Raw genomic sequence first — 143,595 nt, forward strand, 5'->3', positions numbered from 1 at the left:
GCTGTTTTTCTTTCTGTTACTCTTCTTTTTATTTGGAAGGGGAAGTATCTTGTTTGTTATTAAAAAAAAAACCAAACTCCACTTCCAAACCAGTTCCATTAAGGTTACCAGCTGTATTTCAGAATGTTTCTGTAGTTTATGCACTTTTGAGTGATGAGTTAATAATGGGGAAAGCTTTATTTTGGCTATGGTGGTGCATGCTCTTGGGGTGACACTTGTGTCTTTGATGGAAACATGCACAGTAATCTAACCAGCTGAGTATTGTGGAAGGAAATCTTTGAAGACACAAAATTCAAAGAGCAAAAGACCAAATTGAAGCCACTTTTGCTACTCATTGAACAGGAACCTTCTTCATTTAAATATTTTGACACATAGGGAAGCTTCCTAACACAAAAGCGAGTCCTGTGGTGGGTCCAAATACTGCCCAATGTGTCTGTTAGACTCTTCACTTTGATTTAGATTCAAATGGTTAGTGAAGAAAAATTTCCTTAGGAATTAGCCTGGCAGACTTGGGCAGGTGTTGACAAATCCTCCAAGGCTGTAACTGCCAAGAGATGTGTTATGAACAAAAATTCGGTTAATATATTTTTTGTGAGAAAAAAGTTACCACTCCTGCTGGGCTGCTGCCTGTGTTATGGTAATTACGGGTCATTGTCATTAATGGTTGTTTTTGTATTAGTAAAAGCCCTGGCTGGGGCGAGTTAATGGCCCTTCTCCTGAGACAGTAACGGGTGGAGACCTTCCCGAACAGTGAGGAGAAGAGACCTGGAGGGGGGGTTATGCAAAGTGACTCCAGGACCAGAATGCTTTGTGGGTCCCCCGCTGTACTGAGAAGACCCCAAAAACAACGAGCCAAATAAAAGTTGAGAGACTGGAGTGATGTCTGGATGTGAGGAGCAGAGTGCTAGGCCTGCAGAGATGCTGGAAAGCTTCATTGTTCCTCACCCTGTCTTCGAGAGCTCCCGGGCCAGGTCTGGCAGGAAGTGAGACCCGGACCGTAGTAGGAACATCTGGCGGGGATTACCACGCCCTAAAGGCTCCCACAAGGACTGGATCCCCCAGCTCTGCCCCTAGTGGACAGAGCTGTGCATATCCTCCTCCTCTGAGTCGCCCTGGGAGAGACGAGGGACGCTGCAGACCCGTCGAGCCGCCCAATCCTGAGCTGATCACTTTTAATAAAGGCATTATAAAGGAGAAGAAGTCTCCTAGCCCTGTTTATTTCAGCTGGGGGCGCTCGTCCGGAATAGCCACGCCTCAAGAGGACTCAGGACTGGCCATCTTGGATCTTCAGAGGACAGCTGGCTACCAGGACCAGAGAGATCGGCTCAGGACAGTGACGCAGAGGAGCACCGGAGCACCGGACTGGTGAGAAATCCGGTGGCGGGAGTGGGAGACGTGCGCATGTGTGTGTGAGTGAGACGCGGGCCGGCAGCCGGACCCTCGACCTGAGAGTGGACCCCTTAGTACTGCGTTTCCGGTTTTTCACGAGAAACCTGGCCAGGAACAGGGGGAAGCACGTGGAATTAGTGTGAGTGAGTCATCTCCCAAGGGGGAATAAAGGGCCCCCCCCCTTCGGGCGTGGGAAGGGAATTTGTATGAGTGGCACGCACCCAAAGTAAGTCCTGACAGAGGGAGGTCAGGCACATTTGTAAGTCTCAAGAAGGATCCGAGTAAGATTTGTCAGTCCCGAGAAGGATTCGGGTGGTTCACAAGCCCTGCAGGCAAAGTAAGTCCTGACAAAGGAGTCAGGCACAAACCCCAGCGAAGGAGGCTCTGGTTTGCTTTTAAGTCCTGATACGGTGAAGCCTAAAAATTGGCGGGTTAGGCAAACTAAAAATCAGGCAGTTGTTTTTCCTGACTAAGGGAGTCAGGCATGACCCGGTTTCTTAGGCCGAGGCTTTGTGTGTTCAAGTAACGATAGATGTAAGACCTGACATTGGGAAAGTTAGGGAATCAAGAGATTGGGCGGTTGTTTCAGTATAAAGTACTGAGCATCAGGCAGAAATTTGAAGTTCAGTGGAGGAGGCTGAAGCTCCTCAAACAAGGTTTTTTTTGAAATTCCCAGTCAGTAGAGGCACCTTTGGGACATTTTATTGAGACCTGAAAAATGGGAGGTTGTAATAGTATAAAGACTGGCAAGAAACTGAGGTATATGCATCCCAATAGTCCCTTAGGAGAACTGTTAGTAAAATGGGATTCTATAGAGGCCACGGAGGGATTAGATAAAGTGAAAATGATCCATTAGTGTATGGAAGTGTGGCTGGAATTAGAGTTGCAAGGAGGATGGCCTTGGTGTGGGACAAAGGATAAGTGGATGTGCCAACAATTAAATAATTATCTGACAGCTCGAGGTGATACTGATCCTGAGCAATTATTGTATGTATCTTGCTGGATAAAGAGCACTGTCGAGGATGAAGGAGTGCAAATTTGTAAGGTACAGAGGAAGAAAGAGGGGAATGAAGGAGGGGATGATAGGACTAGTAAAAGATGGGACCCCCTGGATTATTTGCCTCCTTCTGTCCCTCCACCTTGTAATCCTCTTCTTCAAGCACCTCAAATGGCAGGTCCAGTTCCTCCCCCGGCTGCCATCTCACTACCACCTGCTCAAATTCCTCCTTCTACCTCTTCAGCTTTCGCTATGATAAACCCAGTATCTCCTCCAGTTCTTTCTGCACCACCATAAATGCCTACTCCACCTGCTGCATTCTCCACCCCTTCTCCAGCTCCACTTAATATTCACTCAAGCTCTTCTCCCCCTCCTATTGCTGTCCCTTTACCTCCTCCTAGTTGGGGCACAAATGCCTCCTTGCCCAGTAAACAGCCATCAGCAAATACACCTGCTGATGTGCAGAAAGTTCAGGGTAACCCAGATATCCCTCAAAGTAGTTTGGCATCTGAAGATGGGCCATACTGTAGCACCAGATCCAAGACCTCCAAGGCGGAGAGACTCTTTCCCCTCAGAGAGGTTCCTATGGGAGGAGTGGCGGGAGGTGTTGGCTTTGTGAATGCTCCTCTAACTGCTTCTGAGGTGAGAGGATTCAAGAAAGAGTTGGGGCATTTAGTTGAGGACCCAGTGGGCATAGCCAACCAAGTGGATCAATTTCTAGGTCCAAATATCTACACTTGGGGGGAGATGAATTCCATCCTGAGTATATTATTTTCCCCAGAAGAGGTCCAGATGATAAGGGTGGCTGGCATAAGAATATGGGAGAAAGATAACAGTCCAGGACTCCAGGTGCCAACAGGTGAACAGAAATTGCCACTAACGGATCCCAGCTGGAACCCTAACCAGGAAGAGGGGAGGAAGGCCATGAGGGAATATAGGTCTTTGATAATACGGGGGATCAAAGAGTCAGTTCCCAAAGGAACTAACACCCAATTGGCATTTGAGGGTACACAGGAGAAAGATGAAGCTCCTGCTGCCTGGCTTAACCGCCTAAGGCGGAATTTCCAGTTGTACTCTAGAATAGACTCGGATACCCCGGGAGGTCAAATGCTGCTAAAAGTCCAATTTGTTACCAAATCTTGGCCTGATATAAGGAGAAAACTGGAAAAGATGGAAGATTGGCAAAAGAAGGACATTAATGAGTTATTAAGAGAGGCATTGAAGGTGTATTTAAGGAGGGAGGAAGATAAAGCAAAGGCCAAGGCCAGGATCATGGTTGCTGTAGCTAGAGAAAGTGCAGGGTGGGCGGGTCCACTACCAGGAGGAGGCAAGGATAGGTCAGTACTGTCAGGTGCAAGAGGGATGGAGACACCTCAAGGCTCTTTGAGAAAACGACATTGCTATTACTGTGGAGAGCCAGGACACGTCAGGAGGTTTTGTAGAAGGCTCAGTCTCGATGCGGCAATAGCCATGGAAAAAGATAATTTAGGGAAGATCCTTAAAGGTGACGATTAGAGGGTCAGGGGCTTTACACTATAGGGGACCTGATGCAACATCTACAAGAGCCCTTGGTAAACTTTGAGGTGGGACCCCTAAATGAAGAATTTGAATTTTTGAGTAGATACAGGAGCAGATAAGTCCTGTCTCAACAAAGTACTAAGAAGTATAGTATAGTATAGTATAGTGAAAAACATCTGAAGTTAGACAAAAACAGATAGGTAGAAAGGATATCCAATAGCACCAAAACTGGCCAGTAATACTTAACTTGTAATAAGTGATGTGAAAGTAAAAGGTACCTTATTGTTGTCTTGTTGTGTGTATGAGTGTGTCACAAAGTCAGCCTCAACTTCCCGGGCAGGTGGGAAGGGGCGAGTGGAAGTGTGTGTGTGTGACCTGCAATAGAGGGAAGTGTATTGTGTAGAAGAATAGTGTAAGAAAAAAAAAAAAAAAAGAAAATTAAGTGTAAGGGGTTGAAAGAAGTATTTAAGCTGTAAGTGAAAGTAAGAAACAGAAGCAAGAGATAAATAGATAAGATCTTGAAAAATAGAACAGAAAACCAGTGAATTAAATACACAGAGATATGGGAGAATAAAAGTACTTTGGGAGTTAAGTTAGCTGAGAAATACAACTCCTTGCAAAATACAGAGTATGTAGAAGTTGATGAGAGAAACATGCAAGCTATGGAAAAAGAGAAATTAACCAATAACATTAAACAGAGAAACTGAGTTTTGATAGAATCATTAAATAGCAGACCATTAATGCCTGTGTTTGAAAGCCCGTTTCAGGTACTCTTCATTACTAATTCGACGGTGCAGACGAAAAGAAAAAGGTTGGATTCACATCACTCTCACCCCCTGGCATTGGACCAGGATTCAACTTCAGGTTTTTTCCCCTCTGGCATTCTGGCATTGGACCGGACTGCACCCCATTCTTCCTCTGGCATTGGACCGGACTCCACCTCTTTCTCCTTCTGGCATTGGGCCAGACTCCCAGTTTTTCCCTCTGGCATTGGGCCAGAGTCCACACCACTCTCACCTCCGGGCACTGGATAAGGATTCATCCACATCAGAAGTCAATTCACCTGAGTATACTGTGATTTAAAGTTGACTCTCAGAAGGAAGAGTCAAAAAGACTGAACTGTGTGGGAAAAAAATTGGTATCAAGACTTCTAACATTGATTAAAATGTTTCAAGACTGTTCTTTGTAAACTATGTTGGTAAAAAGTTTTAAGACTGTAAATAAGTAATTCTGGTTAAGTTCCCCAATTTAATTCTAAAGACTCCAGGTTAATCCTCTACAGGACACTCCTCTGGGGGGGAAACCAAAATTGGTAGGGAACAGACCAAGAGAGGTTTAACCAGAGAAGCAGGTAGAAGGGACTCTAAAGAGCTTGGAAGCTTTTCCTCAGTAAAATTCCCCAAGAGGCAAGGCCGGGTGGGCAGGCTGTGCACGATGACCCATACCAGACTCTTGGGAAGGGTAGTAATGGTGGCTCTGATTGCTGGTGGTGCTCTGGGAAGCCCAGCTGAGCCGTGCAGTGAGTGCTACCAACCCCTCTATGAGGAGGAAGTGAGCTCCTTGTCCAGAGTCAACATCAGTTCTAACCCTGATTGTGTTAACCTCTCCCAATTGGTCCTTTATCAGAAAAAAAGGAGAGTGTATTGGATAGCATACAATACTGCCACTTTTAGGCAGGCACTCCTAGGAGAGTGCCCTATAGGGGAAGCCTGGTTGTGCTTTGAATGTGATGCTGCTGAAACAAGCTCAGCAGATCTAGTAAAAAGCAAAGAAATGGTGAAAATGGTAAGAAAATTTGTTTGTTACAAGTTTTTATATGAGTGTACTGGAAAAGAGATGAACCCCTTTTGGAACACATTTCAGGGGAGGCCTAAACCCCTAGGTTTGATCTCGTCTGGCAGCTGTGCCGCTAGAGTGATAAAACCAATTTTCTTATTACCCAAAGAAACTGGATCAAGTTTGGGAGTTCCTATATATAATGATTTGAGAGAAATTAAACAAAACAGGCAAAGTGAAATAGAAATGGAGAAAATCCAAAATTTTAAAAGCCAAATTCAGATCCCAATATCTATGTTAAACAAAGTTATCCGGCTCCAGGCAGTATTAAAAATAAAGAATTCAATTATTAGGAACATTTCAAATGAAATAAAAAGATTAGCATGCGTAAATAATGAAGAACAAACTCCTACACTTGATCCCAGTGGGTGGGAGAACCTAAAGATTTTCAAAAAGGGTGTATGGGAAAAGGTAGTTTTTCTCACTGTGTGTGTACTTGGAGGATTGCTCTTTTTACTATGCTTATTTATCTGTTTTAGTAAAATAGTACTTGCCGTGCAAACCAACCTGAAGAAACCAAGAAAAGTAACAAGGTTAAGTAACCATGATTACCAAAGTGCACAAGAAATTTATACTAGATTCAAAAAAAATAATTGTGAGTTGATGTGAGCTTAGAATTTAAGCTCGATCAAAGAAAAAGTGGGGGGCCTGTTATGAACAAAAATTCGGTTAATATTTTTTTTGTGAGAAAAAGTTACCACTACTGCTGGGCTGCTGCCTGTGTTATGGTAATTACGGGTCGTTGTCGTTAATGGTTGTTTTTGTATTAGTAAAAGCCCAGGCTGGGGCAAGTTAATGGCCCTTCTCCTGAGACAGTGAAGGGTGGGGACCTTCCCGAACAGTGAGGAAAAGAGACCTGGAGGGGGTGTTATGCAAAGTGATTCCAAGGACCAGAATGCTTTGTGGGACCCCCGACTCCAAACCCAAGAAGAAACCCCAAAAACAACGAGCCAAATAAGAGTTGAGAGACTGGAGTGATGTCTGGACGTGAGGAGCCGAGTGCTGAGCCTTCAGAGATGCGGAACACCTTCGGAGCCTCTCGCCCTGACAATGGGAGTCGACCCCGGCGGTGAGACCAGGCCGACTGGGTAGGAGGGGCAACATCTGACGGGGACACGACGCCCTAAAGGCTCCCAGGAGGACTGGATCCCCCAGCTCTGCCCCTTGTGGACAGAGCTGTGCATATCCTCCTCCTCTGAGTCGCCCTGGGAGACGACGGGACACTGCAGACCCGTTGAGCTGCCCAATCCTGAGCTGATCACTTTTAATAAAGGCATAAAAAAGGAGAAGAAGTCTCCTGGCCCTGTTTATTTCAGACAGGAGCCGAGTGGCCGAACACCTGCGCCAGGCCCTGCGCTACTTGGAGAGACTACAGGAGCCCCTGCGAGAAGCAGCCGTCAGGTTCATGGGTGAGTCCCGAGCCCGGGCTGCCCTTACCCTCCCTGGCCCGGCCCGCCGCAGCTCAGCCCCAGCCCCGCCTGCTGCCCCGGCAGCGCCAGCCGTGCCCTGGGGCGCCGTGGAGCCCCGCCTGGCCTGGGCATTGCTGCTGCCGCCCTCTGGCAGCCATGCCCTGGGGCGGCAGCGTGCAGCAAGGGCCGGGCTGAGCCCTGCCGGGCCAGCAGCCCGTGTGGCCACAGCGCTGGCAGCGCCGCTGGCAGGGAGCTGTGCCGCTGCGGCCGTGACAGGCTCTGTGTTCACAGGCATGGCCGGGCGGCGCCTGAGGGGGCAGCAGCAAGAGCTGCAGCTGATCTGCACTGGTGAGTGAGGGCAGCAGGCTGACCGTGGGGGCTGCCGGGGGGAGCTGCAAGCCCTGCCCCGGCTGCGAAGGGCTCTGCTCCCGTTGACAGAGCACACGGAGCTTTCAGGGCCACATGGGCCATTGGTGGCCAGCAGCTTCGTGCTGATCCCCTTGCTCCCTGCTCCCTCCTGGCCATGGCAAGAGCCGGCTGGGATGGCCCTTGCAGGGGGCTCTCCTGGGCTCCCCGCAGATCCAGCTCTGACCGTGCCTCTGTTCCTCTCTCTTGCAGCCCTGGAATGCCTGACAGAGGACACAAGCAGTGCCGTGTCACAGCTGGCGCTTGAAACACTGCATGTCCTCCTGGCAATACAGCATCAACGATATTCCACCATTCAGAGGCTGCACGATCAGCTGCACAGGGCATGGATCACTCTGCCTCGCCTGTCGGGGCTCGGCTGCCTGCTCTGCCAGATGACTGAGGAGGAGAGCTGATCTGGGAGGCAGTCTTTGCTGGGGCAACCTGTGCCAGGGTTAATTTTCCTTTTCTCTAAGATTTTTCTTTCTTCTTTTCCAGTTTTTTTCCATATTGTAAATAAATAAATTTTAGAGTATATAGAATTATATATATTCTTATAGATTATAGATTACTGTAAATAATTCTAGAATGTAATATAATACACAGACTGCCAGGAGCTTTTCTTTGCTGCCCAGGCTCTGCAGGGCAAGAGGCAGGAAAGGGTGAAAAGGGTACTTGTGCTCAGCAGCACAGCAGGCTGAGGGGTGGTGAGGCCCTGAAGGGGGAGAAGGGTGCTTGTGCTCAGCCAGCTGCCCAGGCATGCAGTGCTGCAGGGAAAATGGCCAGAAGCCCCTTGGCCTGTGGTGGTTCTGCTGAAGCCTTTGTGCTGCCCACAGAGCGGCTGGACAGGGCCCGGGGCTGCGGGGATCCCTGCCAGAGCGGTGCCCAGAGATGGCCACAAGCCCTGTGCCAGGCAGGAAGCGCCATGTGTGTCCTCCTGCCCGTGTGCTGCTGGCTGCCTTGCTGAGGGCTCCCAGGTGCCTCTGGATGGGGCTGCTCTGGAGCTGCTGTGGGGCTGCGGCGCTGCTGCCGGGCAGCTTGGCCGGGCTGGGGCAGCCCCTGAGGGGCTGGGGCACTGGCAAGCCCTGGGCAATGGGCTGTCAGAGGCCACAAGCAGCCCCCTGGCAGCTGCCTGGTTCCTGACAGAGCTGACTTGCAAGAGGGATCCTGGGCATTCTGGAACTAACAGCATCAGTGTTGTTGGAAACCCAAATGCAGGGAAATCTCAGACCTTTGGTCTTGTCAGCAAAGCTTAGAATTAAACACAGGATTTGTGTGGGATCTCAGCACCTCAGGACTGATGTGCAGAGTGACTGAGACCACCCTTGGGGGGCTCGGGAGTCCTGGAATGTTGCCAGAAGTGTCTGGTGGCTGGACTTTGATCCTACACAGGAGACGACACCTGTATGAGGATGGGAGGATTTCACTGGGGTAAATGGTGAAGGGATAAGTTAATTAGAGTGTGAAACACAGGGTTTAGGATTTCTGTACAGGGGGGTCTAAAGAAGTAAGATGGAGGAATTGGGGCGTGTCCTGTCCTTCTTCTTCTTCTTCTTAGCCTCCATCTTCTGTGGTGATGTTGGCACTTTGGGATTGGTTATTACTAAAAGTGCACTGGTCAATAAGGGTAAAAGGTATTGGGGAAAATTGATAAATATTGTATACGTAATTTTGAGTATAAAGATAGGTGACCGCCCCGGGGGCGCGCAGTGTGTGCTCATGGCTGACTTGCTGTGCAGACCTCTGTCGGGCCGAGAGAAAATCTTTTATATAAATAACTAATAAACACTGAAGACCAAGAAAAAACCTGAAGCCTCTTCTCATCCTTTGGAGCGCAGGCTGCCCAAGGCCACCCCGAACCTTCCCGGGTCATTAAAAGAGCCGAGAAACCAATAGATTTGATCTGAGACCTTGGAAAGGGCTTCCAAACACTAGGTGCTAGAAGCGAGAATGAGGATTTCTAGTTTCTAGCAGAGACATGGGGAGGAATGTTGAAGTGGAGGAAAGTTTAGAGTTTTAGAGTTCAAGATCTAGAAAAAATAAAAGTATTTACAATGGTAAACAAGAAGCTTAGGATGCGGTGCTGTAGGTTTGTGTGTCACAGCATGATTGGCTAAGGAGGCTTACACTGTAGCATGAGTCCATAAGATGAAATATTGAAGGGTTGGCTCCAAAACACAAATATCCTTGTTGGCCATGTCTTCTTGGCCGAGAAATTCTTCAAAGCTCTTGTAACTACAAGTCTTGCAGCCTTGTGAGCCATGCAGTGGAGATGTGAACCAAACTCACCCTTCCTGTCTATGTAGAAGAGAAGAAAAAGCAATGGCATCATCGAAAAAACTCAGAGGTCCGTTCTCTAGCTCATCCCAAAGTCCTTCAACTCCCCCAGAGTAGGATTTAGCTACAAATAGATGACAAGGTGTCTTAGTGCTGCCTCTTTGACTCCAGAGCAGCTGCTTTAGAATCTTTCCCATAACCCTGTGTAGTTATGTGCCAAAAATATCTCATTTGAAGAAACTTTCCCAACTGACTTGCATGGAGGCTTGTCTGAAGAGTATTTGAGGAGAAAGGCTCCCAGCAGAGGTCTGGGCTTTGGCCTAGCTGTGTCCCCTGATGATTGTGAAGTGTGCCATCAGCTGCAGGGCTTTCTGGGCTAAAAATATCATCAAGTAACTTGGACTTGCTCTTTTTGGCCTCTAAAAGCTGGACCAAATTTTGGGGCAATTTTGGAAACCTCATCTATGGGTGGATGGAGCACCTAGGATTTTCCCAGTTGCTGGGAATGGTTCTCCAGGTCCCTGGAATATCCAGGGCCCTGGTAAGTTCCAGCAGCACACATGCCATGGCAATGAGAAGCAAAGGAACCCAGCCCTTTTTGTGCTGCCTGGTTCACTGCACCAGGGTCATGGGATGGGAACACGCAGTCCTTGTGCTGGAGCTGAGCTCCTCTGCCCAGCACTGGTGGCCGCCATCCAAGCTGGTTTTGCTTGTCCTGGTTCCCTGACAGCTGGGGCCCTGGGCAGAGCCCTGAAAGCCTGGTCTCCCCCCAGGGAAGGAGAAGAAGCCCCTGGAGAAGCTGTACCGGGTGCGATGCTGCTGCAGCTGCTGCTGCTGCTGCTGCTGCTGGAGACAGCGAGGGAGACATCAAGGATGAGAAGCTCTTCCTCAGCCTGGCCACTGGAGGCTGAAGGTGATGGACTTTGATTCTGGCACCTTTTTCAAAGCCAAACTCCCCAGAGAATTTGCAGATGAGTCCCACCTGGGGAAATTCTTCCAGATTTGGGCATGGCCCAGCCTGGCTGGGAAACAAAGGCTCCCCCTTTGCTGGGGCAGATGCAACTCCTTCTTCAGTCGCTGCTCAGCTGCTTTTTGCAGGCCTGGGAGGATGGGCTGGGGTGGGTACGAAATGGGATTGGGCTCCTGGTTCTGCCAACAGCCCCCAGCACCCACCGTGACCCGGGCTGGGGGTGGGGCAGCCAGCCCGACACAAACCAACCCCCATGGTGGGAGCAGAGGTGGGGCTCCAGAACCCATGCTGGGGCTGCTTTGCTGTGCAGGCAAGGAAGGGCTTGGGCTGCTCCACTGCCCTTGTTTGCTTTGGGATCACCGTGATTTTGGGGGGCAGTGCAGGGGGGAAGAGAGAAAGTGTGGGCTTCCCTCACTCATGGCTGGGTTTTTCACTGGCATGCAGGGGTTGGGCCTTTTTCAAGGCCCTGACAGAGGATAAGAGTTTTTACTGTTTTTCTTGTTTTCCCTTTTTCAGTCTAATGTATTTTCAAGAATGTGTTGTTTGTTTTTCTAGAGGAAGCGTTCTGGGTGGTCCAGTGTGGATGGGGAAGTGCTTGGGAGCAGCTGTGGTGTGGATGGGCCGTGCCATTGGAGGATGCTGAGGACATGGTTTGGGAGCAGCTTTACTTCAGGGTGGTGTGAGGTGGGTCCCTGTGTGCTTGGCAGGGTGGGATCAGAGCTTTTGGGAGCTGGCAGTGAGCACAGGAGCATCCTGCTCTGGGCAGCTACTGAGGGCTGGATGTGCCGTGGCTGGCTGCAGGCTGGGCACATGTCCTACCCTTCTGCTCTGCTGCCAAAGGCAGCAGGGATGGGCAGCTCTGGGCACAGCTCTGGGCACAGCCAGCATGGCCTGGGCACCGCAGGCCTGGGCACAAGGGCACAGGAGCCCTCAGCTGATGGGCAGTTTCTGCTTTCTCTCCTTGCAGCCAGGCTCTGCGGGTGCTGAGGCTGCTCTGGGCTCTGCCAGGGCTCTGCTGGGCTCAGCCCTGGGCCCAGCTGGGCTGGCTCTGCCCTCACATTGCTCTGACAGCTCTGCATCAGACGAGCCCCTTGCGAGCACAGCGCCTGAGCTTTCTGCTTTGGCAGGTGAGTGAGACTCTGCTGCAGGCCCAGAGATTGCAGCTGGGGACACACATCCAACTGGCAAGGACCCAACATCTCCACAGTCCCGGCTGAATGCCTGGATCTGTACAGGGTGTATTGTGTGTCCCGTTCTTCCTTCTTGATTGTCTGGAATTGTGCAACTGCACTTTCTTCCTCCTCTAGAAGTACCACGAGTGGGCCAAAGCTGGCGAGTGGGCCATGCTCCTGAGGCAGTGCAGTCTGGAGCTGATGGATGGAGAATTGCCCTTCTGCACTTCCAAACCAGAGCAAAAAGCTGTAGGTGGGACTTAGTTTCTCTTTGAAATCCCTGACAGTTTCAAAAGGAATGTGCAGCTCATTCGCAGGGTTAGGAGGAAGGTCATCTTCTAAGGGATTTGGGCTTTGACAGAGTTTCCATTCCCAGTCCTGCTTGGAGCTGGAAGGGCAAAAAGCAATTTCCTCTTGCTTTGACCACAATTTCAAATACCAATGTTGGAAACAAAGCCCAGAATCTTTTAAGAGGTTGCTGAGGTCAGTAAGATGGATCAATGCCATCAGCACATTTTCAATGGAAATAACTGAGTTCTCTTTTTCAAAAGATCATTCACTTCTTAATGCAAAGAACGTAACTTTGCATTTATGTTTTGGTTTTTTCACTAACATTATGTAGTGTTTTTTCACTAAAACTTGGATTTTATTCTTATCTTTTACAATTAACCTATTTTTTTCCTTTTTCCTTTTTTTCTCCTTTCAATAGAAAACATATCCTACAGAAGGAATGTCCTTTGCTCCTGGTTCCTGTATGGAGCAGCTCCCTTCCTGCTGGCTGAGCTACTCAGGCAGAGCCCGGCAGCTCCTGGCTCTGCAGGGCTGAGGCTTTTCCCCAGCTGGGCACAGACTGATGGAGCAGCACTGCTGAACACGGGCACACAGAGGCACCAGCAGCAGCTGCCTTTGGCCACCTGAGGCTCCAAGGCCCAAACTCTGAGCAGCCAGGGCTGGAAGAGACTGGCAGGATCTGATCCCTGACTCTGGGCAGACAGGACTGCACAAATGACCCCACAGCAGCAGCAGCAGCAGCAGCAGCACATGGAGCTGACTTTGAGCACAGCCCCTGCCCCTCTTCCCTCCTGTGTGCAGCGGTGTCACAGCAGCCTGAGGCACCTGGGAGCCCCCAGTGCCAGCAGGGACTGGAGATGGCAGCCCTGGGCTCCTGGAGGCTGTGCAGGGAACGGAGCTGGGAACTCCCTGTGCATGGGGAGCTTCCAGATAGAAAAGGCTGCTGTGCCAAGGCAGCTGCAAGGGCACAGAAAGGAGGCTCTGGAGCACTGGATCTGTGCCAGTGCCACAGTCCTGGGCAGCAGCCAGCGAGCCCTGGGGGAACAGAGGGCACAGCAAGAGGGACAGAACCAGGCAAGGGCAGAGACTGGAGAGAGCCAGGCTTGGGAGCAGGAGCAGCTGCTCCATTACACTCTTGGAGAAAGCTCTTGGCTGGTTCGAAGTGCTGAAAGGTGTGAAGGGCAGAGAGGAGGCCACAGCAAACAATGCTCCTGTTTGCACAGCCTCCCCTCTCCGTGTCCCAGAAGGAATTGCATGGACTATGTTCTTCTCTCCAAGTCATCTCGTTCAGCATGAGCAGCTCAGCACCAGGAGCTGAAGGAGCTGAAGCCTCAGGCCACAGGAGCTGGGCAAGAGGGAACTTTTGGAGCAAAGGAATGCTGCTAAAATAGACCCAGCGGAATGCAGTGGATATAATCATGGAATCACAGAATCCTTTCTGTTGGAAAAGCCCTCTGAGCTCACCTAGTGCAGCCAGTCACCCAGCAGTGCCAAGCCCAGCACTAAACCACATCCCTGAAGTGCCAAGGCCTGGACACCAGCCCTGAGTGAGGCCTGGACAGCAGTCCCTGAGCCAAAGGTGGCCTCTGGATGAACCTTCCCAGCAAAGGTTATCTTTGTATCTGCTCCCTGAAGAAATATGCATGGTCATTAGCCCTGTGATAGATGTAGCCACTCACTAGTGAAACATGTCTTGACCTTTGTGTATTTAGAAGCCAGACAAGGCCATGAAATCTGACATCTGGCCTTGTCTGGGGCCTGAAGGATCAAAGTCAGCTCCCTTGGTTCCTCCTTGAGCCCTGGCCAGGCTTTGGGAGGGACCCAAGAGGAGGATGAAAGCAGATGTTGCCACACTAGCAGTGCTGTCAGTTTGTTCATTCAGCACTGTCAGAACTGGGCCCTCTCCCAGCGGGGTTGGAGCCTCACCTGGGGCTGGAGGCACCTGCAGGAATTCCCAGTGCCCAGGAGTGGCTCTGCAGCCCTTGGCTGTGACAGCTTCCCCAGCTGCTATGTGGGTCTGGGGGATAGTAAAGGCTGAGGGTAAATGCTGCTGGATCTTTCTTAATCACTGCTGCAATCTTTGGTGGGGATGGTTGGGTGCATTGCTGAGCTGCTCCTTTTGTGATTCTTTGCTGCTCTGAACTGCAGGAAATGACACTGATTCCTTCAGCTGGAGTCTGTTTCTTTGGTGCTGACTTTGCCCACTGGTAAAACAAAATTGGCACAGTCTGGCCAGATCCCAACAAAATGTCACTTGTTCAATGTAAATGTGAGGAATCAGTCCCATCAGAAATTCCCAGCTGGGAAACCCTTCCCTGGAGTTCCCTGGCTCTTGAGTGGGCTGAGGTCAGAGCCCCGTGTGAGCAGTGGGGCAGTCGGGTAAAAGAAGCTGCACCCCTGGATGGCTTCAAATGCATCCAAAAATTGCAAATGGAAAAGGAAAAGACCTTGTGGGTTTAGGCAGACAAAGATGAATTTGTTGTGAGTACATAGGAAACAGCACCTTCAGAAGGAACAATGATTGTTGGAATGCTCCCACATGGAGCAACAGAAGAAGGTTCTAATCTTGAGCTCAGATGCATTTGTGCAAGTGAAATATTAATATAATAAATAACTACATATATATTTTTAGGATAATAATACCTTAATATATACATTTATCTTTTATATATGTCCATATCTATCTATATCTATATTTCTCTATCACTATCTACATATAAAATTATCATAATGTGAAGTAGTGCTGACAATGCTAATTTGGTAGCTTTGGCTGCTCAGGGATGTAACACTAAATACCCTACAGAACAGGATTGGCCAGGACCTTAATGTCAGTGGCCAACTTTGTGAGATTGTATACAATGAAAAAGGAGGAAGGGAGGAAATTGGCTATTTTTACAGGGTTTGCTGATACTGTGATGCAGAGTGCTTTGTCTGTTCCTGTGAAAAATACAGTGATTAAGCCTGCAGGGTTTTTCATGTACCAGATTATGCACAAGCTGCAGGACTGGTTGAACAGGTTTTTAAAAGAGCAGTGTAAAAAATGAGGAGATGGAACCTTTCCCCATGGAGAACCCATCTCTCAGATGTGCTCCATGCCCTTCACAATGGCCCACTGGGGAAATGGAAACCCCCTGGCTGTGCACGGCTGCCCCCAATTTGCAAATCCAACCATGGGCAGTGAGACTTGGGCTGCCTGGGAAATTGTTCTGGCTGTGATGGCCCCTGGCAGGGCCAGCCCAGAGGCTGCAGGGCTGGGCCTTCATGCATTGGAATTAATGAGGAGAAATTCAAAGCAAATGAGAGCTATCAATACCGAAACAGGAATTCAGATTCCTCCAGGACACTTTGCTTTGGTAACTGCTCCCTTGGAGCTTGGCCTTGCAAAGTGTTCCTGTCATGGCAGGAGGAATCGATGCAGAATATCCAGGAGAAATTGCAGTAATTCTGTAAACAATAGTGACCAGGATTGGATTATTCAACCCCATGACAGGGTAGCACAATTACTGATCTTGCAATTTTAAGAACGATTTTGAAAAAGGGAGATCCACCTCCAGTCACCACCATTTGTGGAGATAAAGGGTTTGGATCCAGCAGCCCTAATAATGGAGCCAGAGTGTGGGTCCAGAGGCCAAATGGCCCTCCCGAGGCAGCTGAAGGAACAGCTCCTAAGAAAGACAACTCTGAGTCCTGAAACCTGGGCAGGAACAATGGGAATGTGTCCCTGCAGCCAGGGATTCTGTGTGAGAACAAGGAGATTTGACAGGAGATTGTTTTACACATCCTGCCAGACCAAATCTCCCTGTTTGCCCCAAAGGCCCCTGTGGAAAAAGCTCTGATCCATGGGGCTCCATGTGAAGGCTGCTGTGACACTGAGGGACTTGCACAGGAATTCCATCCAGGAGCCTGGGTGCCCCTCAGGGATTGGGACCCGACCCCTTCCAGCCAGAGGGGAAAGGGCCCCCCAAGCCTTGTCAGCCACAGACAGCATGGTAAAGCTGAACAGCAAAGAGCCTGGAGGCATTATTCTGGAATTAAAAAGGTGCCAGCTCCATGGACAACAGAATTCTTGTTCCTAACTCAAATGAGATTGAGAAAAAAGAATGAGGAACGGTGTCACTAAAGTACTACTGATGTCTGTAAGGTGTACCTTGATAGTCAGCCAGAATCTTTGTCTGCCACAAACACCTCTGGTGTTTCACCAAGGGATTGGTCATCAAAATGTAATGATGAGTTATGATGGATTGCTGAGCTTATCCTTTTGTAATTCTTTGCAGCTGTGCATGATATAAATTACAATTCCTTCAGTTGGTGTCTGTCCCTTTGGTAGTGACCCTGCCCACTGGGGACACAAGGCCCCCTCTTGCCTAAGTGTTCCCTGGGAAGGCAAAAGCCCTCACTCCAAAATTCCCCCCTTCCTCCTTGTTTTCCCCCTTCACACCCTGAGCATGATGTGCTCTGGTCTGGGCTATGCCCGGGGTCAGTTGGGGTCCCCTGTCCTGGCTGTGTCCCCTGCCCAGCTCCCCCACAGCCCCAGCCCCTCCCCAGCGTGGCTGACGAGGGGCAGGACAGGCCTTGGCTGTGCTGCAGCTCAGCAAGAACAAAACCATCTCTGCGTGCTCAGCCCTGTGCTCAGCACCCGGCCCAGCAGTGTCTCAGTGCCAGGGGCTGTGCCCTCAGTCCCTGCCAGGGGTTTCCATGGCAACTGCCAGGCCAGGTGACCCAGGTGTCCCTCCCAGTGCCGGTTGCCATGGAAACAGTGCCCAGCCCTGCCCCTTTCTGTCAGGCTGACCTGGCCTTTGGCCCTGGCAGTGCCGGTGCCTGCTGGTTCCTGGTGCCTGAGCGGCCAGCGCGGCACAGGGCAGGTGGCCATGGCACAGCCCCCAGCAAGGGATCCCCTCTGGCTCTGGGCACTGACACCAGCCCTGAGCAAGGGCCCAGGGCAGCTTTCCATGGCCACCAACCATCACAACAGGTCCGGGCATTGGTTGCCATGGCACCAAACCAAGGAACGGGTCCCTGTGGCCATTGCCATGGCACCTGGTCGCACAAACGAGTGTCACCGCAATTGTACCTGGAACAGCCCTGGAACCACTTTGTCCCAGGGTTGCCATGGAGCTGAGGGCAACAACAGGCAAGGGCCCTGGGGGAGATGGGAAGGAGCAGCAGAGCAGGGGCTGATCCATCCCCAGTGCGCTGCACAGCCCAGGGCAGCGTTCCAGAGCGTCCTCATGGAGCTGCCAACAACATCCCCCCTCTGCAGCCCTGGCCTCTCCCCCAGCTCACACAGGTGCCCCATCCTTGCAGGCACAGACACGGCAGCACTGGCTCAGCAGCCCCTGTTTGCATTGCACAGAGCAGGGGGAGCACCCCCATGCTGTTGCTGTGGGGACATGAACCTGAGGGAGCACAAATGCCATCAGCCCTGGGGCCAGTAAGGGCTGGGGCATGGCAGGGAAACCACCCAGGTTTGTCCTAACCTCTGCAGTCAGGCAGAAAGTTTGTTCCCATCAGCTGGGAGTGCCCTGTGAGTGCCATCCTGTGGGTGCCCTGTGATGGCACTCAAGGTGATCTGTTCCATAACCTTGCTGGGCACCCAGGTCAGGCTGCCAGGCCTGGAGTTTTCCAGCTCCTCCTTCCAGCCCTTCTTGGGGATGGGCTCACACTGGCACCTCCAGTCCTCTGGGAGCTCCCTGCTGAGCCAGCACTGATGGTAAATGATGGAGCGCAGCCTGGGGAGCTCATCTACAGCTCCCTCATTGCCCTAGGATGGATCCTGTCTGATCCCATTCACCTGTGAGCATCTGAGTGGCTCAGCAGGTCACCCACTGCTTCCTCCTGGATTCCAGGGGCTGTTCTGCTCCCTGTGCCCATCTACCAGCTCAGGAGAACACTTCTCCTGAGAATATCCTTTCCTAATATTGAAAATTGAAACAAACTAGGGGTAAAGTAGCTCAGCCTTTTCCTTATCTTTTGTTACTATATTCTCTACTGCAACCAATAAAGAGTAGAGGTTCTTCTACTCCTCCTTTTTGCTGTTATTTTTTTATAAAAACATTCTTATTCTTTTTGCAGAACCCTCCAGGTTAAGTTTTAATAGAATTTTCAACTCTCAGCTTTTCTTTCTGTATGACCCAGCAACATCCTTAAAGACTTCCTGAGTTGCTGGTCCTTTTTCCACCCCCGAGTCTCCAGAAAAGCTCCATGGGCAGCCAGGCCAGTCATTTTCCTCACTAGCTCATCTTTTGCCTCACTGGGACAGGCTGCTTTTTCCCCCTTATGATTACTTTCTTGAAATGTGTCCATCCTTCCAGGACCCCTTTGCTTTTACGGGCTGTTTCCCTTAAAGCAATCAGTACCTGATTAGGTATTCCCCAAATCTGCAGCCTAAACAGGCCAAAGTCTGCCCTTCCTATTTCCAGTGCAGAAGTTTTGCTGCTGCCCCTCCCTCTTTCACAGAACATTGAACACTTCATTATTTCATGGTCACTGTGCCCCAGGCAGCCTCTGAGCCCCACATCTGCCACCAGCCCTTCTCTGTTTGTGAATAGCAGCAGACAGAGCTTTTTTTTGGCAGTGGGAGTGTTACCAAAAATTTAATAAAACAGAAAATTCCTTAACCCCAATGTAGCATAAAGAAGCAGCATTCTTTATTCAGCTGGATGCACGGGGAAGAGCTCCTCCCAAAGCTGTGCATGCTGAGTACAGGAAAGTTTCTGTTTATATTCTGTATTTTTCATACATATTCATTGATTGTCCTGGACTAAAAATACATATAATAATCATTTCCCCAAAATAATTAATATATTTCCCCTCCCCTTTACCCGGGCATTCTCCTGTCCTGGGGGTCTCCCTGGTGGTCCCTGGTGGTCATGGACCCCAATGTTCCTGTGGGCCTGGCTGAGCTGGCAGGACACTGAGGCTGCTGAACTTCCAGTTCCCCTTCTCACACAATGGACACTGTGTGGTTTCCACAGGCCTGGGGTTGTGGAGAACAAGCTCCAGGTGTGAGCTCACCTGGTGTAGGCAATTTATCATCTGGTACCAATTGGTCACAGAGTGGGCTATGACATCACAGAGTGGGTTATGTGAGGTCATCAAGCAGCCATGGCATCATAGTCTGCCTCTGTGACATCAGAGATCCAGCTGTGACATCACAGGGCAGAGGTCTGACATCACAGTGCAGACTATGGCATCATAGACTCTGGTGTGACATCAGAGACCAGTTGTGTGACATTGGAGAATGGGCTGTGACATCCCAGCAGGCTGTGTCAGGCCACTGGGTTGGTCACTCTCCCCCAGCTCCCCCTCACAGTTTTTCCCAACAAGTCCAATGCTGTCCATGCCCAGCAGGGTCCCTGTCCCCCAGGATCCCCCTGGGCCACCTAGAGCCACAGCCTCCACCAAAGGATGTCCCACAGGATCCACCCCAGAGCCTGACACGGGGACAAGGGGCCAGGGCTGTGTGACCAGGACATCAAGGACGGGGATTATCCAGATCACTGTGACCTGGGGTTGGGTTCCCCACGGAAGGAAAGAAGTCTGGCAGCTGGAGCAGGGTCTGGGAAGGGCCTCCAAGGTGGGGCTGGAGCCCTTGCGCTTTGAACAGAGGCTGAGGGAGCTGGCCTTGTCCAGCCTGGAGCAGGGAAGGCTGAGGGGCTCCTCATCCCAGCCTGGCAGTGCGAGCAAGGAGGGGATGGAGAACACAGAGCCAGGCTCTTCACCGGGGACTGGGGGGAGACAAAAGCCAGTGGGTGGAAGGGGAAAGAGGGGAGATCAGCCAGGGCATGAGCAGATGAAATGAGTCAGGCTGCTTTCAGCATTTCTTCAACACCAAGAGCAGCCTGACCCGCTTCTCCATCCACCACTGATAGATTTGCAAATCAGGAATTGTTTGAGCTGTTCTGTCCTCAGTCCAGGACAAGAGTCCTGATACAAGAACTTAATTGTGTTTATATCTATCACAGAACCACATTAGTCAAAAATTAATTTTAGTATGCAAATCAGTTGTGAACAGTGGACTCATCAGACACAGCTGGGACATTGCACATAGCTCAGCGAAGAGTTTGTAATTGTGTGATTGTTATTTTAATGGTGTAATTTTTATTAAGTTATATCCTGTTCAACTGTGGTCTGTTGGCTAGGTCCAGTGTGGGCTGGAGGGAGCTCAGATTTGCACAAGGCTGCTCTGAGTGCCAGCCTTGGGTGGGGAAAATGGTGGGGTGTATTACTGCGCCTGAGTGGGTCGCTGCTGGTGAGAGAGAGATGGTGAATTTTGTTTCTTGATCAGAAGGCTGATTTATTGAGATATCATATATAATACATTATTACTATACTGAAAAGAATAAAGAGAGAGGTTTGCAGAGCTGCTAGGCTAGGCTAGGAATCGATAGAAAAAAATCTATAACAAAGTTGTGGCCCAAGGACTCAGTCCCCGGCCTTGCACTTTGTGATTGGCACTTAATTATAAACAAGAAGCATGAGCCAATCAAGGTGCCCCTGTTACACTCCACAGCAGCTGATAATAATTGTTTACCTTGTCTTCTGAGGCCTTTGCCCTCCAGAAGACGCAGAAATCTGAAAGAAAGGATTTCTGTGAAGAAATATCTGTGACATCTCACCTTTCTAAATTGTATAAATTAAAAGAAAAATGCTGATGTGGAATGAACAGGAAATTTCTTCACCTGTAAAATATAGAATACTCACAAATCACTAAAACAATCCTACAATCTAAGAAAATTGCAAGAAACAATGCAAAGAGAATTCAAGTCCATGCAGCTGAGTTTCAGGAACAGTCCAAGTGCTGAAGTTGTTTCCTTTGGAATATCTGAGAGTCCTTTTTGGTCCTGAAAACAAACTTCTGCAAAAGAGTTCCATCAATAGTTATCAAAAAACCATTGACAGTCATAAGACAATTTAAAACAATTTCAAACAATTTGAACAATCTTGGAATGTCCTTTTCTGGCCCTTCAATGCTTCAGTGCTTCAGAGCTGCTGCCCGCTATTTTCAATCTTTTTTATTTAATTTTAAATTTATTTTTTTTAATTTTTTTTTTTTGATCGAAAAGCAAAAGAGCAGCAGCCAAGCAGAGCAGTGCCAGAGAAGGAAAGGCCCTGGGGGCCCTGGCCCATGCTGGACCAGAAACCCCAAAACTGGCTCACAAAGGGGGACCAGGGCTGGTAGGACAAACCAGAATCCCCAAAAACATAAGGAGGCCATGCAGTGGGCCCAGCCCAGGAACTATCTGAGCCCAACGACCCAGGCCAAACCGAGTAGTGACATGCTTCCTTTCCCCAAAACCACTGAGGCATGCCAGCAGCAGGGAAATAGAAGCAGCCCCAAAAATCCTCATCTTGGATCTAGGAATGTTTGTTCCCCACAGCAAGCAAGCCATGATTGCTTCCCGCTGTGCCCCCTGCCTCTGCAATGCAAATGCATCAGGTGTGTCTCCCATCTGCCTCACGGCACCACCCCCACCGGGCTGGGGACCAAAGGCAGAACTGTCGACGGAAGGGAACCAGGACATCAGTTTGATCATCACAGGCTCGATTTTATTGATCAGTGCGGCGGGTTAAATACAGTTAATAATGAACTTCATACATATTGCAAAAGTTGAGCTCAGGATTGGTCAGCTTGCATATCAGCACCTACGCCTACTTCTACATTCCTATGGTTCTACTTTTGATACTTTCTACATATTCTTAGGATGTATTCAGGACTAATCTCAACTCCCTATCCTCATGTTGCAGCAAGGTCGCTGCTGACTCTTCCTTTCAGCTTGCTGACTGCTGACTTTTCTCCTTCAGTTTAACTAGTGGCATTATATCAGTGTGGCCTTTCTCAGCTAACCAATTATTAATAATGCTCTCCACATTTCCCCCGTTTTCTTCTTGTGCAAGGAGATTAGTTTGCCATGTTTTTGCTATTGTACGGCTGACCATGTTTTGGATACAGTTAAAGATACAAGGCAAAATAAGCAAAAACAGTAAGATTACACCCAGCAGTCCTATAGCATAGATCACAAGGTTCCTCAGCCACGGTCCGAGTCCCAGGCCTTTAAGCCATTCGTCAATTCCTAAACCGTCTTCTTCCTTAAGTTTGTGAAGTCCCTGTTGTAATTCTTTTATCTTAGTGTGAATGGACACCGAATGATCAGACAGATTCATGCAACACATTCCCTCAAACTCTTCACATCCATGCCCTTGTGCCAAGAGCAAAAATTCTACAGCAGCTCTATTTTGCAAAACAGCATGGTTAACACTTTGCACATCTGCAGTTAGCATGTCTAGAATTTGTGATGTCTTGTTCAGCTCATTCTTTGCCCAGCATCCTAATTGTTTTGCTAAATTCATGGCTTTATTGGCAGATCCTCCTGGTAAGATAGTTGAAACCACCACCTGTTTGAACGTGCCCCAAAATCGTGGATCTCCTATCTTGCTGCAGTCTAAGTCATGTATGCTACGTTTTCTCCTGTTTGAATTTTGACTCAGCTGCATTAGCAAGGACACATTAGGATGAAACAGTGACAATTTTCCCAAAAAACAGGGTCCACCCTGTGGTTTAGCTGGTATACCATTCCATGCCCTGTCTCCACAAATCAAAAATATTCCTGTGGGTAATTTCATTGGTGCTGTGATATTTGTGCCGTTACATTGACTGTAATGCTGTGGAGAGAATTCACTCACATTCAGGGATGAATCTAGGGTGGCCCATGTTTCTTTAGGTTGGTTTAAATTCTGAGCACCCGAAAGTTTGAAGCTAAACCATCCACCAGCTGTAGTGTTAGATATGCTGGCATTTGTACTTCCAAAAAGATCCAATTCCTCAGGAGGAGAGTGCAAAGAGGTGTTAAGTGATTGGATTAGTAAGCATTGACGATAGCCATCACTCTGACCTGCAGTACACCCTTGTTGCACCGGCAATGTGATGTTTGACATGTTAGACATACATAAGGTTTGATTGTTTATCAAACTGCAAAATTCTCCAGGAGACCACACCGGAAGTCCCACCAGGCATGTTCGAAATGGGTTAGTGACTCCTCCAAGGCTAAGACAAAGTGATGATTGGTTAGTTTGATTAGCAAGTGTTACCCATAAATTTTCCCTTGGTTGACTAAAGTGTGTTACTCCTACTGCTTCACTTGCTACAGCATTGAGCAGTATTACAAAAACAAACCTCATTTTTCTTTCTGCTTACTTTGCTTCTCCTTTTCTTCCTTCTGCTTACGTTGTTTTTTCTTTCTTCGCTGTCTTTTCCCTGGTTTGCTAGATTGTCTATTGTAAGGCTGAGTCAATTCTTGAATATACTGATCTAATTCTAAATCAGCATCCTTGCTCACAAGTATAGCACGAGGTAAGTTTGAAGGCAAATCAGCTTTACAGCGAGCTGCTATGATACGTGAGGCTCTAGTAATTACAAATATTCTAAGGTTTTCCTGCAACTTCCACCTAAGATATGCTATAACCACTTGTTCTGCACTCTCAAAGAGCTGTAATCCTGTCCGTCCTGGCAGGCCAGTACTATGTTCAAGAGCTCTAACCCAGATATGATTTCGAATCCACTTTCCAAAACAAGATGTACACCATAAATATCCCAATGACTTCTGTGAATACCAATAAACCTGATTACAATCTGCACAATGCAAAGCTACCCATGCATAGCATTTATCTTTATCCTTTTTGCAAACATAACAAGGAAGCGAATGTAAGTAAGGACCAGTATAAAATTGTGTATCTTCAACCCAATGCAACCAATTCAATGGTGGTGATCGCAAAGCCTCTTCAGCCTTTTTACTATATGAGGCTAACAGCTCAAGGTCTTTCTTTAACACAAGGTGTATCTTATTTCGTAATCGTAGTTCTTGTTCGTTATCCTCCTCAACAACTATATCCTCCCGAGGGTCCCACAACAGTAAAATTGTTCTAATCATAGAAAATTAATTAGCAATCACTGGTACCCCTATTCAAATGAGACCGTTCCCTTTTTTGCCTTCTTTTTCTTATCTGTCTTCAATCTTGCTGCTCCTAATTTCACTGGTCCTGCCACTTTCAAACTTAATTTTTTCAACTTATCAATGCAGCAATCTAATGCTCTATCAGGATCCCCTTGGAAGGGTCCTACAACTGAATGCTGTGTTAAAGGCACTAATTTCCTACACCTTATAGAAACTATACGTGATTTACTTTGAACCTTAATTCTATTTACAATACATTGTATTTCCCATCGATAATAAGCAAGAACCTTCTGTTCAGGAGACTCATAAAGATTTAAAGCTATATATGCATTCTGCCCCGTTTGTCTCTACAATTCATCTTGCCAGCTTTTTCCCCACGTATGCTCGTGTTCACAAGTATGACACCACAAATCCCGTAATAATGATTGTTCTATCCAAAAAGTTCTTTTACAACCCCCACAACGTAGAGCTATCCAGGCAGCACAATGTGGATTGTGACAGTCAAGGCAATGTAGTTTCGCTGGATCTGTTAAGTGAAAAGTTGATAATGAGTCAATGAAACCAATCAACTCCTGGGCCGTCCGGTAGTGACGTGTCAGTGCTCTGTCCACCGCTTCCGAGTACTCCTTCAATTGTAACAGTAGTGGTTGTAGGACTAGAAGCAGTTTCTTCCCCAGTCGCTCCCTGTCCTCCTCCGTAAGGCGATCCACCAGAGGCTGCATCAAAAACAGGTTTAGTCCACTTAGCAGGCACCCACAAAGGCCCTGTAGGTGAGGAAACACAAAGATACCCCCGACCCCAATATAATACCTTTGCAGGTTTTTCCCATAATCCTGTACTTGGGTTCTTATACTTAACCCAGACCTCTGTTTCCTTAGTATTTTCCTGACCTGACCTTGGATGATGTTTCATTGCAGGGGGGGTATCATCTTCCCCAAAAATGCATAAATGATTAATCACATACAAAACCTTAGCCAAACATGCTTGTGGATCTGTCAAATCTTGATGTTTCTCAATATACTGCTTAAGGGTACCATTTGCTCTTTCCCGTAAAGCTTTCCTTAACTGTATCAGTAACTCATACAATCGTTTATTATTCACTTCCTTAATTGCTGCTTCCTCTATTCGTTTGACTACTCCTGCAACATACATAGAGTCTGTGACCACATTTAAAGGCTCCTGTAAGTTGGACACCGCCCATACTACTGCTAACAATTCCAAAGTTTGTAAGCTATCTGCAGGGTCTGCTGTGAGGAGTTGATGCTTCCATTGTCCTTTTTCTTGCCAGGTAACAGCAGCACGCCTTGATTTCTTTCCTGCATCTGTAAAAACTGTAATAGCTCCTTCTATGGGGTTTTCTTCTCTTAAAGGTCGAGTAATCCAGTTCCATTCTGTCATCCATTGCAAAACTCTAGGCACTAATTTACTAGTCTCTACTTTAGCAGGTGACATCAATAATGCTTCTTGTAAATTCTTTGAATTTATCAAGTACCAGTCCAAGGTTTCTTTTTCCATAGGCAATCTAATAGTAGCAGGTTCTCTACCATCCACTTCAAGAATTCTGAGACGCCCCTTTTTGATTAATGCAGCCAATTGTTCAATTTTTGAAGATATTGTTTTCTTATGCTGTAGTGGTGGTGATAACCATTCCAACACCCGTATCTCCCCCGTTTTCTTTTTGCAACTGAGAGAGAGCACCAAGCAAGTGGCAAGGGCTATTCCAGATAGTAAGGTCAATGGGGTGGTCGAGTTGTCGACGAGACACATACCCTTGCTGTACACAGTTACTAATTTGCTGCAAGGCAAGATGATGCTCCTTTGTCAGGTGTACAGGAGTAGTAGGGTCCACACCTTTTAACAAAGGCCGTAGGGCTTCTAATAAGTGATTTGGTATTCCCACAATAGGCTTCAGCCACTGTAAGTCTCCCAGCAACTTCTGTGCATCATGTAGAGTTTTAATGTCCAATTGTAATTCCAGTTTTTGTGGTATCACTATTTGATCCGTCAAAGTCCATCCCAAATATTTCCAGGGCTTTGTAGTCTGAATTTTCTCTGCAGCAATAACAAGTGAATATGCAGCAAGAGTATTTTTAATGGTGTTAATCTGTAAAGAGGAGAATGGCTGTTGCTGTGCAAACAAAATATCGTCCATGTAATGATATATTATAGTTGCTGGCCATTTACGACGTAGTGGCTGTAATGCTGCATCAACATAAAGCTGACATAAAGTGGGAGAGTTGCAAATCTCTTCATGTCATCAGGATGCAGGCCAATAGTGAAAAAAACAATCCTTTAGGTCAATAATTAAAAGTGGCCAGTGTTCTGGAATCATAGCTGGATTTGGAAAACCAGGCTGTAAGGCCCCCATTGGTTCCATTTGGTCATTTACAGCCCTCAAATCATGTATCAAACGATATTTCCCTGATTTCTTTTTGATTACAAAAATAGGTGTATTCCAAGGGCTTGTGGATAGTCGCAGGTGTCCCTTTGTATATTGTTCCTGTACCAATTCATGGGCATGCATAAGACTCTCCCCTTTTAATGGCCATTGCTTAACCATCACCGGTGTATCCGTTTTCCAGGTGAGTGGAATGGGGAAAGTCCAAGCAATGGCAATTACCCCAAAGGGTGCTGATTAGTTAACACCACTCCCAATTGTGTTAAAATGTCCCTTCCAATTAAGCAGGAAACTGTAGGAGGCAATTGAACAATTGAAAACACAGCAGATATTTGTTGATTCTCAATGCACACAGACAAAGACGGCGACCTGCTTGCCAATGTAAATCCTCCCACTCCTGTCAGCATGTTTGATGAAGGAAATAGAGGCCAATGTTGTGGCCAGGCTTCTGGAGAAATGATGCTAGTATCTGCTCCTGTATCCAATAATCCATAAAGGGTTATGCTTTGATGCCCATAGGTAATTTCAACCTTTTGTTTTGGTCTATTTTGTAAATCCACAGTTAAAAGTGTAACACCAGTAGAGCCAAAACCTTTTTCATCCCGTGCTTGCCCAGTAAATGATTGTATTCCTGATGTCATTTGTGACAGTGGTACCAATTGAGCAATGCGTTGTCCTTTTGTAATTTTAATCAGAGGATAAAGGGTGTAAGCCATAATTTGTATTTCCCCTGTAAAGTCCGCATCGATAACACCAGGCAAAACAAATAATCCCAACATAGTTATAGAGGAACGTCCCAGCAATAATGCTCCACATGTTTGTCCATTTAGTATAAGAGGACCCTTTATTCCAGTGGGTATCCTCTCAGGCCGGTTCGTCATTAGTGTGACGTCTACTGCTGCTGATAAGTCCAAGCCGAAGCTCCGTGTTGTTGCAGGTTGCAGACAGGAGGTAGCAGCGATGTCACGGCAGCTGCTGGTGTCTCCGATGTCACGGCAGTAACTTGTGTCTGTCCCTCATTGCCGCATCGGTAACACTTGATGAATGGTCTCCAGCCTCTTTACGTGACTGCCAGTGAGCCGCTTTGGAGAGGAGCAAGAGCAGCTAACACCTGATTTTGAGTAGACTATGCTTTTGCAATCCTAATCCTAATTCCTTTAAGGCTTCTGCTATAAATGCCTGTGAAGCTGTTGGCATTAATGCCATTCGCTCTAATGCTTCCTCAATAGTCTAATTTGCCCCTAAAGTAGCTAACACTCTTTGGGTTGCTGGATTGCTATTTTGCAAGGCACACCTGCTTCAATAGTGCCCTGCAACACCAGCCCGATCTATAGCAGTAGCTGTTCTATCGATAAAATTTCCAAATGATTCTTCTCTTCCTTGCTTAATACCCATATAAGCCGGTAACCCTCCTGGCTCTTTAACCATATCTATTGCAGCACGCACTAACCACATAGACTCTCTAAGTTTATCAGCTCCCAATATCATCTGTGCCTCTGTACGTAAGAATGCCTCTAAGCCCATCAGCTCCTTTACTGTTACTCCATGTAATGGGTCATGTGCATTAAACAATAACTGCTGATGCTGAGTGAATATCAACCGAACTATTCCTCTTAAATCATTAGGACATAAAACCTGAGTATTAAAAGGATAATCTAACATTTGCTTAACAGGTTCACTTTTTACTCCAAACTGACTAACCGTAGAACGTAGCTGAGTTAACAACTTCCAATCTAAGGGAGTATATTCTGCTATATTATGCGTAAGGTTCCCCTGTGCATCATACTGTGGTGTGTATGTAACTGGACATGCAAGACTAGAAGCTATTTCCACCGCCTCACCATCCCCCATTTGCATTACTTCTTTCGCCAAAGCAGCCCAAGCTTCCCTCCTCTGTTTAGCCATCTCCCCCCATGGATCACGGTGTGCCCCTGGGATGGGATCTGGCTCTTTAAGGGTGCTATGCTGCTGGCGCTTCGGTGCAGACACCGAGTTTTCGCGCGGGGGGGGCAGTGAAGCAGAGGCTGGCTCGTGCGGGGGAAGCGGGAGCCCCCCCTCCCCCGCTGGAGCTGACAGTGAAACCGGAGCCGACTCACACGGAGCCAGCCTGGGGGGGGGAACCAGCTCCCCCGCTGGAGCCGGCTCAGGCGGGGAAGGTGACCCCCCCACCGAGGCTGTAACCTGAGCCGGCTCACGGAGGGGTAGTGGCGGAGGCAAGGCTGGCGGCGGAGGCGAAGCTGGCTTGCCCCTCCCCCCACCATCCGACCTGCCTGAAGCTGGTGGCGGAGGCAAAGCTGGCTTGCTCCTACCTCCACCATCCGACTCGCCCTCCCCCTCTGACAGGAAAGGTGCAGATGGTTCCACTGCGCCTATAGAGAAATCCTCCACACCACTTTGCTGGGGACTCTTAGGCATAAGTACCTTAGTTACAGAGGGTGCCAGGGGATTATCTTCACGACCATACCCTATATTCCTCTTATGAGCTTCTGTTGCCCTTCCTGCTGCCTTTCTCTCAGAGACCTGCTGAAGTAACGTGTTATACACCACCTGCCATAACTTCCCGAATTTCTTTGCTGACTTATCATCATCTAGTACTGTATCCCACAATATTTCCCCAAACTTTCTCCACTCTGATAACTCATGAACTGTATGAGGATTAGAAAAGATACCCTTAGCATGGCCATAAGCTAATAACCCTGGTAACTCCTTTTTTAAATCTATCCTTTTTATCCCACGCCGCTCTAAATAGGCGGTAAATAAATCATATGCCGCTTGCCTATCCATACCTATTAATCAGCGCGCGCTGTTGCAGCTCTCCAGGCTCCTGCGACACGTATTGGCTTAAGTCACCGTTGTGAACCTTAAGGGTGCTTCAAATTCCGGCACCGTCCCGGCTGCTGGGACCCAAACCCAACTTCCGGACCGTGGCGTAATCCCTTTTTCTTTTAATCCGAGAAAAAGGGCAGAGATTCGGTTATGCCCGCATTCTCCACCATGTGTCGACGGAAGGGAACCAGGACATCAGTTTGATCATCACAGGCTCGATTTTATTGATCAGTACGGCGGGTTAAATACAGTTAATAATGAGCTTCATACATATTGCAAAAGTTGAGCTCAGGATTGGTCAGCTTGCATATCAGCACCTACGCCTACTTCTACATTCCTATGGTTCTACTTTTGATACTTTCTACATATTCTTAGGATGTATTCAGGACTAATCTCAACTCCCTATCCTCATGTTGCAGCAAGGTCGCTTCTGACTCTTCCTTTTAGCTTGCTGACTGCTGACTTTTCTCCTTCAGTTTAACCAGTGGCATTATATCAGTGTGGCCTTTCTCAGCTAACCAATTATTAATAATGCTCTCCACAGACAGTCATAAGACAATTTAAAACAATTTCAAACAATTTGAACAATCTTGGAATGTCCTTTTCTGGCCCTTCAATGCTTCAGTGCTTCAGAGCTGCTGCCCGCTATTTTCAATCTTTTTTATTTAATTTTAAATTTATTTTTTTTAATTTTTTTTTTGATCGAAAAGCAAAAGAGCAGCAGCCAAGCAGAGCAGTGCCAGAGAAGGAAAGGCCCTGGGGGCCCTGGCCCATGCTGGACCAGAAACCCCAAAACTGGCTCACAAAGGGGGACCAGGGCTGGTAGGACAAACCAGAATCCCCAAAAACATAAGGAGGCCATGCAGTGGGCCCAGCCCAGGAACTATCTGAGCCCAACGACCCAGGCCAAACCGAGTAGTGACATGCTTCCTTTCCCCAAAACCACTGAGGCATGCCAGCAGCAGGGAAATAGAAGCAGCCCCAAAAATCCTCATCTTGGATCTAGGAATGTTTGTTCCCCACAGCAAGCAAGCCATGATTGCTTCCCGCTGTGCCCCCTGCCTCTGCAATGCAAATGCATCAGGTGTGTCTCCCATCTGCCTCACGGCACCACCCCCACCGGGCTGGGGACCAAAGGCAGAACTTTCGGCAGAACCCACCTGCCCCTCGCCACTAGGGCACAAGAGGGGCAGCAGAGATGGCAGCCCCCATGGGACAGCAACCGACCAAACACGCCCCAACCCGCCGAGAATGCTGATCTTGAACGCAGACAGGCAGGCTGCCCCCAGAGTCAGCTGGCAGGCAGCCCCCGCTCCACAGAAGGAGAGACCCCCTGCTGGGGCAGCTGCTAGAGTAGCCAGTCCGGGATGATCCGAGTTCGAACAAGCCGCCGGTGCCATGGCAGTTTCTGACGCCGACCTGGAGGGCAGAGCCTCTGACAACGGCAGAGCCGCTGGAGCGGCCAGTCCGAGCGGCGAGGGGGAAGCCGGAACTGGGGAGGGAATCACGCTGAGCGTGGGATCCGCCGCGGGCTGCCCCAAGGGTCCCGCGGGTTCAGCGCCGTTTCCAACACCGTCCTGAACAGGGACTGTCTCGGCTTGAGGCGATGAGGAGTCCGATGGAGGCAGCGGAGGGGCCGAAGGGGCCTCCTCCTCCCCTGAGCCAGAAGCTGGAGACGCATCCTTGTTGCCTAGCAACAGCTCAGGGACCAGAAGTGCTGTCTCTTCTGCAGTGTCAGATGCAGGCTCTGACAGGGGTGGGGAGGCTGGTGAAGCCATAGGTGGGACCGCCTGGAGAGTCGGAGACGGGATCACCTGGAGTGATGGCTCTGGCAGGGGCATGGAGGAAGCCTCAGAGACCGGTGCCACCCCCATGTGTGAAGGAGGCGGAGTCTGAGAGGCCAGCTGTGGCTTGAGCGGCGCCGCCTCCTCCCATCCCCCCCGAAGAGAGAGAAGGGGGAGAAGGAGAAAGTTGCCTCTGCGCAGGCTCCGGAGAAAGAGTAAAAAAAACTTCTTCGTACGGCGAAGTTTCAGCCCCCCCCGCCACAAAGCAGTGGGGGCTGGGAAGCAGAATGTCCTCCCCCACTGGGTCTTCTCCCAGGGACGGTGGAAACGGGGTCTGTCCATAACAGTTAGAAATCCATTGAAAGATAGCTGCTCTGCGTTTCAGAACTGGGAAAAGCTTTATAAATGCTGGGTAGATAGAAGGAAGGACACGTCCCGGGCTCCAGACGAACTGGAAAATGGAGTCCATGCACTCCCAGACAAAAACATCCAAAGCGTACAGGACATCAGTAAAAAACCCAAAAAGCTTTGCCCATCTAAAGAACTCATAGAGATCTGTTTTTGACAGAAAAAACCCATCTTCTCTACACCAATGTTGCCAGAGGGCAATGAGATTCCCCTCTGAAGGAGTAAATTGAATCTCTTCTGGCAAGGCATGTGTCTGCCATATGAAAAGCCACAACCTACGACGGGCTGGTTCATCAGGGATAGAAAAATGAACAGTACCTTCTGAAAGAGTCCAGCTTGCTCTGGTCAGCTCCACAGGTCTGCTGCTCTTTTCTATCATCTTTCCTGAAGGTTTTCCAGAAGAAGGTTCTCTTTGTTGGCAGCCTTGGCTGTGAACTCTGTCCAAATCAGGATCTTCAGTTCTTCAGCTCCTGGCCTGAATCCACTTCTGTGGTTGCTTCAAAGCAACCATCAAATGCTACACATACAGGATTTTTACCCAGTGCAGCAATTTTGCTCCTCTGGTCTTATCAAATTAATTTCTGCTCTGACACGAGGGGTCACCAGATATTACTGTGCGTGAGTGGGTCACTGCTGGTGAGAGAGAGACGGTGAATCTTGTTTCTTGATCAGAAGGCTGAATTTATTGATATATTATATATAATACATTATGACTATACTAATAGGAATAAAGAGAGAGGTTTGCAGAGCTGCTAGGCTAGGCTAAGAATAGCTAGAAAAGAAATCTATAACAAAGTTGTGCCCAAGGACTCAGTCCCCGGCTCGCACTTTGTGTTTGGCCCTTAATTATAAACAAGAAGCATGAGCCAATCAAGAAACCCCTGTTGCATTCCACAGCATCTGATAATAATTGTTTACATTCTCTTCTGAGGCCTCTGGCCTCCAGAAGACGCAGAAATCTGAAAGAAAGGATTTCTGTGAAGAAATGTCTGCGACAAGGGGGGAAAAGTGTGAGCACAAACCCGAGGAAGCGAGATGCCAGGAAATATGTTCACCCTCACAAAGAGCTAATTAGCAAAGCAAGGCTCTGCTTGCCACTGCTTACTCACACCAAGACAAAATAGGGGGTTTTGGGTGGCTGTCACCTTTCCTGGTACAAAGACGTTCTCTGTGAACTGATATAAAGGCACCTACCATCAACCACGGCAGCTTTCCATGGAAGCAGAGAGAAAATAATTATTTTCTGAGCAACCACCACTCTACTTACCCAAAAATGGCAGCTAAAACCCCATTTTTTAACATTAAGGAGATAAAAAAGGAAAAAGAGATGGTAAGAAAACCAGCCTGAGGACAGACAACAAATCAGGCAACCACCAGGATACTGCTGGCTCCTGGCACAAGCGATGATTAATTCCAACCTGGATATAAAACAAGCCTGCACTAGTCCTCTGCTGTCTGGTATTGTCCCAGGATTATGGTAATTAAGCAATTTGTATTACCTGATACTGATAAGAAAAATAAAGCCCCGTTTATGACACCGTATCCCCTAGATTTTACATGGTAGTTACTGAGGCATTCTTGTTACCTGGTGAACATAATATTCGAGATCATAAAGCGCCGCGACTTTCTCATCCAGCATGGAGGCAGAGCTGTTGAATTTGCTGATTAATTTAACCATAATTTCATAATCTGTTTCTATCTTCATGTTCAGCTTTTCAAACTCCTCCTTTAGTTGCTCTATGGGCCGGAACTTCTTCCTCACCTCTTTCTCTCGGGCCTTGGAAACAAAAGGAGGAAAAACCAGATGTGAGATAACAAGATAGGAGATGAAGAGAGACAAGACAGACACAGAAAGGAATGCCAGCCCCAAAATTCACAAAGGGAACCTGGTTGTCTGTGTCAATGGATTTATTGCTCTACATCAGAGGTGCAGGGGCAGGGTCCTTCTGAGAAGCCCAGGAACCCAGTTAGCTGTGATATACCCACAATATGAGTGAACAGTAGAGCTCTGTGCACCACTTCTACATCTCTACAGCATTTGTGCACTATTTCTACATGCCATTTCCATCCAATTCAACATCAACCCCACAGGCAGCAGTACTGCTGTTCTCTGCTTGCCTGCAAGTGGATCTTCTCAAAACCTGGCTGCAAAAAGCCCTGAGGCACCTCCCTGATCTTACAGCTGAACCTCTCTGGAACTGGACATGAGGCTGGAGAGCTCCAGAGGTCCCATCCAGCCCAAAGTGCCCAGTGACTCCAACGAGTTCTCAGACACAGACAAAGATGCTTTTGCCTTTCCAAGCATTGAGCAAATTCCTGGAAGGGTCTATCTCCTAGGGAGAGGTGTGAGGATAGAAGCTGTCAGAAAGGGAGGCAGAAGGAGCAGTGATAAGCTGGGGGCAGCTGACGTGCTGTGTCATGGGGCTTGGCCAGCACACAGCCTGTCCTCAGCTCATCTCCCTTGCAGTAACAGCACCCCAAGGGCTGCCCTGAGCAGAGAGCTGACACAAAACATGTGATGAGGAGGAAAGGCTCTGTCAGAGATCTCAAAGAGCCCCAGAGGTGCAGGAACATCAGCACTGGTGGCACTGGGGACAGAGCCTGCTGCTGCAGGGGACAGAAGCAGCAGAGAGGCCATGCTGGAGCTGGGCTGCCCCAAGGACAGGAGAAAGGCAGAAAGCCCCCTTTGGAAGGCATTTGTCGCAAATGCCAAGATGTGTTTGTATGCGGAGTGAGCCTCAGCTGGAGGGTTTGCACTGTCCTGCTCCCCATGAGGGATCAGAGAGGGCTGGAGGAAAACCAAGTGAGCAATGGAGGTGAAAGCTGTGTCAATGGAATGATAAATTGCCAGAGGTACCACACCCAACCCATCCCTCCCCGAGCTGCCTCTGGCGGAGCACAGAGAGGCTCGGTGTAACTCCGTTTCCTCTGATACTGAGCTTTCAGGGAAGGATTTGCTCTCTGCAGGAGTGACTGCAAATGGAATACTTTAGGTCCATTAGATGTAGCTGCTTTTAGCCCAGTTGCTGGGACAAAAGCTATTTTAACAGGGGGTTTTAAAATATGGCTTATTTTCACCTAATAGAGTATCACTAATTTTTGCATTTCAATGATCCTCATTTCCAGCAGCCCTTTTCAGCAGCCCTGCAATCAATCAGCAATGCTGCTATGGAAATAATCTCCAGCAAATGAAATCATGCCGTGCTGCCACATAAGGGAAGAAAAAGCCTTTCTGTGACACCAGAACTTTAGAGCCTTGACTCCTCTTTCAGTTTTTGTTTGAGTAAGCCAAGACCAAGACAGCAGGAGGAGCGAGGGTTAAAGAAATACTGCTGAGGGGGAGAAGGGAAAGAGGCTCTGATGCACCTGATGAGTCACACATCTTCCCACCTATTTACTTCGGGTTGTGGGTTGTTTTGTAACTAAATGGACAACTTGGAGCTTGTGTAAGGAAACGTCAGCCCCTGCTTCACCATGGCCACTTGGGTTTTGCTATCCAGAGCACAAGGTTGGAAACCCAAAGCAAGGAGAGTAAAAGGAAATACCCTCTGTAAATACCGTCAGCTGCAATCCAGTTCCTTTTGGGGTCTGCAGACATTTTTGTGAATTGAGCTGCAGTGAAACAGATAAATTACATTGTTCAGAGCAGCTGTGGCTGCCCCTGGATCCCTGGAAATGTCGAAGGCCAGCTTGAATGGGGCTTGGAGCAACCTGATATAGTGGAAGGTGTCCCTGCCCATGGCAGGGGTGGGACTGGATCAGCTTTAAAGGTCCTATCCAACCCAGACCACTCACAGAATCTTTGAGTCGTACAGAAAAGTCAGGGAACAATATAACTAATAGGTTAATAAAGGTATTTCAGGTCCATATTCACCACAAAATTAGTTTGCACAGTGTTTTCCAAGCAATCATTTTAACCATTGTGTTTCAGCAGAGTGTAACAGGGTGTTTTCAGATCCCTGCAATGTGCATTGCTTTAGAAATGGGAAACTCACCTTCCTTTCTGCCTTCTCACTTTCCTTCATTTTAGCCAAGGCCTTTTTAAGCTCCTCAGATGTGAATGAATTTGCATCGAGATCAATCTTGCCCAGCCTTGCAGAAAAGACAAAACAAACAAGAACATGTAATGAGTGAAAAACGGCCTCAATTCTATTTTCACTGTGACATTCTAGCAATGGCTAATGGCAGGAGGAAAGGAATGAAAAAACCTACTATACTCAAGAAAAGATTAGACAAAGTGCTGGATTCTGTGTCAGGCTCACAGACAACTCCCCCTGAAAATAAAGGGCTCTGCTGACCCAAATTCTCAGATTCCACCACAATAAAAACATCTGATGAATTGATACCTCAGAATTTTGTGTTGCAATTGAGGAACAACCCCAGCGCCACTATATAACTGCAGAGGGCCTACAAGCTTCAACTTGCAGATTTCAGCTTATGAACATTGTACAAAGAGTCATTGGAGACCTCAGTACCTTTCTAGTAAGGGAAGGGACTACAGAGAAGTGGGAGAGGACTCTTGGTCTGGAACTTTAGTGATGGGACAAGGAGAAATGGGATCAAAGTGCAAGAGATAGAAGAGGTTTGATGATGGAAAGAAGTTCTTTACTCTCAGGGTGCTTGTCCCTGACACAGGGGCCAGTGCAGAGAGGCTGTGGAGAGGCCCCATTCCCAGCAACGTCCAAGGCCAGGTGAGACAGGGGCCGCAGCAACCTGCTCTGCTGGGAGCTTGCTCAGCTTGGAACCAGAGGATATTCAGGGTCCCTTCCAAGCTAAACAATTCAAGGATTTGATCATTCTGCCATCCCCATCTCCAACTGAATAGCAGCCCTGAAACTTCAGTGACATCACAGCTCCCAGAGGGTTCCAGGTGGAACGTCCAGGACCTGGAAACGAGCACAGCAGACACTTCACCGGCTGCCAAGGGTCAGTTGCTGCTCACCCTGCACTCTGACCCTCAGCGCTGAGCTGCTGCTGCTGCCTGGGCTTTTTCTGCCGCCTGCTCCGGAGCGCCAATCCCAGCACAATGTGCTCTTCTGTGCCAATGGGGGTACAGTGCCATTCCAGGCAGGGGGCACCCAGCTTGGGCAGGCTGCAGCCATGTGGGAATGGATGGTGGAGGACAGGAAGCCCACTGGGAGATTGTGCTGCCCCTTGCAGACTGACAGAGACACTGTGGAGGACATGGAAGTGGACCTGGGCCTGGATGAGGAAGAGATGATGGAGGTGGACTCCTCCTCTACTTCCATGTCCTCCACTGTTGAGGACATGGAAGTAGACGAGGAGGACAACATCGAAGAGATGGAGGTGGATGAGGAGGATAACACAGAGGAGATGGAAGTTAACATAAAGGATGAGGAGGAGCCCATGGTCCTTGGATGAAGATGCAGCCCCACAGGTAAGACAGGCAGATGCTTCCCACGCCCTGCCCACACACACACTGGGTCCCCTGACGCCAGGCTGGGGCTGGGCTGGATGGCCCCGCTCAGGAACACGGTGCCCGCAGGGGGCCTGGATTGTGCTGCCACAAGCACCAGCCCCGGCCTGCCCTGCCCTTGCCTGGGGCCACGCCAGCCCTGCTAACCCCGGCCCAGCCCCTGGGGCCCAGCTGCCAGCCCTGCTGGGCCCAGTGCTGCCGGCTGAGTCCAGCTCTGCTGCTTCCTTTCTTCCAGGACTGATACACATGATGGCACAGAAGCCACGCCTTTGTAAATATGTTTGAAGTTTAGAAGTTCCTTGTAAATATGTTTACTACGTGCGAAGTTTTTTGTAAATACGTTTTCAAGAATGTTAGCCCATCGGATCCCTTGTAAATATGTTCTGTACATTGTTGTTGTTGCTGTTATAACAATTGTTATGACACATGTTCTGTAAATCTGAGATTTGCCGATCTTCAGCAAATAAATACTGTTTCTTTTTAAAACCTGACTTCTCTTGGCCATTCCTTTGGGCACAGGCAGCCTTTGCCTGTGGGTTCCACTTGTGGGTTCCACTTGTTCCGCGTTCCCAGGGCTGGAGGTCCCTGGGGGTGTTGGCACGGCCACACCGGGGCTGGGGGTCCCTGTGCACAGGGGCTCCCACTGACACCACTCCTGGCACTGGGCACTGCTGCTCTTCCTGGCCTGGGGCACAGCGCTGTCCCCAAGAGCTCAGCTCTCACCAACTCTCACACAGGAAGCTCTCACAGCACTGGCCCCTGCAGCCATGGCACCAAAGCAGGCAGCAAACCTTCAGCCACCCTTCCTGCTGCAGCCACAGGCACTTCTGCGCCCAGAGCTGCCAGCAGGCCACAGCCATCCAAAATCCACCTGCACGCTCTCAAGCCCACCACAGCCTTGAAAACTGGGCCACTTGCACCTGGGCTGCTGCAGGGGCTGATCTTTAAGCCTTGCAGCCTCCAAAGACCCTGGGCTCTGCTTCCCAGCCTGTTCTGCACTGCCCTGAGCCCGCATTGTTCCAGAGACAAAAGCCAAGCCAGGGCATCCTCACCCTGCCTGCATTCCTGCTGCTGCCAGCGGCCACGGGCCCCTGGGCCCCCCTCGGGTGACAGCTGAAAGGACAGGGCAGCCTGTGCTGCTTTGGGCCTTTGGGCCCTGCATCTGGTGCTGCTGCTGCTGCTGCTGCTGCTGCTGCTGCTGCTGCTGCTGGGGGCCATGGGCCCAACAGGGCCCCCAGCTCAGCCCCTGCCCGGGCAGCTGCCCCCAAAGCCCCACACTCCCTGAGCATCCCCAGCACAGCTGCCAGCGGGAAACCCCATGGGCTTCAGGAAAGAAATTCCCCATAGTGACTAAACCAAGGGGTCCAAGGGGAAAGTCAGCACAAGCTGATGTTTACATCAACTTGACAAAGATGCCTGCCGAGCAGGTGAGATCTCCAGAGCCTCTGGCAGTGCTTGCTCTGCACGTGAGCCTGTGGGACACAGCACCGGGCTCAGGCCAGCCCTCAGCCCCTCACAGATGATACCAAGGAGCAGGCTTAGAAAGCAGTTTCACACCACTTCCTGCACATATTTCAAAGGACTACATGTCATTCAAGGAAGCCACCTTGCACATTTAGTTTTGGTGTCGTGGCATGAGAAGCCATGACGTTGTCTCTGAATGTGCGCTCAGGGCACTTCCACTGCCATCCCATAGGGAACACAAATGATAGGCCTCTGCTTTCAGCACTTCTGAGCTCCTGACCCAGCAAGGAAGTCTGAGGTAAATGCAGGAACTGAGTGCACCAGGGGACCTGGCCTCTAATAAAAGGCATAAATTACTCAGGCCACTCAAACCAATGCCTTGCATGTCTGTACATTTTTTGTCCTTCTCTCATCCTTCACGTTACTTTCCCCAAAACCTACCATTGGACGAATGGTCAAGGCATGCACCATTAGGGCATCCTTACACCGTGGTGCCAGCCTATATAAGGCTAACAGTCAGGGTGTGGTAGAGGTGCTAGTAGGCTCCCAAGTTTTTCAACAACAAACTATAAAAGATCCGTGCATTATATGTGGAGTGATGGGGCATTTTCAACAGATTTGTTAAAATAAAGGCTATCACCAGGGACCTTCTAACTCTCACAGGCACTGTCCTCACTGCCCCCTCGTCCACACGCTTTCCAACACCAGCTAAACCGCTGGCCTGCGGGAAACCCCACACAGACACAGAAAGGCCCCGCACGATGACACCAAACGCGAGGCCGTTCCGCCCCACTCTCCCCAACACCGTGGAGAACCAGCACAGTGACCTTCTCAGATCCAGCGGGACAGCTCGATCGCTGCAGAAAACTCGACAGAAGACAGCTCTGCCCTGGAACCCAAAGGCAGCTGGTAAGAGCCTTTTCAATTCCCATCCACGATATTTATGTTCACCATATTCCAACAGGCAAATACAGGCCTGAGGAACATCCCAGAGACATTTTGATTTTAACCAACACCAGGGAAGGGATGGAGACACTCACTATACTACCTGAGGTACTCGCCTTGACGTCTTTGCAGGAGATAACTGTCCAGGGTCTATGCTTACTCCCTCCCCTTTTCATTCCAAAAGGAACAGTTACAGCCAGAGCCAACCTCCTACGGGGCATGATCCCCACACCAACTGATCCAATGGTGTTGTGGGCATAGATTACAGGCCCAAATAGACCCATTCTAAAGTGTGCTTTGTTATGTAAGGGGAGAAATAGATGTCTCTTGGGACTATTAGATACAGGAGCTGACATCATCATAATTTCCCGCTCTGATTGGCTAAAGAATCGCCCCTGGTTCCAGCTGCTGGGGTAATTTTAACCATCAGGAGAGCCACTACCAGCTTCTGGAGTCAAGGTACCATCTGCAGGGAAGGTCCTGAGGGCACAGTTGCTACAGTAAAATCATTCGTCTCCTGGGCACCAATAACACTTTGGGGAAGGGACCTCTTGTCCCAATGGAGGAGAAGGCTAGAGATCTGTCATGGTTTGATGCTCGCACAATGCCAGTGCCCCCATGAAAATACACTCTCCCTTGTTTCTGCTGTTAGATGTGATCAGTAATAAGTAAAGGAGGGTCCCACTTAGAAATAAAGAAAACTTTATTAACTAAACTACAACTATAAGTAAAAAGAAACACACAGGGAAAATGAAGACCTGCCAAAAACTTTTCCTCCTCCCCCCACCAAATCTCCAGTACATCTATCCCCAAATCACCAACTCTTGGTCCAGCACCCCCCTTGAGATAATCAATACTCAGTTCATCAAGAGGAGTGGAGTCCTTCTTGTGCCATAGGCTTCCCCAGCAAACACCATTGAAACCTCGTGTGTTCCCACATCACTCGTGGCACCGCCCAGAGAACATCTGCCATCGTGACCTCTTCCTTCCATCTCCAGTGCTCTCACCACTGCACATGGACCAGAGCTGCTTCTAGGGTCATCTTTTCAGGATGATTTGTCCCGTTCCAAAAAGAGCACAGTCTCACTTTTGGGACACCTGTCTCCCCCAAATTCCACCTCCTGGGGCCGAGGGGTACCAACAATGTACCCTCTTGGCTCTTAGCCATTGTCTCCCCCTGGATGCAGTCTCTTTGTCACAGGAAACATGTTTCTGTCCAGGGCTATAACAAGAAGAGTCCAGCTAAGGCCACTTCATCATCTCTTCCCACCTAAGATTCTTCTCTCCCAACGTCTTTCACTTGCCCAGACCTTCATCACACTTGCCCATTTCCTTCTTAATCTTCCACTCTATCCCTCTTCTAGGGAAGGTTACTTTTCTGTAAAGGTTTTATTGTACCAAAAGGGGTTAAAAACTCAGTCTCTGCCTGCCTGGAGACTCCCACAAGCGGCTGGACACCTTCTCGCTGCACCCCCCCTTTGTCCACAAGCCGGGCTGTTCTGCCAGGACATGATATTAAATTTCAAGGCAGTCCAGGCTCTCTCTCTCTCTGTCTCCTGGGGGGGTCTGTCCGATGCCTCCTGGTGCTTCTCTCTCTTTAACCCCTCCACACTCGGCGCCAGGCCTACCTCTCCCGGCCGCATGGCTTTTACCCTCCTCCGGCCCAGCCAGCAGCTGGGACAGGGGAGAGATCCGAACTCTTTCCCACCAGAAACCCAAAAGAGCTTCCCCCGGGGCATGCTCTGCTTTTGAACCCCTGTGTTCTCAGAAGCGTGACAATGTCCCCAGCAGCCAAACCAGGTGCCAATATTAAAATCTGAAAACCTATTGGTGTGACGACAGCATCCCAGAAAACTTACTTCCTCTCAAACCACAGAAAGATCCTATCAACTCCTCAGGATTTCTAGACGGTGCAACTGAGCAGCACGCCACACTTTAGTCAACCTGGAAGATCAAAGACCCCATATGGGTGGATCAGTGGCCCCTCCCAGGCAGAAAGTAAAAGGCCCTGAAGTCCCTCATGCAGCAGCAGCTCTCTGTGGGCCACGTTGTACCATCTACTAGCCCCTGCAATGCACCTGTGTTTGACATACAAAAGCCTGGCAAAGACAAGAGGCGGCTCCTGCAGGACCTCAGGAAAATCAATGAGGTCATTGAGGACATGGGCGCCCTCCAGTCCAGCCTGCCCTCAGCCTCCATGTTACCTCGAGCTTGGCAGATGGTTGTTACAGATCTAAATGACTGCTTTTTTGAATTCTCCTTGCACCCAATGAAAGCCCCTTGTTTGCCTTTTCTGTCCCCAAATCGACAGCACCTTTACAGAGGTACCAGTGGACTGTAATGCAGTAAAGAATGAAGCAGAGCCCAACTATTTGTCAACGGCTTGGAGCCCAAATTCCCTCACCCTTGCGGAAAAAACATACTAACATTATTATTTTTATTACATGGGTGATACATTAGTTTGTGCAGAAGCTCAAATCATTTTGGATGTTGCAGTACAAGATGTCATCACAGCAGTAGAGCAGAAAGGTTTTGAGATTGCAGTAAATAAAGTCCCAAAGACACCCCACTGGAAGCAACTCGGCCTAAAAAGCACAGAGAGAACCATCACACCCCAAACACTGCACATCAAGGACATCCCAAAGACTCTGCCAGAACCCCAAATGCTCTGTGGAAGCATCAGTTGGGTACATTCACTGCTGGGAATCACCACAGAAGATCTCATGCCGCTGTTCTTCTCCTTAAAGGCAGTGAAGGACTCGATTCCCGTGATCACTGACACCACAGGCAGAAGCAGCTGTACAAAAGGTATCCTGGGTGATTCAAACCAAACAGGCACACAGATACCACACTACGTTTCTTTTCTCCCTGGCAATCCTTGGTGTAAGTCCAAAATTCCATATATTTTTGTTTCAGTGGGACTCAACTATCTCAGATCCCCTGATAATAATTGATTGGGTTTTCAGAGCACACTAACCTACTAAAATGATAACAACCCCACAGAAAATTATTGCACAACTAATTAGGAAAGGTAGGAAACATCAGTGCTCCCTATCAGGAACAGACCTTGTGAATATATACTTACTTCTCACTCAAGAGCACCTCAATTGCCTACTTCAAAAATCTGAACCACTGCAATATGGCTTAGATAGTTTTTGAACAGGCTGGGATCAGCCACCAATTCTACCATCAAAACATTCCTGCACTGCTCAGGATGTTCAAAATTACCTGAGACCCAGCAAGATCCATTTTAGCCACCTGCCCAAATTGTCAGAACATGGCCCTGCTTCTGTCAGAGCTGAAGTCAATCCAAGAGGACTAGAGAGTCTCCACATCTGGCAATCAGACATCACACACTATGCCCCTTTCGGCAGATTAAGTACATCCACGTCTCAATCGATGTCTTTTCCAGTGAGATTTTTGCCTCTGCCCATGATGGTGAAAAATCAAAGACGCTATAAAACATTAATTTTTAAGTTTTTCCACCTTAGCATATCCACAGAAAATTAAAACTGAAGATGCTCTTGCTTATGCCTCACACTGATTCCAACAAGTTTCTGACCATTGCGGTATAAAACATATCACAGGCATACCACACTCCACCACAGGACAGTCCATAGCCGAGAGGGCCAACTGATCCATCAAAAGGATCCTTGATCAACTGAGAGGGGGAGTGCAGATATTATCTTCCATTGAGAGACTGGCCAAGGCCTTTTACGTACTCAACTTTTTGAACAACTCATTTATGGAGAAAACTCCCTTAGTCATAAGGCATCCTACTAATTCAGCTGCAGCCCAATTAAAAGAACAGCCACCTGTGTTGACCAAAGAACCTGAATCTAAACAATTTATGGGCCCTTTCCCATTGATTACTTGAGAAAGAGAAGATGCCCTTGTCTCTACAGCAACACTCCTAAGATGGATCCCAGCAAAATACATTAAAACTGTTTCTGCGAACCGCGAGGCAAATACCAGAGCCACCATCAGAAGAACAGAATGGAAGCCTAAGAGAGACAGCAGCATCCCGAGAAAGAACAAGGAGAAGGACAGAAGAAGATCTCCTAAGCAGCGTTGAACACACACACCAAAACCAAGATAGCTCAGACACCACTAACCAGGTTCTATGTCTTAACATTTGTAAAAATTATATTTAAGCATTGACATATGGTTCTTCTAATAAGCTGTGTTCACACCCTTGCCTTATAGAAGAGAAAGTTTAGTGGGACCACAAATTAAGTTCCACCTTCTAATCTCTTCATCTGTCTACTTTTAGTACACCCAAACCTCCAGATATTAAATTACCAAAGTCAGAGGATGCTGCCGTTGGTTGCTGCTGCAGCAGGAATCTGGATGCTCCTCACTGAGCCACATGCCTTCAGCTGGGCGCTTCCACAGACGAGCCACAAATTCTTGTCCATGTACAAGCCTGTCAGGCATTTGAGGGCATGTGTTTTTTCTACCTGCTGTCACATAGGGAGTCAGCATACCAGGGCATCCAGCTGCTGAAAGATCAAGGAAACAAGATGCAGATAGAAGGCAACAACGACTGGTTCAGTGGACTTTGCAACCACTGGGGGATGAAAGGCTGGCTTTCATCTTTGCTTAAGACTGTTGTGTGGGTGTTGTTTTTCTTATTCATTGTGTTGGTTATTTTATCCTTTTTTGCTAAAGGCCTGCAAAACTCTAAGGCAGAAGACTTCTTTATAGACAACAAAAAGGGGGGAGTAGTGAGGGCCCAGGGGCCTACCACTGGAACTCTAATACCTCAGGGCAAAGTGACCAAGGAAAAAGAGAGACACTGCTCTGAATGCAACGGTCTCACCCATGGGCATTTTCAGGCTCATGGCGTTTTATTGGTAACACCCGGTTCAACTGCTGTATTTTCCTTATATGTATTCCCCCTAGAATGTCCTCACCTCTGCTGTAAAGTTTTAGTCCTGGCTTTTTCCACTGTCCCCTGCTTTTTCCCCCAATTTTCCCTCTGAGTGCCAAGCCCCATTTTGTCTCCGTTCCTGGACGCTCTTCAGTGCAATCCACTCAGGTGTTTCCAGTTCCACACAAAGATCCCTCTCTCGCCTCGTTCACCAGCAGTTTAAGCAAGCACGCTCCCAGCTCTACGTGTGCAGGTCACACACAGACGTTGCTGTGGGCAGGCTGCAATTCAGGGACTGAGTGCAACAGAGAACCTGGCCTCTAATAAAAGGCACGAATCCGGCAACCCACCAAAAAAAAGACTTGCAAGTCTCTACTTTTTCCTTATCCTCTCAGTCCTCATGCCACTTTCCCCATCATTTCTGACTGGGAACATGGCTTCTCTCTCTCCTGTCTGCAGGTCCAGCCACACGTACGACCCTGCAGGAACAGCCTCACCCACAGGGAAGTGGAAGAGCACACTATGTGAGGAAATTTAGTGACAGGACAAGGAGGAATGGGATCAAACTGCAAGAGGTAGAGGAGATTTGATGATGGGAAGAAGTTCTTTACTCTCAGCGTGCTTGTCCCTGACACAGGGACCAGTGCAGAGAGGCTGTGGATGCCCCATCCCCAGCAACGTCCAAGCCCAGGTGGGACAGGGGTTACAGCAACCTGCTCTGCTGGGAGCTTGATCAGCTTGGAACCAGATCATCTTGAGGATCCCTTCCAGGCCAAACCATTCAAGGATTTGATCATTCTGCAGTCCCCATCTCCCTCTGCACAGCATCCCTGAAACTTCAGTGACATCACAGCTCCCAGAGGGTTCCAGGTGGAACGTCCAGGACCCAGAAACGAGCACAGCAGACAGTTCACTGGCTGCCAAGGGTCAGTTGCTGCTCACCCAGCACTCTGACCCTCAGCGCTGAGCTGCTGCTGCTGCCTGGGCTTTCCCTGCCGCCTGCTCCGGAGCGCCAATCCCAGCACAATGTGCTCTTCTGTGCCAATGGAGGTACAGTGCCATGCCAGGCAGGGGGCACCCAGCTTGGGCAGGCTGCAGCCATGTGGCAATGGATGGTGTGGGACAGGAAGCCCACTGGGAGATTGTGCTGCCCCTTGCAGACTGACAGAGACACTGTGGAGGACATGGAAGTGGACCTGGGCCTGGATGAGGAAGAGATGATGGAGGTGGACTCCTCCTCTACTTCCATGTCCTCCACTGTTGAGGACATGGAAGTAGACGAGGAGGACAACATCGAAGAGATGGAGGTGGATGAGGAGGATAACACAGAGGAGATGGAAGTTGACATAAAGGATGAGGAGGAGCCCATGGTCCTTGGATGAAGATGCAGCCCCACAGGTAAGACAGGCAGACGCTTCCCACGCCCTGCCCACACACACACTGGGTCCCCTGACGCCAGGCTGGGGCTGGGCTGGATGGCCCCGCTCAGGGACACGGTGCCCGCAGGGGGCCTGGATTGTGCTGCCACAAGCACCAGCCCTGGCCTGCCCTGTGCTTGCCTGGGGCCACGCCAGCCCTGCCAGCCCCGGCCCAGCCCCTGGGGCCCAGTTGCCAGCCCTGCTGGGCCCAGTGCTGCCGGCTGAGTCCAGCTCTGCTGCTTCCTTTTTTCCAGGACTGATACACATGATGGCACAAATGCCACACCTTTGTAAATACGTTTGAAACTTTTGAAGAGTTCTGTAAATACGTTTGAAAGTTTAGAAGATTTCTGCAAATACGTTCCTTCCATTTGAAGTTCTCTGTAAATACGTTTTGAAGATTGTTAACCCATCGGATCCCATGTAAATATGTTCTGTACATTGTTGGTGTTGTTGTTGTTATAACAATTGTTATAATGACACATGTTGTGTAAATCCAAGATTTGCCGATCTTTGGCAAATAAATACTGTTTCTTTTTAAAACCTGACTTCTCTTGGCCATTCCTTTGGGCACAGGCAGCCTTTGCACACTTGTGGGTTCCACGTGTTCCGCGTTCCAAGGGCTGGAGGTCCCTGGGGATGTTGGCACGGCCACACTGGGGCTGGGGGTCCCTGTGCACAGGGGCTCCCACTGACACCACTCCTGGCACTGGGCACTGCTGCTCCTCCTGGCCTGGGGCACAGCGCTGTCCCCAAGAGCTCAGCTCTCACCAGCTCTCACACAGGGAGCTCTCACAGCACTGGCCCCTGCAGCCATGCCACCAAAGCAGGCAGCAAACCTTCAGCCACCCTTCCTGCTGCAGCCACAGGCACTCCTGGGCCAAGAGCTGACAGCAGGCCACAGCCATGCAAAATCCACCTGCACGCTCTCAAGCCCACCACAGCTTTGAAAACTGGGCCACCTGCATCTGGGCTGCTGCAGGGGCTGATCTTTAAGCCTTGCAGCCTCCAAAGGCCCTGGGCTCTGCTTCCCAGCCTTCTCTGCACTGCCCTGAGCCCGCATTTTTCCAGAGACAAAAGCCAAGCCAGGGCATCCTCCCCCTGCCCGCATTCCTGCTGCTGCCAGCGGCCACTGGCCCTGGTCCCCACTCGGGTGACAGCTGCAAGGACAGGGCAGCCTGTGCTGCTTTGGGCCTTTGGGCCCTGCAGCTGGTGCTGCTGCTGCTGCTGCTGCTGCTGCTGCTGGGGGCCATGGGCCCAACAGGGCCCCCAGCTCAGCCCCTGCCCGGGCAGCTGCCCCCAAAGCCCCACACTCCCCGAGCATCCCCAGCACAGCTGCCAGCGGGAAACCCCACGGGCTTCAGGAAAGAAATTCCCCATAGTGACTAAACCAAGGGGTCCAAGGGGAAAGTCAGCACAAGCTGATGTTTACAGCACCTTGACAATGCTGGCTGCAGAGCAGGTGAGATCTCCAGGGCCTCTGGCAGTGCCTGCTCTGCACGTGAGCCTGTGCGGCTGCTCCCAGTGGGACACAGCACCGGGCTCAGGCCAGCCCTCAGCCCCTCACAGATGATCCCAAGGAGCAGGCTCAGAAAGCAGTTTCAGACCACTGCCTGCAGATATTTCAAAGGACTACATGTCATTCAAGGAAGCCACCTTGCACATTTAGTATTGGTGTCGTGGCATGTGAAGCCATCAAGGTGCTTCTCAATCTGCACTCAGGGCACTTCCACTGCCATCCCAAGGGGAGCACAAAGGACAGGCCTCAGCTTTCAGCACTTCTGAGCTCCTTACTAGCAATGATATCTCAGGAGGACGCAGGGTTTGCAGGCCCAGGGGCCTATTACTGGAACTATAATACCTCACGACAAAAATGACAAATTAAAGTGAAGTGAGACAGCCCTCAAAATACAATGTTTTATCAGTTTTATCAAGGCTTGCTGAATGCACCGTTGGCACCCTCCAGCAGCATGAGGGATGAGGGCTGGCTCAGCTGCTGAAGCTCAGGGGACATTTTGAAACCTCTGCATCCAGAGCCACCAGAGCAATCAATGGGGAGACAGCCGCCTGCAGTGCAGCATCCTTGGGTGATTTTTTAGTCCTCTGGGTGGGCCACCCTTTACATCATGGGCAGCTCTGGGTAACAAATTATCCAAAGATGAGAGGGATACATAATTTCGAGTTAGGGAGGTTCTCCTTTTAGAGGGAAAGACTGTTGCTAAGGGAAGTTGGAAGTTGTTTGTTCATTGGCTCTTTAAAGAGTTCCCAGTCATTTTTGTGTGTTCTGTTCATCTTATAGCATTCTGGGACTGAGTTAGGGAAAGTCTCTATTTTTAGAAAACTCAGGGTGTTAGAAGAGTTGCAAAATTTTCCCCACTTTTTCATATGATTTATAGAGTTTTCTGAAAGGTTCAAAGTTCTAATATTCAACCCAGACTCTTTTCTGCCCCTGGAATTCCTGACCCCACTGATACCAAGATAAGGATGAGAGACGGAAACTGCTGTAAAGCACAGACAAGCCACCTGCTGTCTGACATCTTCCCTCCTTCTCTACCCCCTGCCCACGTCTGTAGTGATCACACAGGCCTGGATTCTACCCTAACCCATTCTCCAGTACCTCTCCTCCCTGGATCCCCCTCAGATAGCTCACAAAATGGAGTCCCTCCTTTGGAAGGGGTTGTCAATGTCAAACTCCCTCCCACCCCCAGCTCTCTCATCGGGTCTTCCCCCTGTTTGGGTCCTACCCCTGCATCAGGAACCACCCCTGCATTGGGATCCAGCGCTTCCTTGCCTACTCCCGCTGCCCTACCCCCTCCAACTCAGCCCCTTGCGGATCCCACACTGTCAGAGCCGGAAGTGTGAGGGGCGGTAACCGGAAGGCCGCCATCTTGGCTACCAAAGGCCCACAACACCGGGCCTGGCCAGGCACCCCAAGGCCCCGCTCCTCTGCCAGAGACCAAGTTCCCTCTTCTGGAGAGGAGAGGGAAGGTTCATCTCACCTTCAGCATGAGCCTGAGGATTCTTGGCAGAGGATGGAGAAGCTGGCAGCTGAAGAGGGGGACTGGGAATTGGTAGCTAAAATACAAGCAGCACCGGTGCAGTACCAGAGGGGGGCTAACCCCCAATGGGAAGCTGTCACACACGGGAGATGAAAGACCGTTATAAAGCAGCGAAAGACCATGGGACAGGCTCACTGTATTTTAATAATTTCTTAAATGGAGTCATTGCTTCACATGTAATGGGGCTCACAATCTGCACCATTTTATGCACATCCTACTTTCTCCACTGAATTTGTTCTGTGAGAAGGAATGGGGAAAAATCTAATACAACAACTATTAAAACACTATGCTAGGGAAGACAGGCGGGCACACCTAACACTAGTCCATCTAGCCAGGGAGGAATATTTCATTAAACCTGCGAATCACGCAAGACACCTTCCTGAGCTGTGTTAGAAGAGATAAAAGTGCTGCAAACACAGCTCTCATGCAGACACCCAATGGAGCAACACCTACTCTAGATTTCACAGACAATCTGCAGGGACCTGGGAATACTTTATAAATTTTAGTGACCGCCTTACACAAGCAATAGAGAAGCAAGTTGAACATCTAAAATTCAGGAAGGTACTACTTCCTACCCTTGCTGAAACAAATCTTAACAACACCTGAAAAGACATATTACCCTCTCTACCCCTCACCCCAAAACCTACCATCGCACAAATGGTCGAGGCATGCACACTCAGGGCATCCTTACACTGTGATGCCAGCCTACATAAGGCTACCAGTGAGGGTAGAGGGTAGAGGGTAGTAGAGGTGCTAGTAGCCTCCCAAGCTATACCCTGACATACACATGAAAAAGGACCTTGCTTTAAATCTAGGGAGATGGGGAGATGAGGCATTTTTGACAGAATCGTAAAAATACAGGGTGTTAGCAGGGACCTTCTAGCTGTCACAGCCACTGTCCTCACTGCCCCCCTCGTCCACACGCTTTCCAACACCAGCTAAACCACTGGCCTGCAGGAAACCCCACACAGATGCAGAAAGGCCCTGCGCAATGACACCAAATGCGAGGCTGTTCTGCCCTACTCTACCCATCATCGTGGAGAACCAGCACAGGGCCCTTCTCAGATCCAGCAGGACAGCTCGATCGCTGCAGAAAACTCGACAGAAGACAGCTCTGCCCTGGAACCCAAAGGCAGCTGCTAAGAGCCTTTTCAATTCCAATCCACGATATTTATGCTCACCATATTCCCATAAGCAAATACAGGCCTGAAGAACGGCCCAGAGACATTTTGATTTAAACCAACACCGGGGAAGGGATGGAGACACTCACTGTACTACCTGAGATACTCGCCTTGACGTCTTTGCAGGAGATAACTGTCCAGGCTTTATGCTTATTACCCGCACTTTTCATTCCCAAAAGGAACAGTTATAGCCAGAGCCTACCTCCCACGGGACATGAACACCACACCAGCTGATCCAATGGTGATGTGGGCACAGATTATGGGCAGAAATAGATCCATTCTAAAGTGTGCTTTGTCATGTAAAGGGAGAAAGAGATGTCTTTCAGGACTATTAGATACAGGAGCTGGCATCACCATAATTTCCCTCTCTGATTGGCAAAAAGAATGGCCACTGGTTCCAGCTTCTGAATTGATTATTGGCATTGGGAGAGCCACTACCAGCTTCTGGAGTCAAGGTACCATGTGCATGGAAGGTCCTGAGGGCACAGTGGTACAGGAAGATCATTCGTCACCTGGGCACCAATAACAATTAGAGAAAAGACCTCTTGTCTCAAAGGGGGACAAGGCTAGAGATCATATCAACACCTCAAGATTTCTAGATGGGGCAATCGAGCAGCACGCCACACTTCAGTTAACCTGGAAGACCAACGACCCCATATGGGTGGATCAGAGGGTACTCCCAGGCAGAAAGTTAAAGGCCCTGCAGTCCCTTGTGCAGCAGCAGCTGTCTGTGGGCCACGTTGTACCATCTACTAGCCCCTGCAATGCGCCTGTGTTTGACATAAAAAAGCCTGGCAAAGACAAGAGGCGGCTCCTGCAGGACCTCAGGAAAATCAACAAGGTCATTGAGGACATGGGTGCCCTCCAGTCCAGCCTGCCCTCAGCCTCCAAGTTACATCAATTTTGGCAGATGGTTGTTATACATCTAAATGACTGCTCTTTTGACTTCTGCTTGCACCCCAATGAAAGCCCCTTGTTTGCCTTTTCCGTCCCCAAATCGACAAGCACCTTAACAGAGGAACCCACGGACTGCGTTGCCTCAAAGAAATGGAGAAGAGCCCAACTACTTGTCAATGCCTTGCAGCTTAAATTCCCTCGCCCAGGTGGAAAAGATGTCCTAATGCTATCATTTTTCATTATATGGACCATAAATTAGTTTGTGCAGAAGCTCAAATAATTTTGGACATTGCAGTACAAGATGTCATCACGGCAGTAGAGCAGAAAGGTTTTGAGATTGCAGTAAATAAAGTCCAAAAGACAGCCCACTGGAAGCAACTCGGCCTAAAAAGCACAGAGAGAACCATCACACCCCAAACACTGCACATCAAGGACATCCCAAAGACTCTGCAAGAACTCCACCAACTCTGTGGAAGCATCAGTTGGGTCAGTTCACTGCTGGGAATCACCACAGAAGAACTCATGCCACTGTTCCTGCTCCTTAAAGGCAGTGAAGGATTCGATTCCCGTGATCACTGACACCACAGGCAGAAGCAGCTGTACAGAAGTATCCAGGGTGATTCAAACTAAACAGGCACACAGATACCACACTACTTTTCCTTTCTCCCTGGCAATCCTTGGTGTAAGTCCAAAATTCCATATATTTTTGTTTCAGTGGGACTCAACTATCTCAGATCCTCTGATAATAATTGAATGTGTTTTCAGATCTCACCAACCTACTAAAATGATAACAACCCCACAGAAAATTATTGCACAACTAATCAGGAAAGGTAGAAAACATCAGTGCTCCCTTGCAGGAAGAGACCTTGTGAATATATACTTACTTCTCACTCAGGAGCACCTCAATTGCCTACTTCGAACATCTGAACCACTGCAATACGCCTTAGACAGTCTTTAAACAGGCAAAGATGAGCCACCAATTCTACCATCAAACCATTTCTGTGCTGCACAGGATGTTCAAAATTACCCGAGACCTGGCAAGATCCATTGTAGCCACCTGCCCAAATTGTCAGAACATGGCCTTGCTTCTGTCAGAGCTGAAGTCAATCCAAGAGGACTAGAGAGTCTCCACATCTGGCAATCAGACATCACACACTCAGCCTCTTTTGCCAGATGAAAATACATCCATGTCTCAATCAAAACCTTTTCCAGTGGGATTTTTGCCTCTGCCAATGCTGGTGAAAAATCAAAAGATGATGCTATAAAACTTTACTTTTTTGTTTTTTCCACCTTAGCAGTTCCACAGGAAATTAAAACTGATAATGCTCCTGCTTATACCTCACACTGATTCCAACAAGTTTCTCACCACTGGGGTATAAAACATGTCACAGGCATGCCACACTCCACCACAGGACAGTCCATAGCTGAGAGGGCCAACTGATCCATCAAAAGGATCCTTGATCAACTGATCTGGGGAGTGCAGATATTATCTTCCATTGAGAGACTGGCCAAGGCCTTTTACATATTCAACTTTTTGAACAACTCATTTATGGAGCCAACTCCCCCCATCATCATGCATTTTACTAATTCAACTGCAGCCCAATTAAAAGAACAGCCACCTGTGTTGATCAAAGACCCTGAATCTAAACAATTTATGGGCCCTTTTCCATTATTTACTTGGGGAAGAGAAGTTGCCCTTGTCTCTACAGCAACATTCCTGAGTTGGAATCCCAGCAAAATACATAAAAACTCTTTCTGGAAACGGTGAGGCAAACACCAGAGCCACCATCAGAAGTACAGAATGAAAGCCTAAGAGAGACAGTGGCTGCCTGGAAAAGAAGAAGGAGAAGGACAGAAGAAGATCTTCTAAGCAGCGTTGACCACACACACCAAAACCAAGATAGCTCAGACACCACTAACCAGGATATATGAATTAACCTTTGTAAAAATTATATTTAAGCATTGATATATGATTCTTCTAATAAGCTGTGTTCATACCCTTGGCTTACAGAAGAGAAAGTTTAGTGGGAACACAACTTAAGTTTCATCTTCTAATCTATTTATCTGTTTACTTTTAGGCAATCCAAGCCTCCAGAAAATAAATCAGCTAAAGTCAGAGGATGCAGCCGTTTGTAGTCGCTGCAGCAGGAATCTGGATGCTCCTTACTGAGCCACATGCCTTCAACTGGGCGCTTCCACAGACAAGCCACAATGGCCATGGCTGTCAGGCATTTGAAGGCAGGTGTTTTTTCTACCTGCTGTCACATAGGGAGTCAGTACACCAGGGCATCCAGCTGCTAAAAGATCAAGGAAACAAGATCCAGATAGAAGGCAACAACGACTGGTTCACTGGATTTTGCAAACACAGGGGGTTGCAAGGCTGGCTTTCATCTTTAGTTAAGACTGTTGTGTGGGCTTTGTTTCTTGTATTCATTGGGTTGGTTATTTTATCCTTTTTTGCTTAATACCTCCAAAAGCCTATGGCAGAAGCCTTCTTTATAGACAACAAAAAGGGGGAGATGTGAGGGCCCAAGGGCCTACCACTGAAACTGTAATACCTAAGGGCAAAGTGACCAAGGTAAAAAAAGTCGCCGCTCCGAATGCAATGGTGTCGCCCATGGGCATTTGCAGGCTCATGGTGATGCAGCATGTTTTGCTGGCATCACCCAGTTCAACTGCTGCATTTTCCTTATATGTTCTCCCTCAGAACGTTCCAACTCTCTTGTATCAATTTGGTCCTGGCTTACTGTAATGATCCTGCGCTGTTCACCCCCACATTGTGTGCCCAGCCCCATTTTGTCTCCATTCCAGGACCCTCTTCAGCACAATCCAGACTATGTCAATTTCCACACAACGATCCCTCTCTTGCCTCATCCATCACCCATCCAAGCAAGCCGATTCCCACCACTGCGAGTGCAGGTCCCTCACAGACGTTGCTGTGGGCAGGCTGATACACAGGAACTGAGTGCAACAGGGACCAGGCCTCTAATAAAGGGCATGAATCCCACAGCCCACGCAACCCAAATCCCTGCATGTCTTTTCTTTTACCTTATTCTCTCAGTTCTCAAGCCACATTCTGCATTTTTTTCTGACTGAGAACTTGGCTTCTCTCTCTCCTGTCTGCAGGTTAGGCCACATGTGTGACCCTGCAGGAACAGCCTGACCTACAGGGAAGTGGGAGAAGACCCTTGGTCAGGAAATGTAGTGACAGGACAAGGGGGAATGGGATCAAACTCCAAGAGGTAGAAGAGATTTGATGATGGGAAGAAGTTCTTTACTCTCAGGGTGCTTGTCTCTGACACAGGGGCCAGTGCAGAGAGGCTGTGGATGCCCCATCCCCAGCAACGTCCAAGCCCAGGTGGGACAGGGGTTACAGCAACCTGCTCTGCTGGGAGCTTGATCAGCTTGGAACCACATCATCTTCAGGGTCCCTTCCAAGCCAAACCATTCAAGGATTTGATCATTCTGCAGTCCCCATCTCCCTCTGCACAGCACCCCTGAAACTTCAGTGACATCACAGCTCCCAGAGGGTTCCAGGTGGAACGTCCAGGACCTGGAAACGAGCACAGCAGACACTTCACCGGCTGCCAAGGGTCAGTTGCTGCTCACCCTGCACTCTGACCCTCAGCGCTGAGCTGCTGCTGCTGCCTGGGCTTTCCCTGCCGCCGGCTCTGGAGCGCCAATCCCAGCACAATGTGCTCTTCTGTGCCAATGGAGGTACAGTGCCATGCCAGGCAGGGGGCACCCAGCTTGGGCAGGCTGCAGCCATGTGGGAATGGATGGTGTGGGACAGGAAGCCCACTGGGAGATTGTGCTGCCCCTTGCAGACTGACAGAGACACTGTGGAGGACATGGAAGTGGACCTGGGCCTGGATGAGGAAGAGATGATGGAGGTGGACTCCTCCTCTACTTCCATGTCCTCCCCTGTTGAGGACATGGAAGTAGACGAGGAGGACAACATCGAAGAGATGGAGGTGGATGAGGAGGATAACACAGAGGAGATGGAAGTTGACATAAAGGATGAGGAGGAGCCCATGGTCCTTGGATGAAGATGCAGCCCCACAGGTAAGACAGGCAGACGCTTCCCACGCCCTGCCCACACACACACTGGGTCCCCTGACGCCAGGCTGGGGCTGGGCTGGATGGCCCCGCTCAGGGACACGGTGCCCGCAGGGGGCCTGGATTGTGCTGCCACAAGCACCAGCCCCGGCCTGCCCTGCGCTTGCCTGGGGCCACGCCAGCCCTGCCAGCCCCAGCCCAGCCCCTGGGGCCCAGTTGCCAGCCCTGCTGGGCCCAGTGCTGCCAGCTGAGCCCAGCTCTGCTGCTTCCTTTTTTCCAGGACTGATACTCATGATGGCACAGATGCCACGCCTTGGTAAATACATTTGAAACTTTTGAAGATTTCTGTAAATACGTTTGAAAGATTAGAAGATTTCTGCAAATACGTTCCTTCCATTTGAAGTTCTCTGTAAATACGTTTTGAAGATTGTTAGCCCATCGGATCCCGTGTAAATATGTTCTGTACATTGTTGGTGTTGTTGTTGTTATAACAATTGTTATAATGACACATGTTGTGTAAATCCAAGATTTGCCGATCTTTGGCAAATAAATACTGTTTCTTTTTAAAACCTGACTTCTCTTGGCCATTCCTTTGGGCACAGGCAGCCTTTGCACACTTTGGGTTTTACTTGTTCCGCGTTCCCGGGGCTGGAGGTCCCTGGGGGTGTTGGCACGGCCACACCGGGGCTGGGGGTCCATGTGCACAGGGGCTCCCACTGACACCACTCCTGGCAGTGGGCACTGCTGCTCTTCCTGGCCTGGGGCACAGCGCTGTCCCCAAGAGCTCAGCTCTCACCAGCTCTCACACAGGGAGCTCTCACAGCACTGGCCCCTGCAGCCATGCCACCAAAGCAGGCAGCAAACCTTCAGCCACCCTTCCTGCTGCAGCCACAGGCACTCCTGGGCCCAGAGCCGCCGTCAGGCCACAGCCATGCAAAATCCACCTGCACGCTCTCAAGCCCACCACAGCCTTGGCAACTGGGCCACCTGCACCTGGGCTGCTGCAGGGGCTGATCTTTAAGCCTTGCAGCCTCCAAAGGCCCTGGGCTCTGCTTCCCAGCCTGCTCTGCACTGCCCTGAGCCCGCATTGTTCCAGAGACAAAAGCCAAGCCAGGGCATCCTCACCCTGCTCGCATTCCTGCTGCTGCCAGCGGCCACGGGCCCCTGGGCCCCACTCGGGTGACAGCTGCAGGGACAGGGCAGCCTGTGCTGGCCAGGGGGCACGGGGCTTTGGGCCCTGCGCCTGCTGCTGCTGCTGCTGCTGCTGCTGCTGCTGGGGGCCATGGGCCCAACAGGTCCCCAAGCTCAGCCCCTGCCCGGGCAGCTCCTCACAAAGCCCCACACTCCCCGAGCATCCCCAGCACAGCTGCCAGCGGGAAACCCCACGGGCTTCAGGAAAGAAATTCCCCATAGTGACTAAACCAAGGGGTCCAAGGGGAAAGTCAGCACAAGCTGATGTTTACAGCACCTTGACAATGCTGGCTGCAGAGCAGGTGAGATCTCCAGGGCCTCTGGCAGTGCCTGCTCTGCACGTGAGCCTGTGCGGCTGCTCCCAGTGGGACACAGCACCGGGCTCAGGCCAGCCCTCAGCCCCTCACAGATGATCCCAAGGAGCAGGCTCAGAAAGCAGTTTCAGACCACTGCCTGCAGATATTTCAAAGGACTACATGTCATTCAAGGAAGCCACCTTGCACATTTAGTATTGGTGTTGTGGCATGACAAGCCATGAAGGTGCCTCTCAATCTGCACTCAGGGCACTTCCACTGCCATCTCAAAGGGAACACAAAGGACAGGCCTCAGCTTTCAGCACTGCTGAGCTCCTCACCCAGCAATAAAGCCTCAGGACAGGCAGGAACTGAGTGCACCAGGGAACCTGGCCTCTAATAAAAGGCATGAATCCCGGTGCCCACCCAAACCAATACCTTGCATTTTTCTACATTTCCCGTCTTCTCTCATCTCTCATGTCACTTTCCCAATTCTCTCTTACTGGGAACTTGGCTTCTCTCTCTCCTGTCTGCAGATTAGGCCAAACGTGTGACCCTGCAGGAACAGCCTGACCCACAGGGAAGTGGGAGAGGACTCTTGGTCAAGAACTGTAGTGACAGGACAAGGGAGAATGGGATAAAACTGCAAGAGTTGGAAGAGGTTTGATGATGGGAAGAAGTTCTTTACTCTCAGCGTGCTTGTCCCTGACACAGGGACCAGTGCAGAGAGGCTGTGGATGCCCCATCCCCAGAAACGTCCAAGCCCAGGTGGGACAGGGGTTACAGCAACCTGCTCTGCTGGGAGCTTGCTCAGCTTGGAACCACATCATCTTGAGGGTCCCTTCCAGGCCAAACCATTCAAGGATTTGATCATTCTGCAGTCCCCATCTCCCTCTGCACAGCATCCCTGAAACTTCAGTGACATCACAGCTCCCAGAGGGTTCCAGGTGGAACGTCCAGGACCCAGAAACGAGCACAGCAGACACTTCACCGGCTGCCAAGGGTCAGTTGCTGCTCACCCTGCACTCTGACCCTCAGCGCTGAGCTGCTGCTGCTGCCTGGGCTTTCCCTGCCGCCTGCTCCGGAGCGCCAATCCCAGCACAATGTGCTCTTCTGTGCCAATGGAGGTACAGTGCCATGCCAGGCAGGGGGCACCCAGCTTGGGCAGGCTGCAGCCATGTGGCAATGGATGGTGTGGGACAGGAAGCCCACTGGGAGATTGTGCTGCCCCTTGCAGACTGACAGAGACACTGTGGAGGACATGGAAGTGGACCTGGGCCTGGATGAGGAAGAGATGATGGAGGTGGACTCCTCCTCTACTTCCATGTCCTCCCCTGTTGAGGACATGGAAGTAGACGAGAAGGACAACATCGAAGAGATGGAGGTGGATGAGGAGGATAACACAGAGGAGATAGAAGTTGACATAAAGGATGAGGAGGAGCCCATGGTCCTTGGATGAAGATGCAGCCCCACAGGTAAGACAGGCAGACGCTTCCCACGCCCTGCCCACACACACACTGGGTCCCCTGACGCCAGGCTGGGGCTGGGCTGGATGGCCCCGCTCAGGGACACGGTGCCCGCAGGGGGCCTGGATTGGGCTGCCACAAGCACCAGCCCCGGCCTGCCCTGCGCTTGCCTGGGGCCACGCCAGCCCTGCCAGCCCCGGCCCAGCCCCTGGGGCCCAGCTGCCAGCCCTGCTGGGCCCAGTGCTGCCGGCTGAGTCCAGCTCTGCTGCTTCCTTTTTTCCAGGACTGATACACATGATGGCACAGATGCCACGCCTTTGTAAATACATTTGAAACTTTTGAAGATTTCTGTAAATACGTTTGAAAGTTTAGAAGATTTCTGCAAATACGTTCCTTCCATTTGAAGTTCTCTGTAAATACGTTTTGAAGATTGTTAGCCCATCGGATCCCGTGTAAATATGTTCTGTACATTGTTGGTGTTGTTGTTGTTATAACAATTGTTATAATGACACATGTTGTGTAAATCCAAGATTTGCCGATCTTTGGCAAATAAATACTGTTTCTTTTTAAAACCTGACTTCTCTTGGCCATTCCTTTGGGCACAGGTAGCCTTTGCACACTTGTGGGTTCCACTTGTTCCGCATTCCCGGGGCTGGAGGTCCCTGGGGGTGCTGGCACGGCCACCCCGGGCTGGGGGTCCCTGTGCACAGGGGCTCCCACTGACACCACTCCTGGCACTGGGCACTGCTGCTCTTCCTGGCCTGGGGCACAGCGCTGTCCCCAAGAGCTCAGCTCTCACCAGCTCTCACACAGGGGGCTCTCACAGCACTGGCCCCTGCAGCCATGCCACCAAAGCTGGCAGGAAACCTTCAGCCACCCTTCCTGCTGCAGCCACAGGCACTCCTGGGCCCAGAGCCGCCGTCAGGCCACAGCCATGCAAAATCCACCTGCACGCTCTCAAGCCCACCACAGCCTTGGCAACTGGGCCACCTGCACCTGGGCTGCTGCAGGGGCTGATCTTTAAGCCTTGCAGCCTCCAAAGGCCCTGGGCTCTGCTTCCCAGCCTGCTCTGCACTGCCCTGAGCCCGCATTGTTCCAGAGACAAAAGCCAAGCCAGGGCATCCTCACCCTGCTCGCATTCCTGCTGCTGCCAGCGGCCACTGGCCCCTGGGCCCCACTCAGGTGACAGCTGCAGGGACAGGGCAGCCTGTGCTGGCCAGGGGGCACGGGGCTTTGGGCCCTGCGCCTGCTGCTGCTGCTGCTGCTGCTGCTGCTGCTGCTGCTGCTGGGGGCCATGGGCCCAACAGGTCCCCAAGCTCAGCCCCTGCCCGGGCAGCTCCTCACAAAGCCCCACACTCCCCGAGCATCCCCAGCACAGCTGCCAGCGGGAAACCCCACGGGCTTCAGGAAAGAAATTCCCCATAGTGACTAAACCAAGGGGTCCAAGGGGAAAGTCAGCACAAGCTGATGTTTACAGCACCTTGACAATGCTGGCTGCAGAGCAGGTGAGATCTCCAGGGCCTCTGGCAGTGCCTGCTCTGCACGTGAGCCTGTGCGGCTGCTCCCAGTGGGACACAGCACCGGGCTCAGGCCAGCCCTCAGCCCCTCACAGATGATCCCAAGGAGCAGGCTCAGAAAGCAGTTTCAGACCACTGCCTGCAGATATTTCAAAGGACTACATGTCATTCAAGGAAGCCACCTTGCACATTTAGTATTGGTGTTGTGGCATGACAAGCCATGAAGGTGCCTCTCAATCTGCACTCAGGGCACTTCCACTGCCATCTCAAAGGGAACACAAAGGACAGGCCTCAGCTTTCAGCACTGCTGAGCTCCTCACCCAGCAATAAAGCCTCAGGACAGGCAGGAACTGAGTGCACCAGGGAACCTGGCCTCTAATAAAAGGCATGAATCCCGGTGCCCACCCAAACCAATACCTTGCATTTTTCTACATTTCCCGTCTTCTCTCATCTCTCATGTCACTTTCCCAATTCTCTCTTACTGGGAACTTGGCTTCTCTCTCTCCTGTCTGCAGATTAGGCCAAACGTGTGACCCTGCAGGAACAGCCTGACCCACAGGGAAGTGGGAGAGGACTCTTGGTCAAGAACTGTAGTGACAGGACAAGGGAGAATGGGATAAAACTGCAAGAGTTGGAAGAGGTTTGATGATGGGAAGAAGTTCTTTACTCTCAGCGTGCTTGTCCCTGACACAGGGACCAGTGCAGAGAGGCTGTGGATGCCCCATCCCCAGAAACGTCCAAGCCCAGGTGGGACAGGGGTTACAGCAACCTGCTCTGCTGGGAGCTTGCTCAGCTTGGAACCACATCATCTTAAGGGTCCCTTCCAGGCCAAACCATTCAAGGATTTGATCATTCTGCAGTCCCCATCTCCCTCTGCACAGCATCCCTGAAACTTCAGTGACATCACAGCTCCCAGAGGGTTCCAGGTGGAACGTCCAGGACCCAGAAACGAGCACAGCAGACACTTCACCGGCTGCCAAGGGTCAGTTGCTGCTCACCCTGCACTCTGACCCTCAGCGCTGAGCTGCTGCTGCTGCCTGGGCTTTCCCTGCCGCCTGCTCCGGAGCGCCAATCCCAGCACAATGTGCTCTGCTGTGCCAATGGAGGTACAGTGCCATGCCAGGCAGGGGGCACCCAGCTTGGGCAGGCTGCAGCCATGTGGCAATGGATGGTGTGGGACAGGAAGCCCACTGGGAGATTGTGCTGCCCCTTGCAGACTGACAGAGACACTGTGGAGGACATGGAAGTGGACCTGGGCCTGGATGAGGAAGAGATGATGGAGGTGGACTCCTCCTCTACTTCCATGTCCTCCCCTGTTGAGGACATGGAAGTAGACGAGAAGGACAACATCGAAGAGATGGAGGTGGATGAGGAGGATAACACAGAGGAGATAGAAGTTGACATAAAGGATGAGGAGGAGCCCATGGTCCTTGGATGAAGATGCAGCCCCACAGGTAAGACAGGCAGACGCTTCCCACGCCCTGCCCACACACACACTGGGTCCCCTGACGCCAGGCTGGGGCTGGGCTGGATGGCCCCGCTCAGGGACACGGTGCCCGCAGGGGGCCTGGATTGTGCTGCCACAAGCACCAGCCCCGGCCTGCCCTGCGCTTGCCTGGGGCCACGCCAGCCCTGCCAGCCCCGGCCCAGCCCCTGGGGCCCAGCTGCCAGCCCTGCTGGGCCCAGTGCTGCCGGCTGAGTCCAGCTCTGCTGCTTCCTTTTTTCCAGGACTGATACACATGATGGCACAGATGCCACGCCTTTGTAAATACATTTGAAACTTTTGAAGATTTCTGTAAATACGTTTGAAAGTTTAGAAGATTTCTGCAAATACGTTCCTTCCATTTGAAGTTCTCTGTAAATACGTTTTGAAGATTGTTAGCCCATCGGATCCTGTGTAAATATGTTCTGTACATTGTTGGTGTTGTTGTTGTTATAACAATTGTTATAATGACACATGTTGTGTAAATCCAAGATTTGCCGATCTTTGGCAAATAAATACTGTTTCTTTTTAAAACCTGACTTCTCTTGGCCATTCCTTTGGGCACAGGCAGCCTTTGCACACTTGTGGGTTCCACTTGTTCCGCGTTCCCGGGGCTGGAGGTCCCTGGGGGTGTTGGCACGGCCACACCGGGGCTGGGGGTCCATGTGCACAGGGGCTCCCACTGACACCACTCCTGGCAGTGGGCACTGCTGCTCTTCCTGGCCTGGGGCACAGCGCTGTCCCCAAGAGCTCAGCTCTCACCAGCTCTCACACAGGGAGCTCTCACAGCACTGGCCCCTGCAGCCATGCCACCAAAGCTGGCAGCAAACCTTCAGCCACCCTTCCTGCTGCAGCCACAGGCACTCCTGGGCCCAGAGCCGCCGTCAGGCCACAGCCATGCAAAATCCACCTGCACGCTCTCAAGCCCACCACAGCCTTGGCAACTGGGCCACCTGCACCTGGGCTGCTGCAGGGGCTGATCTTTAAGCCTTGCAGCCTCCAAAGGCCCTGGGCTCTGCTTCCCAGCCTGCTCTGCACTGCCCTGAGCCCGCATTGTTCCAGAGACAAAAGCCAAGCCAGGGCATCCTCACCCTGCTCGCATTCCTGCTGCTGCCAGCGGCCACTGGCCCCTGGGCCCCACTCAGGTGACAGCTGCAGGGACAGGGCAGCCTGTGCTGGCCAGGGGGCACGGGGCTTTGGGCCCTGCGCCTGCTGCTGCTGCTGCTGCTGCTGCTGCTGCTGGGGGCCATGGGCCCAACAGGTCCCCAAGCTCAGCCCCTGCCCGGGCAGCTCCTCACAAAGCCCCACACTCCCCGAGCATCCCCAGCACAGCTGCCAGCGGGAAACCCCACGGGCTTCAGGAAAGAAATTCCCCATAGTGACTAAACCAAGGGGTCCAAGGGGAAAGTCAGCACAAGCTGATGTTTACAGCACCTTGACAATGCTGGCTGCAGAGCAGGTGAGATCTCCAGGGCCTCTGGCAGTGCCTGCTCTGCACGTGAGCCTGTGCGGCTGCTCCCAGTGGGACACAGCACCGGGCTCAGGCCAGCCCTCAGCCCCTCACAGATGATCCCAAGGAGCAGGCTCAGAAAGCAGTTTCAGACCACTGCCTGCAGATATTTCAAAGGACTACATGTCATTCAAGGAAGCCACCTTGCACATTTAGTATTGGTGTTGTGGCATGACAAGCCATGAAGGTGCCTCTCAATCTGCACTCAGGGCACTTCCACTGCCATCTCAAAGGGAACACAAAGGACAGGCCTCAGCTTTCAGCACTGCTGAGCTCCTCACCCAGCAATAAAGCCTCAGGACAGGCAGGAACTGAGTGCACCAGGGAACCTGGCCTCTAATAAAAGGCATGAATCCCGGTGCCCACCCAAACCAATACCTTGCATTTTTCTACATTTCCCGTCTTCTCTCATCTCTCATGTCACTTTCCCAATTCTCTCTTACTGGGAACTTGGCTTCTCTCTCTCCTGTCTGCAGATTAGGCCAAACGTGTGACCCTGCAGGAACAGCCTGACCCACAGGGAAGTGGGAGAGGACTCTTGGTCAAGAACTGTAGTGACAGGACAAGGGAGAATGGGATAAAACTGCAAGAGTTGGAAGAGGTTTGATGATGGGAAGAAGTTCTTTACTCTCAGCGTGCTTGTCCCTGACACAGGGACCAGTGCAGAGAGGCTGTGGATGCCCCATCCCCAGAAACGTCCAAGCCCAGGTGGGACAGGGGTTACAGCAACCTGCTCTGCTGGGAGCTTGCTCAGCTTGGAACCACATCATCTTGAGGGTCCCTTCCAGGCCAAACCATTCAAGGATTTGATCATTCTGCAGTCCCCATCTCCCTCTGCACAGCATCCCTGAAACTTCAGTGACATCACAGCTCCCAGAGGGTTCCAGGTGGAACGTCCAGGACCCAGAAACGAGCACAGCAGACACTTCACCGGCTGCCAAGGGTCAGTTGCTGCTCACCCTGCACTCTGACCCTCAGCGCTGAGCTGCTGCTGCTGCCTGGGCTTTCCCTGCCGCCTGCTCCGGAGCGCCAATCCCAGCACAATGTGCTCTTCTGTGCCAATGGAGGTACAGTGCCATGCCAGGCAGGGGGCACCCAGCTTGGGCAGGCTGCAGCCATGTGGCAATGGATGGTGTGGGACAGGAAGCCCACTGGGAGATTGTGCTGCCCCTTGCAGACTGACAGAGACACTGTGGAGGACATGGAAGTGGACCTGGGCCTGGATGAGGAAGAGATGATGGAGGTGGACTCCTCCTCTACTTCCATGTCCTCCCCTGTTGAGGACATGGAAGTAGACGAGAAGGACAACATCGAAGAGATGGAGGTGGATGAGGAGGATAACACAGAGGAGATAGAAGTTGACATAAAGGATGAGGAGGAGCCCATGGTCCTTGGATGAAGATGCAGCCCCACAGGTAAGACAGGCAGACGCTTCCCACGCCCTGCCCACACACACACTGGGTCCCCTGACGCCAGGCTGGGGCTGGGCTGGATGGCCCCGCTCAGGGACACGGTGCCCGCAGGGGGCCTGGATTGTGCTGCCACAAGCACCAGCCCCGGCCTGCCCTGCGCTTGCCTGGGGCCACGCCAGCCCTGCCAGCCCCGGCCCAGCCCCTGGGGCCCAGCTGCCAGCCCTGCTGGGCCCAGTGCTGCCGGCTGAGTCCAGCTCTGCTGCTTCCTTTTTTCCAGGACTGATACACATGATGGCACAGATGCCACGCCTTTGTAAATACATTTGAAACTTTTGAAGATTTCTGTAAATACGTTTGAAAGTTTAGAAGATTTCTGCAAATACGTTCCTTCCATTTGAAGTTCTCTGTAAATACGTTTTGAAGATTGTTAGCCCATCGGATCCCGTGTAAATATGTTCTGTACGTTGTTGGTGTTGTTGTTGTTATAACAATTGTTATAATGACACATGTTGTGTAAATCCAAGATTTGCCGATCTTTGGCAAATAAATACTGTTTCTTTTTAAAACCTGACTTCTCTTGGCCATTCCTTTGGGCACAGGTAGCCTTTGCACACTTGTGGGTTCCACTTGTTCCGCATTCCCGGGGCTGGAGGTCCCTGGGGGTGCTGGCACGGCCACCCCGGGCTGGGGGTCCCTGTGCACAGGGGCTCCCACTGACACCACTCCTGGCACTGGGCACTGCTGCTCTTCCTGGCCTGGGGCACAGCGCTGTCCCCAAGAGCTCAGCTCTCACCAGCTCTCACACAGGGGGCTCTCACAGCACTGGCCCCTGCAGCCATGCCACCAAAGCTGGCAGGAAACCTTCAGCCACCCTTCCTGCTGCAGCCACAGGCACTCCTGGGCCCAGAGCCGCCGTCAGGCCACAGCCATGCAAAATCCACCTGCACGCTCTCAAGCCCACCACAGCCTTGGCAACTGGGCCACCTGCACCTGGGCTGCTGCAGGGGCTGATCTTTAAGCCTTGCAGCCTCCAAAGGCCCTGGGCTCTGCTTCCCAGCCTGCTCTGCACTGCCCTGAGCCCGCATTGTTCCAGAGACAAAAGCCAAGCCAGGGCATCCTCACCCTGCTCGCATTCCTGCTGCTGCCAGCGGCCACTGGCCCCTGGGCCCCACTCAGGTGACAGCTGCAGGGACAGGGCAGCCTGTGCTGGCCAGGGGGCACGGGGCTTTGGGCCCTGCGCCTGCTGCTGCTGCTGCTGCTGCTGCTGCTGCTGCTGGGGGCCATGGGCCCAACAGGTCCCCAAGCTCAGCCCCTGCCCGGGCAGCTCCTCACAAAGCCCCACACTCCCCGAGCATCCCCAGCACAGCTGCCAGCGGGAAACCCCACGGGCTTCAGGAAAGAAATTCCCCATAGTGACTAAACCAAGGGGTCCAAGGGGAAAGTCAGCACAAGCTGATGTTTACAGCACCTTGACAATGCTGGCTGCAGAGCAGGTGAGATCTCCAGGGCCTCTGGCAGTGCCTGCTCTGCACGTGAGCCTGTGCGGCTGCTCCCAGTGGGACACAGCACCGGGCTCAGGCCAGCCCTCAGCCCCTCACAGATGATCCCAAGGAGCAGGCTCAGAAAGCAGTTTCAGACCACTGCCTGCAGATATTTCAAAGGACTACATGTCATTCAAGGAAGCCACCTTGCACATTTAGTATTGGTGTTGTGGCATGACAAGCCATGAAGGTGCCTCTCAATCTGCACTCAGGGCACTTCCACTGCCATCTCAAAGGGAACACAAAGGACAGGCCTCAGCTTTCAGCACTGCTGAGCTCCTCACCCAGCAATAAAGCCTCAGGACAGGCAGGAACTGAGTGCACCAGGGAACCTGGCCTCTAATAAAAGGCATGAATCCCGGTGCCCACCCAAACCAATACCTTGCATTTTTCTACATTTCCCGTCTTCTCTCATCTCTCATGTCACTTTCCCAATTCTCTCTTACTGGGAACTTGGCTTCTCTCTCTCCTGTCTGCAGATTAGGCCAAACGTGTGACCCTGCAGGAACAGCCTGACCCACAGGGAAGTGGGAGAGGACTCTTGGTCAAGAACTGTAGTGACAGGACAAGGGAGAATGGGATAAAACTGCAAGAGTTGGAAGAGGTTTGATGATGGGAAGAAGTTCTTTACTCTCAGCGTGCTTGTCCCTGACACAGGGACCAGTGCAGAGAGGCTGTGGATGCCCCATCCCCAGAAACGTCCAAGCCCAGGTGGGACAGGGGTTACAGCAACCTGCTCTGCTGGGAGCTTGCTCAGCTTGGAACCACATCATCTTGAGGGTCCCTTCCAGGCCAAACCATTCAAGGATTTGATCATTCTGCAGTCCCCATCTCCCTCTGCACAGCACCCCTGAAACTTCAGTGACATCACAGCTCCCAGAGGGTTCCAGGTGGAACATCCAGGACCCAGAAACGAGCACAGCAGACACTTCACCGGCTGCCAAGGGTCAGTTGCTGCTCACCCTGCACTCTGACCCTCAGCGCTGAGCTGCTGCTGCTGCCTGGGCTTTCCCTGCCGCCTGCTCCGGAGCGCCAATCCCAGCACAATGTGCTCTGCTGTGCCAATGGAGGTACAGTGCCATTCCAGGCAGGGGGCACCCAGCTTGGGCAGGCTGCAGCCATGTGGCAATGGATGGTGTGGGACAGGAAGCCCACTGGGAGATTGTGCTGCCCCTTGCAGACTGACAGAGACACTGTGGAGGACATGGAAGTGGACCTGGGCCTGGATGAGGAAGAGATGATGGAGGTGGACTCCTCCTCTACTTCCATGTCCTCCCCTGTTGAGGACATGGAAGTAGACGAGAAGGACAACATCGAAGAGATGGAGGTGGATGAGGAGGATAACACAGAGGAGATAGAAGTTGACATAAAGGATGAGGAGGAGCCCATGGTCCTTGGATGAAGATGCAGCCCCACAGGTAAGACAGGCAGACGCTTCCCACGCCCTGCCCACACACACACTGGGTCCCCTGACGCCAGGCTGGGGCTGGGCTGGATGGCCCCGCTCAGGGACACGGTGCCCGCAGGGGGCCTGGATTGTGCTGCCACAAGCACCAGCCCCGGCCTGCCCTGCGCTTGCCTGGGGCCACGCCAGCCCTGCCAGCCCCGGCCCAGCCCCTGGGGCCCAGCTGCCAGCCCTGCTGGGCCCAGTGCTGCCGGCTGAGTCCAGCTCTGCTGCTTCCTTTTTTCCAGGACTGATACACATGATGGCACAGATGCCACGCCTTTGTAAATACATTTGAAACTTTTGAAGATTTCTGTAAATACGTTTGAAAGTTTAGAAGATTTCTGCAAATACGTTCCTTCCATTTGAAGTTCTCTGTAAATACGTTTTGAAGATTGTTAGCCCATCGGATCCCGTGTAAATATGTTCTGTACATTGTTGGTGTTGTTGTTGTTATAACAATTGTTATAATGACACATGTTGTGTAAATCCAAGATTTGCCGATCTTTGGCAAATAAATACTGTTTCTTTTTAAAACCTGACTTCTCTTGGCCATTCCTTTGGGCACAGGCAGCCTTTGCACACTTGTGGGTTCCACTTGTTCCGCGTTCCCGGGGCTGGAGGTCCCTGGGGGTGTTGGCACGGCCACACCGGGGCTGGGGGTCCATGTGCACAGGGGCTCCCACTGACACCACTCCTGGCAGTGGGCACTGCTGCTCTTCCTGGCCTGGGGCACAGCGCTGTCCCCAAGAGCTCAGCTCTCACCAGCTCTCACACAGGGAGCTCTCACAGCACTGGCCCCTGCAGCCATGCCACCAAAGCTGGCAGCAAACCTTCAGCCACCCTTCCTGCTGCAGCCACAGGCACTCCTGGGCCCAGAGCCGCCGTCAGGCCACAGCCATGCAAAATCCACCTGCACGCTCTCAAGCCCACCACAGCCTTGGCAACTGGGCCACCTGCACCTGGGCTGCTGCAGGGGCTGATCTTTAAGCCTTGCAGCCTCCAAAGGCCCTGGGCTCTGCTTCCCAGCCTGCTCTGCACTGCCCTGAGCCCGCATTGTTCCAGAGACAAAAGCCAAGCCAGGGCATCCTCACCCTGCTCGCATTCCGGCTGCTGCCAGCGGCCACTGGCCCCTGGGCCCCACTCGGGTGACAGCTGCAGGGACAGGGCAGCCTGTGCTGGCCAGGGGGCACGGGGCTTTGGGCCCTGCGCCTGCTGCTGCTGCTGCTGCTGCTGCTGCTGCTGGGGGCCATGGGCCCAACAGGTCCCCAAGCTCAGCCCCTGCCCGGGCAGCTCCTCACAAAGCCCCACACTCCCCGAGCATCCCCAGCACAGCTGCCAGCGGGAAACCCCACGGGCTTCAGGAAAGAAATTCCCCATAGTGACTAAACCAAGGGGTCCAAGGGGAAAGTCAGCACAAGCTGATGTTTACAGCACCTTGACAATGCTGGCTGCAGAGCAGGTGAGATCTCCAGGGCCTCTGGCAGTGCCTGCTCTGCACGTGAGCCTGTGCGGCTGCTCCCAGTGGGACACAGCACCGGGCTCAGGCCAGCCCTCAGCCCCTCACAGATGATCCCAAGGAGCAGGCTCAGAAAGCAGTTTCAGATCACTGCCTGCAGATATTTCAAAGGACTACATGTCATTCAAGGAAGCCACCTTGCACATTTAGTATTGGTGTTGTGGCATGACAAGCCATCAAGGTGCCTCTCAATCTGCACTCAGGGCACTTCCACTGCCATCCCAAGGGGAGCACAAAGGACAGGCCTCAGCTTTCAGCACTTCTGAGCTCCTTACTAGCAATGATATCTCAGGAGGACGCAGGGTTTGCAGGCCCAGGGGCCTATTACTGGAACTATAATACCTCACGACAAAAATGACAAATTAAAGTGAAGTGAGACAGCCCTCAAAATACAATGTTTTATCAGTTTTATCAAGGCTTGCTGAATGCACCGTTGGCACCCTCCAGCAGCATGAGGGATGAGGGCTGGCTCAGCTGCTGAAGCTCAGGGGACATTTTGAAACCTCTGCATCCAGAGCCACCAGAGCAATCAATGGGGAGACAGCCGCCTGCAGTGCAGCATCCTTGGGTGATTTTTTAGTCCTCTGAGTGGGCCACCCTTTACATCATGGGCAGCTCTGGGTAACAAATTATCCAAAGATGAGAGGGATACATAATTTCGAGTTAGGGAGGTTCTCCTTTTAGAGGGAAAGACTGTTGCTAAGGGAAGTTGGAAGTTGTTTGTTCATTGGCTCTTTAAAGAGTTCCCAGTCATTTTTGTGTGTTCTGTTCATCTTATAGCATTCTGGGACTGAGTTAGGGAAAGTCTCTATTTTTAGAAAACTCAGGGTGTTAGAAGAGTTGCAAAATTTTCCCCACTTTTTCATATGATTTATAGAGTTTTCTGAAAGGTTCAAAGTTCTAATATTCAACCCAGACTCTTTTCTGCCCCTGGAATTCCTGACCCCACTGATACCAAGATAAGGATGAGAGACGGAAACTGCTGTAAAGCACAGACAAGCCACCTGCTGTCTGACATCTTCCCTCCTTCTCTACCCCCTGCCCACGTCTGTAGTGATCACACAGGCCTGGATTCTACCCTAACCCATTCTCCAGTACCTCTCCTCCCTGGATCCCCCTCAGATAGCTCACAAAATGGAGTCCCTCCTTTGGAAGGGGTTGTCAATGTCAAACTCCCTCCCACCCCCAGCTCTCTCATCGGGTCTTCCCCCTGTTTGGGTCCTACCCCTGCATCAGGAACCACCCCTGCATTGGGATCCAGCGCTTCCTTGCCTACTCCCGCTGCCCTACCCCCTCCAACTCAGCCCCGTTGCGGATCCCACACTGTCAGAGCCGGAAGTGTGAGGGGCGGTAACCGGAAGGCCGCCATCTTGGCTACCAAAGGCCCACAACACCGGGCCTGGCCAGTCACCCCAAGGCCCCGCTCCTCTGCCAGAGACCAAGTTCCCTCTTCTGGAGAGGAGAGGGAAGGTTCATCTCACCTTCAGCATGAGCCTGAGGATTCTTGGCAGAGGATGGAGAAGCTGGCAGCTGAAGAGGGGGACTGGGAATTGGTAGCTAAAATACAAGCAGCACCGGTGCAGTACCAGAGGGGGGCTAACCCCCAATGGGAAGCTGTCACACACGGGAGATGAAAGACTGTTATAAAGCAGCGAAAGACCATGGGACAGGCTCACTGTATTTTAATAATTTCTTAAATGGAGTCATTGCTTCACATGTAATGGGGCTCACAATCTGCGCCATTTTATGCACATCCTACTTTCTCCACTGAATTTGTTCTGTGAGAAGGAATGGGGAAAAATCTAATACAACAACTATTAAAACACTATGCTAGGGAAGACAGGCGGGCACACCTAACACTAGTCCATCTAGCCAGGGAGGAATATTTCATTAAACCTGCGAATCACGCAAGACACCTTCCTGAGCTGTGTTAGAAGAGATAAAAGTGCTGCAAACACAGCTCTCATGCAGACACCCAATGGAGCAACACCTACTCTAGATTTCACAGACAATCTGCAGGGACCTGGGAATACTTTATAAATTTTAGTGACCGCCTTACACAAGCAATAGAGAAGCAAGTTGAACATCTAAAATTCAGGAAGGTACTACTTCCTACCCTTGCTGAAACAAATCTTAACAACACCTGAAAAGACATATTACCCTCTCTACCCCTCACCCCAAAACCTACCATCGCACAAATGGTCGAGGCATGCACACTCAGGGCATCCTTACACTGTGATGCCAGCCTACATAAGGCTACCAGTGAGGGTAGAGGGTAGAGGGTAGTAGAGGTGCTAGTAGCCTCCCAAGCTATACCCTGACATACACATGAAAAAGGACCTTGCTTTAAATCTAGGGAGATGGGGAGATGAGGCATTTTTGACAGAATCGTAAAAATACAGGGTGTTAGCAGGGACCTTCTAGCTGTCACAGCCACTGTCCTCACTGCCCCCCTCGTCCACACGCTTTCCAACACCAGCTAAACCACTGGCCTGCAGGAAACCCCACACAGATGCAGAAAGGCCCTGCGCAATGACACCAAATGCGAGGCTGTTCTGCCCTACTCTACCCATCATCGTGGAGAACCAGCACAGGGCCCTTCTCAGATCCAGCAGGACAGCTCGATCGCTGCAGAAAACTCGACAGAAGACAGCTCTGCCCTGGAACCCAAAGGCAGCTGCTAAGAGCCTTTTCAATTCCAATCCACGATATTTATGCTCACCATATTCCCATAAGCAAATACAGGCCTGAAGAACGGCCCAGAGACATTTTGATTTAAACCAACACCGGGGAAGGGATGGAGACACTCACTGTACTACCTGAGATACTCGCCTTGACGTCTTTGCAGGAGATAACTGTCCAGGCTTTATGCTTATTACCCGCACTTTTCATTCCCAAAAGGAACAGTTATAGCCAGAGCCTACCTCCCACGGGACATGAACACCACACCAGCTGATCCAATGGTGATGTGGGCACAGATTATGGGCAGAAATAGATCCATTCTAAAGTGTGCTTTGTCATGTAAAGGGAGAAAGAGATGTCTTTCAGGACTATTAGATACAGGAGCTGGCATCACCATAATTTCCCTCTCTGATTGGCAAAAAGAATGGCCACTGGTTCCAGCTTCTGAATTGATTATTGGCATTGGGAGAGCCACTACCAGCTTCTGGAGTCAAGGTACCATGTGCATGGAAGGTCCTGAGGGCACAGTGGTACAGGAAGATCATTCGTCACCTGGGCACCAATAACAATTAGAGAAAAGACCTCTTGTCTCAAAGGGGGACAAGGCTAGAGATCATATCAACACCTCAAGATTTCTAGATGGGGCAATCGAGCAGCACGCCACACTTCAGTTAACCTGGAAGACCAACGACCCCATATGGGTGGATCAGAGGGTACTCCCAGGCAGAAAGTTAAAGGCCCTGCAGTCCCTTGTGCAGCAGCAGCTGTCTGTGGGCCACGTTGTACCATCTACTAGCCCCTGCAATGCGCCTGTGTTTGACATAAAAAAGCCTGGCAAAGACAAGAGGCGGCTCCTGCAGGACCTCAGGAAAATCAACAAGGTCATTGAGGACATGGGTGCCCTCCAGTCCAGCCTGCCCTCAGCCTCCAAGTTACATCAATTTTGGCAGATGGTTGTTATACATCTAAATGACTGCTCTTTTGACTTCTGCTTGCACCCCAATGAAAGCCCCTTGTTTGCCTTTTCCGTCCCCAAATCGACAAGCACCTTAACAGAGGAACCCACGGACTGCGTTGCCTCAAAGAAATGGAGAAGAGCCCAACTACTTGTCAATGCCTTGCAGCTTAAATTCCCTCGCCCAGGTGGAAAAGATGTCCTAATGCTATCATTTTTCATTATATGGACCATAAATTAGTTTGTGCAGAAGCTCAAATAATTTTGGACATTGCAGTACAAGATGTCATCACGGCAGTAGAGCAGAAAGGTTTTGAGATTGCAGTAAATAAAGTCCAAAAGACAGCCCACTGGAAGCAACTCGGCCTAAAAAGCACAGAGAGAACCATCACACCCCAAACACTGCACATCAAGGACATCCCAAAGACTCTGCAAGAACTCCACCAACTCTGTGGAAGCATCAGTTGGGTCAGTTCACTGCTGGGAATCACCACAGAAGAACTCATGCCACTGTTCTTGCTCCTTAAAGGCAGTGAAGGATTCGATTCCCGTGATCACTGACACCACAGGCAGAAGCAGCTGTACAGAAGTATCCAGGGTGATTCAAACTAAACAGGCACACAGATACCACACTACTTTTCCTTTCTCCCTGGCAATCCTTGGTGTAAGTCCAAAATTCCATATATTTTTGTTTCAGTGGGACTCAACTATCTCAGATCCTCTGATAATAATTGAATGTGTTTTCAGATCTCACCAACCTACTAAAATGATAACAACCCCACAGAAAATTATTGCACAACTAATCAGGAAAGGTAGAAAACATCAGTGCTCCCTTGCAGGAAGAGACCTTGTGAATATATACTTACTTCTCACTCAGGAGCACCTCAATTGCCTACTTCGAACATCTGAACCACTGCAATACGCCTTAGACAGTCTTTAAACAGGCAAAGATGAGCCACCAATTCTACCATCAAACCATTTCTGTGCTGCACAGGATGTTCAAAATTACCCGAGACCTGGCAAGATCCATTGTAGCCACCTGCCCAAATTGTCAGAACATGGCCTTGCTTCTGTCAGAGCTGAAGTCAATCCAAGAGGACTAGAGAGTCTCCACATCTGGCAATCAGACATCACACACTCAGCCTCTTTTGCCAGATGAAAATACATCCATGTCTCAATCAAAACCTTTTCCAGTGGGATTTTTGCCTCTGCCAATGCTGGTGAAAAATCAAAAGATGATGCTATAAAACTTTACTTTTTTGTTTTTTCCACCTTAGCAGTTCCACAGGAAATTAAAACTGATAATGCTCCTGCTTATACCTCACACTGATTCCAACAAGTTTCTCACCACTGGGGTATAAAACATGTCACAGGCATGCCACACTCCACCACAGGACAGTCCATAGCTGAGAGGGCCAACTGATCCATCAAAAGGATCCTTGATCAACTGATCTGGGGAGTGCAGATATTATCTTCCATTGAGAGACTGGCCAAGGCCTTTTACATATTCAACTTTTTGAACAACTCATTTATGGAGCCAACTCCCCCCATCATCATGCATTTTACTAATTCAACTGCAGCCCAATTAAAAGAACAGCCACCTGTGTTGATCAAAGACCCTGAATCTAAACAATTTATGGGCCCTTTTCCATTATTTACTTGGGGAAGAGAAGTTGCCCTTGTCTCTACAGCAACATTCCTGAGTTGGAATCCCAGCAAAATACATAAAAACTCTTTCTGGAAACGGTGAGGCAAACACCAGAGCCACCATCAGAAGTACAGAATGAAAGCCTAAGAGAGACAGTGGCTGCCTGGAAAAGAAGAAGGAGAAGGACAGAAGAAGATCTTCTAAGCAGCGTTGACCACACACACCAAAACCAAGATAGCTCAGACACCACTAACCAGGATATATGAATTAACCTTTGTAAAAATTATATTTAAGCATTGATATATGATTCTTCTAATAAGCTGTGTTCATACCCTTGGCTTACAGAAGAGAAAGTTTAGTGGGAACACAACTTAAGTTTCATCTTCTAATCTATTTATCTGTTTACTTTTAGGCAATCCAAGCCTCCAGAAAATAAATCAGCTAAAGTCAGAGGATGCAGCCGTTTGTAGTCGCTGCAGCAGGAATCTGGATGCTCCTTACTGAGCCACATGCCTTCAACTGGGCGCTTCCACAGACAAGCCACAATGGCCATGGCTGTCAGGCATTTGAAGGCAGGTGTTTTTTCTACCTGCTGTCACATAGGGAGTCAGTACACCAGGGCATCCAGCTGCTAAAAGATCAAGGAAACAAGATCCAGATAGAAGGCAACAACGACTGGTTCACTGGATTTTGCAAACACAGGGGGTTGCAAGGCTGGCTTTCATCTTTAGTTAAGACTGTTGTGTGGGCTTTGTTTCTTGTATTCATTGGGTTGGTTATTTTATCCTTTTTTGCTTAATACCTCCAAAAGCCTATGGCAGAAGCCTTCTTTATAGACAACAAAAAGGGGGAGATGTGAGGGCCCAAGGGCCTACCACTGAAACTGTAATACCTAAGGGCAAAGTGACCAAGGTAAAAAAAGTCGCCGCTCCGAATGCAATGGTGTCGCCCATGGGCATTTGCAGGCTCATGGTGATGCAGCATGTTTTGCTGGCATCACCCAGTTCAACTGCTGCATTTTCCTTATATGTTCTCCCTCAGAACGTTCCAACTCTCTTGTATCAATTTGGTCCTGGCTTACTGTAATGATCCTGCGCTGTTCACCCCCACATTGTGTGCCCAGCCCCATTTTGTCTCCATTCCAGGACCCTCTTCAGCACAATCCAGACTATGTCAATTTCCACACAACGATCCCTCTCTTGCCTCATCCATCACCCATCCAAGCAAGCCGATTCCCACCACTGCGAGTGCAGGTCCCTCACAGACGTTGCTGTGGGCAGGCTGATACACAGGAACTGAGTGAAACAGGGACCAGGCCTCTAATAAAGGGCATGAATCCCACAGCCCACGCAACCCAAATCCCTGCATGTCTTTTCTTTTACCTTATTCTCTCAGTTCTCAAGCCACATTCTGCATTTTTTTCTGACTGAGAACTTGGCTTCTCTCTCTCCTGTCTGCAGGTTAGGCCACATGTGTGACCCTGCAGGAACAGCCTGACCTACAGGGAAGTGGGAGAAGACCCTTGGTCAGGAAATGTAGTGACAGGACAAGGGGGAATGGGATAAAACTGCAAGAGGTAGAAGAGATTTGATGATGGGAAGAAGTTCTTTACTCTCAGGGTGCTTGTCTCTGAAACAGGGGCCAGTGCAGAGAGGCTGTGGATGCCCCATCCCCAGCAACGTCCAAGCCCAGGTGGGACAGGGGTTACAGCAACCTGCTCTGCTGGGAGCTTGATCAGCTTGGAACCACATCATCTTCAGGGTCCCTTCCAAGCCAAACCATTCAAGGATTTGATCATTCTGCAGTCCCCATCTCCCTCTGCACAGCACCCCTGAAACTTCAGTGACATCACAGCTCCCAGAGGGTTCCAGGTGGAACGTCCAGGACCTGGAAACGAGCACAGCAGACAGTTCACCGGCTGCCAAGGGTCAGTTGCTGCTCACCCTGCACTCTGACCCTCAGCGCTGAGCTGCTGCTGCTGCCTGGGCTTTCCCTGCCGCCGGCTCTGGAGCGCCAATCCCAGCACAATGTGCTCTTCTGTGCCAATGGAGGTACAGTGCCATGCCAGGCAGGGGGCACCCAGCTTGGGCAGGCTGCAGCCATGTGGGAATGGATGGTGTGGGACAGGAAGCCCACTGGGAGATTGTGCTGCCCCTTGCAGACTGACAGAGACACTGTGGAGGACATGGAAGTGGACCTGGGCCTGGATGAGGAAGAGATGATGGAGGTGGACTCCTCCTCTACTTCCATGTCCTCCCCTGTTGAGGACATGGAAGTAGACGAGGAGGACAACATCGAAGAGATGGAGGTGGATGAGGAGGATAACACAGAGGAGATGGAAGTTGACATAAAGGATGAGGAGGAGCCCATGGTCCTTGGATGAAGATGCAGCCCCACAGGTAAGACAGGCAGACGCTTCCCACGCCCTGCCCACACACACACTGGGTCCCCTGACGCCAGGCTGGGGCTGGGCTGGATGGCCCCGCTCAGGGACACGGTGCCCGCAGGGGGCCTGGATTGTGCTGCCACAAGCACCAGCCCCGGCCTGCCCTGCGCTTGCCTGGGGCCACGCCAGCCCTGCCAGCCCCGGCCCAGCCCCTGGGGCCCAGTTGCGAGCCCTGCTGGGCCCAGTGCTGCCAGCTGAGTCCAGCTCTGCTGCTTCCTTTCTTCCAGGACTGATACTCATGATGGCACAGATGCCACGCCTTTGTAAATACGTTTGAAACTTTTGAAGAGTTCTGTAAATACGTTTGAAAGTTTAGAAGATTTCTGCAAATACGTTCCTTCCATTTGAAGTTCTCTGTAAATACGTTTTGAAGATTGTTAGCCCATCGGATCCCGTGTAAATATGTTCTGTACATTGTTGGTGTTGTTGTTGTTATAACAATTGTTATAATGACACATGTTGTGTAAATCCAAGATTTGCCGATCTTTGGCAAATAAATACTGTTTCTTTTTAAAACCTGACTTCTCTTGGCCATTCCTTTGGGCACAGGCAGCCTTTGCACACTTGTGGGTTCCACTTGTTCCGCGTTCCCGGGGCTGGAGGTCCCTGGGGGTGTTGGCACGGCCACACCGGGGCTGGGGGTCCATGTGCACAGGGGCTCCCACTGACACCACTCCTGGCACTGGGCACTGCTGCTCTTCCTGGCCTGGGGCACAGCGCTGTCCCCAAGAGCTCAGCTCTCACCAGCTCTCACACAGGGAGCTCTCACAGCACTGGCCCCTGCAGCCATGCCACCAAAGCAGGCAGCAAACCTTCAGCCACCCTTCCTGCTGCAGCCACAGGCACTCCTGGGCCCAGAGCCGCCGTCAGGCCACAGCCATGCAAAATCCACCTGCACGCTCTCAAGCCCACCACAGCCTTGGCAACTGGGCCACCTGCACCTGGGCTGCTGCAGGGGCTGATCTTTAAGCCTTGCAGCCTCCAAAGGCCCTGGGCTCTGCTTCCCAGCCTGCTCTGCACTGCCCTGAGCCCGCATTGTTCCAGAGACAAAAGCCAGGCCAGGGCATCCTCACTCTGCCCGCACTCCTGCTGCTGCCAGCGGCCACGGGCCCCTGGGCCCCACTCGGGTGACAGCTGCAGGGACAGGGCAGCCTGTGCTGGCCAGGGGGCACGGGGCTTTGGGCCCTGCGCCTGCTGCTGCTGCTGCTGCTGCTGCTGCTGCTGGGGGCCATGGGCCCAACAGGTCCCCAAGCTCAGCCCCTGCCCGGGCAGCTCCTCACAAAGCCCCACACTCCCCGAGCATCCCCAGCACAGCTGCCAGCGGGAAACCCCACGGGCTTCAGGAAAGAAATTCCCCATAGTGACTAAACCAAGGGGTCCAAGGGGAAAGTCAGCACAAGCTGATGTTTACAGCACCTTGACAATGCTGGCTGCAGAGCAGGTGAGATCTCCAGGGCCTCTGGCAGTGCCTGCTCTGCACGTGAGCCTGTGCGGCTGCTCCCAGTGGGACACAGCACCGGGCTCAGGCCAGCCCTCAGCCCCTCACAGATGATCCCAAGGAGCAGGCTCAGAAAGCAGTTTCAGACCACTGCCTGCAGATATTTCAAAGGACTACATGTCATTCAAGGAAGCCACCTTGCACATTTAGTATTGGTGTTGTGGCATGACAAGCCATGAAGGTGCCTCTCAATCTGCACTCAGGGCACTTCCACTGCCATCTCAAAGGGAACACAAAGGACAGGCCTCATCCTTCAGCACTGCTGAGCTCCTCACCCAGCAATAAAGCCTCAGGACAGGCAGGAACTGAGTGCACCAGGGAACCTGGCCTCTAATAAAAGGCATGAATCCCGGTGCCCACCCAAACCAATACCTTGCATTTTTCTACATTTCCCGTCTTCTCTCATCTCTCATGTCACTTTCCCAATTCTCTCTTTCTGGGAACTTGGCTTCTCTCTCTCCTGTCTGCAGATTAGGCCAAACGTGTGACCCTGCAGGAACAGCCTGACCCACAGGGAAGTGGGAGAGGACTCTTGGTCAAGAACTGTAGTGACAGGACAAGGGAGAATGGGATAAAACTGCAAGAGTTGGAAGAGGTTTGATGATGGGAAGAAGTTCTTTACTCTCAGCGTGCTTGTCCCTGACACAGGGACCAGTGCAGAGAGGCTGTGGATGCCCCATCCCCAGCAATATCCAAGGCCAGGTGGGACAGGGGCCGCAGCAACCTGCTCTGCTGGGAGATTGCTCAGCTTGGAACCACATCATCTTAAGGGTCCCTTCCAAGCCAAACCATTCAAGGATTTGATCATTCTGCAGTCCCCATCTCCCTCTGCACAGCACCCCTGAAACTTCAGTGACATCACAGCTCCCAGAGGGTTCCAGGTGGAACGTCCAGGACCCGGAAACGAGCACAGCCGACACTTCACCGGCTGCCAAGGGTCAGTTGCTGCTCACCCTGCACTCTGACCCTCAGCGCTGAGCTGCTGCTGCTGCCTGGGCTTTTTCTGCCGCCTGCTCCGGAGCGCCAATCCCAGCACAATGTGCTCTGCTGTGCCAATGGAGGTACAGTGCCATGCCAGGCAGGGGGCACCCAGCTTGGGCAGGCTGCAGCCATGTGGGAATGGATGGTGTGGGACAGGAAGCCCACTGGGAGATTGTGCTGCCCCTTGCAGACTGACAGAGACACTGTGGAGGACATGGAAGTGGACCTGGGCCTGGATGAGGAAGAGATGATGGAGGTGGACTCCTCCTCTACTTCCATGTCCTCCCCTGTTGAGGACATGGAAGTAGACGAGGAGGACAACATCGAAGAGATGGAGGTGGATGAGGAGGATAACACAGAGGAGATGGAAGTTGACATAAAGGATGAGGAGGAGCCCATGGTCCTTGGATGAAGATGCAGCCCCACAGGTAAGACAGGCAGACGCTTCCCACGCCCTGCCCACACACACACTGGGTCCCCTGACGCCAGGCTGGGGCTGGGCTGGATGGCCCCGCTCAGGGACACGGTGCCCGCAGGGGGCCTGGATTGTGCTGCCACAAGCACCAGCCCCGGCCTGCCCTGTGCTTGCCTGGGGCCACGCCAGCCCTGCCAGCCCCGGCCCAGCCCCTGGGGCCCAGCTGCCAGCCCTGCTGGGCCCAGTGCTGCCAGCTGAGTCCAGCTCTGCTGCTTCCTTTCTTCCAGGACTGATACACATGATGGCACAGATGCCACACCTTTGTAAATACGTTTGAAACTTTTGAAGATTTCTGTAAATACGTTTGAAAGTTTAGAAGATTTCTGCAAATACGTTCCTTCCATTTGAAGTTCTCTGTAAATACGTTTTGATGATTGTTAGCCCATCGGATCCCGTGTAAATATGTTTTGTACATTGTTGGTGTTGTTGTTGTTATAACAATTGTTATAATGACACATGTTGTGTAAATCCAAGATTTGCCGATCTTTGGCAAATAAATACTGTTTCTTTTTAAAACCTGACTTCTCTTGGCCATTCCTTTGGGCACAGGCAGCCTTTGCACACTTGTGGGTTCCACTTGTTCCGCGTTCCCGGGGCTGGAGGTCCCTGGGGGTGTTGGCACGGCCACACCGGGGCTGGGGGTCCATGTGCACAGGGGCTCCCACTGACACCACTCCTGGCAGTGGGCACTGCTACTCTTCCTGGCCTGGGGCACAGCGCTGTCCCCAAGAGCTCAGCTCTCACCAGCTCTCACACAGGGAGCTCTCACAGCACTGGCCCCTGCAGCCATGCCACCAAAGCAGGCAGGAAACCTTCAGCCACCCTTCCTGCTGCAGCCACAGGCACTCCTGGGCCCAGAGCCGCCGTCAGGCCACAGCCATGCAAAATCCACCTGCACGCTCTCAAGCCCACCACAGCCTTGGCAACTGGGCCACCTGCACCTGGGCTGCTGCAGGGGCTGATCTTTAAGCCTTGCAGCCTCCAAAGGCCCTGGGCTCTGCTTCCCAGCCTGCTCTGCACTGCCCTGAGCCCGCATTGTTCCAGAGACAAAAGCCAAGCCAGGGCATCCTCACCCTGCTCGCATTCCTGCTGCTGCCAGCGGCCACTGGCCCCTGGGCCCCACTCAGGTGACAGCTGCAGGGACAGGGCAGCCTGTGCTGGCCAGGGGGCACGGGGCTTTGGGCCCTGCGCCTGCTGCTGCTGCTGCTGCTGCTGCTGCTGCTGCTGGGGGCCATGGGCCCAACAGGTCCCCAAGCTCAGCCCCTGCCCGGGCAGCTCCTCACAAAGCCCCACACTCCCCGAGCATCCCCAGCACAGCTGCCAGCGGGAAACCCCACGGGCTTCAGGAAAGAAATTCCCCATAGTGACTAAACCAAGGGGTCCAAGGGGAAAGTCAGCACAAGCTGATGTTTACAGCACCTTGACAATGCTGGCTGCAGAGCAGGTGAGATCTCCAGGGCCTCTGGCAGTGCCTGCTCTGCACGTGAGCCTGTGCGGCTGCTCCCAGTGGGACACAGCACCGGGCTCAGGCCAGCCCTCAGCCCCTCACAGATGATCCCAAGGAGCAGGCTCAGAAAGCAGTTTCAGACCACTGCCTGCAGATATTTCAAAGGACTACATGTCATTCAAGGAAGCCACCTTGCACATTTAGTATTGGTGTTGTGGCATGACAAGCCATGAAGGTGCCTCTCAATCTGCACTCAGGGCACTTCCACTGCCATCTCAAAGGGAACACAAAGGACAGACCTCAGCTTTCAGCACTGCTGAGCTCCTCACCCAGCAATAAAGCCTCAGGACAGGCAGGAACTGAGTGCACCAGGGAACCTGGCCTCTAATAAAAGGCATGAATCCCGGTGCCCACCCAAACCAATACCTTGCATTTTTCTACATTTCCCGTCTTCTCTCATCTCTCATGTCACTTTCCCAATTCTCTCTTACTGGGAACTTGGCTTCTCTCTCTCCTGTCTGCAGATTAGGCCAAACGTGTGACCCTGCAGGAACAGCCTGACCCACAGGGAAGTGGGAGAGGACTCTTGGTCAAGAACTGTAGTGACAGGACAAGGGAGAATGGGATAAAACTGCAAGAGTTGGAAGAGGTTTGATGATGGGAAGAAGTTCTTTACTCTCAGCGTGCTTGTCCCTGACACAGGGACCAGTGCAGAGAGGCTGTGGAGAGGCCCCATCCCCAGCAATATCCAAGGCCAGGTGGGACAGGGGCCGCAGCAACCTGCTCTGCTGGGAGATTGCTCAGCTTGGAACCACATCATCTTAAGGGTCCCTTCCAAGCCAAACCATTCAAGGATTTGATCATTCTGCAGTCCCCATCTCCCTCTGCACAGCACCCCTGAAACTTCAGTGACATCACAGCTCCCAGAGGGTTCCAGGTGGAACGTCCAGGACCCGGAAACGAGCACAGCCGACACTTCACCGGCTGCCAAGGGTCAGTTGCTGCTCACCCTGCACTCTGACCCTCAGCGCTGAGCTGCTGCTGCTGCCTGGGCTTTTTCTGCCGCCTGCTCCGGAGCGCCAATCCCAGCACAATGTGCTCTGCTGTGCCAATGGAGGTACAGTGCCATGCCAGGCAGGGGGCACCCAGCTTGGGCAGGCTGCAGCCATGTGGGAATGGATGGTGTGGGACAGGAAGCCCACTGGGAGATTGTGCTGCCCCTTGCAGACTGACAGAGACACTGTGGAGGACATGGAAGTGGACCTGGGCCTGGATGAGGAAGAGATGATGGAGGTGGACTCCTCCTCTACTTCCATGTCCTCCCCTGTTGAGGACATGGAAGTAGACGAGGAGGACAACATCGAAGAGATGGAGGTGGATGAGGAGGATAACACAGAGGAGATGGAAGTTGACATAAAGGATGAGGAGGAGCCCATGGTCCTTGGATGAAGATGCAGCCCCACAGGTAAGACAGGCAGACGCTTCCCACGCCCTGCCCACACACACACTGGGTCCCCTGACGCCAGGCTGGGGCTGGGCTGGATGGCCCCGCTCAGGGACACGGTGCCCGCAGGGGGCCTGGATTGTGCTGCCACAAGCACCAGCCCCGGCCTGCCCTGCGCTTGCCTGGGGCCACGCCAGCCCTGCCAGCCCCGGCCCAGCCCCTGGGGCCCAGCTGCCAGCCCTGCTGGGCCCAGTGCTGCCAGCTGAGCCCAGCTCTGCTGCTTCCTTTCTTCCAGGACTGATACTCATGATGGCACAGATGCCACGCCTTTGTAAATACGTTTGAAACTTTTGAAGAGTTCTGTAAATACGTTTGAAAGTTTAGAAGATTTCTGCAAATACGTTCCTTCCATTTGAAGTTCTCTGTAAATACGTTTTGAAGATTGTTAGCCCATCGGATCCCGTGTAAATATGTTCTGTACATTGTTGGTGTTGTTGTTGTTATAACAATTGTTATAATGACACATGTTGTGTAAATCCAAGATTTGCCGATCTTTGGCAAATAAATACTGTTTCTTTTTAAAACCTGACTTCTCTTGGCCATTCCTTTGGGCACAGGCAGCCTTTGCACACTTGTGGGTTCCACTTGTTCCGCGTTCCCGGGGCTGGAGGTCCCTGGGGGTGTTGGCACGGCCACACCGGGGCTGGGGGTCCATGTGCACAGGGGCTCCCACTGACACCACTCCTGGCACTGGGCACTGCTGCTCTTCCTGGCCTGGGGCACAGCGCTGTCCCCAAGAGCTCAGCTCTCACCAGCTCTCACACAGGGAGCTCTCACAGCACTGGCCCCTGCAGCCATGCCACCAAAGCAGGCAGCAAACCTTCAGCCACCCTTCCTGCTGCAGCCACAGGCACTCCTGGGCCCAGAGCCGCCGTCAGGCCACAGCCATGCAAAATCCACCTGCACGCTCTCAAGGCCACCACAGGCTTGGCAACTGGGCCGCCTGCATCTAGGCTGCTGCAGGGGCTGATCTTTACGCCTTTGCAGCCTCCAAAGGCCCTGGGCTCTGCTTCCCAGCCTGCTCTGCACTGCCCTGAGCCCGCATTGTTCCAGAGACAAAAGCCAGGCCAGGGCATCCTCACTCTGCCCGCACTCCTGCTGCTGCCAGCGGCCACGGGCCCCTGGGCCCCACTCGGGTGACAGCTGCAGGGACAGGGCAGCCTGTGCTGGCCAGGGGGCACGGGGCTTTGGGCCCTGCGCCTGCTGCTGCTGCTGCTGCTGCTGCTGCTGCTGCTGGGGGCCATGGGCCCAACAGGTCCCCAAGCTCAGCCCCTGCCCGGGCAGCTCCTCACAAAGCCCCACACTCCCCGAGCATCCCCAGCACAGCTGCCAGCGGGAAACCCCACGGGCTTCAGGAAAGAAATTCCCCATAGTGACTAAACCAAGGGGTCCAAGGGGAAAGTCAGCACAAGCTGATGTTTACAGCACCTTGACAATGCTGGCTGCAGAGCAGGTGAGATCTCCAGGGCCTCTGGCAGTGCCTGCTCTGCACGTGAGCCTGTGCGGCTGCTCCCAGTGGGACACAGCACCGGGCTCAGGCCAGCCCTCAGCCCCTCACAGATGATCCCAAGGAGCAGGCTCAGAAAGCAGTTTCAGACCACTGCCTGCAGATATTTCAAAGGACTACATGTCATTCAAGGAAGCCACCTTGCACATTTAGTATTGGTGTTGTGGCATGACAAGCCATGAAGGTGCCTCTCAATCTGCACTCAGGGCACTTCCACTGCCATCTCAAAGGGAACACAAAGGACAGACCTCAGCTTTCAGCACTGCTGAGCTCCTCACCCAGCAATAAAGCCTCAGGACAGGCAGGAACTGAGTGCACCAGGGAACCTGGCCTCTAATAAAAGGCATGAATCCCGGTGCCCACCCAAACCAATACCTTGCATTTTTCTACATTTCCCGTCTTCTCTCATCTCTCATGTCACTTTCCCAATTCTCTCTTACTGGGAACTTGGCTTCTCTCTCTCCTGTCTGCAGATTAGGCCAAACGTGTGACCCTGCAGGAACAGCCTGACCCACAGGGAAGTGGGAGAGGACTCTTGGTCAAGAACTGTAGTGACAGGACAAGGGAGAATGGGATAAAACTGCAAGAGTTGGAAGAGGTTTGATGATGGGAAGAAGTTCTTTACTCTCAGCGTGCTTGTCCCTGACACAGGGACCAGTGCAGAGAGGCTGTGGAGAGGCCCCATCCCCAGCAATATCCAAGGCCAGGTGGGACAGGGGCCGCAGCAACCTGCTCTGCTGGGAGATTGCTCAGCTTGGAACCACATCATCTTAAGGGTCCCTTCCAAGCCAAACCATTCAAGGATTTGATCATTCTGCAGTCCCCATCTCCCTCTGCACAGCACCCCTGAAACTTCAGTGACATCACAGCTCCCAGAGGGTTCCAGGTGGAACGTCCAGGACCCGGAAACGAGCACAGCCGACACTTCACCGGCTGCCAAGGGTCAGTTGCTGCTCATCCTGCACTCTGACCCTCAGCGCTGAGCTGCTGCTGCTGCCTGGGCTTTTTATGCCGCCTGCTCTGGAGCGCCAATCCCAGCACAATGTGCTCTTCTGTGCCAATGGAGGTACAGTGCCATGCCAGGCAGGGGGCACCCAGCTTGGGCAGGCTGCAGCCATGTGGGAATGGATGGTGTGGGACAGGAAGCCCACTGGGAGATTGTGCTGCCCCTTGCAGACTGACAGAGACACTGTGGAGGACATGGAAGTGGACCTGGGCCTGGATGAGGAAGAGATGATGGAGGTGGACTCCTCCTCTACTTCCATGTCCTCCCCTGTTGAGGACATGGAAGTAGACGAGGAGGACAACATCGAAGAGATGGAGGTGGATGAGGAGGATAACACAGAGGAGATGGAAGTTGACATAAAGGATGAGGAGGAGCCCATGGTCCTTGGATGAAGATGCAGCCCCACAGGTAAGACAGGCAGACGCTTCCCACGCCCTGCCCACACACACACTGGGTCCCCTGACGCCAGGCTGGGGCTGGGCTGGATGGCCCCGCTCAGGGACACGGTGCCCGCAGGGGGCCTGGATTGTGCTGCCACAAGCACCAGCCCCGGCCTGCCCTGCGCTTGCCTGGGGCCACGCCAGCCCTGCCAGCCCCGGCCCAGCCCCTGGGGCCCAGCTGCCAGCCCTGCTGGCCCCAGTGCTGCCGGCTGAGTCCAGCTCTGCTGCTTCCTTTCTTCCAGGACTGATACTCATGATGGCACAGATGCCACGCCTTTGTAAATACGTTTGAAACTTTTGAAGAGTTCTGTAAATACGTTTGAAAGTTTAGAAGATTTCTGCAAATACGTTCCTTCCATTTGAAGTTCTCTGTAAATACGTTTTGAAGATTGTTAGCCCATCGGATCCCGTGTAAATATGTTCTGTACATTGTTGGTGTTGTTGTTGTTATAACAATTGTTATAATGACACATGTTGTGTAAATCCAAGATTTGCCGATCTTTGGCAAATAAATACTGTTTCTTTTTAAAACCTGACTTCTCTTGGCCATTCCTTTGGGCACAGGCAGCCTTTGCACACTTGTGGGTTCCACTTGTTCCGCGTTCCCGGGGCTGGAGGTCCCTGGGGGTGTTGGCACGGCCACACCGGGGCTGGGGGTCCATGTGCACAGGGGCTCCCACTGACACCACTCCTGGCACTGGGCACTGCTGCTCTTCCTGGCCTGGGGCACAGCGCTGTCCCCAAGAGCTCAGCTCTCACCAGCTCTCACACAGGGAGCTCTCACAGCACTGGCCCCTGTAGCCATGCCACCAAAGCAGGCAGCAAACCTTCAGCCACCCTTCCTGCTGCAGCCACAGGCACTCCTGGGCCCAGAGCCGCCGTCAGGCCACAGCCATGCAAAATCCACCTGCACGCTCTCAAGCCCACCACAGCCTTGGCAACTGGGCCACCTGCACCTGGGCTGCTGCAGGGGCTGATCTTTAAGCCTTGCAGCCTCCAAAGGCCCTGGGCTCTGCTTCCCAGCCTGCTCTGCACTGCCCTGAGCCCGCATTGTTCCAGAGACAAAAGCCAGGCCAGGGCATCCTCACCCTGCTCGCATTCCTGCTGCTGCCAGCGGCCACGGGCCCCTGGGCCCCACTCGGGTGACAGCTGCAGGGACAGGGCAGCCTGTGCTGGCCAGGGGGCACGGGGCTTTGGGCCCTGCGCCTGCTGCTGCTGCTGCTGCTGCTGCTGCTGCTGCTGCTGCTGGGGGCCATGGGCCCAACAGGTCCCCAAGCTCAGCCCCTGCCCGGGCAGCTCCTCACAAAGCCCCACACTCCCCGAGCATTCCCAGCACAGCTGCCAGCGGGAAACCCCACGGGCTTCAGGAAAGAAATTCCCCATAGTGACTAAACCAAGGGGTCCAAGGGGAAAGTCAGCACAAGCTGATGTTTACAGCACCTTGACAATGCTGGCTGCAGAGCAGGTGAGATCTCCAGGGCCTCTGGCAGTGCCTGCTCTGCACGTGAGCCTGTGCGGCTGCTCCCAGTGGGACACAGCACCGGGCTCAGGCCAGCCCTCAGCCCCTCACAGATGATCCCAAGGAGCAGGCTCAGAAAGCAGTTTCAGACCACTGCCTGCAGATATTTCAAAGGACTACATGTCATTCAAGGAAGCCACCTTGCACATTTAGTATTGGTGTTGTGGCATGACAAGCCATGAAGGTGCCTCTCAATCTGCACTCAGGGCACTTCCACTGCCATCTCAAAGGGAACACAAAGGACAGGCCTCATCCTTCAGCACTGCTGAGCTCCTCACCCAGCAATAAAGCCTCAGGACAGGCAGGAACTGAGTGCACCAGGGAACCTGGCCTCTAATAAAAGGCATGAATCCCGGTGCCCACCCAAACCAATACCTTGCATTTTTCTACATTTCCCGTCTTCTCTCATCTCTCATGTCACTTTCCCAATTCTCTCTTACTGGGAACTTGGCTTCTCTCTCTCCTGTCTGCAGATTAGGCCAAACGTGTGACCCTGCAGGAACAGCCTGACCCACAGGGAAGTGGGAGAGGACTCTTGGTCAAGAACTGTAGTGACAGGACAAGGGAGAATGGGATAAAACTGCAAGAGTTGGAAGAGGTTTGATGATGGGAAGAAGTTCTTTACTCTCAGCGTGCTTGTCCCTGACACAGGGACCAGTGCAGAGAGGCTGTGGATGCCCCATCCCCAGCAATATCCAAGGCCAGGTGGGACAGGGGCCACAGCAACCTGCTCTGCTGGGAGATTGCTCAGCTTGGAACCACATCATCTTAAGGGTCCCTTCCAAGCCAAACCATTCAAGGATTTGATCATTCTGCAGTCCCCATCTCCCTCTGCACAGCACCCCTGAAACTTCAGTGACATCACAGCTCCCAGAGGGTTCCAGGTGGAACGTCCAGGACCCGGAAACGAGCACAGTCGACACTTCACCGGCTGCCAAGGGTCAGTTGCTGCTCACCCTGCACTCTGACCCTCAGCGCTGAGCTGCTGCTGCTGCCTGGGCTTTCCCTGCCGCCTGCTCTGGAGCGCCAATCCCAGCACAATGTGCTCTGCTGTGCCAATGGAGGTACAGTGCCATGCCAGGCAGGGGGCACCCAGCTTGGGCAGGCTGCAGCCATGTGGCAATGGATGGTGTGGGACAGGAAGCCCACTGGGAGATTGTGCTGCCCCTTGCAGACTGACAGAGACACTGTGGAGGACATGGAAGTGGACCTGGGCCTGGATGAGGAAGAGATGATGGAGGTGGACTCCTCCTCTACTTCCATGTCCTCCCCTGTTGAGGACATGGAAGTAGACGAGGAGGACAACATCGAAGAGATGGAGGTGGATGAGGAGGATAACACAGAGGAGATGGAAGTTGACATAAAGGATGAGGAGGAGCCCATGGTCCTTGGATGAAGATGCAGCCCCACAGGTAAGACAGGCAGACGCTTCCCACGCCCTGCCCACACACACACTGGGTCCCCTGACGCCAGGCTGGGGCTGGGCTGGATGGCCCCGCTCAGGGACACGGTGCCCGCAGGGGGCCTGGATTGGGCTGCCACAAGCACCAGCCCCGGCCTGCCCTGCGCTTGCCTGGGGCCACGCCAGCCCTGCCAGCCCCGGCCCAGCCCCTGGGGCCCAGTTGCCAGCGCTGCTGGGCCCAGTGCTGCCAGCTGAGCCCAGCTCTGCTGCTTCCTTTCTTCCAGGACTGATACTCACGATGGCACAGATGCCACGCCTTTGTAAATACGTTTGAAACTTTTGAAGATTTCTGTAAATACGTTTGAAAGTTTAGAAGATTTCTGCAAATACGTTCCTTCCATTTGAAGTTCTCTGTAAATACGTTTTGAAGATTGTTAGCCCATCGGATCCCGTGTAAATATGTTCTGTACATTGTTGGTGTTGTTGTTGTTATAACAATTGTTATAATGACACATGTTGTGTAAATCCAAGATTTGCCGATCTTTGGCAAATAAATACTGTTTCTTTTTAAAACCTGACTTCTCTTGGCCATTCCTTTGGGCACAGGCAGCCTTTGCACACTTGTGGGTTCCACTTGTTCCGAGTTCCCGGGGCTGGAGGTCCCTGGGGGTGTTGGCACGGCCACACCGGGGCTGGGGGTCCATGTGCACAGGGGCTCCCACTGACACCACTCCTGGCAGTGGGCACTGCTGCTCTTCCTGGCCTGGGGCACAGCGCTGTCCCCAAGAGCTCAGCTCTCACCAGCTCTCACACAGGGAGCTCTCACAGCACTGGCCCCTGCAGCCATGCCACCAAAGCAGGCAGCAAACCTTCAGCCACCCTTCCTGCTGCAGCCACAGGCACTCCTGGGCCCAGAGCCGCCGTCAGGCCACAGCCATGCAAAATCCACCTGCACGCTCTCAAGCCCACCACAGCCTTGGCAACTGGGCCACCTGCACCTGGGCTGCTGCAGGGGCTGATCTTTAAGCCTTGCAGCCTCCAAAGGCCCTGGGCTCTGCTTCCCAGCCTGCTCTGCACTGCCCTGAGCCCGCATTGTTCCAGAGACAAAAGCCAAGCCAGGGCATCCTCACCCTGCTCGCATTCCTGCTGCTGCCAGCGGCCACTGGCCCCTGGGCCCCACTCGGGTGACAGCTGCAGGGACAGGGCAGCCTGTGCTGGCCAGGGGGCACGGGGCTTTGGGCCCTGCGCCTGCTGCTGCTGCTGCTGCTGCTGCTGCTGCTGCTGCTGCTGCTGGGGGCCATGGGCCCAACAGGGCCCCCAGCTCAGCCCCTGCCCGGGCAGCTGCCCCCAAAGCCCCACACTCCCCGAGCATCCCCAGCACAGCTGCCAGCAGGAAACCCCACGGGCTTCAGGAAAGAAATTCCCCATAGTGACTAAACCAAGGGGTCCAAGGGGAAAGTCAGCACCAGCTGAGGTTTACAGCACCTTGACAATGCTGGCTGCAGAGCAGGTGAGATCTCCAGGGCCTCTGGCAGTGCCTGCTCTGCACGTGAGCCTGTGCAGCTGCTCCCAGTGGGACACAGCACCGGGCTCAGGCCAGCCCTCAGCCCCTCACAGATGATACCAAGGAGCAGGCTCAGAAAGCAGTTTCAGACCACTGCCTACAGATATTTCAAAGGACTACATGTCATTCAAGGAAGCCACCTTGCACATTTAGTATTGGTGTCGTGGCATGAGAAGTCATGAAGGTGCCTCTGATTGTGCACTCAGGGCACTTCCACTGCCATCCCAAAGGGATCACAAAAGACAGGCCTCAGCTTTCAGCACTGCTGGGCTCCTCACTCAGCAATGAAATCTCAGGAAGAGGAGGAATTATGTGCTCCAGAGATTCTGGACTGCAATAAACGGCATAAATTTCACAGGCTATCTAACCCAATGACTTGCATGTCTCTTTTTCCTCTTTCTCTCATCCCTCATGTCACTTTCCCCAAACCGTACCGTTGCACATATGGCCGAGGCATCAACCATTAGGATATTCTTACACCTTTATGCCAGCCTAGCTAAGGCAACATTAGTTTGAGCAGAAGCTCAAATCATTTTGCATGTTGCAGTACAAGATGTCATCACCGCAGTACGGGAGAAAGGTTTTTAGATTGCAGCAGATAAATTCCAAAAGACAGTGTCCTGGAAGTAGCCTGGCCTAAAAAGCGCAAAGAGAACCATCACACTCCAAACACAGCCAATCAAGGACAACCCAAAGACTTTGCCAGAACTCCACAGGCTGTGTGGAAGCTGTTTTGATGTCGTGGCATGAGAAGCCATGAAGTGCTCTGAAAGTGCACTCAGGGTGCTTCCACTGCCATCCCAAATGGAACACAAAGGACAGGCCTCTGCTTTCAGCACTGCTGAGCTCCTCATCCAGCAATGAAGTCTCTGGAAGATGCAGGAATTGAGTGTACCAGGGAACCTGGCCTCTAATAAAAGGCATGAATACCACAGCCCACCCAACCCAAAGCCTTGTATAACTGCACCTTTTTCTTCTTCTCTCTTCTCTCGTGTCACCTTCCCCATATTCTCTGTCCGGGAGTTTGGCTTCTCTCTCTCCTGTCTGCAGGTTCAGCTGCACATGTGACCCTGCAGGAACAGCCTGACCTGCAAGCAAAGGTCACGTTATTTCAGAGCACTTCACTGCTCCAGCTTGGGGAGGAACTGGGAACTGAAGACATGTGCTCCTCCTTGGGAGCAGCTCCTCCCCATCCTGCACAGTGAGGAGTGGGATATCTACCACTGACCTCCTCCCATGCAGCAGCAGCCCTGAAGTGCTGCTTTTCCCTCCCAGAATTGCCACCCTGAGCCACCCAAGGTGTCCCTCCGCTGCCAGGCTGGCTCTGATCCACAGTGGAGGTGGAACCCTGAGCCCAGCAGACACTGATTCCCTCCCTTCTAGCCCAGGTCCTAGCAGAGCACTAAAACTCCACACTAGGAGTGGATTTGGAGGCTACATGGAGAAAAGGGAATTATGTCTGATTAGGGCAGACAGAATAAAATGCAGCTGCCAAAGGGAAATCAAAGCATCCCACAGAGTACAGCCAGGTATGCTGCACATCAAGGCTGTGCTGGTGTAGAAATACTGTATTAAACGGAATTTATGATCACTACTATCTGCCAACAAAAATACACAGAATACATTAACCTTCAGTTTTAAATGCAGAAAAGTTAGGAAATTCAGAGTGGTTTTCACCAAACACATCTCAATGGCCAGCCCAGCACTGGGATCAAAGGGAGGCAATATTTTGTTGCTACCTCTTGATGGCATTTCTTCTTCTCCTAATGCAGGAATTCTGCCTGCCCAGGACAGCAAGGATGCAGGTGAACAGCCACAGAGCTGCTCACAGATGGACAGACAGACCAAAGCTGCTCATCTTCCCCCTTCTGAGGAGGATTTCTTATTCAACCTTTACTTTCTCTCTTCCTTTTACCTAAAAAGATACTTGGGATAGAGTAACAGCTTGCAGGAGACAGGGAGCATCTCCTACCAAAGGGAAGTGAAGGCAAGGGTAATTATTTTGTAGAATAAGTACATGTACTCACAGATAAAATCTCTGATCTTGGGAACAAATGGATCGATCCCTCGCTGTTCAAGACCAAAGAGACATTTCCCTGATCAAAGGATCTGGTCCCTCCTGTGTAAGACTGGGATGTTTGTCACAATTCACACACAAACATTTCAAAGCCTGTAGTCATCCAATAGGTATAAATGCTTTTAGAAAATGCAGGAAAATCCATCTTGGAGGATTTCCTATTAAAACAAGGTTTGTATTTCTGGTAGACTCCCTTTCTCTCCATCAGTCCTGTCCACTGGAAGCTGCATTGGTTGCATATGTGAGAGGACAGGTGTGATTATCTCCCCATTTTAGGGGAGGATAGGCTACATGTTCCTCCTCCACACTTGGAATGCTTTCCATGGACAGATCCCAACCTTCTCCTGCTCCTTAAATTTGTGATACACAGGACCTTTAATCTCTGTCTATCTATGGGAGCATCCTCCCATGCTGAGAGATCGGGCTCTGCAGGAATTTGGTGCCCTCACCAATGTGTGCCCCTTGCTGGCGGTGGAGTGCTGGTCAGAAAGGAGTTTGTAGGATCTCCATGAAAAGGCCAACATCACATCTCCCGTCCCGGGCTCAGGCAACACCAGGACAGGGCTCTGCCAGCAAGGAAAACACAGCCAATGCTGACCTGCTCTAGTGGGAGACGTCCCTGCCCACAGCAGGGAGGTGGAACAAGGTGAGCTGTGAGGTCCCTTCCAGGCCAGGCTCTGAAGGATGAAATGCCATTGCGGGCTGAACGGGAGGTGGGAGGACGATCCCCTCCTCTGCAGACACAGCCAGGGCCCGGCTGCCTCCCCCCAAAGCCCAAAGCGTTCCTGACCGTGCCACCAGCGCTGGGCAGGCCAGGTCACAGCCCCAGCAGTGGCTGTGGCAGCTCTGGGCTGTCACACAGCCGGGAATGGCCCCTGACAGGGAGCACAGCTCAGCTCCAGCTGCATCCAGCCACAGCAGCCTGCCAGGGAGGGGAAGGAGGTGGATGGAATCCCATCGAGGGAATCACCCAAAGGGAAAGCACAGGAGCAGGCTCCAGAAGGGTGGGGGACTGGGGGGCCCAGCCCTCCTGTTTCTGTTCTCAGTGTGAGAAATGCTACTCACTTCCAAAAAATTTAAAAGGTTTATTAAAACCTTATCAGAAATACAACAGCAGTTGGAATAGAGAAAAGATTACAGCGCTGGGAGCAGAGGATTTTCCCACCATGTGCTCACCCACACCAGGGAGGTTTCACCTTTTAACCCTTTAGTACCCCCAAAGTTCTGTCCATCGACTCCTCCTTCCCTGCCCAGGGGTGGAAATCCCTTCCTGACACCGTGAGTGGGGCTCAGGTGCTGCCACAGGAACGAGTGACCCTCCCAAATGTCCGAAACCCAGGGCATCCCTGATAACAACACAAGGGGGTAAAACACAACTATTAAACTTCTGTTAACATTTCCCTTTTAAATGTGAGAGTCAACCATGGCATTGCTCATCTGTCTAATCTGCAAGCAGAAAACAAAACCAAACCCAGGCCTGGTGCTCATGAGCTGCACCCCCAGCACAGTCAAATCCCCGAGGCTGCATCAGCCCAGGCACAAACCCTTCCTGCTCCTCCTTTGCACACTAAATGGGATTTAACCAGGAGCATCCGAACCCCAGAGCAAAACTCACAGCCCTGATGTGTTTAAGCAGCTCTTGGTGCTCCAGAGATTTCCCCTCCCCACCCAGCAGAGCAGCCCAGGTTCATGGCACAGCAGGACAAATGCGCTGCTTTAATAAATAAACCATGAAAAACATCTCTGTTTTCAACAAAAAGATTGACACTGACACATAAAAATGTTACAGCTGCTCAAGGAAGGTCTTCTGTCTTATTGAGTTTGGGGTATTTTGAAGTCAAAAGTGTGTTTGAGGGTGGGTTGGCTTGAATAATGTGATTAAAATTGCTGATTTAGACAAGTAAGCTGGAAATACTGAATTTTAATCATGTTTCAGTATGTAGCTTCTAGACATTTCCCTTAAAAATAGTTGATTCTCTTTGATTCCTATAATTTGATACTATTCAACAACTGGGAGCACACACTGGAGCAATACATGTGTAAGCAATTACACAGCTTCACATGCTGCTAAAACAGAACCATTCTGTTAATACCTTTTTCCCGAGAGAAATTAATTTTTTACTTATTGTTTGCATTAAGTTGCATTTGAGAAATGAAACTCAATTGAAAAAATACAAAACCACGCTTTCATTTAAGCCATTTCGTAACATTTTTTCTCCTTGACACCTCAGACAAATAAAATATGTGTATCCACAGGTAGGCACTTCATAGATGTGTTACTGAACAGTCCCTCTTCCCTGAGAGCTGCAAATCCTACAGCTGCCAGACCTCATCCCTTGCTCCTCATAAAGGGAAAGAAGAGTTTCCATTCAAGTGATTTTCAGCTCTAAATCAACTACCGAGTGAGTAGAAATAGCTGTGAAATCCCCTCCACAAACCTGCCAGAAGGGTTCCAGCTGTGGAGAGGGAAGCAGCAAATTCCTGCTCCCACAATTGGTTTGGAACCCTTACCAATTAAAAAATATCCCACTCTTGGGATTTTTTTAACCACAACTAAAATAAATTAAAATCAATTAAAAATAAGATCACAGACTCACAGAATGGCTTGGGTGGAAAGGAACCTTAAAGCTCATCCAGGGCCACCCCCTGCCATGGCAGGGACACCTCCCACTGTCCCAATGTCCAGCCTGGCCTTGGGCACTGCCAGGGATCCAGGGGCAGCCACAGCTGCTCTGGGCACCCTGTGCCAGGGCCTGCCCACCCTCACAGGGAACAATTCCTCCCCAGTATCCAATCTGAACCTGCTCTCAGTTGGAATAGGTGTTATTGCATTGCCTTGGGATGATGGATCAGGAGAAAGCCCCAGGGTGTGAGCAGAGCTCCCAATGCCGCTGTTGGGGACGTGCCTCCCACCTGCTCCTCAGTCACTCAGCTGCCTCACAGCCAAAAAGACAGTGTCCAACAGGAAAAGTACTCCCAAATGATAAAATCCTTGTCACTGCACAAATGACAAGGTCTTTATTGGGAATAAATGTCAAAGCAGAGCAACAGCGTTTACTTTCCAAACAGGAGACACTGATCCTTTGGCGACGCTGCAGGGATGGTGTTATTCCTGCTCCTGATTTAATCCCTTTATCAGCTGCAGAAGCACCAGGACAGGCTTTGGTCTCCCATGCCAGCTCTGACGGACACTGCTGTCCCCACAAGCTGTCCCACCCCTGGGTGCTGCCTCTGCAGCCCAAAGAACCTGGAGGTCCCTCTGAGCACTGGCACTCCTCCATTTGGATGCGCACTGTCCATAAAGATGCTTAAAGAGACGCTGAGGAAGACTTTAATTTATAGCCCCATTCTTTTCATCTTGGTCAGCCAGATTTTTTCAAACATCTGTTTATATCTCCTTATAATATATTGGCTGGAGCAGCAGCACCAGGCAGCAGCTCCCTCACAGGGGCTCTGATGACATTTATAAACCAAAGCGATTTCTCTCGTGTGCTTTATGTTATCAGCTAAACCTGTCCACTTAAATTATTGCCTTGTAACCAAATCACAACTATCTGTTACTCTGCTCTGTGCACGTTTCCCAGGCTCTATACCAATATCAAGCTTTGCAGAGGCTAAAAACAAGATTATAAATTAATAAACAAATGGAAAACAGGACATGCTTCCACCAGGCTCACAACTGAGGGAGGATCAGGCACGTTGTGCACCGCATTAGTAAAAGCAGAGGGCTGCTGGTGGAATATGCAGCACGCAGTGATAACCAAAGAACCCCATCTCTCTTCTTCTAGAGCAACCAAATGACCAGCTGTGTTTTCCTCACTAAAGGAGAAAGGTCTCATCCTGGGCTCCTTTCCAGCACATCATTCCACATTCCACAAGTGGGTTTGTGTTCCAGCATGGGGACAGGGCTGAGCCCCAACTCACTGCACAGCTACAGGCTGGCAAGTTGTACATCACACACTCACCTGCAAACCTCCCACCAAGGTTGTGCAGTAACTCACTGCACTCCTGAGAGTGGCTTCCCCATCCCATCCCATCCCATCCCATCCCATCCCATCCCATCCCATCCCATCCCATCCCATCCCATCCCATCCCATCCCATCCCATCCCATCCCCACCCCTTGGACAAAGCTGACAGCCACTGACTGCCCATCAAGAGGAGCCCAAGAGGGACAGGAGACTCTCCCCCTGCAGCACCACCCTGTCCCCTTGGCACAGGAATGTCCCCTGGGAAGGCTGGAGGAAGCAGAACAAAGGTGATCCAGCTCACTGAGGCAGATTCCTGGCTTGCCCCCAAGTGAGCATCCTTGTTTGCCATTGTAAGAGAATTCAAAATCTATCAAGGGTTTGAAAACAAGCCCCAGTTATGAGTCAGTAAGTGGCTCTGCAGCTCTCAAAAATTACCTCAGTGTGTGAGCAAGCCTCAGATAGCATCTACCTTCCTTTACTCTTTGTTTCTCTCCACGCAGGGAGTGAGGGAAAAAGCGACTTTCTTTCTAGTACAGGCAACAAAGGAATCTGGAATCAATATGTGAATGTTCCAGCAAAACACACCGGCAGTGCTGCAGTACTGAAATAATCACACTGCCAGAGCATCCATAATAAGTTATCTGGGGGCACCACACCTTCTCCCTTAATAAAATAATGATTAAAAACCACCAGGAGACAAATCCCAGCGAGCAGCAGAGCTCCCCAGAGCTGCGTCCCCAGCTCCAGGAGCCACCAGTGCCAGGGCTGGGGACCCGGCTGAGGCTCTCCAGATTGTTTGTTACTTCAAAACAGAACATTTGTACACACAAAAGGAAGACATGTAACAGACACAGGTAAGGATGAGATGGATTACTAATGGGAAGAAGAGGCCCAGAGCCTGAATCTCATCTTTCTTTCTTTCTTTCTTTCTTTCTTTCTTTCTTTCTTTCTTTCTTTCTTTCTTTCTTTCTTTCTTTCTTTCTTTCTTTCTTTCTTTCTTTCTTTCTTTCTTTTCTTTTCTTTCTTTCTTTCTTTCTTTCTTTCTTTCTTTCTTTCTTTCTTTCTTTCTTTCTTTCTTTCTTTCTTTCTCTTTCTTTCTTTCTTTCTTTCTTTCTTTCTTTCTTTCTTTCTTTCTTTCTTTTTCTTTATTTTTCTCTTTCTTTCTCTTTCTTTCTTTCTTTCTTTCTTTCTTTCTTTCTTTCTTTCTTTCTTTCTTTCTTTCTTTCTTTTTCTCTTTCTTTCTTTCTCTTTCTTTCTTTCTTTCTTTCTTTCTTTCTTTCTTTCTTTCTTTCTTTCTTTCTCTTTCTTTCTTTCTTTCTCTTCTTTCTTTCTTTCTTTCTTTCTTTCTTTCTTTCTTTCTTTCTTTCTTTCTTTCTCTTTCTTTCTTTCTTTCTTTCTTTCTTTCTTTCTTTCTTTCTTTCTTTCTTTTCTTTCTTTCTTTCTTTCTTTCTTTCTTTCTTTCTTTCTTTCTTTCTTTCTTTTCTCTTTCTTCTTTCTTTCTTTCTTTCTTTCTTTCTTTCTTTCTTTCTTTCTTTCTTTCTTTCTTTCTTTCTCTTCTCTTCTCTTCTCTCTCTTTCTTTCTCTCTTCTCTTTCTCTCTTTCTCTCTTTCTCTCTCTCTTCTCTCTCTCTCTTTCTCTCTCTTTCTCTCTCTTTCTTTCTCTTTCTTCCTTTCTTTCCTATCTTTTCTTTCTTTCCTTTCTTTTTCTTTTCCCTTCTTCACTCAGCTATAGCCTTTTGCATTAGTTCACTGTCTGATACTCACTGCTCCTCCCAATTAAGTGCCACTGGAAAATGTCATTAATATGCTCTGTGTCACCTCCTCCTGATAGCTGGTGGGGAGGTTTCACAGCACCAGGCCTGGAAGCTCTCCCAGCAGCTGCCCCAGCACCCCAGCATTCCCCACCTCAGGCAGGGAGGAAGCTCAGACACCTGTGTGCACATCCCAAGTACAAACTCCTGTGACAAACTCATCTTCCTGGGGAAGAAATGCTTTACAAATGCACTCCGTGGGCAGCTCCTCCTCCCACGGTACTGCTGGGGAGCTAGAGCTGCCTGCTGAGTGCAGCATCTCCTCAGAGCAGCACCAGCCTGGGCACTGCCTCTCCACTGCTCAGGTAACCAGGGACAGCAGGGGCTCTGCAGGGGATGGGATGCAGGAGGAACCCCTGGGGTGATGCACCATGCCCAGTGCCACGGTGCCACCTCTCCCAGGCGCTGCCCAGCTCGGGCTGGAGGAGCTGGGCTGCCTCTGCCTGCGAGCGACCAGCCCTGGTGCTGCCAGCCTGGTTTCAGCACTGTTCTGTCTGATCATTGCCCAGAGGGCTGACAAGGAACAGAAGTGTCCTTCTCTTCCTGGGCTTGCAGAGGAAACCCTCAGAGAGGAGTTCTGTCCTTACAGCATGAGCAAACAATTGGCACTGCTGCTTCCTTCTGCCTCCCAGGGCACCCCGATGGAGCAACACAGGGGTTTGGATGGTGGGTGCTGCTGCCTATTTCCCAATAAGCATCTCCTTGGAAAAGCTGCTTGGGTGAACATTCAGGGAGAGCAGCCAAGTCCACACACCACACTCACCATGGCCAGTTCAGCCACGAGAGGCAGAAGGGCCTTTTGTATGACAAATTCCAGCAAAGGTTTATTCCAGCACGCCAAAGGGGAATCAGAGACAAAAGAGCTGGCCATGTGGTGTGCACAGGGTTAATTAGGGGTCAGTGGCCAATGGTCCAAAGGCACTGGGGTGGCACAAAGGGCAGGGCAAAGGGCACTGCCCTACAGGGGAGACACAGAGCCAGCACCAGGGATACCACAACCAATGAGGGAACAGGGAAAGGAGAAACTACCAGAGTTTGGGACATATGGGAAAGGAACTGGGGTGGTTCATAGTGTTGTGCAAGGCTCCATGGGGAAATTTTCCCTTTCAGCCTAGGTGGAGACTCTATAGCATATTCTTCCAGGGCACAGCCCTGGGGATTGCCCTGAGGGATTCAAAGGATTCCACACCCAGACACACAGGGAGCAGGCAGGGCCTGATCCCCCAGCCACAGACCTTGCAGAGGCTCTTCCAGAAAGGCCTGAATGGGATGAATTGTTGAGAGATTGAATGAAGAGTTCAAAGCATCTCAACAAAACCAAGGAAGTCTCATGTAAGAACTTCAGTTGGCTAGTTTATCTGACAAACCTTTCTGTGACATTCCAAGCTATGTTAATAAACATCCTGGTAATTGACCTGTCAGAATGGTGATGTCTAAGTATGACATCTTCTCCAACATCTGATTTTGTTCTGTGCTGCACTGGAGCAGGGACAGAAGCCATCTGAAATGCTTTCAAGCTTGCCAAGGGTGAATCTGTCCCCTGTTCAACATCCAGCACAGCTGGTGGCAGCAAAGGCATTCCTGGGAAAGCTCCAAAGCCACCCTGTTCTGGTACATCCCAACAGCAGGTGTGCTCCTGCCCAGGCTCCTCACAGGTCCCAAAGCAGCAGCACTGCTTTCTGCTTGAACCCCACTTGGACAGGGACAGGGAAAGAATTGTGGAACAGTTTGGTTGGAAGGGACCTTAAAGATCATCCAGTTCCAGCCCTCCTGCCACAGTGATGCCACCCCAAAAGGGCTGATCCCATTGCAGTTTCTCATTTAGCAAGAGACAAGTGACCCACTGGTGCTTGCTGTGCTGCTGCTCTCCCATGGCTGATGCCACAGAGCTCAGTGGTGGACTCAGGGTGTTAAGGGCTGCTCACACCATGATTACAGGGAGACAACCTCCACAGTAACCTTGGGAGAACTTTCTTGCACCCAGGGATTTTTAATGCCAACCTTGCTGCAGTAACCACATCTTTAAGCACCATCCATCAGCCTTCAACTCAAACACTTGTTTGGCTGAAAAGGGTTTTAGAGCCACTCTTTTGTCACAGTGCTGAGAGGTCTTCTCTGAGGTCCCCTCAGCAAATAGAATGAAAACGTTTTTAAAATGATGCCAGAATCCAATCCCTCCTCCTGTGATTCAATCCACAGCTAGCAGAGAACAAAGCCTCACAAGGAAGGGGCTCTCCACTAAGTAACCCTTGATAAGAGATGTGAAAGCACCATTCCATTTGGACACTGGGCTGGACAGTGCTCACAACTGGCCCTTTTCCCTGAGCCAGGGCTCTCCTGTGGCACTGGGATTTATGTTCTCCCAGCTGATCAGTGGGTGCTGAGTGCTCTGAACGCTGCTATTCAAACAGAGGCACCCTCTGGGGGAGGCTGGGCTGGGCTCTCTCCTCACACCACCTGCCAAATCCACTTGGCTTCTCCTGCAGCTCCTGCAGCAAGGGGGAAGGAGGGGCAGGCGAGCCCCTGGGACAGGCAGGGATGTGGGGACAGGCAGGGCCTGGCTGGCAGTGCCAGAGCAGACCCTGTGACTGCCACCCACCCTCCATGGCAGCCAAGGTGACGATGATGATGGTGGTGGCACACCAGGGGGCCCAGCCTCATGCCCAGAGCTGAGCCTGCTGAACACACACCAAACCTCATCCCTCCCGTGCAGGGGAGCTACAAGGACAGGAGGGGTGTCTGTCACACACAGGGCACAGCGTGGCCCTCCCATGAGGTGCCTGGGCCCCCTGGGAAGTCTGGAAGTGATGGAATTGAAGGTGGAAGCCAGCGAGGAGCCTGGGGAGGAGGGATCTCAGGGAAGGAGGGATGACAGGAGGGCTCCAGGGGGAAATACAGGGCCTCTGATGGAGGCACTGCTGCAGCATCTGCTGATGTACCTGCTGCTGCTGCTGCTGCTGCTGCTGCAGGAGGGAAATGCTTCCTGTGGCAAAGAGCTCATCCAACAAGTGCTCCACTCTCCACCTCCCTGCTGGGAGGGCTGCTCTGCCTTGCAGTGCAACAGCAGCAAACACACCAGGAAAAAATAACCACAGGGCAGGAAAAAGAAGGGGTGTCCTTTTGTAGAGTGGGCACAACCTGTTTTCACTTTGCCAGCAAAGCCTTCTCCCCAGCTTCAAGGCAGGCACTGCAGTGAGTTACCACAGCCCTGGGTGCAGCAGGAGCCATGTGCTCAGGATTTAATACAAGGCACTTGATTTATTTTTTCTTCTGATACTGGGTTTGAAGTCTGTGAACTGCAGCAGTTTAGAGAGTTTAATCCCACAAAGGTCCAAGCAGAAGAAACAGAGAGACCAAACATATCCAGCCACACTGATATTTCATCTCTCAAATGGCACACCAGGCTGCAGAGACACTGCAGTGACCTTTGTCTCACCATGTCCCCAAGTCAACATCCATGAGAAGCTTACTTACAAATGCCAGTCTTAATCCCTTTCCAACTCCCTACAATATTTATCCCCAAGCCAATGCTACAATCCATTCAATAATTGCCATTCCTCAGGTCTATTTGTTACTCCAGAAAGCCCATCTGGGATGCTGAAGGCTTGGCTACGTTCAGAGAAGATCAATACAGGATGTAGGCAGAGAAGAACAAGGCAGCTGACCAGGAGAATTGAGAACCTGACAAAAGGAACTGAGGATGATATTAATTTTGTGGGATTTTAGGCATTTAATACATTTTGAGAGAGGCTTCTTTACTATGATGGAGGTTAGCACCTCCAGAACATCATCAACCATCGTGTCTCCCACATGTGTCACTCTCAGCCTTTCCTCCTCTCTCAGCGACTCAGGAGAGGGCCACCAAAGAACCTGGCAATGTGGAGGCACAGAAAGGACACAATAGGGAGGGATAATCCATCAGGACCGACACCAGTGTGAGAATCAGGAGGTTTAAAACAGCCCTGGTTAATCTGTTGTTGGAAACAAGGAGTTAAAGGCTAAAAGGGCTCAACTTGAGGAGGGTAAAGGAGCATAAAAGGAAACTATTTTCCAGGGGAGGGCTGGGAAGCTCAAGAAGGGGATTCATGACCAGGCCTCAGCACTCCCTATTCCTGTCCTCAGCTTCTGAGTCTGTAACTCAGCGCTGAAATTGCAAGGATGAGACACGCACAACACAAACTTCCTTCTCCCAGCTCCAGCTCGCAGTGGGAGCGTTTCAGGACACGCTGTGCCGCTGTCAGGGCGTGCAGCTGACTGCCTTGGATCCCCTCTGTGCTCGATGGGTGTCAGCTGCCTCCCCTCACCCAGGCCCCAGCCCCGTCCCAGCAGTGGTGCCCCCCAAGCCGGAGCATCCCGGGGCCGAGGGCTCCGCGGGGCTTGGCCAGCACTGCCCGGGCCAGCCTGGAGGTGCTGCTCCCACCCCTGGCTGCCAGACCAGCAGGATGGATGGGCAGAGCTGCCTGCCAGCCCTGCTGCCAAGGCAGAGTGAGAACAATTTTGGATAATAAAAGCTGGAATAAGGAGATGCCTTGGAGAGGGCGCTGGAATAGCGCTTTGCAAAGCTTCAATTTAAAGCCTTGTTTCTACAGCTAACGCAGCCGTAAGGGACATTAGCCTAATTTCTGTCAAGAGAACTTGCCAACACTGCAGTATTTAAGATAGACACTAAAGATGTGTTTTATCTCACAGATAGATCACTGGGAAAGGAAGGAGCTGTGCCACACTTGGTTCACAGGAAAATAAATTGATGTTCTCCCTGGGCCTAATTGGTGGATGCTGTTTTATAACACCACATGCACGAGCAGCCTCCCATTTTATCAGTACGCAGCTGAGATTGGTGCCAAACCCACTAGAAAGTGGGGTTAGATACAGGAACCCACAGGGACATGCTTCAAATGGGCACCCAAGGACACAGAGCTGGGCATTTTCCAGCCACAGAATATCTGAAACATTGAGCCATGTCCTGAAGGGTCAGGTCCTTCTACTGATGGTGCTCACCAGCTGAGCCATAGTTGGTGGGGGGGGCTTTCAGGGCCAAGGGGAGAAAACTGGGGATAGAAGAAAAGAACTGTCTTGGCTTCCTCAGGACCAGCAGCAGGAACTCACCTGGCCTGGTTTTTAGAGATGCTCCATTGTGAGTCAATAGAAAGCAAAGAAAAGAGAGGCTGTACCCTGAAGCTTTAGGAGAAAAGTGTTGCAAGCTCCTGCTCCCATCATACCCCACTCTGAGGAACTAAAACATTCCCAGGAGTGCAAGTGTATTAAGGCTGGCATGACTCCACAAGTCCCACGTGCCAGCCTTGGAGCTGGGTTTGAGACATGTGCAAGATAATGCTGGTGCCATGGCACAAAGGCTTGTCCCAGACTTGCAGCTTCTGCAGTGGAAAGTTGAAAATGCCCTTTTATTTGCAGTTGTTACACTGAAATAACAGCCATGTAACCTTGTCCCAGCCTTGGAACAGAAATCAGCTTGCAGAGGAAGCCTGAGGGAGCGCGACCCTGAGCTGCAGGCTCGAGGGCAGGAGGGTGGCTCTGCTCTGCCACGGATTCTGCCCTTGCAGGAGAACTAAATCACTACAGCAGCCAGAAATGTCCCTCGGGAAGGAAATCCTCTCAAAGATAAATCAATAACTCAGTGTAATTTTAGTATGCAGCCAAGAGAATTTACGTTGCCACGAAGGCTGAGAGCTCTGCCACAGAGACAGAAGCACAGCATCATCAAACAGCCCTGCAGCAGACCCTGCACAGAGCACGGGCTCTGGGTGTTCACTGCCAAGCCACGAGGCTGGGCTCTGCATTTTGGGACCCCACAGACCCAAATCACAGGGACAGCAGCAGGGATGTGGTCCAGCCAAACTCCCTTGGGACAAACCAACCTTTCCCTTTTCTCCTCTGCAGCAGCAAGGCTGCAATCATGGCAGTGCTGGCAAACACTCCAGATCCTGCAGGGTGAGACACACAAAGCTCAGCTAAACCAGGCTCAGGAGCAGAGGGGGAGTGCTCCAGCCACAGCCCCCATCCCTGGCCAGGGGTTCCCACCAGCCAAGTCACCCACAAAACAGCACAACAAGGATGTGCTCCAGCCCCCAGTGATTAATGAGACTGCAATTTATGTAATAACATTAATGCTAAGTACACTCGGAGCAGTAAGTTCAAGGGAAGTGATGACACTGTAGAGGACAGTTCAACACTGAGCAGTAACTCCAGCAAAAAGGGGGGAGAAAAAAAAAGCCCCTAATTATTCAGTAGCTCTTCTCCCAGATTCTCAGGGTCAGCTTGGAGGAGAAGGTGGCCTGAATTATATTTTCGTTTCCAGAACATCAACAGAATTGCTAAGTGAGTTCCAGCAGCAGTGTCAGAGCCTGCCCATTGTTATGGGTGCCAGCCCTGTCCCCTCCCTGGCTCTGCCGTGTCTCCTGCCAGTGCTGCCACCACCGAGCCCTGTCACCCCGGGGACATAGGACCAGCTCCTGTGGCAGTGCTTGTCCTGGTCCCCAGCACGGACAGACAAACTGCAACAACCAGTTCCTCAGAAGCCAGGTGTAGCCTCCATGTGTGAAGGTGCAGGAGCCTGTCCAGGATAAGCCTGAGGAGCAAACAGCCCAGTCCAGCCAGCAGAGGTTTGTGCACACCCAGCCCTCTCCAGAGTGCCTGTTGGCACAGTCACAGCCCCTGGCAGATGTGGAGCCTGTGCCAGGGCATGCAGAGCTGGGAAGGACTGTGCCCACACACACACAGAGCTCTTCCCCTGTACACTCACCTGGAGCCACGGAAGCATTTTGGAGCACCCGTGCTGGCCACAGTCCTGTCACTCCTCACAGGTTCCTCTGGTGCCAACAAGCTCTCACACAGATTGTGCCATCAGTGCTGATGTGCTCCAAGAGCCTCAGTCTGCAAATCCAGCTTTACAGCAGTTACCAATGCACACTGGGCTTCTGCATTGCTTCATTGAGACTTGAACCTTTACAGGGGCCTGGAGTGCCAGGACACAGGGAATGGCTTCCACTGCCAGAGGGCAGGGATGGATGGGATATTGGGAATCAGGAATTGTTCCCTGGGAGGGTGGCCAGGCCCTGGCACAGGGTGCCCAGAGCAACTGGGGCTGCCCCTGGATCCCTGGCAGTGCCCAGGGCCAGGCTGGACACTGGGGCTTGGAGCAGCCTGGGATGGTGGAAGGTGTCCCTGCCATGGCAGGGGATTGGAATTGGATGAGTTCAAGGCTCCCTTCCAACCCAAACCATTCTGGGATCCAATGACTCTGCACCTCTGAAATGCTGAGATCTGCCTGCAGAGCTGCCCCAAGGGCCAAGGTCAGTGCTGGAAGCTAAAGGTGCATTATGACCACCCCACACAAAGCCAGGACAATGACTTGTTTTGCTCCTACAACACAGAACATGAAGCTGCCTGAAAAGCCAGGGCAGAAGAACTCTGCAAAGATTACACAAAAGAGGAGACCCCACAAGCCTCATGTGACCCCTGTGTCTGATTGAAAACCAAACTGAATTAAATGAGAAGTCACAAGATTGGTGTCTCAGGATTGCACTCAGAGCTCTCCTGGTGCCTTCCATGCTCAGCAGCCGCATCCAGCAACAGGGAACATGCAGAAGGCAACTCAGTGATGATTAGGAAGACACATATGAAGTTATCCACCACAGAACAACCTGTGTGCACCTACATGTCCTGCAGTACAATCAGAAATCAATAACAAGATGCAGAAACCCTCAACCACTCAGTAAAATATGAAGAACAATTGTAATATTGATTTTAAAGCACCACTGTAAAGACAGTTGAGAAGAAGCCTGAGAAAGCAAAGCAAAATGCCTGAATTGAAACTTTTTTTTTTTTCCCTCAGAAAGACATTAATAATGGATTTTAAATGCAAGAAGAAAAACTGAAACCCACACCAGACTGTCCTGGTAATAACAGCTTTCTGCAAAGCACAGCTATTAATGTAACAGGGATATCCATCAATCAAGCACACAGAAAGTACTTTGAGAGCTAAAAAATGAGCATGCAAACATCTGCATTTGGCAACTTAAATTTTGCCTTTAAGCATAAGGAACATAATAAATTATCAGGAGGTTGGGCTTGAACTTGTTTTCCTCCATCCTGGACCTAAATGCTGAGGATAAGGATGAGGGTACACAAACATGCTGCTGCTGAGATTTGTCATGACAAAAAGTGGGCGAAAGGAGCACAATTTCATTTGTGTTTTCATTTGAGAACACTGGTGCAAGAGGACACCAAGCAGGGGTGTAGCATCTCCCTGTGTGCAGTTCAGGGAGCTCCTGTGAACCCTTTTCCACCTCTAGCATCCTCAGCACATCCAAGACTGCTGGGGTGGCCCCACAGTGGAGTGACAAATGTGCCAGTGTGCTCCAACATGCCCATGGCTCCCCCCTCGCCCAGCTCCTTCCCTGCTCCCTGTGGAGCTGTGGTGATTTTGGCAGCTCCTCAGTCCCTCAGTGCTCTCTTCAACCACCACATCACACCTGGGGTCCATCCACGCAGCCAAGCACTGCCTGGGGTGTCCCAGCAACCCCAGAAAAGCTGGATTGGCACCAGGGGAATGGCTGCAGAAAGCAGCTGGGGTGTCCCCACGCCTCCAGTGTCCCCCCCTTGTAAAACACAGCAGGTCAGTGCAAGTGCTGGAGATAATGAACACAATTTATGGATTCCAGCACAGGAGGCTGCAGGCATGGCTGCAACTAAGTCTTAATAAATTCTGAAGAGTGACACCATAAAATGGCATTTTGGAAGGCTGTATTTATTGTCTCCCCATGCTTCCGTCTCCAAGGTGCCACGTTACACTTAATAACAGTTTTCTCCCCAGCTGCCAGTGCTGCAAACCCTGACAGGCTAATGGTCGGGCCAGCCCTCCCCAGACACACACATCTCACCCAGTACACAGCTTCCATGGCAGGAACAGGCAAAAAGGATTAAACCAGTGCTGCCCAGCTGCTGTCCAGCCTGTCCCCTCCGTGCTGGCTCTGCAGGGCTCCCTGCCACGCAGCAGGACAGGAGTTCTGTTGCTGGAAGTGATGCAGAGGAGGAGCAGCTGCTGTGGGGTGGTACCTGCATGCCCAGTGTCCTGCTGGGACAGGAGCATCCCTGCCCTGCCCTGCTGGGAACACCAAGGCCCTGCCAACAGAGCAGCCCCACCTGAAACTGCTGCCTGCTGTCACAGCAAGCTCCGGGCAAGGCACCAGCACAGCCCTGGGGGGAACCATGGGGAACCAGGGATCCTTATGGAGAACCAGAGGTCCTCATGGAAGACCATGGACGGCCAGAGATCCTCGTGGAAGACCATGGAGAACCAGAGATCCTCAAGGAGGAACATGGAGAACCAGAGATCCTCAAGGAGAACCATGGAGAACCAGAGGACCCCTGGTTCCTGGTGCCAGAAGGGCAGGAAACCTCCCCATTCAGCATTCCCACCTCCCCTACCACTGCAGTGTGCACTTCCATGGTTCCATATTTAGCTTTTGGGCCACGCATACAGTTTTTCTGGAGCATAATCTCCACTGAGTTTCTTGTTCTCCCTGCTGGTGTAGTGTTCTAAGCCTGCAAGAAAATCACTTTGAGCTTCAGGCAGTGCCTTGGGTGTGGATGGAGACTTGACAAGTATAAAGATGCTGCTGTTCCATCCCTGCCTGTATCACCTGCACTGCAGAAGGCACAAAAAAAAATCATGTGAACCATCTTTAGTTCTCTTCAGAATACAAAAAGGTAACAGAAATCCCCAAACTCACACCTATCAGTTTATCAAGTACAGCAAGCCGTACAAACAGAAGTGCAGGTGTGTTTGGCACTCACAGTGGATGGAGCTGAGTGTGAACATCTCCTCACCCAGTGTCCCCCCTCTGGCCTCCGTATCCTTCCCCTCTTGCCAGCTGACAGCCGCCAGCTCTCCTCAGCAGCCTGGCTCTGCTCCTCCTCCAGGACAAGTCCTTTCCCCTTCAGAAAGCAAACCAAAGGTTTGGAGAGCATCTGAAGAGATCAGTGTGTGGAAGGATGATGAAACAGGAGTCAAGTGAAAGCCCCTTGGCTTCTCTTCCAGCAAAGGCTCTGCCCTCATGGACCCCCTTCCCTGCAGCCTGTGGCTCCTGGCTCCAGCCCTCTGGACCCACAGCTCCCCAGCAGCTCAGACATTTCCTGCTGCCTCTTTTCAGAGGGGCCCTTTCTGTGCTTGCCCTGCTCAGACTGCAGCTGATGTTAGTGGGGCAGCAGTCAGCACCACCACCAGGGCTTGCAGCCCTCTGTGAAGCCCCCGTGAGATTTTCTGTCTCAAAAAAGGCACTGCCAGACAGTCGCTGATAGCTGAGCCCAGAAACACCTCTGGGATCAACCCCTGCTCCAGCAGTGTCCCCTCCAGCCCTAGGGCTGTGCTCAGGAGGGTCTGGGATTTCCCAAGACTCCATCACCTCTCTTGTGGAGCTGGCCTGCTCCAGTCACCCTGCAGTAACCATTTTTCTGTGTTTAAGCAGTGTTTTCTGTATGTTTTGCTGCTGGGATGGCAGCACAGCCAGTGGGGCAGCAGCCACTCATCCAGCATTTCCTCAGACAGTCTATAAATACCTGCACTCCACCTGTAAAACCCATCACCATGTGCACCCCCCTTACAGCTCCAGCTAATCCAGATACAGCCAGGGATAACAATTTTTTTTTGTATTATCTGGTGAAGAACAGACAGATAACTGTAATTAGTAGCACCCTGGTTAGGTGAAATGATAGTGTAATTAATGAAGATCAGGTAGGCTTTGTTTCAGATAAGGAAAGCAGCAGATTCTATCAAAATGTAAATGCAGCTCAAAATCCAGCCTCAGTGATCACTTAGAGGTGCTTTTAGAAACACCACCAGCCTGAGATGCAGAGGTTTTGCTTGGTTTTGAATGACACATCCTAAAAATAAACCCTGGTCCGGGGCTAACATGTAAATTGTTGATTAGATCTATTTATTCACACCCCGCAGTGAGGGGGAGACTTGCAGCTCCCTGCTCCTCCTCTGGCTTTGCAGGATCACTGGCACATTCCTGTTATTGTTGCTTGCAAGGACTCTGCAACCCCGGGAGCTCCCCAGCAGCAGAACAGCAGCAATTCCAAGTGACAGGCTGCACACATTAATTCTGTATTCACATAACATCCTGCTGCAAGTGAATGACCCAAGCAAAACTTCCTGCAGTCTGAAGGATCAGGCAGAAAAATCAGAAGAGAGGAGCCTGAGTCTTTTGAATCAGAAATGTTGTCCCTCATTAGAATTTCCAACACCACCACCCTTACTCCTTCCAAAATGTAAACACATAATAAAAAAATTAAACATTAATCTGGCGTGGAAGAGTTCTTCCAATAAATGGAAATTAGCTGTACAAAACATCAGGGCAGACCCAAGGAGATTACATTTCCTTCCCCAGCTTTTGCTGGTAAAGCAGGGCTGGAAAAACAGAGCCATATTTATTTTTTAACTGGGAAGCTTCCTCAGGATGCCAAAGGAAGTAGCTTCAGTAAAGCAGAGCCATTTGTCTCAGTGTGCGTTCAAGTAAGAACAAATGCAAAACCAGCTTCTAGACCTCAAGGAGCATCAAATACCTTTTTAATTTATGTCCCAAATTCCCTGCAGATTCTGAAATGAGCAGAGGGCAGGGTTCAGAGAAAATGCCTCGCTCAGTCAAGACAGCTGGATGGATATTCTGAGTTTTCCTCAGAGGAGAAGGTGCTTTTGCACCAGAATGGAGCAGGCACAGCACGTGGCTCTGGAAGGATCTGTGGAAAAAGCAGACCTGTTGCTTGTGTGACCCTATAAATAAATGTGTGGAAAACTGAATAACTTAGGAAAGAAAAAGGAGAAAAAAAAAGAAACCGGAGCCCCATCTGAGCAAGAGAACATATTGCAGGCAAGAGCTGTGAAGGAGCAAGTGAAATATTCCTCACAGGAGCCATCTGACTGTGCTGACTGCTGAAAACCCTCTGGCCTTGTCCCTGCCCACCCAGAATCAGCTCTGTGGAAGTTTCAGTAAGTCAGGCCTTAACCCACGGGGGAAACTGCAGGGAGGAAGGGCCTGAGCAAGACCATGGAAAACACTCCCTAATTATGGAAAAAGATAATGCTGCAAAACTGTGGGTAAAGGAATGTAAATGATGGAGACTGAACAGCAAGGAAAAACCAGGGATTAGCCCCTAGAGCCAAGTTCTTTTGTAACAACTGCCACACACATCCCAGGGCCCAAATCCAGCAGCTCCTGGAGCATATGACCACATGTATCCTGGGAAAAGGGCTCAGAAATGGTCATCCTGGCCACAGGCTCAGACACCTGTGCTCCAGCAAACCTTCAGTCAGGGCAGGGTCTGGGTACAGAGACAGCAATGCCAAAGGGACAGATGTGGAAGGAGGTGGAAAGATTGTGCATCCCCTCAGGGCTGGGGCTGCCTCCTTCACCACCAGCAAATGACAGCAAACACAGGAGAGTGGGCTGAACACACAATGTCTGCAAGACATCTATAGGTCAGGGCCGAATTTATGACATTACAGAATAAAGTTGACAAATTTAGGAAAAAAAAATCTCTGCAGGAATGCCTGACCCCAGAGCTGCCAGCCTCTCCCAGAGTGTGTGGTCAGTCACATCCTGCAGCAAACACCAAACACTGCAGTGTCTGCAGTGCCTGTCCCACACAAGATCACACATTTGAAGCCTGAGGGAGTCGCTGTGATTATGTTTGATCAAACCTTCAGAACTGTTTCAGTGACCCTGGGACCCAAGTCCCATGTTTTGAAAGCATATTCCCCCAGGAATTTCCCATTTCCCAAGGAAAATGTTGGAGCTTTGGGCCTGCTGTGGCTTGCTGGCTTTGGAAGGTGGAGGGATGCTAGCCAGACTGGAAATTCAAGATAACCAAGGCTGGAGGCACTGCCAAAACATTTCAGAGGAGGGAAAACATTTTTTTTCCAAAGCACTGTTACAAGCTTGAAATAAATGTGCAGACTGTTAGATATAGAGAGAGATAAAAATAGGCCTGTTATTAAATACCTCTTCTTTAATGAGGTTCATCCTTCTAAACAGCCACGCGAAGGTTATTGGAGCTATTGCAGCAAATCCAGCCTACTTGCACATAAAAACCAGAGCAAGATATTCCTCATCACCCAGCACACATTTGAGCACCTCTCAGCAGCTCACAGGCTCACAGCATCCCCAGCTTGGCAGGGAGGAGAGAAAAGCAAGGAATGAGAGATGTCTTCCCTGGGAAACAGTCTCTCTTCCTTCAAAGCACTTTTCCCCCACCAAACAATGTACATTAAACCACGGGAATGGCTCCACTGCTGATGTCTGCTGCTATTACACCACCAGCAGCCTGAGCACCATTAAAGTGAAGATTGAAATTATTCTGAAAGCTGCAGCTTAACCTCCTCCTGTTGCACTAAAACCACTGCTCGACTCTCAGCACCTCATCCCCTGGTTTATGGCCACTCCTGACCACCTGGAATAGCCTGCAGGGCTCAGAACTCCACAAACCACTAGCAGGAGTCATGGCTTGGCTCATGGAAACACAGCCCTGCACCCTTGTTTTGGCAGTGCCCACAGCCTAGCCCATGGCTCTGTGTTACAGAAACTCAGATTTTATTCCGGCTGCTCAGAAGCACAGTTAGTTTTTGGCAGAAGGAGCATCACTGCAGAAGTCTTTTGTAACCAGTTTGAAACCAGAACATCATGGCCAGCAAGGGACAGGACTGACCTGACACACCAAAAACCCACCCCAAGCCCACTCTGCTACTTAACCTGAGCAAGCATTGCAGGGCTTTTCCTCACCACACCAGTGCTGCCAGGACACTGCCACTTCTGCAAATGACAGAAGAGAAGTTTTACCTGCATTTGGGGATCAAAAGCTGGCTCCCAATTAATGGAATTTGGGGTCCCAATTCTGTACAGAAATGCTGAAACCAAGCTGCAGGACAGGACATTTGTGCTGTGATTCCCTGCCCAGAGCTGGCATCCTTCAAACACATCCTCCTGCTGGAGCAGGGGGCTGGGAACCCCTGTCTGCTCACTGTCCCAGCATCTCCTGAGCCCCAATCCTGTCCTTTCACCAACAGCTGGAGGGAAACCCCACTGTCCCTCTTACCCAGACCAGGACCAGGGCATGGAGGGTGTGCTTGGTGAGCCCCACCTGCCTGGCACTGCCCCACACGCCCGGCAGGAGCAGCTCCTGGAGCTTCAGCCCTGGCACTTCTGCCAAGGACTTGGAATTAGGCACAAGTGTTAGGGACACTGTGCCGCCTGTGATGTGAGGATGAGGGGCAAAGGAAAGCTCACAAGGGTAGGAAGCTGAGAGAGGAGCCCACGAAGGCAGCTGGCAATAAAAAGGACAGGCAGGAGATAAATTAAGGAGATGAAAAGCCCCCTATGCTAGAAGTCAGATTGAAAACAAGTAGAGGGAGAACTACCAGGGACTATAACTCAGCTTCCAAGCACTGAACATTTGCTCTCAAGTCAGCCTGGCCTTTCCTACCTGCTGGAATCATCCTCCAGCTCTCCTGTTGCTGGCCAGACAAGATTATAACAACTCCAGAGTCGAGATTCCTCCCATCTGCACATCACTAACAAGTCGTTTTATAGAGAAACGTGGAGAAGAAGCATTTCATCTAGTATAGATGAGGTTTTTAAAATTCCATTTGCCTTCCCTCTGTATGCAAAACCGTGCTGATCTGATGAGGCTCCTATTTCCTGGATTAGACATGTCAAACTTTGCAAAAACGAGCATACCCTGGTGGTTTCACTCTGTATTTCACAGCCCTCTCTTGACTGTGCTGCCATAAATATTTCAGAGACATGCCCACCACTGTCTCAGTTAGGTATGGGTCAGTGAGAAGCCAATGGTTTGGACAGTGATGAATTCAGCAGAGCAATTAGCAAGAGTTGTTGCAGCTCAGGACATCCCAGCGAGCAGCAGGAGCAGACAAGGTGTGAGGGGACCCTCAGCAGCAGCCAGGTCACCCCCACGGGCTGTGGCACAGGCCTGGCACAGATCCTGCTGCCTCCTGCCTCCCCTGCCTCAGGAACCCCCTGTCAGCCAAATCAGTGCTGCCTCATTTGGCCACTGGAATCCCCTGGAGGACAGACTGGCAGTGAAACTGGGCCGAGGTACTGCCCATCCTCAGCCCTGTCCTTGCACAACAAGCCCTTCAAAGCAGCCCTGAAAACGCCTCCCTGCCGTGGCTGCCTGCAGAACTGGGCTCCCACAGGTGTAAAACCTTGTTTGAGCAGCAAATGAGACGGGAGAAGACCTGTGACAAGCAGGAGCAGCAAAGGCAGCCTTAGGGTCCTTGGGAGCTGCAGCCATGGATATTTAAATGCCAAGCAATGTATCACTGGCTCCCTGCTGAACATGAGATGGTTTCATCTTTGCAGAAGCAGCACCAACAGCATGCTCACATCAGCTTCACTCTGGCAGCCTCACCAGCAGCAGCAGCTGTGGCTCCTTGGTTTTTAACTGGGAAATCATTGGGCACTGCAGAAAATTACTCTGGGCAGCACAAACAGTGGGGAGTCACTGCAGGTTCAGCTCTGCAAGGCAGAGCTTTAACCACAGCTGAAGGTGCAGGCCAGCTGAGCTCCCTGCTCTGCCCTGAGACATCCATCCAAAGCCCAGAGAGATCCACGCTGCACCGTGCCAGTCACAGTGCCAGGCTCTGCTCCATCCCTCCAGTCTGCAGGGAGCTGCTCTGCAGCAAAGGCAGCCTCTGTGCCCCACTGCTGCCTCTCTGCAGAGCAATCTGTAAATATTTTGATATTTGGGCAGTGGAGGTTCTCACTTGTCCATCTGGATTGGAAACTGGACTCATTAACTCCCAACTGTCAGCTGGAAAAGCTGCCAGAGGGTTTCTGCCACATTAGGGAGCAGCAAAGGACTGCTGCCACGGGGATGGGCAGAGCAGAGCCCTGTGCAGCCCCAGCTCTCCACTCATCACTGCTGGGGGGTGATTAATGCCCTTTTCCTTTCCCAATTAAACCCCTGCCTCTAATATCCTTGCTCTGAATCTTCACAGCAAACTCTTCCCAGAGGAGCCACTGCTGGGTGGAAAATTTCCCACCACTGCTGGGTGGAAAATCTGCTGCTCAGTGATATAACTAGATGGCCAGAGAAATCCAACTTCCAATCATCGTCAGGAATGCTGAACAAAATATTGGGAAATTTGGTGCCCAAACAACAAAAGTAAAATATGTTCCAGCTCCCAAGGGTACTGTCACATGGAGAAAGTGTATTCTGAAAGAAAAAAGACTGCAGAGGAAGCACAACTTTAACAAACTCTGTTACCTGACCATGAGGAGTCACAGCAGGGGTGTGAACCTTCATTCAGAGGAAAAAGCAATCCCACTCACTAAACCCCAAAAAACCTCCAGGTTCCTGTGGACTCCAACCATGGACAGAAGGAAAAGCCCTGTTGTAGTGTGTTGTAATAGCCTGTTTTAAACTTCCGGGTCCCTTCCCCAGGTGTGCCACTACCCCTCTTCCCCTTCCCCCCTCGCCCCCTGCTGGGCTGTCAATCAGGCTGAACATTCCAGCACGGCGTCGTGTGGTTGGTCACTTCCAAAGGATTCCCCTCAGGCCCAGGGGTCATTGGCCTGTCTGGGTGTCATCCTCCCCTGAGACCCTGCCCCTCTCACCTGGTTGGTGGCTCACCTGTCCCCTCCCCTCCCCCTGCCCCGGGAGCTTAAAAAGGTAATCAAGCCATGCGGTCAGTATTCTGTTGGAGCAGTTGTCCATATTCAGACCTCTGTAACCACGGAATAAACCTCTGGATATAACCCTCCAGCAGAATCCATCTCCTTTTTCTCTTCACCATCGCCTGAAGCCTTTCTCCTGAGGTAAACGGGGTTCCTTACAAGCCTGGACTTGTTCAGTGCCCAGCTGCAACCACCAGCAAGCTAAAGGTGTCTCTGGGGTGATTACAGCACAGTTGCTGCCTTTGGCCCAGCAGCGAGGGTCAGACTGGCCCAGGCACAATATAACTGGTAATATTGGGATTCATATTCCAATAAAGCCCCACAGATGATGCCCAAAAGTCTAAGAGCAGAGGTGCTGGAAGCTTCTCTGGGGCACACATCTCCCTTCAGTCTGAGCCTGCACCTGGTGCATTATTTAGTGCCAAGTGAGAAAGAAGCAATGCCTAACGAAGTGTTAAAGGGCTTTGGGAAGTTTCACCAACCTTTCCAGAGCTGTCAGCTCTGGCTGCCTGGCAGAAAAGACAACTGATCTTGCTTCCAAATTACAGGCAGCACAGCTCTTAGGGCAACTGTCTCTCTGTGTTTGCATCCAGCCACCTCCAGCAGCTTGAAGTGTGCTCAAAGTGCAAGGAAGCACTTGATCAAAATCCAGCTCACACTGTAGACAGCGAGGAACAAGCGCCCAAAGCATTACAGACACAACAACAATCAAATTTGGGGAGGGATTTGACAGGTTACAGGTTGATGACACTGCTGCAGTCCCGGTGGAAATGTGGGTTGATGCAATTAGCAACAGGGAACTGGAAACTCAGCAGAGGAAAACTGGGAACACATCCATAAAAGATGAGCTGCTGCACCATTGTAGAGAAGCACAAAATCCTGCGTGAGCTCAGAACAGGAACAAGTTGAAACAGGAGTGAGATGGGGGAAACGCAGCTCCAAGCTCCCTCCCAGTGCTCAGAACTGTAGATCCAAATTCTAAATTCAAACACTTGAATTTGCTTCCCCCAGAGAGACTGGCCTAGTTTGCAGCAGGGATACAACGGGAGAGGGAGTGGGGGTGTCCTGGAGACATGGGCAGCAGCAGGCAAACCCTGAGCCCAGCCAGGCTCTGCTCAGCTCCCCGTGAGTGCATTGAAAACATGGCAAGATGCAGAACCAGTGGGATGGACACGCTGCCAAGGTGCGTGGCTCTGCTGCAGCACCAAAAGGTGAATCCCTGTGCAGCCACAGCAGCAGCTGTGCCAGGTCAGCTCCCTGCCAGCCAGAGCTGAGCTCACACTGGGAAAGTGTGGCCAGAGGCTACAGGGATGGGCTCATGCTGGCAGCAGGGCCCCAGCCTTGGCTAACACGTGCTGAAGGTGTCAGTGCCAGTCCTCACAGGGATTTCACTGCAGAAGAACCCCAGGAGACAGAAACCCAGGCTGGCAGCAGGAGACCAAGGCTGGCTCCTCTTTGTGCCACGTCCCCAGTGCTGGGGTCTGTAGCAGTCAGAGCATGAGGCAGGACACCATTTAAGTCTTTACAAGAGTAACCAAAATTACTCTCCTCTGTGAATACTGACAAGCTTCCCACTTCCACAAGCCCTTCACTGCATGTGCCCAACATGGAATAAATACAAAAATGAAGCGGAATAAGGCACCCGAGCAGTGGAGAAGGTGCTTGTGAACAAACCCTGCAATGAGGTTTCTAATGATTGCAAGTATGTACATGTTCTGCTCCAACAAAGCTGGTGGGGATCTGCCAGGCTGAATAATGAGCAGGGACACCACACACCTTCCATACATAATGGTACAGAAATGGAATATAAGTATATACTGCAGCTCTGTGGAACGCAGGGGCTTTTGTAGCCATTTATGTTATACAAAGATTTACATTTGGAAAAGTCATTCTGCTATATCTGGCAGAAATTTCAAGACAAATGGAACCCATACTTATTCTTTCAATGATAATACTGAGCACAGGATAAAGCTCTTAAATTCAGAGCACTTTATAAAAATTAATTACTACTTAGTTCACACTTGTGAGGTGGGAAGGTATTACACCTGCATATACATGAGGACAACAAAGCACAAGTGGATTAAACAGCTCGTTCAGGATCCCAGAGACAGGCTAATTGTTGAAATATGTATGCACATGTGCATCTGTGTGTGTTTGAATGGGTTTGGCCCCTCCAGAGCCTTCTCAGCACACAGAGGCCAAGCTGCTCTGCTGGGCTCCTCTCACCACAGAGTCCCAGGCATGTCTAATGAAAGACACCAACCCAAAGAAAGGGAAGAGATTTTTTGTGGTTTGCACAGATGGAAATAAAAGCTAGCTTTCAAACAGGCGAGGAACAGAAAAGCCATTGTTAAAAAGCTGTGCAGTGCTGCAGTGACAGCTCCTAATCAGCTTGCCACTGAGCAGCACCACACCTGGGAGCACAGCAGACCTGGGAATCCACGTGCCAACAAACGTTATAAAACCTGGCCCTTGACAAATGAAGAGAGAAAGGGCTGTGGAGCCAGTGACAGAGACAGCCCCCCACCCACAGGGGGCTGGCAGCCCACTCCTCCTGCTCCAGTGACCTGAAAGCCCTGGAGCAACTCTCCCCTCCTTGGATGCTTTGCTCACCACCTCCAGTCCCTGCACTGGGTCACCGAGTCCTCCTCTCTGTGTGAGCACCAGCAAAAGCACACATTGTCATGGGCACAAACAGCTCTTGGAGCGTCTGCAGTGCTGGCAGGTGGGTTCCAGAGGCATGCTATAATTAGCAGTTACCTGGATGCAGGGTTTGCCACTGACCCGTGGGGTAAAACACTTCCAGGTCTTCAGGATCAGCATCATCCCCTGTCCCCAGCTCCTTCCCACTGTCATCTTTTATGTCGCTCTCTTCTGTTTTTGTAAGGGCAAACTCCTTTTGGAGAGAAGAGATTCAGCTCATTAGCAATTGCATCTGGGTAATTTAGTGCTGGCTGAGAATACAAAATTTTTTCCCTCGCCAGCAGATTTTTTTTTTGACATCTGAGATTCTTTCCACATGGTTAAATTTAGATTTAAAGTATATTAAAGGTTAAACATGCATAACTAGCATGACATTTGTGCTGAACAAAGCAACGCAGCTTATTTCCTATTCCAGAGCAGGTTGCAGGTTTCAAACCAGCTCTAACAGAGCCTTACCTGTATTTCAGTCAGAGGCAGGAGCCCTGGCTATTATTAGGGTTGTATAACATTGTAAGATTGTAAGACCCCATTTTCCCTTGCCTAAAAATATGTCAAACTTTTAACTTTTTCAGCTGAAATTTTCCACACGAGTGGAATGCCTCAAGGCTTGTTGGTTGGTTTGGGGTTTGGTGAGTTTTTTTGGGTTTTGTTGGGTTGTTTTTTGGTTTTTTTTTTTTTTTCTTTTTCTTTTTCTTAAATGCACTTATTTCAGGCTTGGAGAAGATTTCAGCTAAAATGGTTCAGCTGTTTCCAAAACAGGACATGGGAAAAAACACACCGAGCTGCCCACATGATACAAATGCGAGGATCAATCCTCTTCTCCACCCTCTTCCAGTGTTCTCCAAGGCTTTTAAAACAATGAGGCAGGGATTTAATCACCACCTCCATGGCAAGTGCAGCACGAGGCTGGCAGAGGTGTGGGAGAGCAGCCAGCACGAGCGGCTCGATGTTACACCAAGGGAAGAACAGCAGGGAAAAAAATCCTTGCTGTGAGGGAAACCTTGGTGTTCAATGGAAAGCCTCCCTAGGGAGCTGGTGGGAGTCACAAAAACCTCTGGAGAGTGCACAGAAATGACCTGTACTCTCACACCAGGCACTGACTCTGGGTCTGGGCTGTTCTGGTTCCAGCAGGAACAGATGAACTGGTCCAGGCTCATCATCCCCACAGCTCAGTGCCTGCTGAAGGGAATATTTTCAGCTTCTGAGATCACCAATTCAGTCACCACTGAGGAATTTGAGTTAACCACCCTACAGGGAATGATTAGTCCTAATTGTTGGCAATTAAGATGGAGTTACAGCTCACTTCATGAAGTGTTTGGTTCTTAATCCTTAGGATGTTTTCACAGGGAAAAATGTAAGTAAATTCAGAGGTTAACTGGGAAATTCTGGGACACAATCTGCCTTCAGTTCTTCCACTCTTTGGGAAAAAATGCATGCACATTTTCTGTCAGAATTTGGATGCTCTGCATATAAATATCCGTTTCCAGCCTAGAAGAGTCTTTCTGAGCCACAGAAATGTCAACCTGAGCAAAACATGCAGAGTAGCAACAACAGTGTGGATGTGGCACTTGGGGACGTGGGCTGTGGTGGCCTTGGCAGCACTGGGTTAAAGGTTGTACTCTATGATCACAAAGGTCTCTCCCAACCTACACAATTGCACAATTCCATGATTGTGGTAACTAACACACAAGGAAGGCTGACAAACCCACAGAATGTTTTTATTTCAGCTGTGGAAAGCGACTGCGATTTTAGAAATGCACGAGGAACCAGATCTTAACTCCTGCTTTTGCTGAGTGCATCAGGGGCTTGGAATTGTTTAAATTATAACAAATGGTTAAAGCTCAGGAACAATCACAGCCATAAAAGCCCAGGTTCTGCAGATGAAAATCAATGTTAACATTTTCTGAGCCACGACTCAACAGGACTAAAAAAGAGTGAGTGGAGCAGTTATTACTTAGCTGATTTCCACAGCTCTGTGATTATCCAAGAGGGAGTTAGTGATACAGGCTATTGTAAATTTACCACCAGGCCTCCCAGTGCTGGATCTGTTCAAACACATAATGGAGACAGCTGATGTTTACCAGCTCTGCTCAGGAAAAGTGTGGGGTTTAAACGCTCAGTAAGGATAAAAGGATGTGACTTGGTTCATTTAAGTGCTGCTGTCACTGCCTGGCCACAGCTGCTTTGCAATACCCCATTTTCATTAGCATTTCTAGCAAAAACGGGCAGCACCACACAAGCGATTCTTCATTTACACAGAAATCAGCAGAACCCTTTCTGGTTTGTTTTCATAATTCAAGCAGGAGAAAGACATTTCCTAAAGAATAATGGGCATTTCCTTAAAGGCAAAAAGCATCTGTGTTTTATCAGTCTGAAGTCAAGTGGAGCAGCCAAAACTTACAGGCACTCTCTGTCCCAGGCTGGAGCAGGAGAGGAGCACAGAGCCCAGCAGCAGCAGCAGGCTGACCCTGGAGGTGCTGGAGAGGAGCCTGGCCCAAGGAGACATTGCCACCAGCCTGAAATGCAAAGCAAAACAAACCCAACAGTATTTTTCTTTCCATTTTTGCAGGTTTCAGGACTCTTTACACAACACTTTGCCACACAGCGTGGGATCAGGGGTGCGACATGGCAGGAGGCACAACACCTCGAGGTGTGAGCACAGGGACTCGTGGGGCTCACTGCTAATGGGGTTTGTGACAGGAAATGCCAAGAACTCATACTGACCCCACAGGGGATGATATCTCTCCTGGAAAATATGAGGAGACCTGCAAGACTTGTTTAAAATCTCTGTGTCAGTGCCATGGATGACAACTGGAGGGAAAAATAAAAAGCCGTGCAATCCCGTGAAGGCTTTTTATGCCTGTGCCTCATTTTAAGCACTGAAGTAGCTGCGTTAATTCAAATTAAACAAAACGACCAGCTGTCCAAGGAGCAGGGGTTCATCTAATCCATATGTAGGTTTTTCTTGAGGAAAACAACATTTTGCAGAGGTCAGCAAGGTTTACTCAGTGGTTCCTACAGCACAAGGCTTTCCCTGCTGCTCAGAGCAGAGGCTCAGCCCAGCCATGGGGCCAGGAGCTGGCTCTGACCATGCTCAGGTGTTCCAGGGAGCAGAGCCATGGCACAGACCCACTCTGATGGGGCACAGAGCCACCCTGATGGGTACAGAGCCACCCTGATGGGGCACAGAGCCACCCTAATGGGGTACAGAGCCACCCTGATGGGGCACAGAGCCATCCTGATGGATACAGAGCCATCCTGATGGGGTACAGAGCCACCCTGATGGAGCACAGAACCACCCTGATGGGGCACAGAGCCATCCTGATGGGGTACAGAGCCACCCTGATGGAGCACAGAACCACCCTGATGGGTACAGAGCCACCCTGATGGGGTACAGAGCCACCCTTATGGGTACAGAGTCACCCTGAAGGGGCACAGAGCCACCCTGATGGGGTACAGAGCCACCCTGATGGGGTACAGAGTCACCCTGATGGGTACAGAGCCACCCTGAAGGGGCACAGAGCCACCCTGATGGGTACAGAGTCACCCTGATGGAGCACAGAGCCACCCTGATGGGGCACAGAGCCACCCTGATGGGTACAGAGCCACCCTGATGGGGCACAGAGCACATCACAGGGAAATGAAGGCTGCTGCTGCTGCTGTGGGTGCCAGTGCCCGGGCACAGAGCAGTTGTGCCCACCCTGCGTGTGAGCACACACACGTGAGCCCCCAGAGCCTCACACGAGGCTCGGGATCCACCTGCAGCCTTCAGCTCTCTGCTGGGCTAGGGAGTGCAGCAGCCTGCCAGCACACAGGCTGCACAAGTATTTCCTGTGATTGGCTCTAAATTTACACGCTGCTAAATTAAACTAAATGAGGTCTTTTGAAAGAAGATAGGACTGATTAGTTCTGTTCAAACACTCCTTCATTACCCATCCCTCCATCAAGTCTGCTCCTGCTCCTATCCAGGTTTTAAAGAAGTTCCTCCCCTACACACAGTCTGAAATATCTTGCTTTGCTGTCCATCAGGGTGGCACATCAGATAGCAGAGCTCTCCCTCACTGAAGCAATCACTTTGTGTCCCACAAAGCAGAAAACCTGCTCACAGCAGCACCCACCACCAGCTCCTGGCACCAAAGAGCCTCTGCCCCCAGAAGCCTTCAGGGACGAGGAGGGAAGCCTCCTCTCCTTCCACCCTTTCACTGGTACCTTGTCCCTACACTCCACTTTGTTATTTCTTCCTCTCCCTGCTTGGTTTTTGCCAGAAAAGGAAGAGGAAACCAGGAGAGGGACAGAGCAGAGGTAACAGTGCACCTGATGTGCTTCTGCAGCCTCCAAAAACTCCTGAGCCAGGGTCTTCCTGAGCAGCAGCCTCTTCCTTTGAGCCACCTCAACCACATAAACTGGATTTTTCTCATTAATTGGTTTTGGAACAGATCTGGATTTCTGACACCCACAGCATGCCTGAGCAATGAGCATCCCCCTGCTTAACTCACACAGTTCAGGAAAGCATCACCTCCCAGTTCCTACTTCAGTGTCTCCTCTTTCCTAAAGGGTCAAAGAACCACCTCAAGGGCCCACAAGCCCTTATTAAACCACAGCTGGAGTAAAAGAAAAGCTCCCTGTTTTCATAAGCCAACCTGTGGCCAGAGCCTCCAGCTCTCTCCTGGGACATGGCCAAGCAAATCCAGGCTACAACCAACACCCAGGCTCCTGAGCTGGCACACCCAGAGCACAATGCACAGCCTCAGACTCCCTCTGATCCCAGATCTTGATCCTTGTGCCCTTCTGGACAGTCCCACGGTCCTGACCTCAGTCCAGTGTGACCACAACACACAATTAATTCCCTCTCACCTCAGAACAAACTAAAGCTTTTTACACAGGAACAGGTTTCTTGGTTTGATTGAGGTTTTTTCAGTTATAAAACAAGCAGCAAAACTGGAATAATGAAAAATAGATGTATCCCTCAAACTTTATCTGCAAGCCTGGAAATAAAAAGAGAAAAAAAAAAAAAACCAAAAAAAAAAAAAACCAAAAAACAACAAAAAAAATAAAAATAGAGCTCACGTGTACTGAGGAGGCTGCTAGCAAATGACAGCACAGCCTCTTCCAAGCCTCCAGCCTACTGCCTGCCTGGCAGATGACATCTGCACAACAATTAGCACTTTGCTCAGTCCCAGGTAGGCAGGAGGAGCCGACATGTGCAACAGGGGCTCTGGAGCTCCTGGAGAGGAGCTTCTGTACAGGCTGACATCTCCTTACAGACAGACACACACAGAGAGCAGGAGAGGATTTCCACACAGAATGTTCTGTGGACACAATGAGAGCAGGAGAGGATTTCCACACAGAATGTTCTGTGGATACAGTGGATTTCCAGAAACAACTCTCACAGCCTGTGAAGCAGAAAGGGTGGTCGTGGTGACCCCACCTGCACACAGAATGTTTGCTTGGATTTGAGGGCATCTTTGGGGATCCAGCATGTACAGCAGCCAGGCAGCAGCAAAACTGCACTAGGAAGGTCACAAATTCCCCTTGTGCAGAGTGGAGGGGCTGTTTTTTTCTCAATAATCCTTTTTGTCAAACAAAATCAGGCACTAGGGAAAGAGCAAAGGGTCAGACTCTGAGAAGTCTCCTCTGCTGGCAGTAACCCTCCTGTCAGAGATGGGGATGTTGAGGGCTGGGAGGTTCTGCTCCACAGCTCCAGAAATCCTGGTCTGCACCAACAGCAGCAGAAACAGCCCAGAGCTGTGCTCCCCATTAGCAGGGACATTCCAGTGAGGGCAGAGCTGTGCACAGGGGGCTGCACAGCCCCGGGAATGCAGCTCCCACAGCCACAGGTGACAGCCCCAAGGCAGCCAGAGAGAGGAGCACATGTCATTGATGCCTCCTGCTGCTGGCAGCACTGCCCTCACAGCCCAGCACAGAGCCCACACTGCCCGTCCTGTGCCACTCCAACAAATCCTCCAGGAGCCTCATCTGAGCCCTGACAGACAGGAGAGCACACAGACATCCCAGAGCCCCTCAGCCCCAACATCAGCCTCTGGCTTTGCAGCCAGCTGGAAGCAGAATTCCAGAATCACTGAGCTTGGAAGAGACTGACAGGACCATTGAGTCCAAGTTGTGCCTGATCCCCACCTCGTCCCCTGCCCAGAGCACTCAGTGCCACCTCCAGCCCTTCCTGGGCACCTCCAGGGATGGGAACTCCAAACCCCCCTGGGCAGCCCCTCCCAATCCCTGAGCCCCCTTTCCATGGGGAAATTCCTGCTGTGCCCACCTTGAGCCTGTAGGCAATTTCCTCTTGTCTTGTCCCTCATTCCCTGGGAGCAGAGCCTGACTCCAACCTGGCTCCTCCCTCCTGGAGAAGGTTCCCCTGAGCCTCCTTTTCTCCAGGCTGAGCCCCTTTCCCAGCTGCTCCTCACAGTTCCATACACTGCTGGGACTCTCCAGCCCCTTCCCAGCTCTGTTCCCTTCCCTGGACATGCTCCAGCCCCTCCATGTTTTGCCATGAGAGCTCAGAACTGGACACAAGACTGGAGGTCCCTCAGCAGTGCCAGCACAGGGGACAGGCACTGTCCTGCTCCTGCTGCCACCCCAGTGCTGATACAAAAACACCAATTATCTCCAAGAATATGCAATACCAATAAGCTAATCCTTGTTTTCACCTAGGGATGACCTGAGGGAGCAGGACTGGTATTACAGCCTTACAAACTGTCTGCAGGTTAACTCAGGGCAGGTTTCTGTCCAGCCAGCCTCACTGAAAAGGCAAGGGGAGCACCAGCAGCACACTGTGCCATCCAGCACAAAGCACCAACAGAGCTCCCTCAGTGAGAGCAGGGCAGGGATGGGAACCCCCAGGCACCTCCAGCTGAAGCAGGGCACAAAGCCCTGGCGGCACTCACAGCCTCTGAGGCTGAAGGAGAAGTTCCCTGGGCAACAGCAGCTCAGGGAATGAGCTCCAGCCAGCCGTGCACGGGGGCTGTGGGACTGGAGAGGCTCTCAGGACACAGAGTGCACTCACAGCGAGCTGAGATCCCCTTCACACACAATGTCCTTCCAATGGTGGCATCCAGGGCCGAGCCCCTGTGACAGGCTGAGTGATGTGCAGTGCCACAGACAAAGAGAAGGAAATGCAGCTGACCTGACCTGCAATTTCCCTCCTCTGAGCTAGAGGGTCCCCAGGTCTGTGAGGAGCACTCATGTTTGCTGGTGTGCTACAGACACCTTGGGAGCACCCTGTGGCCAGCTGTCCCTCCTGCTTGCCAACTGCACAGCTACACCAGCAGGAGAAAGAGGAGGCTTGGAGCTGAAATTCAGCCTATGCCTAGGACAGGAAACAGCTGGACGGCAAAGAGAGGATTATTGGGAGGCCACAGAGGATTACTGGGAGGCCACACTCTAATGCCCTTCCCCAGCCACTAGCTGGGTGTGCACAACCCTGTGCTTTCACACAGGACAACCTGCACACACCATCACCCGAGGTCAATGCCCAGGATGATCCCAGCAGCTCTGCTCCTCCAGGCATCCTGTCCTCAGGAAAGCACCCCTGTGCCTCCAGTGGGTGTCCCAGCCCCACTCCAGTGAGAGCCCCAAGCCCTGCCAGAGGGTCCCACCTGGGCACGAAGCCTCAGCCAGGCAGGGCAGCCCAGGGAGCAGCAGTTGTTTTCCAGCCCCCTCACACCTCCAGGATCCCAGTGGAGAGGGTGTAGCTGCCACACAGACCATTCCATTCATGTCGCCTATGAAATGGCTTTAAAAAAATATTTATTCTTCTTGCCTGCTCCTCATCATTTACTCCTACTAGGACTCTGTTCTGGCATGTTAAAAACACTCCTACACAAAGGGAAAAGTTTTGGGAACACCTTCTTGCTGCCTACAGAGAACCCACACAGCAAGGAAGCCACACTTTGAGGCTGGTAGGAATAAACTGGGCTGGCTGGGCCCAGCCTGAGCAGGGGCAGCAGGTCCTGCTCCAAACTTGAACCGGCCCACAGGAGGGAATTGTAACATGGGCACAGGGTGGCAGGGGCAGGATAACCATGGCACAAACACATGTTTACAGAGCTTGGCATCTACTGAGCACTGATGCAACCTTTGCAACCGCTGCTAACAAATAACAATAAATATTAATAACCCCTCCAGGCTACCTGCGCAGCCATCAGCTCACACCAGCCCCTCGAGCAGCAGCTTGGCCATGGCACCACCCAACACAGCTCTGACAGCCCTGCCAGGTGCCAGGAGCAGGACAGGGATGTGTCCAGCAGCAGGAGACAGCCCAGCAGTGCCTGGGCATGGTGGGGGCAGCTCCTGGCACCAGCAGCTTCACCAGCACTGCCACAGCTCCCCCAAGAGCAAGGGAGGCGTTGCTGTGTGTTGGATAAGCCAGAACCGCCCCTTCTACGCGGCCACAGCAACCCTGACCCTGCTGTTTATACAGCTCGCACAGTTTAACACTAAGCATTGTTTAGTCTATCATTTAAATTGACTTCATTCATTCATTCAGCAAGCTGCATTCACACAAAACGCTGCTCTCCAGAGGGCAGGAGCACAGCTTTGAGCGGGGGTGGTGTGAAGGCTGAGCAAGGCTGCCCTCACCCTCGTTAGCGGCCGTGGCACAGGGGCCACGCTCATTAGTGCTGCTGGCAGAAGGGGCCACGCTCCACCGGGGCTCAGCACGACCCCAATTCCATGAGCTGCCTCCCCCAGACCCTCCACGCCAGAGACAGACTGCTGAGTCCAGCACGGGGAATCTTCTCTGCCAGCATGGAGTGTGCAGAAGCAGAGCGTGCCTCGGAGATCAGAGGCTGAATTTATCATTTATTATTTATAAGCAGCGCATCTCTCTGAATTTCTGGCAGCTGCTCTCACAGGGCTCTGCTCTGCCTGCACACCACATGACACTGACTCCTCAGAGCTCTGGGGTTGGCAGGGACCTCTGGGCCCACACCAGAGCACTGGTGCTGATTTGCTCCAATTTAGGACTTCGGGACTTGCCTGGAGATGAGAGTGCACAGGGACCTTCAGGACAAACATCTTTCTAAAAGCTGTCACACTGCCTGACCTCCACCACATGAAACAGCTTTTCCCTTCCTCTTCACCTCCCCACCATCCCGAATCCCAGCCAAAACACCTCTCATCCTACCCATACCTATTCCCTTCTCCCACTCCTTGCTGCAATTTCCCATGCACAGCACAGACAGTAAGTGATGTTTTCTCCCCCCCTCAGATCTATCCTTTCCACCAGTTCCTATTTGCAAGGTGACACGTTGCCTCACACTATCCCAGGAGTCTCCCAGCATTCCGTGTGTTTTTATCCCCTCTGCTTTCCCAAGCTTGGAGAATCTAACAGGAAAGAAAGCACATGCTGCACTAACAAGGTCCCAGAGAATCCTGATGTCCCGCTGCAGCTGGGCCCACGAACTGCCAAAGATTTAACTGGCTTGTTCCCAGCCTCTCTGGAAACAGCTTTTTGTATTTTCCAAGTTCCTGCTGTTCACCCATGGTTCTCATAGGGAATAACAACCTCCTTCCCCTGTCAGATGCCAGCTTCCCTATAAAGAAACTCAATTAAGAGGTTAAGAAACCATGAAAAAAAAAAATTCCTGCTCAGTGTTACAGAAATTCAGCAGTGATGGATCCAGCACACGACTCCCACAGCAGCAGCCACACCACACTGCCTGCCCAGCACAACCATCCCTGCCCCTGGCTGAATCTCAGTCAGGAGCCCCAGCTCAGCCTGCAGGTTTCCTTCCCACGGGGATTGCCAAGCCAAGGAACCCCTGCCAGTCCCTGCAGAGCACTGGCACAGAGCTGCCCCAACAGTGGGCACGCAAAGGACTCCTCCAGCTGCCCTATTGATCTGCCAGGAGCCACGAGCTGTGAGCTTCATGAAAAATGCATTTTCTCACCTCTCCACAGAGCTTCAGTCCCTGTGACAAGCCAGGGGACCGGGAGCAGCAGGGAGCAGGATGGCACACGGGCAGCAAACGTGGGGCTCACCTGCTGCATGCCCTGGGTATGTGCACAGGAATAACATGGCATAGCAGCTTGTGGATTGAGCTCATGGAATGCCTGGCTGGATGTCCAGCCCTGGCTTGGCTCCCACATGCTTCCAGTTTTGTGGCAAGCTCCCAGATGAAAAGGCAGAGGCCACTGGGATCCACCTCGTGGGTCAAACCCAGTCAGGAGCTGCCAGACTGGCAGCAAAACCTGGGATAAAGCCCTAACAAGCTAATCTCAAACCCACCCCTGAAGGGGAGGAAGGAGCTCTCTGGGGATGAACACAACCTGCTGCCACACAGGCTCCATCAGGACCAGTCCTGGCTTTGTCCCCAGTCCCTGCATCAATCTGGACACATCAGTGCCCACGCTGGGGCTCAGCTGCTCCATTCCAACACTGACACCGTGGTTACAAACACTGAGGTCAGCAGCAGTAGCTCCCTGTGCTTGGATCAAAGGCTTGATGCAAGTTTGCTTTTTTTCCGCCCCTGCACTGGTCCTTTCTCAGTGGTTGCAGAGGATGCCTTTGTTCAGCAATTAAATAAGCCCTGGGACGGGAATGAGCATGAAGGGAGAGCTGAGAGATTGCCAGTCCCACCATCCAGAAGTGACTCTTGTGGTCATTGCCATTCCTCTATCCAGGCATTTCCCACCAAGACTGAAAAGCAACTCTTGCTCCCCAACCATCAAAGCTTCCCCAGGGCAAAGCCAAAGCAGAACAGCCAGCCACTGCAGGCAGCATTCCTTCAACAGGGGCTTTCCTAAGGAAATTTAAATTAAAACAAGCCCCAAGGCCTGCAAATGCAGAAGCAAATGCACAGACACAGAAAGCAGAAAGAGAACATAATTCCTTCCCTTTCATGTTGTTCATCTGCCACCCCTGCTTTGGGGAATGGTTTGTTGCCTTTTAGAGCTATTTTAGATGTTACTTGCAGCAATGTGTGGAGAAAACAGTTGAAATGTGATGGTGCAGCATTCTTTTTAATTAAACAATTCCTCAGGCACCACGGAATGGCTCCAGTCAAGCCCAGGACACTGCAGGTCTGCCTCCTCCAGCACAGCAGAAGGTCTCCCAGGCCCCTCTGGAGGTCTGCTATCAGATGGCCCAGATCTTCTGCAGGCTTTGTCCTTCCTGCTGCCATCCTGGCTTTTTGCCCTGTCAGCCTCTGCTAAGCAGAGCTTTGATCCTCCAAGCAACTCCTGGTTCAGGGACCTTCATTCCTTCTGCTGCCCAAACACAAAGGACATGCAGCTGGAGCTCCCCGTCACCTCACCTTCAGATGGGAAGGCTTTGATGTGGTACAGAGTGCCTGGATCTGAGATTCCTCAGGTCTCTTCAAACAGCAGCAGAGCCACAGCTTGTGATCTGTGCAAAAGAGCATTTTCCTTGGGAATGGAAGTCACGCCAGCGTTCATCTCCACCTTGTCATGGCAGAACAAGCTGCATCGGTGCTTCAAAGAGCTCCTCAGCCTTAAATCCTTATAAAACGTTGACTAAGTGGAGAACCTGTCTCTGAACATCTCATGAGTCCCAGCAGAGGTTATGAAACAGCTTTCCTGTGACTGCCTGCACTGCCATGGGACCCTGCATGTGCCACTGGAACCGCAGCACCAAGGGCTCCCCTCACAAGGAACGCTCTGCTGCCCCAGGAGATCCGCATTCACGGGTTGTGGAGAGAGAACTAAAGAGCCAGTAAAGCTCCCAGGTCCCTCCTGGGCTCCATGACCAGGCTCCCTGCTCCTCAGAGCCGTGGGGTTCACTCAGCAGAACTTCAGCTCCATCCCCATTGCCCCTCAGCCACAGCACTCCTAAACCTGCTCTGAGGAAGAACAGAGACGTGTTCTGAGTGGGTTTCCTCCACAATTTTCTCTTCTAAGGGACAATTACTCTGTTTGTAACCTCAGTACCTTCCAGTGAAAGCACTGTTTCTCATCTGGACCTCAGACCAACAGCAGGAGATCCAGACACTCAAAAGGAAAATCCTTTTGGTGAGACACCCTATAAAGAGCCATTTCATGGACTGGCATATCTCAGTATTGAGCAGCACTGCTCCACAGAGGGTTCTTCCTTTGACAGTCCTGGCTGTCACTGCACCTGCTGGCTCTGCAAACACCCAAGCAGCAGCCAAAGGACACAGGGACTTTCACTCCCATGTCTTGGTGTTTGCTGTGAGGTGATTGGCAAAGCCAAGAGCTCGAAATCTGCTGTCAGAGCGAGCAGCAGGCTGTTCCCTCACACACCCTCAGCTCTGATCCAAGAGGCACCTGCAGCACCTTCCTCTCTGCTGTGAGACACCAGAACATCCTGAGCAGCTGCCTGTGCATCCTGGTGGTGCCATGGCAGGTGGGACATGGCACATCCACCACAGGTTTGCCACACCACGTCTGTACATGTCTGAGCTTCTCCCACGATAACTGCAGCCCTCAGCTGTCCCCTCCTGCACACAGGTTTCCTACCCAGCCGTTCTGCAGAGCTCCTCCATCAGCTGCCATCTAAATGAAGCTGCTCTGTGAATCCAGGCTGTTTCAGGGACAGCCTCCACAGTGACTTCCAGTGACCACACACGTCACACGTCAAGACAAGTTTTAGCACTGACCCCAATGAGGGAGTGAGAAATCTCCACGCACCCAGAGGCAGGCAGGGGCAGTTCCTCATATGTCAAAGGGAACAGCAGTGGGAACAGGCCACATGTTTTCTGAGGCAAGGACCCTGACAAATAGCACATTTATTGTGCTATTCAGGAAGAAACAATAACTACAGTGGCCTCCAGTCTCCAGCTCTTTTAAGTCTGTACTTAAAGAAAGAGCAAAAAAAGACCAAAGCAAACAAGGCTTCCACAAAACCCTCTGAACAGGCTTTTAGCTGCTGGACAAAAGCGTGGCAGCAGGAACTGCTCTGCATTGTCCCATCTGGTTCCTGTTTCGTAGCAGCCTCGGCACTGCAGGCAAAGCACAGCAGCAGCAAAGCCCAGCTTGGTTGCTGGAGCTGCCCTGACTCCAGCTCCTGCCTTGCCACTGTGCTCCAGGTGTGCCCCAGGTGTGCTCCAGGTGTTTCCAGGTGTGCTCCAGGCGTGCCTGGCTGCCCTGGCACGTGCTGCCTGCCGGGCTTGTTCATCCCAGGGCAAGGAGCAGGGAGCCAGTCCGGGCACCCATGATGCCATGAGGATTTTTTGCCATTCTTTTATGTACCTTTTATGTATTCTCAGTGCCCCTAACATTCACACTTGTAATTCCTTATGTCTGATCACTTACCATAAGCCTGGCATTCTGTTAGGTCAGAAAACCAAATATCCAAAAGGCCTCTCAGCTGGAGGCCAGAAAGCCCTAAGCTATCTTGAGAAACCAAGATCCCCTCTAAAATACATCCTGTAAACTAAAATTAAGCCCATCTAGTGAGAAATACTTTGAAATAGGAAGATATCGGGCTATTCCTTCAAGCCTTTCATTGAGGCATCTTTGTTAAATATGCTAATTTGCAAGGTCTATAAATTGTATACCATGTGTGTGCATTTCAGCACATTCCACCTTGGTGAAGTGGTGCACCATAAAGGTCTTTATTAAATACCAAGATAAAAACCCTTTATCCCCTAACTGTGTCTGGTTCCTCATTTTAAGACCAAGGAAAAGGCATCACCTGGTGAGTTCTGTGTGCCAAGGGCACAGAACAGCAGCACCCAGGGCTCCATGCACAGCTCCAGGATGATCTCCTGGGAACACATTCCCAGCACACATAACTCTCTGTCTAATCAGGCACTCAGCCCTGTTTTGGAGGAGATTTACAGAGAGGTTTTTTTTCTCTTGGAAGCAATAATAGATGGACAGCAGGAAAGGGAAGAAATTAATGCACAAGTAATCATTCCCAAAGTTGCAAATAGGAGCAATTCCTCACTCTGAGACAACTCTGGAAAACAAGATTAAAGTGCTTAGGGGACATATTCTGAAAACTGCGGGTAATAGAACAGATAAAATGTATTTACACTATCTCACAAGGGACATGTACTTTTTATTCTGCTGAGGAATGTAATATTCTGCTGCTCATTGCAGAGCTAAAAGGGTGTCCTAAAAAAAGGAACTTAACAAAGTGTTTTTAGTGGCAACTGGGTCTGATTCCAGAATACATGTTCTCCTCTGCCCCGCCATGGGAGCCACAACCAGCACCTGCAGACACACCCAGCACACAAACACCATTAATAATCCATGCCAGCAGCACCGTTACCAAGCAGCAGAAAGGAGGCTGGGATGGCAGGGGGGTCACAGCAACGCTCTCTGCACTGATGTTTCCTAAGAGGAGGAGGCAGGGCTGCCTTCCTCCACTTCCCAGTGCCCACAGAGCCGCGGCTGCCAGCGAACAGACTGTGCCTCAAGTAGCCGCCAGCAGAAACAATTTGTCATGTGTCAGATCAAATAAACTCTTATGAGGCCACTGTGCTCCCTGAAGCAGACGGCTGCCAAACTCCAGAGGAGAAATCCAAGGAAGCGAGCCGGCCGTGTCAGCCCCGAGTGCTTGAGGAGCCCAGCACGCTCCTTGCTGTGAGACTGCAGATCCCGTGCAGCACCCCACACCAGGCAGACACCAGCAGCTCCCATCAGGAACAAGGGTTTGGTGTTTAAATTAGCACTCCACATAGTCCAGAAACTCCACATTCCTCATCCAGTGGCACAGCACCTCGCTCATCCCAGGGAGGCCTGAGGAAGGCTGGTATCTGCCAGGTGTCTGGAATGGGCTGCAATGGATTATCACCTGTCTGAGCAAGTGCTTCTCCCCTCCCAGCCAGCACATGCTCTCCTGCTACAATAATTCCCTCAAAACTGCATTACAGATTACTACTTTTTCATTTTAAATAGACTTATTTTTGTTCACTCCCAAGCACCATTGTAGTTCCCCATGCACTGGGCTTGTGCCCTTGAGCTGAGGCCCCTTGCAGGTCCTGTTTGCTGCATAGTCCTGCAAGAGCCACTAAAGCACGGGGCCCAGGCATGTCCTTGTCTGTGATCCTGCTGGGCAGAACAAACCCCTGAAGTTGCTGTGGGCACTTCTGCAAGAATAAATCATGCCAGCAGTACTGTGAGGATCTCAAATCACTCACCTGCTCGTGCAAAGACCAGGCTCAAGCACTGCCTGGTCTGCACAGAGGGCACATCCCTCAGCCCAGGGCTCAGCCACTGGCTCCAGATGATCCAGTGTGCTCCATCTGGGAGCAGCCACCTGAGCCCTGCCACAGCCAGGAAAGCCTCTCCTTCTATAGATGATGGATAATGGCCCCATAAAAGTGAGTCTGCAAGAGGCCTGAAGTTCCTAGCTGGAAGGAGATTAGTTTATGGCACAGTGAGAGCAGCCACAGGCAGAAAGGCAGGAGATGCAAAGGAAGGACAGCAGAAGCTGGACGTGTTGCTTCAAGTCACCAGAAAGCAACATCCTGCCCCAAACCCCAGCAACAGAGCCTTGACACTGCCTATCAACAAAACAAAGTGAGCAAATGGGAAAACTGGCAGCGTAAAGCAAGGAACAAGGGAAGAACAAGGATTCAGGCATGGGGCATTCCCCCAGCATTAGCAGGGCCAGTACAAACCTCAGCTGTGAGGGGTTTTTCCAGTTTATTTAAACAGCATCCGGTGCCTGATGACGAGTTCTATTTATACCCCTTCTGTCTGTACCAGGACTCCTCTCCAGCCACAGGGACTGGCAGGAGCACAGGACCCCATCCATTGCTCCAGGAGCCTCTCACCAGCTCAGAACACAACCCTCAGCCGGCCCAGGCACCAGGAGAGCTGCAAAGGACTCACAGTGCTGCTTCCAGCAAGGAGCAAACAACACAGGCTGTGCCTGGAACACGGCAAGCGTTACACTGAGATCCCAGGGAGGAGGAGGAGGTTACGGCCTCCAGTCTGTCATTTCCAGCCATGCTTTTCAGGCAGGTACAGCTGCACAGACATCAGGAGTCAGGTTCCCACAGATTGCCAGCCTTTGCACGCTCCAGTGTCCAGCCAGCAGCTCTCTGGACTGTGACCCAGCCCAGCTCAGCGGTGGAAAGCAGTGCCAGCTCCAGGCACAGCCCTTGCCCTCAGCCTTTGAAGGCAGGTTAAGCAGGCAAAGCCTTAGGCATCAACCCAGGACATGGCTTGAACTCACATCTCTGAATGGAGACTCTGCCTCTGAAAAATTAATGCTTTGTTCAGCTCTCTGCCTTTGAGAGATTTCTGAGAGAATCAGAGGGCTGGAGTGCAGTGGGAGTCACACTCACGTCGGGTTCCTCAGCAAACTCTGGTTCTGTTCCTGAACAATGGTAATTTCTCCAGACACCTGGAGAAACCAAATCTGCCTCAGCCAGCCCATCTCACCCTGCTCCTCAAATCTGAACAAAGGAGCCCATTAACAGCACCCGTGACAAATTTCTTTACCCAAGAACACGTGTCCAAGTGCCACGCTGTGAGCACTCAGATGGCTCCCAGAAACCTCCTGCTGATGTGGAACACTCTGCCCGAGCTTCCCCACATACACTCTGTACTTGATTACCCCACGATTGCTGGGAGAAGAGGAACAAAATGCACTCCAGAGCCACTTACTGACTCCTGATTTGAGTACAACCATGGCAGCAACACCATTTTTCCCTCCCTCTCCAGGGCTGGCACATGCCATGTCCAGTTCCCAGAGACAGGAACCTCACACCCAGCCCTTCTGTTCTGTCACCCTCAGGAGGGCCCATCTAGAGGAGCCATCACACACTAGGTACCAACACAGTATTCAAAACTACATGCAGAACTTGCAGGAGCACTTAGATCACCCACAGCTCCTGCTGGAAATTTTCCACAGTGTAAGAGTTTATTTTGTGGGCAGGAAGACAGCAAGAAAATTAATTAAGGCAGAGTAAGAAGAAAAAACTCCTCCTGAAGTGAGTTAAATACACTAAAGCAGCAGTTGTGAGCAGGCCAAGTCCATTTTAAGGGCTATACATTTTCACTTCCACAGTCTTGAAAAGGAAAATGAAGAGATTTCGTTCTGTATGCATATTGTCCACCATTTGTTACTGTCTGTCTATTGATGCTCAGTTGAAAAACAAAATTTAATTAAACCCCACAGTACTGCATTGCCTGCCTTTGAAATATGCCTGCATTAGTGGATCATTACAGTAAATGAAATACAGTTTCATATCGGATTTTTCAAATAACATCCTAAAACCGTTACAAATTAAATAATACTCCTGCAGAGAGAAATTAAGAGACAGTGTTTTTAGCAAAGGCAAAGAGATGTTTACAGATGAAGTCTGGAATAAGACGTGGAGGCAATGAGGCAGAGTTGCCACAGGGCCCTTCCAGACCTTGTTGGGAGGGTTCTGTGTACCAGAAACTAGAAAGGAAAGAGTGTGCCAGGGGCAGGCACACAGAAAGGGCAGTGTCGCCAACCCCCCAAGAATGTCTGCATGACCAGAACAGGGTTTTGGGGTGTGCTCAACCCAGAGAGGTGTTTCTGCATGGGGGAGAACTCACTGCAGCCACACACCCTCCACGTCCTCCCCAAACCCGGCCAAAGCAGCAGCAGCCATGGGAGGTGAGGCCTTGTAACCACTCAAAGCATTGAAAGCCTGGACACTCAGTGGGCAAGGAAAGGGATCCAGGAAGGTGCTGTTGTGGCAGGATGACAAATACCTACACAGGGAGGAGAAAAGCAACAGGAGCTTTGTTATCTCGGGGTAAGTAAAAGCACAAGTGGGTCAGTGAGTCAGCATTGGGCACAGCAGCAATGCCTGATGTGGAACACAGCAAAGCAGGTGAATATTGTATGAGCCTTACAGCCCTGGCTTCAAGAGATCTTCTCCTTAATAGCACCTGAGCTGATGCCAAGTGTTCTTTGACGATTTATTTATTCCAAGAAATCATTTTCCCTAAATAAGAGGAGCCCGTTACCGCATCCTTCTTCATGTGAGCCTGGAAAAGGCTGCGCCCTGCAGCTCCTGTGGCCTCATCTCCATGGTGATGCACCAACACACACACACAAACACACTGACTCCAGCAAGAAGGCAAACCTCCCCAAAGGAAAGGCTGAACCTGCCCAAGGGAAAGGCTGAACGTGCCCAAGGGAGAGGCTGAACGTGCCCAAGGGAGAGGCTGAACCTGCCCAAAGGAAAGGCTGAACCTGCCCAAGGGAAAGGCTGAACCTGCCCAAAGGAAAGGCTGAACCTGCCCAAGGGAAAGGCTGAACGTGCCCAAGGGAAAGGCTGAACCTCCCCAAAGGAAAGGCTGAACCTGTCCAAAGGAAAGGCTGAACCTGCCCAAAGGAAAGGCTGAACCTGCCCAAAGGAAAGGCTGAACCTGCCCAAAGGAAAGGCTGAACCTGCCCAAGGGAAAGGCTGAACCTGCCCAAGGGAGAGGCTGAACGTGCCCAAGGGAGAGGCTGAACAGCCCCCAGGGAAAGGCTGCAGGTGGCAGAGCTCTCAGCAGCACCAGGCCTGGCACAAGGTGTGCTGCAGGTGTTGGCAGGCAGGGCGTCCCTGAGAAGCAGAGCAGGTCAGCCTATCAACAGGCTGGAAATAAAGAAAACCTAGCAAGGGCACCTCTGGATCCATTTTATAGGAAAACAGCACATTTCCAGCTGCTGTCCATGCCAGGGAGCAGCAACTGAGAGACAAGTTCCTGAAGCTCTCATCAGCCTGTGAATCAATTATTTATAGGAAGAAGGTTCAGCATATAATCATTGAAAGCTGTCAACTTCCAGTCCACACAGAGCTTCCTCTGTGGAAAGGCTGCTGCTCTGTGAGCCAGGGACTCCTCACCCCTCATGTCACAGGATTAAATGAGCAGCTGTGACACGAGGGGATCCATTACACTACAGCCACAATGAGCTCTGGCACCCCAAGGCACTAACAGCACTCAGCAACATCGGGCAAAAACCACAGGAACACAGCAAATGCAGCCCAGCATCCTTCCTAAAGGAAAAAATAGTGGTGAAAGGGCATTGGGAGTGATGTAACAGGGCTGGCACATGGACCAGCTGGGGAAGGAGACTCTGACAAGGCTCTGTGGGGCCAGCCTGTCGAAGACAAGGCAAGCACAGCACTCAAGCACCAGCCCAGTGCTCTGCTACCCCCACAGCAAAGCCTCTGTAGGGATCAACAACTCTCAGCCACTCACCTGCACACCCCCAGTGCTCTCCATCAGGAGACTCTGGCTTTGTGCTTCCCAGGCTGTGGCAAAGCCACCCCTAATGGTTAAGAGCAGCACAAGCAGCTTGCAGAGAGGATGGAGATTGCTGAGGCTCTGCAGCTCCCGAGGGTGGGAGCAATCCTCGAGTGCCACAATCATCAGGCTGTGGGAGCACGCCAGGAGCAGGGCAGACAGAGGCTGAAAACGAGCAGGCTTCACACTCCCAGGTACTGCAGGAAACGTGCTCATCCTCAGCTCACCAGCACTCTTTGAGCACAGCCAGAATGAGGTCTGAACATTACAAACACACCAGAGTGCTGCTCCCAGTCTGCTGGAGGAAACAAAGGGAGGGGGATGTCTGATGGGGAGGAGAGGGCGCAGCACAGGCACCTCTGGAAGAGCCCTGCCTCTGCAGTTCAAGGTTAAACACCTCCTTTGCACTCATCTCTGAATCTGCCTCTCTTTAAAGCTGCACCAGGTATTAGAATCATTATAACTATTATTAGACCATAATATTATTATAGCATTTTTGCTACACTTGACAGCTGTTGGCTGATAGATTTAACTGGTACATAAGAAATAACTGTGCAGAGATTTCTTGAAAATGAGCACCAACACAGAAGACATTAAAGCATTCTGCATTCAAAAAGTTAATTTTATGGAAGGACACTTGAAATAAAAATTCTAAAATTAGGTTAAACCTTTAAAACCTGCCATTAAAGGAATTATTTGGGCTTTAAGTAGGCAACCATTTAAAAAATCCTGACTTTTATTTAGATGCTGGAAGACATATATGTGGCTTGGTATCTCCTTCAGATCAACATATGCATCTTTTTCCCATCTACTCCAGAGATTTCTAAATCATCCTTCTATCTTCCTTTCCCTCTCTCTGCAGCAGGCACTTGAATTATTTGGGCAGTCTGACTGCACAGGGAACCAGTATAATCAGGGCTCTTACAACCTGCTGTCTGCAAATCCTATAGAATTATCAGCAAACACACATCCAGAATAAAATACAGCTTCCTGCAGCCCATGAAGCCCAAAGGGCTTTGCAAACTAGACTTGGGATGCAATTTATCCACCACTGAGATTCAGCTGTAATCCAGAGTGGAACACAACCTTTCCATCCATATTTAACTACAGCACACAGCCCCCTGGAGAAAAGTGAGGAAGAATCCAACAGAAGCCATAGGAAGGTTTTAGGGAGACTGCATTTTCTGCCCTGGAACTGAAATTAGGTCAGGGCATCCACCAAGTTGGACACAATGATGCTTGTAGGTGCCTTCCATCTCAGAATATTCCATGATTCCATGACTCTACCATCAGCCACAGACCAATAGAAAGAGGGCACAGCATCTCCATCCTGTTGATGGTGTCCCTGAAGCACAGCTGGATTGAACAGCTGGGTACCATAAGTTACCAGCCTGGAGAGGAGGAAGACATGAACACCCTGTGTTGTCCCTAAATTCAGTGGGGCCCAAATTTCACCCCACAGTTACACCCATGTGCAAAGAAAGATGGAATAGCACTTCAGAAAAGGACCAATTCTTGAACCTCAGGCAGCTGAGCCCAGCAGCTCAGTACTCACAGAACTCAGGGAGGGTAGAGCTAGGCAGAGATGTTTGCTCCAGTGAAATCTATTTCAGCTCTTCCTTAAGCAGTTGGCACTGAGGTGACAGCAGAGGCCTGGTGCAGTGAGGTGTCTTGCAACCACACCCACCATGACACACTATTTAGGAATAAAAATGAGTGTCATTAATTTCTCCAGAGCAGGCAGTTTTATCTTTTCCAGAGAAGAGCAACCACACAAGGAACTTGGAATTGCTTGAGGAGAAAAATGCATTTTTGCTACCTTAGCCACATACAGACAAGCCCAGCTCTCACTGAGGAGAGACTTATAGAGAGAAAAGGGGAGCAGGAGATGCTGGACACAACTTCCCCCATGCACAGCCCACTGCTGAGGCAGCTCTGAACGGGAAGCAGGGCTGAGGATTGTCCCAGAGCTGTGACAGCCCCAGCAAGCATCAGCAAGAAGCCCCAGGTGAACAAAGTTCATGAAAGCTCTTAAAAATCACCTCAGCCTTCAGAAGGAGAGCACAACACAGTCCTCCCCTACAGAGACCTGCCCATCACACCTGTGACCAGCACAAAGCAGGTTTTTCACTCTATCCATCTGATGCTTTCAATAGCCAGAGGAGCTGGATCTGGGCAAGCTCACCTTCATGAGGCCCAGTGCTCATTAATAAGAAGAAAAAAGACCAACCAAAGCAACTCAACCCCACACACTTGAGGGGTAGCCATCAGCAATTCCCTGTCACCACAAGAGAAATCCTTGTGTATGAGCCCTGGGAGCTCAGCCCAGGTCTGCTTCTGTTCAACCTTTCCATTAATAGTTTGAACAAAGAAGAGAAAGCACTTTTATAAAACCTGAAACGATGCCCAGGAGTTAAGAGCTGGAGGCACTCTGGAGGTCATGATCGGAATTGATAAACTGAAGAAAAGTTCCCAAAACACCAACAAATCAATAGAAAGAAAAGCTAAGAAAACAATGCAAAGAAGTGTACTTGGAAACAGCACAGAGATCAAGCACACAAACAGAGTCCAGGGGAAAGTTCTCCAGACAGAGGGAACCTAGGGAAAACTGGGGACCAGACTAAATGTGCCAGCACTGTGACACCACAGCTCCAAAGAGCTGAACTCCCCTCTGTGATCCAGAAACATAAAATACCCAGTTCTGGGCTCTGTGCTGGTATCAGCTCTGAGGTACACACAAACCAGAGGGTCTGGGCAGCCAGCAGAGCAGTCAGCAGTATAAAACATGCTGCCCTACACCAGCTGTGGAGGGGTTTCTCCATCCCTGCTCCCTCCAGGGCCAGTCCCAGCTCTCAGATTTTAACAGGGTTTACTCACAAGGAAAACCAGCCACAGGACTCCCCACTCTATGAAGGCAAGACACAAACTGGCTGCTCAGTTTGCTGCAAGGACAAGTTAGATGGGCTGTCAGGCTCTGAGAGTGGGATTCCATCAAGGCCCAGAGGGAGCTGGGCCCTGTCCAGATCTGCACTACCATCCACCGCTGCCCAGCCTGGAGCCAAGCATCTCTCACCTGGCTCAGGACAGGGGCACGGACAAGGAGGCTGTTCCAGCCCTGTATTTCCTTTCAGCATCCTCCATCTGGCTACTCCTACAGCAGTGACAAAGCCAAATGAACAGCCTTCTCTTCCCCAAAATACAACAGAGCTCCTCATCCTGCTGAGGGGCACCCACACAACACAGAGCCAGCACTGCTGTGACCGTTTCCATTCACGCCTTCCTTATCCCTCACTAACAGAGCTCATCAAGCTTCATTTGCCACCTGCTGCTGCAGCAGAGAAGCCAGCAGGGAATGGGATGCTGCCCTGGGGGAGGGCATGGTTTCCTACCTTCCCTCCTCCCCTTCTACCCCACTGACCTCTGCAATGCCTGAAGCCCACAGGGGCCATCACCCAGCCCTGCCCACCCCAGACACCTTAATTTGAGGGGACAGTTGTTAAAAGCCATTGCCACAAGGTGTTACAAAGCAGGTGACACCAGAACACAGCTGCACCAAACCCAACCAGCAGCTTGGGAGAAACCCAGCGAGGGGGCAAAAGCTACAAATCTCATGCAAAAGCAGGGCTTAGCTCTCAGGAACGTTTCACATTTCCCAAAGACTCAGAGGGATTTGGGGTTTTGCTGAGCTGCCTTGTGAACCACAGCCAGAATGGATCTCACGGTGAGCAGGCACCGTCTCCCTTGCAGGGCTGCTTCCCGGAGATCCCCAGCCTTGTGTCACTTCCCACTGCAGGTGCTAAGAATATCTGCGTGCTCATAAAAAATAGCAACCAGCTATTGACAACTTATGAACAAAGTGCTCAACAAATCTTAATTAAAGCTGATTCACCTCCCTCACGAGCCCGAGTGGAGCGTTATTTCTCCGAGGAGAACGCTGGGTGTAAGAGCTGAGGTGGGTTACAAAAGCCACGGAGGGAGTCAGTAGCACAGAGGATTAGCACATGGAAAGGCTGACTATTATCCCTAAATTTATCCAAATTATCCACTGCCTCACAAATTCTCAAGGTATGGCTGCTGTGCATTCAACCCCATCTGCTCAACCCAAGCAGAAGCAGAGACAGGTGTGGGGGTGCTGGAGTTTGCCAGGTGTTTTATTGCTCAGGCTAAAGGAATTCTCCACTGTAAAAATGAAGAAGGTGGCAGTAGCACCAGCCCTGCTCTTGTGCTGCTTCAGGACACAGGGACAACACTGTGGGTTCAAAGGCTGTTCTGACAGTTCACCAGGAATTGTTTCCAGCTGATTTCTTACCAAGAATCATATTTGTATCCTTTCAAATTTAGTAAATACATGGTCACACAGACAGCAGCCTCCAGGAACTCGCAACACTGCTCTCCCACCTCTGCTAGCTGGACTCCTACACTGAAGTTTCTGGGACAGCATTTTGGATACTTCCACCACAGAAATACCCTAGAGGCTGCTGAAAAACTAAGTGGATCAGGCTGGGTCATTTTAAGGCAGGATTGGGGGAAAGAAAAGACAGAAACTTAGAAGTGCATCCCTTAACAGTGCTACTCCCAGAGAACAAATGAATTCAAATGATCACAGGGAGCAGGAGCAGTGTGGCAGCACGTTGGGTAAATGACAGGGCATGTCACCATCTTCTAACATCCTCTGGACACTTATCTGCACTTAAAAGGCTCCTGCCAGGCTGTGCATGGACCAGCCTCTTCCACAGACAGCTCCACCAGAGAAATGCCTCTGCTGATCACCCTCCTTTGGCAGGCACACTGAGCAGCACCAGCGCAGGCAGCTCTGCCTCTGCGCTGCACTCAGACAGGGTTAGTTCTAGCAAAGACACACTGCAGAATAACTAACTTAAGAAATTGTGTCTATAGAGCTTGGTGTAAACCCAGACCCTCCTGAAGGTGGGCAGCATCAGAGCTCTGTCAAAGCTCACTCCTAATGTAAGTGTTAGTCAACCACTGAACTTAAACATTTTAAGGCAACATTCCAAACAGTGTTTATATACAAAATCCCATTTGCTCAGCGTTCTCCTTCCTGGCCTTGTGGAATGCATCGTTTCACCAGTTCCCCTGCCAGAAAACCACATGCAGGCTTGTACCAAAACAATTAAACCGGTTTTAAAATTCAGACCTCGTGTTACAGAGCACACACCCTGAAGAAACATCCATTTTAATATCCCAGAGCTACTTCAATTTTTCCAGCACGTTTTTATTCCACAGCAGCCTGGGCACACAGTAGGCCAGAGGTCACGCAGCCTCGTGCTCCAGGCAGGATCCAAACTGTGCCCGTTGGGGGAAACTCACGTGTAAGATTTTTGTTTAAAAGCCCTGAGTGTAAGGGACCCCTGCCCTGCTCTGACTGTGTGCCTAAGTGCCCCTCACAGGGCACGCGTTTGCTGCAGCACTCCAGCCGCACAGGCTGCCCGTCCTGCCGGGGCTGCCGAGCCTCCGGGGCCGCACACGCAACGTCCCCAACGGCCCGGCCACAGCCAATAAGGGGAACCGGGCCGGCGGGCAGCCTCCACCCGGCAAGGCCTTACCGCCGGGTCCGCTCGTGTGAGGGCAAAGCAGGGAGGCAGCAGTGGGTGCCCCCGGGCCGGGACCAGGGCTCCGTCCCGGATCGCAGATCCCCGACCCGGAGCTGCGCCCCGGCCCTCACGGGCCGCCAGCACCACCGCCCCCTGCTACCCCCCCACCTCGACTCACCGCTCCGCACTGCGCACGCGCCGCCCGGCCCCAGCCGCCCCGCTCCGGCCGCGCTCTAGCCAATCAGCGCCGTCCCTGCACGAGCTCCTGCCATTGGCCCCGCCCCTGGCCCCGCCATACTCACTCAGCACGGTCCCACTCTTGGCCACACCCCCTGACCCGTGCCTGTCTGTCACCACCGCCCTTGGCCCCGCCCCCTGATCCTGGCCCCGCCCCCTGATCCTGGCCCCGCCTGTGCCCTGTGAGGCGGCGGTGGCGGCGCTGTCCCGGCTCCGCCGTGTCCCGGACTGGATTCGCCGGCCTGAGCCTGAGCCTGAGCCTGAGCCGTGTCCCGGGCCGATCTGAGCCATGTCCCGGGCTGAGCCTGAGCCTGAGCCGTGTCCCGGGCCAATCTGAGCCGTGTCCCGGGCCGATCTGAGCCGTGTCCCGGGCTGGGTTAGCCGGGCTGAGCCGTGTCCGCTGCCCTGGGCTGCGGGAGCCTCCCTGGCTGTGGGAGCGGCGTGTCCCGGGCAGCAACCCCATCCTGGAGGATCTGTCCCTCAGGAGTGAATGCCTGCTTTGGCGCGCCTCTGTGCATCGTGTTAGGTTGGACTAATGGCGGAATTTCTCTGTGGAAAGGGTGGTCCGGCCTTGGCAGGGGCTGCCCAGGGAGGTGTTGGAGTCTCCTGCCCTGCACATGTCCAAGGAAGGGCTGGAGGTGGCACCCAGTGCTCTGGGCTGGTGACAAGGTGGGAATATCTGGGATGGATGCCTGGGATCAGGAGGGAATATTTGCAATGATCTGGAGATATTGGCTTTACACATCACATCATCCCTGCCACAGGCTACTTCAGCACCCCCTTTATTTTTCACAGGTTTTGAGGAAGGTAGTGAGGTTTCAGGTAAACACAAGGGTGTAAATTCTCAGTCTTGGCACCCCTGGTTGGTACTGAAATGAGGTGAGAAAGTCTGAGAAGGCACAGGAAGCTCACTGGTCCCGTCACCTCATTCACTCAAAGCACTCTGCTGATTAAAATCATGCCAAAGCATTTCCCACCCCTCTCCCAACTGCAACTGAGTGATGGCATTGCAGAGATGTTGGAAAATCAGCCACGAGCTGTGCAGCCCTCCCTGGTGAGGGCTGGGCTGTGGCTGAGGAACAGGCCATGGGATCCACTGCACAGCAGCCAAAACCAATGTGCCAGCCCCAAAATTAAACCTGCAATGCTTAATCATCTAGTGAAAGATGCTCAGTGACATCAGGGGACCTGTCCCTGGGCCACTGTCCCCACGGCTCTGCTCACCCATGCTGTGTTTCACTGCTGGCACCCACAGAGATCCTGGAGGCAGGAGATTGACTGTAAGCAAATCTCAGCTCTCCTTGCCAGTAATTGAATATTTTCAATCTTTCCAGGTTGGTTGTAAACATCTCAAAAACATAATCTGGAATCAAATCCCTCAAAGCCTGTCAGGAGTGCACCAGAGCTTTATAGATGTTTATGATTTTTGTTGAGGTTTATAGTTTCTCAGGCAGCTACGTGATTGCTGCCTGGGTGAACTCCTGGCTTTTGGATGGGGGAAGTACTTCTGTACTTCATCCTCTTCCTCCTCCTTTTGGGCTCCACACACCAAGCCAAGGCTGGCAGCCAGGCAGGACTGGTCTCTCTGCTTGCAGCCCAGGAGCCAAATGTCAGCTGGGGCACTGAGACGGGGATTTTCCCCCTGCTTGTCTCAGGCTGCTGCACACCAGGCACTTTGGGAAGCCTCACTGAGATGCTCAGTCCATCCAGAGAGGAGCACTGCTGCATCCCTGGGCAATCCCAACCAAATCCCACATCTGAAACTGCTCCCACATCTAAGAGATAAGAAAATACACTCTGCATGTATTACCTTCTGCATCTGGAGTTCCTCTCTCTGGTCTGATGGGATGAAGGGCTTTTTCAAAAGGTATTAGAGAAGATGGGTGTGAGAGAGTAATTTGGGACTGAGAGTAATTTTTCATCAGTATACTTAAAGACAATCACAGCACTA

At 51.2% G+C, this 143,595-nt stretch overlaps 1 protein-coding gene across 1 annotated transcript; it reads right to left on the bottom strand.

Moving 5' to 3' along the window:
* Positions 1 to 33,195: 33,195 nt before the first annotated feature.
* On the bottom strand, positions 33,196 to 90,499 carry LOC134413657 (nucleotide exchange factor SIL1-like). Its single transcript, XM_063147717.1, has 3 exons — positions 90,382 to 90,499; positions 35,627 to 35,723; positions 33,196 to 33,408 (listed from the first exon to the last, which is right to left on the bottom strand). Exons 2-3 carry the CDS (start codon positions 35,654 to 35,656, stop codon positions 33,196 to 33,198), a joined length of 243 nt encoding a protein of 80 aa, XP_063003787.1. The 5' UTR covers positions 35,657 to 35,723; positions 90,382 to 90,499.
* Positions 90,500 to 143,595: the final 53,096 nt, after the last annotated feature.

This window comes from Melospiza melodia, unplaced genomic scaffold (genome assembly GCF_035770615.1).
Source record: "Melospiza melodia melodia isolate bMelMel2 unplaced genomic scaffold, bMelMel2.pri scaffold_47, whole genome shotgun sequence".
In the NCBI taxonomy this organism is placed as follows: Eukaryota; Metazoa; Chordata; class Aves; order Passeriformes; family Passerellidae; genus Melospiza; species Melospiza melodia.

Bases quoted from the DNA above. Each gene is read 5' to 3' on its own strand.
- LOC134413657 (XM_063147717.1), bottom strand. From the start codon at position 35,656: ATGAAGGAAAGTGAGAAGGCAGAAAGGAAG. The intron at 33,409-35,626 runs GTGAGTTTCCCA...TTTGTTTCCAAG, and splicing joins GTGAGAAGGCAGAAAGGAAG to GCCCGAGAGAAAGAGGTGAG.